Source organism: Prinia subflava, chromosome 16 (assembly GCF_021018805.1).
Source record: "Prinia subflava isolate CZ2003 ecotype Zambia chromosome 16, Cam_Psub_1.2, whole genome shotgun sequence".
NCBI classification, from domain to species: domain Eukaryota; kingdom Metazoa; phylum Chordata; class Aves; order Passeriformes; family Cisticolidae; genus Prinia; species Prinia subflava.
In genome coordinates, this window is record NC_086262.1 from 8,807,950 (window position 1) to 8,940,149 (window position 132,200).

The 132,200-nt window shown below is 48.3% G+C and overlaps 1 protein-coding gene across 4 annotated transcripts; it reads left to right on the forward strand.

Annotated features, from left to right (window-relative positions):
• The first annotated feature begins 43,334 nt into the window (after window positions 1-43,334).
• Window positions 43,335-116,265, forward strand: JADE2 (jade family PHD finger 2). 4 transcript variants are annotated; one of them, XM_063413101.1, is made up of 13 exons: window positions 43,335-43,725; window positions 46,302-46,419; window positions 50,045-50,102; window positions 52,505-52,590; window positions 63,930-64,087; window positions 80,185-80,354; window positions 90,166-90,377; window positions 94,068-94,235; window positions 94,736-94,852; window positions 100,370-100,831; window positions 105,283-105,400; window positions 109,328-109,456; window positions 111,692-116,265. In XM_063413101.1, exons 3-13 carry the CDS (start codon window positions 50,045-50,047, stop codon window positions 112,546-112,548), a joined length of 2,535 nt encoding a protein of 844 aa, XP_063269171.1. In that variant the 5' UTR covers window positions 43,335-43,725; window positions 46,302-46,419; the 3' UTR covers window positions 112,549-116,265. The 4 variants fall into 4 exon arrangements, with proteins under 4 accessions (XP_063269171.1, XP_063269170.1, XP_063269173.1 ...); XM_063413102.1 differs by lacking the exon at window positions 43,335-43,725 and adding an exon at window positions 44,832-44,847; XM_063413100.1 differs by lacking the exon at window positions 46,302-46,419.
• Window positions 116,266-132,200: the final 15,935 nt, after the last annotated feature.

A 132,200-nucleotide genomic window follows, 5' to 3' on the forward strand; every position in this document is an offset into this window, starting at 1 on the left:
GCATTCCCAGCCTGAGTTTCAGGTACAAGAAACACCTTTGCCTTCAGGTTTATCACTCTAACATTATTCATGAAAACACTGCACTGCTCGTGCTGCTTTCTTCAGATCTCAGTTCCCTAAAGATGTCTCATCGAAATGCAGTCCCAAGCCAGAACTACGGGACTTGGATCTTCACAAATGTGATTAACTTCACTAGTGTCAGTCGTCCCATTGGGGTTCTTCACCATAGTACAGATAAATGTGTGTAATTGAAGAATTGAGGCCTTAGGCTGTGAGAAGTGAAGAAATCACAGCTTGAGGTACTGTATCTGCAGCTTCTTTGTGGGAGGTTTTGTATTAATAGTCAATTAATTCAGTGTGTCAAACAAATAAAGCTTTAAATATTTAGAGATTAGGAGGTGCCTAATAAAAAATTTACAGGAAAAAAAGAAGTTTCCCTGATCACTACCGCGGCATTGAGATATTCAGAATAAAATAGGATAGTGTAGACAGTTAAATACCTCATGTTTAACATGTCAAGGGTCTGTGAGAATAACTTTTAACATACATAAAAATCATCAGGAGAGGAAGAGACTTCTCATCCAGCCAGAATTCCCAACCTATGTTTTTATTTGAGTTTTTTTAACTGTCCGTGGAAGCTGTCCCAGGCAAATACTATGCCTTATTTGTTTGGAATTGTTTTCTGGAAGAGGAAAGGTGTAATCAGCAGGCAATCTGCTGTAATGTGTGAGTTGGCAAGGCAGGTTCCCCACCTCTGCTTTGGATGGCGCTCCGTGGTGAGTGGCTGGTTGGACTGTGAGTGAGAAACAGTGACCAGAGACTCTGGGAGAGTGGGCAGCATTTGTGTGAGCAGTGCCAGCTCCAGCACTCTGTTTAATTTGTTTAAGTATTAAAACAATTATCTAACCTCCTCTCCCTGATTTTGTCAATCTTTCTAATGGAAGAGCTACAGCAGAGTACAGAATGTCCGTGTCCTGTGTTGTCACGCTGATAATGGATCACAGACCCTCCTCGGCACACCCATCTTCCTTAGAAGTGTAAACTGGTAAAAACCTTGGATCCAGCCCTGGGCCATATGAACACCATGTAGCCAGAGCAGTGAATGATTTAGGAGGCGTTCTTTTTATTTCATTAAAGTTTTCGGGATAAAACCAGTCCAAAAGTAGAAGACCAGTAATGAAATACGTGTTACTGCAGACAACTGGACAGTTCTGTTGACCATGAACCTTCACAGGTAATCTCTGGAAGTCTCTTCATGTTAATGATGGTGAAAGAGGTGAGAGGAAAAGGAGCTAATTCTAAAAAAAAATTAAATATGTAGAATCAATTAACAAACCCCATTAACAGGATGCTGCTCTGCTTTCGCTGTGTGTTCAAAGGATATGAGTCTCCTACAAAATAATATATCTTGGATTGTGTGTGTGTGGGTACATAGGAGAGGGCTTTTTGAGCTATTATAGAAACTTTAGGTAGTAGTGTTTGAAAATAAATGGGCTTTAGGATTTGAGGAGTTTTTTTGCTTTGCACTGTTGCTGCACCTTGAGTTCATCTCATAGCTCAGCCACCATGAGCAGAAAACAAAAAAATAGGCAGAACTTTTTCAATTTTCTGATAATGACTGTAATTAGCATCACAAGCTGTAGAAATGGTGATATTCCCTAAAGGTTTCTTGTCATTATCCTTTGTTTCTGCACTGAAAGATTTTTAAGACAGGGTATCTTCTGTATTTGGTCCTGTCCCACCAGTGGTAGCATTCAGCCTCTGTGACAGTGTGAATCCATTCTTAATGCTTGTGTCTGCAGTGGTCTGTGTGAAAGCTGTGTCCTGCCAGGAAGCAAACATGCCCCTCTCAAACAGGGGATGTTTTTCAGCATCCAGAATGAACCCTTTTTCATTATGTGGTCAAAGCATGCAGTGTGGGATTTTCTGAGCTGGTGCAAATGTTACTAGAAGAAAGTTTGGTTTAAAGTCCCAGCATGTCAGTGTTTCAGTTAGGAGTTCAGTGAGGTCATAAAACAAACTATTTTTGCCCTTAAAGAAGTGCCAGAACTGGCACACACTACTGCAATAAGCAAGACATGGTTTGATGGCACTGCTAACAGAGTTTGGCTGTAGAGGCTGTTAGTGGTGAAGGTGGGCAAATGTCCCTGCCCAAGCCTCCACCTGTAGCACAGGATATTCAGCCCTCAGCCCCTAGAACTGAAAAGATCTTGTGTTTCTTCCCTTGTTTTTCAGTGTGGGTCATTAACCACCGTGTCTGATGCATTTCTAAGCTGAATAATTTTGACAGCTGCCAATTTGGTACACATACCATGGGCTGAGCTGAGAGCCACCAAGCTGGGGAGGATTCTGGAGCCTGAGCAGAGGCCCTACCTGGCACAGCAACAACCTCTGGCATAAAGGGGGCCCTAAATACGTATATATCTGGGAGCAAGTTTGTCAGAGAAAGGTCACCCCAAGCACCTGAGACCCACAGAGGTTTTTATCCTGGATAAACCTCTGCTTCCAAAAATCAGTGAACACATTCACATTGTTTTCAAAGCCCTGTTGAACTTTTAACTACTCAGTCTCAGCATTAGATTATTAATTACGCTGTTCATTATCATCAGCATTTATTTATTCTGTATTTTTTTTATATTTTCTGGTTTTTTTATATTTCTGTCAATTTTGAAATTGATTTGGGTATGAATAGAAGATTATGGATTCAGGGGCTTGTCTAGAATTCTGCCAGACAACTGCAATGTCCAGTAAATGTAAATATTGTTGTTTTATTACTTCATGTTAGTGCTGTCATGATAGGACTTGAAGGATTTCATTCTGAAATATGATACTTCACACAGGCTGAGGCAAATTGTTTTCAATGACTGACCAAAGTGGGAAGAAGGCAGAAATGCCATCTCCACTGAATTAATTATGAACCACACAGCTCTTGCTATTATCTGTTTACACATTATTGGCCTTGTGATGTGGTGGTGAGAGATTTTCTTTCACTGTCTGGTCCAAACGTACATTAAGTCCAATTTCATTAAGAAGGCTACTCGCTGCCTTATTGAAAGGGTCATTGTGTTAGTTATTACAGTGTTTTCTTTGTGCTCACTTCCCCCAAATTCCATTTTGTGTTTGTAACTATTTTGTAGAGAAGTTTGAAAGTGAACTTTGATGCCTGTGAAAGCTGCTTCATTGACTTTATTGACTCCAGAGCCTCAAGTTCTTTATCCACGGAGATCTTTTAAAGGACACTAAAAAGTTTCAGCCAAAGCTTATAGAATTTGGTACTTATAGTTAAGTATTATAGACCCAATGCTGTTCCCATGGAGACCTAAAGGAATTTTTCCATTGAATTAAGTGGTAGCAAAGCATACCCTTTATTAAGTGGCAAAAGGACTGGACTGGAGAACTCCATTTGTTCTTCCCAGTTTTATTTGTGTGCTTGCTCGTCTGTCTAAAGAAAACTAAATTTTAGGTATTTTCAGTGAAATTTTAAGTATTTTCATCGTGGTTCATCTGCGTGAAGCTTGTGTTTGGGGGTAAGGGGGTGTGTTGTTCTAGGGTGATAACCCATGAGGCAAAGGCAGGGCTCTCCTTTCACTCACTGCTGGTGTCTCTCCCTGCAGTCTGGGATGTGGAGAGAGTTCCAGTCTCTCACATTTCCTGCTCGGGAGAGGTCAGAGGCACAAGTGCTGCTGTTGGCAGGGGGTGTCAGTGCATCTCTCTCGTGGGATCTGTGCCACTTATTCCTGAGGACACTTTTAATGTAAATTTGTGGAAACACCAACTTGTTAGAGCTGAAATTCCAATTATTTACTAACACTCAAAGAAATGCTGGGTAGACTCATATTTAAAAAGACTTCCATGCTGGAGGTTTGGGATATTGCTCAAAGGGTTGTTGAAAGTCCCTGATGAGCCCTGCTCCAGCCATGGCTTTGAGTGGGGGATCTGCTGCAGGCACATGGCCACATCCTGCAGTATAAACTTACAGGAAAAAATAAAATTGAGGCCTCAGATTGTACAATACAGTGCTAAAAAGTGTTTTTGGTTGAAGCTGTGTCATTAAATCCTTGGCTACTGAAGTCAACAGATTTATGATTGATTTAACCAGAGTGAGGGTCTTGTCTATAATGAAGTCCTTTCATTTTGTCTCACTGAGATTCCTCTTGTTCTTTCTTAGTGCCTTATGACACATTCACTCTATCCTTGCCTTAAACAAAGAGAAATTATACTACCATGATCGCCCTTTACATATTTTCTATTTGAGGACCTACTGAAAAGGCTCCAGAGGCAAATTCTTGGTTTAGAGGTTGCTATTTATGTCTAGACACATCTGAATGTTGTTATGCTTTGAATGTCCTGGATTGCTTGCTGCTTTCTTTGTAGAGATGGATGAGTCAAGAGAGAGAGCGCATTATTTTAAATTAACTTGAAATAAGCTTTAACCAGCTCAGGGTTCTACTTGTGACTGGCTCCCTTGATAAAAATACATACCAAAATAAGTGGCACCACAAGGAAAATCCTTATTTATTGGTATTTTAAAGCAGAGCAGAAACAGGTTCTCAATACAAGACACTGGATTCTCTTTGCATATTATTATTTGAATTAGTCTATTGTGTCAGATTCCTGGTCATGGCAAGAAGCCTATATGGGCTCCACACAAACAAATCTTATCTTTAAGTGCCTTGTCTTTACTCCAAAGGGCTTCCAGCACAGGTGTAAAGCAGGCAGTGACAGGGAACAGTCAGGCACAGAAGGGAAGAAAATAACAAAATCACCATTAGTGCCAAGGTCTCTTTTTGCTAACCAATTATCAAACATCATAATAAATCAATAGTTAAGCTAGTCAGTTTATATATTTAATTAAAAATATGCACACCTGAAGTGGGAAGCCAAATTGTCCTCAGTGTGTGTATTTCAGCTCCAAAAGCAGATTACACAATACAATTCTCATAGACGGGGTGACCTCCACCTCTGTTTTTCTGCAGTTCTGCATTTCTAAAAGTAGTGTAAAGCACCACAAGTTAAATTGCTGCTTGTTTCTGTTCTTTCCTGCAAACTGTATTTGCTTACCAAGCAGGTGAGAGTTATGAGGGTCAACATGAAGAGCAGCCTGGCTCTCCAGCTGTACTGGTGCACATCCATCTAAACAAGGATGGACTCACAGCTCTTGCAATTACACCTTCCTTGCTGTTTTGTAGGTGTTTATGTCACAGCATTCCTGAGTGGGTTATATTAACAAATACACAGTTCTCTAGGATTTTTATTTTATGAGATACAGTTCCTCTGGGTCAATCACAAAACTTCTTGTTTCTTGTTTGAATTTGGTACGGGCAGGGCAGGACTTACTGCAATATTAGCAGGTAAAATGTTAGGTGTGTACAGGTAGAGACATAGAACAGAACCGTAGAATCATTTAGGTTGGAAAACATATTTAAAATCACCTCAAAGTCAAACTCTTAAAATCTCCATATCTGCCCTGGACCTCAAGGGTGGAGCTGAGTGTCTGTGCTGGCTCTGTGGAATGTTTGGGCAGCATCTTCAGCAACATTTCATCCTTAAACATGGCAACACAGAGGTCACATGTATACAGAAAAAGGGTGAAACTCTAGTGCTACATCACTTGAAAGACCACAAAATGTCATTATATCTCTGTATATTAATTTATCCAGCTTAATTGTCTGACTGCTGACTGCATGCTGGGTTACATTCATTTTCAAAGGATGAAGCAAATATTTCAAACGAATGATCAAAAGAATATTTTACTCTTTTCACATTCTGAGTATGGAGTCTATGAAACATTTATTCAGGAAATGAAGTATTAGGGCCTGACAGATATCTCCAGCGTCAGTGAGTAAGCAGGTTATCTGGAGATTTCTAGTGCAAACAATCCTGCACTTTGATGAATACACGAGTAATTGCCATTACAGGGGGTTGAAAGCAATATTAGACTGAAGTCACAGTCATTTCAGCAATTACAAATAAACTCTGAAAATTAAGTCGATTAAAATGAGAAATATCTTTTTTCATCTGTGCATTTCTTAAGCAAAGAATAACAGAGAATTTTGCTTTAGAATGTAAATAATAATATTTTTGCTGAGCAGGGGGCTGGATGTAAGGGAAATAGATTGATGCCTGGTATCTTAGGGAATTCTGCAGGAGGATCTGTGAAATGCTGCAGTCCTACATGGTCATAGCTTATTTGTTTGTCCTTGATTTTGTGTATGACATTCGTCTGGGATTTTGACACTTTATTTTCACTCAGTGTTGTCGTCAAAATGATGCAGACCCTCTCTGTTAACTTAAGTGTTTAGGAGCTCTGAGACCTTAAATTGTAATTACATTGCTTCAAATGTCAGGTTCTTCAACATCATATCACTGCTGGTGATAGGAACCTAAGCAGCTTAGGTGATATAAACCTAAGGAGCTTAATAGCTCCTTATAATGCCATATAATGTATGGGGAATCTCCCTGCACAGGGAATCTGATAGGGGACATCTGAGTCACGGTGACAGCTTCAACAAGCAGGCAGGAGGGGAAGGCAGGGAGGCTGTGATGAGCTCAGAGGAGGTGAGCTGATGATTTGCTATTTATAGATACACGAAGAGGCTCAGAGGCAGGAACTCCAGGCAGGGCCACTCTTCTCTCCGCTACGAAAATGATTCCTCATCAGAGCTGCAAGCAAAACACAATTTGTAGCTGGCAGAGTCTCAGGGTGCCCTCGTTGTATGAACACATGGGCATGCCACAGCAGCAGCTTTTGATGAGAGCCTGAAATACAGCACGTTCATTGCAGAATTTTATCCTTCTGTTCCTTGGTGTGTTTTGTTTGCACAGGGAAAGGATGAAATGATGCTGTGTATCCTCTACGCCAAAAGCAGCCTCCTTTCATCATTTTATACTGAAGGAGGGCCAATTTGGATTAGATACAAAGAAGTTGTTTTTTACAATGAGGGTGGTAAAATACTAGCACAGGTTGCCCAGAGAGGTGGTGGGTCCACTGAAACATTTAAGGCCAGGTTGGACAGGCTCTGAGCAACCCAATGTCACTGATGTCCCTGTTCATTACAGGGGGTTTGGACTGGAAAGCTTTGAACAGATCTCTTCCAACTCAAACTGTTCCATGATTATGATAGGGTACTCTTCAGGTACTAATTATTCCAGTTTATTTACTGGAAGACTATTCTCAGACAGTTCTGGAAATTAGAGTTCTAATACCTAAATCCAGTAATCTTCTCTTCAGAAGAGACATTGATTACAAAAACCAGTTGTATCTTACATCTCCATCCGCTTCAATCAAAACCAAAGAGATTGTGTTTGTTTCAGTTACTTGGTAAAAAGGTGTCATGGTTTAATGATATCCTTATTAGAAAAGGGCAGAAAGGGCAAGCTGAGCTCAGAGTTCCAGCTAGAAGCCTCACAGTCATTGCTTGGAGACCATGAGCTGTACCTGCAGCACTTTCCCAGACCATTCATGTCCTAGGCAGGGCTAAAGAGTAGTTTGGGCCATTTACAAGCTGTGATCTGCCCATGCCCCCTCTGCACCAGGGAGGAGAAGGCTTTAATAATAAAGGTGACAGTGACCCTGTCCTAGCTATGCCCAGTTCCAGGGAGGGGTCCAGCACCTTCTGTCCCGTCAGGGAGACACCCCCTTTTTCCCTGAGAGAGGAAAACATTCAATTAGATGAAACTATAAACCAACCAACATGATAATCTTACACGCAGGTTGGAAATTTTGTCATAAAGTATTTTCTCAATACACATAGAATCATAAAATTATATATATACAGATCACCTCATTGCAGTCCCCCTGCCATGGCCAGGGACACCTTCCACTATCCCAGGTCACTCCAAGCCCCATCCAAACTGGCTTGAATGCTTCCAGGGATGGGGCAGCCACAGCTTCTCTGGGCAACCTGTGCCAGATCCTCCCCCTCCCTCACAGGGAAGAACTTCCTGACATCTTCCTGACAGTCTAAATCTCTCCTCTTTTTCCCTGTTCCATCACTGTCTGCCAGTGTTAAAAAATCCCTCTCCCTCCTTTTTATAAGCTCCTTTGAGGTACTGGAAGGTGCTGTAAGGGCTCCCTGGAGCCTTCCCTTCTCCAGGCTGAACAACCTCAACTGTCTCAAGCTGTCTTCATAGGAGAGGTACTCCAGCCCTCAGAGCATCTTCCTGGCCCTCCTTTGGACCTGCTCTAATAAGATATTTCCTGCCTTTCTGCTACAAGACAAAACCACTTCTCCCCCCACCCCAACCCCCCAAGTGAGTGAATGCAGCTCTGCTTCTGCTCTGGCTTAGACCCATCCAAGTGCAGGATCAGTGTCCTGCCTGTCCCACAGATGCTGAACCCAGTGCTCAGGGCTGAGCTCAGAGGCTGCACCCTTAAACCCCCATGAGCTCAGTGAGTGCAGAGGGAGCTCATCACCTCGGCAGATCAGGCAGATATCGGAGCAGTGAAGCCCATGTCACACAATTATAAAGGTCAGGCCCATATTTACAAAAGCCTAGCAGAGTTGAATTGTGCCCTGATTGAGATTATACTGGAAGGAAGACCTGGCTGTGCTGATGTTGACATGATTTCCTGAGAAGGTAAAATTCAGGTATTTATTTCTGATGGCTTTGCACAGCGCAGAGCTCACAGCCTGATTTGTATTCAGCTGCTGCATATTAAGGCTGGTCATTGCTCTTGTAAATGGTAGATAGGAAGAATTGCAATACAGAGAAATATTTCCTCTGTTTCAGGGTAGATTTTAGCTGTAGCCCTCTGATTTCTGATAACCAAAGCCAGAGTGATGTGTCTGGCATTCTCTGCCCTGCACTCCCGGTTATTTATTCTGTGATGTGCAGGAAGGAAAGAGACGTGTGCAATCTCCATTCTTGTTACCAGGAATTGTGCACTTAATTCTCTGTGCATTGTACTGAAAATGAACTAGTAAGATGTGTTCTGCATCAGCAAAAAGGCTCCCTTATTCAGCTGGAATGAGAACATGCACACTTTAACTTGGGAGTAAAGAAAATCGCTGTAAACGATTTCTTTAAACAGAATCTGTTGGGTTTTGCCTTTAATTTTTTGCTGAGAGTGAAGATTCTGCAGAGGTTTTTTTCTGCTTTTTCCTACCCAATTGCTAACCTTGCTGCTGCATGTGTTTCTGCTGCTTCTAGCACTTTTCATTCTGATGGCAGTTTTTCATCTCTTCACTAGCTTATGGCTAAACCAGTCCTTGTAACAGGAATTTCAGTTGCTCACTCTCCAGAATAATTATTTCCATTTGTTCCCGCACTGGTCCTAGGGCAAAGGGCTTCCTCGTGTCTTGCCTTGATGGATCTGTCCTCCCAATTCCTCTGTTTTGTACAAATGTCTTTTCTGCAGGTGTTAACACCAGGTGACAGCACATCCCTGAGATGTATTTTAAGTCATTCTTAGCTAATATGTGACATGCACACATTAGGACTTATTACTAGGACTGGAATTCCCCGGCTGGCTACTCAATTAATAAAAATGCATCAGCATACACATGCATAATTATGGAAATGTGTATAATTCTGTGACTTATTCAGTCTGAAAACTTTGCAGAATGCTTCACAGACGGGCTGTGAAGTACCACTAATCACAGCACAGACTCCAAACACACACAGGGAATGGAGTGGGTTCCCCTCACACTGTTACTCAACAAGTCCCTAAAATAACCAGGGAAACACATTCAAATCGGGATCTCCTCACCCACTGTTCTTTGTGTTAGCTACTACCTAGATCCACGGTGGTGTTTCCGTAGCAAAAGATAGAACAGAAAATTGCAACTCAGAGATTTTTGCTGAAGCAAAGCCATTTGTATACTGTGTGATTATCTAACAGCACAGACCTACAGCTTTATGTGGTGCCTAGAGCTTTTAAAATGATATGTATTAATGAATCTGAAGGATCTGAAGCTGATAGATATCAATTAATGAAAGAATCATTAAAATTATAGAAAGTAGCTTCTTATTTGCTCCCCTCACTTAACAGCTGAACACTGTTCTGTAGAATCTTTTTTCCCATCAAGGTGTGTGGGGTGAAGGTAAAACCCCTGCAGTGCTGTAAAGGCAGATGCTGGGGTACAGCGTGAGCACCTCCACACCAACCAAAAGCCACGTGCCAGGGAAAGGACAAACATTTGGAGCACAGGACAGGGCACTGCAGAGATGGCAGAGAATCCCTCTGGAGACACAGCTCCCTGTGCTGGCACTTCATTGTGCTGTCCTCAGCCACACAGCTCAGACATCATCTACAGGAGAAAGCCGCCTGCCACAGCTAATCTCTAAATTTCAATCAATACAAGTTAATATCAATTTTTCCTGGTTTGGTTGGGACCACATTTGACTAACCTATAATAAGCACTTTATATGGAAATCAGTGTCAGTGCAGTCCTCGCTCCAGTCAAACTGTATCAGTTTATGGATTCACATTAAGTTCTTCAGCAATACAACTTTCTTCTGTAGCAAAGCCCTCAGAGAGTCATCAGCTTCCTATGGCATCAAGGCGTGGAAATATAAAGTGAAGGCTTAGGACATTTCAGCTGTATCAAAGTTATGAATTCTGCCTGAATTCATGAGGCTGCTGTATTATTTAATGCCTCACTGTATAAAGGCTCAGAGCTTTGTTTCAAAATTTATGTTGTCTGCTTCAGGTCTGAGCTTAAAGAGTTTTGAGAGGAACAACCCAGCGTCACTTAGTGCAATGATCTGCTGGAGGGAGGTGAGGATGCTGACCTGGGCAAAAGGCAGAGGAGATCTGGGCTCTGCAAGCGACTGACAGCAGTGGAAAAGCCCCAGCAGAAAGGAGTAAAGGCAGATGTGTACTAAGGGCTGCAAAGAGGGGACGTATCTGGTGATGGGAGGAGTGGTTACAAACATGTCACGGGCAGGAATCGTGAAGCAGCCCGTGCCCACGGAGGCCAGGAGGCAAATGACAAAATTAAGGCAGAAACCAAGTGATGATGTGGGTTCTGAAGAGCTCAGAGTCGCCTGGAGACATTTAATATGCCACTTAAATCTGTGTGCACGCTCAGGCTGTGAGTGAGTAAATGCCTTGTGAGCCTTTCTGCCTTCCTCTGAGAGCCTGTGCACGGTGTGTTGTCTCGGGCTTTATTCCTCAAGGGTTAAACTAGAAACTGAAGTACCCTTGACTCAGAGCTTAAGTGAGGGTGGTTTTGACTATCCAGCAGTCTTCTGGCAGCTGGAATGTGGAGTCTCACTGCTGAGCAGTAGTGCCCATGCACAGAAACCGTGTCTGCAGAGACCCATTCACAGCAGCTCCCGGGTTTATGTTGGTCATAAACCCTCCAGTATTGATCCGAGGGGTTTCAAGGGTACCAACCTGTATAAAAGGAAAAGTGGTCTTTAAATACTAAATAAAATAGCCATTTCAAGTTTCACCGCTGCGAGGATTTTTTGCTTGCTGGGAGCAATGTCTTGGCACTCATGGACTACAGAGCTGCTTGAGGAATGAACCACAATGGATGAGCGCACACAAATAAAATACTGACCCCAGCTCAGAGCTTCTAAATTCTCCCAAAATCCCTCTGGCTGGTGTTTTACACTGGCTTTGCTGACAATAGGCACAGGGACCAGAGCAGACACTTCACACTTTATGAGAAGCAAGAAGAAAGAAGAAAGGTTTGGCTCTTTATGAGAAGTAACCATGTGAAGTCAGAACATTCCAAGAGCAGAGGCCTCCTTTGGCCATTTCCAACTAATTAACATTTTATAAGTCAGCACAGGCACCTTGGGTGGGAGCTGTTCCTGGGATGCAGGAGCTGGGACACTGACCTCTCCACACTCATCCCACTGCCCACAGCCTCAGGGCTCGCTTTGTGTCTGGCCTCCATGAGACACCAATACAGAGGGACCCATAAAACTGGCTTTAATCAGTGAAAGGATGATTCTCCTTCCCCCTGCAGGGTTTACAGTGGGGATTTACACACCTAGGCTGGAGAACAGCAGCTTGTGTGACCCTATTTACCAACACATCCACACATATGGGCCAGATTTCTTTCTTTTAGGCTGTCTTGTGGCTTTTGTTTTGTCTTCAGTCTCGTGACTTTGTCCTGCAAAGGAAGTACATTTAGGGAGGTACGTCTATAGTTGCAGCCTTTTCATCGTGTTCACTTTCCCCTGTAGGGAGTATTTAAATGCTACTGCTGGAATGATTCTCCAGTGGTTCACATTACTAATTATTGAACACCCATTACAATTAAAGTACTCTCTTCTTTGCAACCCTGGGGATAGATTTTAGAGTATTAAGATTTATTTTCTTTTTTCAAAACCAGTGCAAAGCTGAATTTTCTGTATTGCCCCTGGGTTTCACACTGCAGACTTGGTCAGTCAAGCATGCAAAAATCTGGTGAAATAAGCCCTGGAGACCAGGTTTGAAATGGCCCTTTCACCATCCAGAATTCTCTTCTGCTGAAAGTGGTTGCCCAAACTCAGCACACAAGATTTAATAATAATTAATTACTCTAAGCCAGATAATGAAAAAAGTGGTATGGACAGACTCCATGTACACATACCAGTTGAAAGCATTAAATTTATTTTCTTCTGGTGCAAACCATCAGTAATCAAATTTCCATTACCCAGTGATGGGTGTGAATGGTCAAGAAAAATACTTAGTCAACAGAATTCCAATTAGAGATCTGTGAGTATCCTGTTTTAAATATGTCAAAGTAAGGAAATATTTTTCCCAAGAGGATGGTCCTCTGATGAGTAAGTGTGGTTCTGAGTATTTCACTGTAGCAAGTATTTGGCAGGAACAAGATCAGTGAAACAAACCTCTCTCAAGTGCCTGAAGAGAGGAACAGAAGTGGTTTCCTTTGTAAATAAGTCAGTCCTGCTCTGAAATTGCTCTATAAAACATGGAGAAGCTTAAAAGTATGGTGAGACTGCCAAACATGACTTTTCATGCTGTATTTACAGCACAATACTATTTATTCCATTTCTTCTGATTCAAAGGTACTGCTCAGCTTTGGATGGTGGTTTGTGGCAGGTGAAGGATGCTATGAGAAGCTACAGAGCATAATCATTCCTTGGGAAAACAGCAGCAGCCATCCTTGCAGCTGGGGAGGAGGCAGGGTTGGGTTTGGTCCCAGAGATGAGGGCGTCAGGAGGGGGCAGTTCTGACTTCACTGCAATCTTCATGCCTTTCACAATCATGTAACCAGGGTTTGCCTCAAAACTGTATGTCTTAGCTGCATCACACATGAGATATAATTAATATTAATTAAGCTCATTATGTAAAATTAGCCATAGACAGGAGATTCTTTAAAAGGTGAAATCATAATAGTAATGATCAGAGTGTCTGTGTTGCTGGGAAACTGGGAGCTGTCCTGGGCTGCTCCTCAATATTTGCCTTTCATTACAGGTCTTTCCTCCCTACTTGTGGAAAAGGAGTTTTAAAAGAAAGAAACAAAGATGACTACAAAGAAAACTCTTTCTCTGAGCTTTATTTTTTGCAGCTGGGTCTTGGGTCTGGCAGGTAAAAGACATTTGGAGATTGCTCAGCAATGGTGCCCCGCAAGGAAAACAAGCAGCAGCACAGGCAGGTGTAGGGCACAATGCTTTTTGTTTGGGACTGTTTCTGGGGAATCCTCATTACTCATTTTTCCATTTTGTCTTCAGAAATTGTGGGGCTGGTTCCCAATCAGGTGTTGTTTCTGCAAACCCCTCTATTTCCCAGCACAGGCTTTGGCCATTGTGAACACGTCCTTCATCCACCCCAATATCTGCACATCTGCCATGAGCACTGAGGGGCAGCCTTCAAACACAGCAGCTACACACTCTTGAAAAATCTGCAACAGAAGTGCAGAAGCTTAAAAATAATCACACCAGTGGCATGTTCAGCTAATCAGGAGCTCCGATTGTCTCGGTGTTTCTGAGCACAAATCAGTTGTATTTCAGAGGCTGGAGCAGGGAGTCACCACTGGAGCCTGATTAGAGATTTTAAGTGCTGCCTGATTAAATTAAACTTGGTGCCGTTTATGGCTGATTTTGAGCCAATGGGAAAAATCAGAGATGCAATCCAGGCACTTTAAACTGATCCAGATTTTGAGAATTAAAAATTCAGGACTCAGACCTAGATCCAAGTTTTATCCTGAGGCCCTTGTCATCAGAGTGGACTGATTCAAAATCTTGCAAGGAAAGTCTCTGGGCTATTCCCCTGTAGTAAACTTATATTTGCTTAGAAATAAGTGACTTAATTCTTAAGGCCTCTGGAAGGCTTGTGTCCTCGGCACTGAGTTCACCATAACAAAGTGCTAAACCACTGAGTGGTTTACTTAGACACAGAAATAGGCATCAGAAGGTATTTCATCAGTTCCTACAGTACAATCCAACCTTTGCAGGTTGGCACATGTATTCTCTTTCAGCCTTTTGATTAACTGCATAGTACCAAAACCATACGTATTTATAGCTCGCAGAATTAGATAAATTCTCCAGATGTGGCTTCCTTTTAGTTATGCTGAGATGACTGGAGATCAAAGCCTTTGATCTTTAGCCTGACTGAAACCTGCTGCTGATATAAGTCTAGAAAATGATGCAGTGAGGGGAACTGGCCACTCTCAACTTGCCCCAGAATCATCTCAAACAAAACGTATGGGAAGAAACCTTGTGAAGGATATTTCTGTACACACCATTGAGTTTCTCCTCCTGCAAGTACAAGGCAGTTTTCAATGAACCTTTTACTCTTAACCACATATTTAAATAGATTGATTTTCTATTCCAGCTCAGAAATGATTTAAGACTTTTCAGTGCATGCATATCCTCTATGATACACAGAACTGGCAGGAAATGTCATCATGAGCTAGTTTATAACCTCAATTAAGGCCATTTCCATTGCTCCAGATGTGTAAAGCAGACTTAGAGCTGAGTTCCTGGTATAGTGAACTCCCTGATGCATCCTAGGCTCAGCACTGCCAGCTCAATGATATCTTCTTCATGACCCTTGGAAAAAATGATGAATAGCCAGGGAATTGCAAATTCAGACTGAATTCTGGCCACATGAACACTTCATACACGTCTTAGCTGGTCAGGCAGATAGCAGAGGCTGAAAACCCTTATCTGGCACCACAGGCTCTTGCAGCAACCCCAGCTGCAGAGCAATGCAAAGTTCTGTGTGGCCACTTCTGCCTGTCTCTGCAGCTCCATAACCCCCACAGCAAGGCCATGAACCCCCAGCCCTTTGGGTGACACTGCCAAGAGAGTTCTGGCTCCCACAGCCACTTTCATGAGCTGTTTGCTGTAAAAGAAGCTGATAACAAAACAAAACACACACAAAATAAACCGCCAACCAACCAACTACAACCAAAGAACCCCACTCAAAAACCCTTATATTCAAACTTCAGTAAAATCAGAGAATGGACAGGTTTTCATTGGAGAGAAAAAGCAGAAATGTACTATCCTAGAGAGAGCACAAGAAATGCAATTTATTTACTAAATCATGAATTCTTGATCAGCATCAGAAGAAAGAACTGTAATTTTCAGATTACTGAAAATTATCATAAAGGATTAGCTCAAACAAATCAGGAAAAAATTCAAATGAAAAAGGTAGAAAACCAAATGCAGCCAGCAAGAGACATCAGAGTCAACAAGAACTAGTCCTTAAGCCCATTAATAACGTGAGGAAGAGCAAATGAAAAGTTTGTCCTGCTGAGGGGTTTGGACTAAATGATCCTTAAAGTCCATTCCAATCCATTCTGTGATTCTATGCTTCTATGAATTAATGTCTCTTTCACAATATTCAGTAAAAACTAAATAGTGAATAAGAGTTTACTAAATTAATATTAAGGAAAAGAAATGTCAGGTCAGATTAGGGTAAAATCAGGTTAAAGAATACTTAGATAAGTTAGAGATTTTGAAATTGGCTGGGGCTGACTTAATCCTGCAGTCCTTGAAAAACTGTAATCTCACAACTATTAGTGGTATCTCTGAATTCCTGGATGGGCTGGGGTGATACCAGAAGACTGATGTATTGCCTATATTTAAAAGGTGGCAGAGGTGAGAGAAAAAAGAACAGGAGAATTGTACAACAGTCAGCTTACGCTCAAAATCCAGAAAAATGCTGGAGCAAATAGATACATACCTGGAAAATAAGAAGATGAGCAACATCCAATACAGATTTGCCAAGCACAAGTCATGTCACAGTGCTCTAATTTAATTTTAAAGAGTAAAAGGCCATGGGAATAGAAGAAAAGAAGATATCAAATATATTGACTTCAGTAAGGTTTTTGACGCACTGATGGTGTTCTGCTTTTTGTCCCTTGCAGAATTTCACTTTCTTATATAATTTCTTTAAAAAATAATCTAGAGGAAAATGAAAATCTAATATTAATCAATTTAAAAGATCCTTTTAAGTTTAACTATTCAATATAATGTATAAAACAGAGGATGAAGATTAGAATTTGTGAAGGGTGCCAGGACAAACTTCCCCACACCTCTCAGCAACACTTATGGGGGCTCACACCCCTCTTAGGTGACGAGTTGTGTCTGTGCCACCCATGAACACAAGGAAAGATGTGAGGACTGAGATGTGAGATGTCTTCCCACTGCAGGCCCACCTTAGGTAAGGAGACACAGACATCCTCTTTTTGCTTTTTTTCTGCTATGGGTGTTTGGTTGTTGGTTTGTTGTTGTTGGTTTGGGGGGGGTTGAATTTTTGTTTTGTTTGTGGGTTTTGTTTGTTTGTTTGCTTGTTTTTGGTTTTGTTTGTTTTGTGGTTTTTTGGGGGGTTTTTTTGCCTTTTTTCTGTAAGTCTGCTGTTCTCAACTGCCCTGTTAAAAACTTAACTAACAGAGACCACTGGAAATCGGGAATGGAAAAGGGTGAGACTGTAGAGAACAATTGTCTTGTTTTTGAAATAAGCACAATGCAATAGTGTGGGGGAAGCAAAGATGAGCACAGCAGAAAGAGTCAGCAGTAAGCAGAAAGATAAATGACAATTGCACAGCTTACAAGCCAAAATATGGCCCTCTGGAGTTGTAGAGGGTGAGTAATGGGCACTTGCACCAGGCATAATGTGTGGTCTGAGCCCTCTGACCTCTCTGGCCTGCCCAGCTGAGCTGAAGCCAAGAGCAGGAGTGGTTTGTTGTCTTGTGCAGAGCTCAGGTACTGCCCTCACACTGCTGCTCAGCCAGCACTGTGCCTCTCAGTGGGGCAGGCTTTGCCCTTCAGCCTTTATGTGATGTCCTGCTGTCATGCCAGACCCAGCAGCATGCAATCACCTTTTGCAATTTTATCTCCTAATATATTTTTATGGCATCACCCTCTGTCCCAGTCCACCTGTCTGTCCTCATCCCTCTGGAGCACACACAGAGCTGCCTCATCATTACCTCTATCTGTAATGAAAAAAGTTTACAGTCTCAAAAAGGCCCAAACCCATATGGTTCAACATCTGATTTGTTTCAAGTCACATAAGTCACAAGTTGAAAACCCTCCCTTGCACATATGCCTAGGAGTCAGGGTGTGGATTTCTCCAGAAAAAAAGTCTCCTGTCTGCCTTTGAAGGGAGCAGCTTTGCCTTTGATGTAGCCATAAGCCAGGAGCTGGCCTTGTCTCACCGTGTGTTTCCTTCACAGATCCCTTGACTCTTGGGCATTATTTACAGTTCATATAGCAAACTAGAAGCAGAGTCTTACAGCACACTGCTAACCCTGCCCAGGCTGCATTTAGTAACATCTGAAGCACGGTACAGATGCAGGTTTGGGTATTGTCACATTCAAGGTATAGATATTGTCACATACTCTGCACTTCTAAGGAAAGTGAATGTTCTCACTGTGACAGGCACTAACAGACATCAATGACCTGGAGCAGATGGGGCCCTCTCAGCTGGGGACACCCCTCACCCTCTGCCCATTTAACCCAAGCCTCCATCTCCCCCTGAGCTGTGTCAGGGTGGTGCTGGGCTCCAGCTCAGCCAGACTGTGCTGGCTGTACATCCCCTCCTCAGGCTCAGGTCTATGGACCTGCTGCCATGATGGACCTGCGTGGGCATTGCTGAATGTGTCTGACCTGGATCACCTGCACTGGATCTCACCTTGTCCTCTGAGCCATCTCCATGAACCTGATGTGGGCTCTTGGTTGAGCCTGGCTGTGGCCTGTGGGTCTGCCCTGCTCCCCTGGCTCAGGTACTGAGGGCTTTGCTGGGTGTGTTACCAGGCTGGGCTCCTGCCTTCCATTCCTATAAGCACTTTCAAACCTTGAATCACTTTGTTTAAAGTTAAGTTTAGTAAAATGCCTCGTGGCAGAGGCTGAAGGACTCAGTAAAATATGACTCTTTCCCAGGACTACAGGGCTTGTGCTGGGGAGATGATGTTGTCCAGGGACATCTTCTAGCTGGTAAATGAAAGTTTTATTTTTGGGCATAGGTGGATTAGGTTTACTACACAGTGTGGGGTATGACATGCCCTCTTTTGGGTGCAGGAAGGCAATGGGAAGTTCAAAGGGGTGTGGAGTGTTCAGATACACCCACAGACTCCAGCTGACACAGGATCACCACATGCTCCCAGAGCCCTGTACTCCTCAAGTATTATGAATTTAAAAAAAAAATTATATCTATAGGTGATATTAGTGGTTAAAAACACAGGAAGATGTTGCCTGAGCCCCTGGCATCCCACCCAAGACTGAAACCCAGGGATGTTGGTATTACCAGGAAGGGAGGCAGAGTCAGTAACATCTGTGGAGCAGTCTTCAAATGTCTGACATTTTCCTAAAGAAGGCAACATGATATGAAAACAATGCATTTTATTCTGCTGGATAATTGAACTGATCAATCCAAATAACTGAGGGTTTATCCCAAACTGAAGTTGAATCTAAATTCTGACAGCTACCACTGCCCATGGCTTGCTTTTATACTTTCAACTATTTCTGCTGCCTTTGCTCCCCTCCCAAGCAGAGGCTTTCTCTGTGAGCACTGCAGACCTGCGCTGTTGCCTCGTGGTTAGTCAGTTGAGCACTGCTCCCATCTTTCTGCACCTGGTACACACCCAGTATTTTGTCTGGATTAATCACGAGCTGTAAGTCACAGTCTTCTGCATCCTAACCTTGGCACTGAGCTCTGTCAGGGGGAGAAAAACCTCTTTTCTGATTATTAAATTGTCTATCCGAAGTTGAAGAGTGTGTTGCAGCTGAAATGCTGATAAAAGCCCTAAATGTGGAGCTTGCTAATACAAAGCTATAGCAGCAATTTAGCTCGTTATCAGGCAGTAAATAAGACTTACCTGCTGTTCTTTGATCAGCCGTTTTCCTGTTACGAACTGCGCGTGTTGACAAATTATGTCACCAAAAAGAAATCCAACTCTTTGATGAAATAACAGGAAACATGCATGTGCTGGAAGTTTAAAAATGCGTTTAAATGAACTGCTTTAGGGTTTTGGATAGTGGTGGTGGATTTGCTTAAGGTGCATGAGGAAGGGTTGGGCTGGACATGGGGGGCCAGGAGAAGCTGGATTGGCCTCAAAGTCACCCTGAGCCCCTCACAGGTTTTGAGCAGTGTTTCCAGAACACTGGAACTGCAGCCACCAGATGTGACTGATTCTGCTTGGGGTTGGTAACAATAAACTGGCAGTCTCTGTACTGGGTGGAAATGGATGACTCTTTAGAGGAGAGGTGCCTTGAAGAGAGCCCCACCGTGCAGTAGCACCTCATTGTGATAAGCAACTCTTTAAGGGTGAGATTTGGACCCCTGGCTCTGACATGTGAAACTTCATTATTATTAGAATGCAAACAGTGGTGCTTGAAGAGTCCAGTGGAGCTTAGACATGAGTCTTGGTCAAATTCCAGCTTTCTGAACTGTTTCCCAGAATATTAGACAGAACTGAAACCAATAGGTTTCCACGGCTGCTTCTTGAAAAACACGGCTGGAGAGCCAAGTGAAACAAGATCCCACAACAAGGGAGAAGTGTGAAGTTGGAAAGCACAGATTTGGACCTGAACTCCCCCAGAGTCTGGAGGCTTTTAGATCCAAATTCTTCATTTGCTCCATCTCAGAATGTGAGGCTGCCCCTTGCATCCTGCCTGCCTTGAATTCTTCCCAAGTGCAGGAGAGAGGCTGGGACTCTTTCTGAGGTCAGTTTTTTCTGCTGTAACTGAACTCTGCAGTCAAAATCTCTAAAAGCTGGTTCTCCCCTAACTATAGGCATGTGATTGAGATTGGCTTTTGTTGAGTGTGAAAGGTCTCAGACTGTACCATGCTGGGGTCCAGCTGGCTCCTTAGCCTGGCTCCACAGGCTCAGTCTCACCCTGTCTCAGAGGCTGCAGAAGAGGACCCAGGAATTGTGGTGCCAAATGTGTGCACAAAAGCCTGTTCTCCAGGAATATTTTCTTCCCCTTAATATGTTAGTCTAATACTTAGGGGGACAGGCTGAAAACCTGATCTTTTCTTAGCCTGTGGCTCTGGATATACAGTTATATTTACCCACATAGGACTTGCAACTCTCCTTGGTTGTTGCTGATTTACAAGCATCCAAGATTTCTTCCAGCATATCTAACAGCGTACTTTATGAGTTTTGTGTTCACCTCTTCACATAAATGAACATTAATTGACCACTAAATCAGATATTAGGAAGAAATTCTTCCCTGTGAGGCTGGTAAGGTGTTGGAAGAGGCTTCCCAGAGAAGCTGTGGCTGCCCCATACCTGGAACTGTTTGAGGCCACATTGGAGAAACCTGGTCTAGAAGAAAGTGTGGCAGAGGGGTTGGAATAAGATGGGCTCTAAGGTCCTTTCTATCCATTCTTTCTAAACCATTCTATCATGATTAATTAAACAATATCACAGTTAAATTATCCTTTATCTAGTAATATATTCAAATTGATAAAAATTAAGCCCAGAGGAATTAAACAGGAATCTATCACATTTTTTTCCAGTGGCTCCAGCACTCACTGATCTGTGTTCTCATCCCCTTCTACTGAACATTTCCCATGTGAATGGGAGCTACTCTGCCAGAGTAGCACTTCAAATTGACCTTGTCCAGCACATTTTAACCATAGCTGCTTAGGAGTAAATTAATTTCTCCTTCCCCACTGACTGGCACATGCAGGATGGTCAGGTAGACTCTGCAATTAACAGGGAGAGACTTACAATTCATCTTAATCTCTCTTACGTATAGTGCTCAATAAATACATTTGATTGCAGCTTTGATGGAGCTGCTGGAGCTCCAGAAGGCTCATGAAATCAGTGTGCTCAGTCAATTTTTAACCTGCAGAAGCAACCAGTGAAAGGTGTAGATCTATTTGTTGGGAAAACAGCTGAATTGGAGAAATGAAACATCTCACCAGGAACAAATATTGTTTGACAAGGTCGGGGGTAGCAAAATACTTTTCACGGTATTTTTCTGCCTGAGGCACCTCCCTTTTGCTGCCAACATAAAATACAGGAGGGATGATGGTAATAGTGGTGAGATGGGATTATTGGCAGCTTTCCCCCTACTTTTTTCTTTGCCTCTCATCACAGCCATCAGCACAGCACAGGGAAAAACCCTCAATGGGAAACTCCTTTGCTGCCTTTTCCCTAAATTAACCTGCACAGAGGTGATTGCCATGGAGGAGGAAGGGGATTAGCCTTTCCAAATCCCTCTGATCCTCAGTTCTGCAGGAGTCCTGACATTCCTCTAGAGACATTTTTCACTCGCAGTAAGTGCAGAGGCGTCCATGGGCTCCTTCCGAAGGTCTGGGAAGGGTTACTAAGGAAAGCCAACCTACTGCAGCCCCTTAGGGGAAATACTGGGGGCTTCTAAGCTGGAGAGGCTGCTGACCACCCCTTGGGAGTGGAGGTACAACCAGGTGGAGCTGTGCCCCTGCCTGAGCCTGCTGACTCCTGCCTCCCGGCTCTGGGCTGTGCTGCACAGACTTGCCAGCTGTGGCTGCCCACAGAAACAGGCTCTATAACCTAAAGGGAGGTTTGTGATTCCAGACAAGCCTTGCTGCACCACCTGTGCTGGGGCAGGTCCTTCTCCTCCCCTCTCCTTAGAATTCACCCATTTGTTTTGTCTACATCTGCTGGATCTGGCAGGAGATTCTCTGTAAGCCTGAGGAGCAGGTCACAGCTGTGCAGGAATTGAGCACCTTTTTAATTTAGGAAAGGGCTAGAACTGCCGTGGGAAGCCTGGGATGGATTTCTTCTAAAGTCTTTTTGTACCATTTGGGCGATGTGAAGAGGACTTGACACAACCTGACTTCATGAGAAAGCCAAGAGACCAGCCCAGCAGTGGTAAAATGTCTGTGGTCTCCGTCTCCAGATCTGCCCTAATTTGAACTTGAAAGTGAGCTCCAAAGCCCTGCTGCTCACTTTTGAAACTACAACCTTCTCCTTGTGCAAGTGAAGTTCAAGCAGCCACCAGCTTGAAGGCTCTTAGATCCCCATCCCTGTAAAGAATAAATTCTGCCTTCCCACCACCCCGCTCCACAGGGGAACATCAGTGCCCGTGGACGAAGCTCTGGGAGGATTTTTTTTTAGCTTCCTGTAGTTATCTCAAACCTTCATCTCTCAAATGCAAAGGCTTTTATAGACTTTGTATTCTATTAGTGTAACACCGAATGCCCTCGTTCTTCAGGTATTTATAGCAACTTCTGCAGCTCCCATAATAACTCTTCGTGGCTCAGCACCTCGCAACATGATGTCTTGTTATCCCCATTTCACAGATGTGGAAATAGGGCACATGGAAATTAAGTGATTTCTGCAGGATCTCCTACGACCCACTGCAGTGCCTTGACTGTAACACCACCTTCATCTGAGTTCCAGCTCAGGTAGGATATTGTGGGCTTCTGCTATTCTCTTCATTTAAGATTATATAAAGAGACATAAATAATAATTCTAGAGCAATGCCCTGATTTTTAACAGTTCTAAGGAACCTCAGATGTCTCTGGACTCAATACAGACATCCATGAACTCAGAGAATCAGGCTGGCTTTTAGTAGCTTAAACACTGGTGGTATACTTGCTGGCAGAGCAGGGGATTAGCAGGAGGTGAGGGTTTCATTAATTCTTGCAGCTACCCTTGGTCTCAATCAGGAATTGAGCTGCAGGGGAGCCAGGCCCTGTGAACCAGGGCAGAAAGGCAGTGCAGGGCTCCCCAGGAGCTGTGTGGGCACACCTGGGACCATGGGATGGAGCAGCAAGGCTCTTCCCCCTGTCCTGCTGAGGCTCCAGCATCTGCAGAATCGATAAACTGCTGCTGGGGGATGGTTTTATGCATCCAGAGATGTTTCCTCCTTTTGTTCTGCACAGCAGGCCACTGCAAAGCTTGTGCATCACCAAAGTCCCTGCTTTGTTTGTGCCATCAGGAACAACTCTGGCTAATCATAGAATCACAGAATGGTTTGGGTGGGAGGGCTCTTAAAGATCATCTAGTTCCAGTCCCCTGTACTGGGCAGGGAGACTTACACTAGACCATGTGAAAGGTCTAATGAACGGCCCTGGGCAGAGCTGGATCAGCAGGTGCTCAGCATCAGTCCCCATCCTCCTCAAAAAGACATCCAATGCTGAACCTTCAGCTTTTTTGAGGAAAGCTTGCCTTCTCCTGAACCACACTGCACTTGACACTAGGTAGGAAACTCCAGGAAAATGGCTTCTCCCAATAAAACCACATGAAGACGGCCGTTCATAAGGTTTTCATTAATCTTGCTCTGGGAATGCCTATTGCTTCCAGCCACGGTGTCTGGTACTGCTTGGTCCTGAACACACGTGGAACAAACCATTCCTGCCCCAAAAGAGCCAGCAGTGCAAGGCTGTGCCTGCTCTGGAGACGTTTGCTGCACACACCAACATCAAAGCCCTGCAAAACCTTCCTTGTCAGTTTGTTACACAGATGGAATCTTGGAAAACTGGCAGGTACCAACACAGGGCATTTTAAGAAGGATTACATTTGGTACAGCACAATAGTCCTTTATAACCAGGGCCTTAATGTGCTGCTGGTTCATGATGGCAATTAGTTGGATTAAGTTGTACCAACATAAAAAAAAGTATTAATGAGGCAGTTACAGTAAATGGAATGAGCAGCACTCATCCTGTGCCAGCTGCAGGAACACTGTCAGACATTTGGGATGCAAAGCCTTGGGTGTTTGTGGCACTGGGGAGGACATTCACAGCCAAGCCATGAACATCCACCTGCTGTGGTGGCCTCTGCTGCTAAACAGAGCAGAATGGGGAGCAGCAGCACTGCTGGCATCCCAGCAGGCAAGCTGCTTCCAACCCCAAACAGGCAATGACAAATACTTCATCGTGGGAGAGATGAAGGGCTCAGAGGAAAAGGTGAAGCAGCAAGCCTAGAAGTAGGACATAAAATCAGATTACAGCTTTGCTGTGTTTGAATTGCATTGCTTAATTCCAGTTTCTACTGCTCTAAGACTAGACATCAAATAGAACGTTAAAATTATTCGAAACCAAGCTACAAGTCTCAACATCAGAATGCCTATTATACTTATCTGTGACCTTCTTACCATTAAAACCACCATATTATCATTATTGTACATTTTCAGATTATTATTAGGCTTCTGAACTCTGCTGCAGCTTGATTTATAGAAACTGCTTAGTCACTGGCAGCAGTGCTGTGCTGGGAGTGGGAGAGATGCTCGCTTGTGTTTCAGCACAGGCTCCTGCCAAGAAGCACACACTGCCCTTGACAGATCATTGAGAGCTGGTGAGCGTTTCCCTCCCATGTAAGACTTCTGCAAACCAAACCAGCCTTCCTCCCTACCAAGAGCAGGGGTGAAAAAGCTCAAGGCTCAATTAATTAATCCCCTCCAATGGTTTTGGGCACATTTATGCTGCGCTTTGCATGGAAAGAGACCTTCTGGTTTGCTGTGTGCATTGCTGGGACAAGATTCCTTTCCTGGATTTTGGGGAGGCAGATCTCCTGTGAAATTGGGATTTAGGCTTTGGAAGGAGCAGTCTGACAGGACAGGAGTAGTCAGCAGCGTGGGAAGGAGCCAGGTCGGGATGGGAGGCTGGGGGGCTCAGCAGGTCCAGGCACCAGAGCACTGAAGAGCACATCCAAAATTAAACACAGGGGCAGGGTGCCTGCTGCTTCATGACATTAATGAGGGTGATGGTTTCTGTGACCTCACTCAAGGAGCAAACGCTCTGAGCAGAAGTTGCAGGACAGGCCCTTACATGAAGGGTGTTTTCCCTGGGTTGCACATGCACCAGGGCATAGTAAATGCTAATAATTTACAACCCTCTGAACAAACCAAATTACAAACCTGTTTCTTTGCTGAGTAATGACTATGCTGAGCTCTTTATAAAGTGTAGAACAAAATCACAGTCCTCATCCCTGCATGCCCTGAACAGGTAGAGAGTGATGGTTTGTTCACCCCTGCTTCAGTCAAACTGCATCATCCCCCGTGCTGGTGCTCCAGCAGCCCTGCAGGTCTGGCCCTCCAGAGCCCTTTGAAACCTGCAACTGGATTAAACTGAAAATAAAACAATAGGTATCAAACACTTCCATCCTGGTTTCTTTTGAGGAAATGTTTCAGCATCACTAATGAAGTGTGCCTGTTTGCAACATGCTGGTATCCTGGAGATTTAAATCCAATACTTCAAAGAACACTCATTGGTTAAGTAGCTTAGTCTTTCTTTTTATTCACGCTGGAGTAAACCATTGCCAGATATTTTCAGGGAGCTAACAGGAGAGAAACAATGGCTCCATTTGGCAGAGTCCAGTGGATGAAAAGTATCAAAGTATAAAGTCCTAAACTGCTGAAAATAGTGAAAAAAAGTTGGATTGGTTCTTCTCTCCTGACTCAATACCTTATTCTTTTTGACTTTTTTTAAAATTTATTTCCTTTTCTCCTCTAATGCATTGTGGTGACTCATGTGAAAGGTCTCTAATAATGTTTCATTGCTGTGAAGTCACTGGATAACCACTGGATACTCCTGCTCAGGCCCTACACAGTCATCTATGTGTAGAATATAACCAGAAATGGGCTGACATTAATAGAACAGGGTGAAATAAGTGGTGTGAAAAGCATTTAGAAACAGGTACTGAGGAGTCACACACGCAGAAAACAATGATTTACACATCTGTTGGAAATCAGAAAGGGCATGCAATAATCTGGGTGATAGACAGAGCTATTTCATGGGATAGCTGGTGACACAGCAGCTCACTTCTGTCTTTCTCCTGTTCAAATAATTGCACTTGCTCACAGATACAATGCTTGAGTCAATATTTTCAGGAACTTTGTAACTCCCTTAGGCCCAGACCATATCTGGCACTTTTTGCTCTCTCTAAGAGCAAGGCCCATTCCGTGTGGTCCTGCAGATGTGCAGGGCTGAGCTGGGATGAGGCTCTGGGGAAGGGACCCACGGCTTGGTTCAGCCTTGGGTTTGCTGCTCAGGTGGGAGCTGCCACCTGCCCAGTTCTGAGTTTTCCAGCTTGCTCAAATGCCTGGGTGTTGCTGTGAGGAGCCCAGAGCCTGGTTCCAGGGACTGGACTTAGTTTCCTCTCTTAGCAGGAACATCCAAGGGCCATATTCCAAGTAAAGACATCATAGCTTCACCTAGTAATAAACCTATTGACTTAGGGCATTTGGGGGCATGAATTCAATAAATTTGTGTTTTACTGAACATGGTGTCAGCCAAGTCCCTTCTAGCCAAAGGCCATTTCTTCTGAAGTAATCAGGGTTCTAAATGCAGCAAAACAGAAAATTTATAACCAAAAAAAAAGAGTGAGGAGTGCTGGTTTGACAATATTGCACAGTCCTGTCCCAGTCTGCATCCAGTTCTCAGCTATTCTCTGCCTGCAGTCCAATAGTAAAGTCATATTTATTTTCTTGGCTCTGCTGTGTTAATGAAAAAGCCACTTAACAAAACAAACAGAAGGAAGGACATTTGCAACCAATTATGGTATTGCTGATCAGTCACATTGTGCTGGAAATTACACACTGAAGTTCAGCCCAGGCAGCTGATCAATGGCTGGTAGCTTGGCACCGGTGCACGCTATCAACTTAATAAATCAATGTAATTCCAGTCCCTGTGCCAGCACAGATATGTGCAGTCAATATGACATCAATATTATATAATGATGCTTAAAACTAATTGCCCAAACACGGTGGTCTCTTACCTGCTGTGCAACCCCACCAGAGCCTGACAGTGCTCCAGCAGGCAGGGGGGAATTTGGTGCTGGCTGTTCCTTAAACACACCCCTGGGCATCACTTAAAATCATGGGTTTAAAGCTTTTTTTTTTTTTTTTTGGAACCACAAGGGAAGCCAGCACTCCAGCATGTCATTCAGGGTTGACCAAACTGCCTGACCAAACTGGCAGCCAGCTCTCTGCCCCTGGGAGGACGTGGTGTGCACGCCGGGCCCTGGCACGCGCTGCAGGAATGGGGTTTCTCCTTGGTGGCAGATGCACATCTTGGCTGGTTTATGCATGGCTTCCTCTTCTTAATTAGTTCTGACATTTTAGCTGTTGTAATATGGGTTTGGCTTAGGAGTTAAGGCTGAAAACTCTGGGAGTTTTTTGTTGGAAATGAAGTTTGGTTTAAGTACAGGGAATCTGGGATGTTTCTAACTGTGTTTGAGCTTTGTGATGGGCTGGACCAGAGAACCAGAGGAGCTTCTGAGTGTGCTGGTGGTCACTTCCTCCCACACCTGATACCACCAGTTTCAGTGCTGTCTGCTCCTGTATTTCACTCTTGTCACGGAATCTATAAAGAACACAGAAAGTACGTAATTTGTACTTAAACCCTCTGCAATTTATATTAACTATTTAGAAACAGCTTTTTTAAGGGTATCTGGACACTGAAGACATCCTAATAGGATTTTTGTAAGTCCCAGTCCTCTCCAGCCAAGTGATTCACTCATCTCCCCACCTCTAATGTTTTATACACAGTATTTTACCTGGAACCACAGCAACATCCACTCTGGCACATACTCCAGGTCTCTTACTTGGCCATGGCTTCAGCTTTTCTGGGAACATACCTGGCCCTGTGCTATGTGGGACCTGCTGTTTGTCCCACATCATGGCAACAGGAAAAGGGACATTTGGGCAGTACAGACCCACCCTGACACTGTAACTTTGGTGTGTGTGTCCTCACACCTCAGCTGCATTTCTCAGATTCACCATGTCCTGGAGTCACTGGAAAGATATGTGAAAGATTTCTATCTCATTCCTCTGTGCTTAATTTTTATTAATTCGAATGTTTTACTACATAAAGGATATTTTAACTGTAATATTGATTAATCAATCATCAATGAATCTTGATAGAATGGTTTGGGCTGGAAGGGACCTTAAAGCACATCCTGTTCCAACCCCTGCCATGGGCAGGGTCACCTTCCCCTATCCCAGGTAGTTCCAAGCCCCATCCAACCATCCACTGAACACCTCCAGGGATGGGGCAGCCACAGCTTCTCTGGGCAGCCTGTGCCAGTGCCTCACTACTCTCACAGGGAAGAATTTCTTGTAATAACCAACCTCTGTCAGTTTGAAGGCATTCCCCCTCACCCCAGGCCCTTATCTGCTCAGTCTGATCTCCTTTCCCCCTCTGCTCTGTGCCAGTGACAGCTGCAGTTCACTGGTTGTTCCCAGCTCTGCTGCACCTTTCCTCCAGGGAATGCTCTGTCATCAGGACGTGTTTATGTTCTGGGAGCACGTACAGGAACTGAGCCACGGCTCTGCCAGGTGCTCTGCAAAAGTGGAGGGGAAAAGGCAATCCCTGCCCTGAGTGTCTTCTGTTCTGCAGGCACCAGGAGCCAAGGGGATGTACAGCACATGCACACACACAAAAGAGATCTGTGTGTATATATATATATACATATATATAATATTTTTTATATATATATATATATATATATATATATATATGGCAATGATCTTTCTTTGGTAGCATAATTTGGTTTAGCTGAGAGTGCAGATAGGTAGCAAAGAAAATCCTAAATTCATGTTGCCCAGCCACAGCCAAAGCTAAGTTTGGCTGGGGTTTTGACAGAAGTGAGTTGTAAGGATAGTTTTGAAGGAGGAGAAAGGAGTGGCTGTTCAGATTTTATCGGCAAGGTTTTCCCAGGCTTAAAAGAAAGCTGGGCAGAATGTGAGTCTGTGCTTTGGGAAGGAGCTGACAGGAGGATTAGAGAGCCTGGTGGGGTAAAGGTTGTGGGCTGGATGTATGTAGGTAGGTTGTTAGTTCAGCCAGGTAAGAGGAGATGTGCAAAGGTAACAGGAATAAAGAGCAGAAGGCAAGAAGCTTGTAAATTATGTAACTGAAGGACTGGTATAATTGTGGAGTGAATTGATGTGGCCTTGAGGGTAGCTGCTGAAACTGAAGTTTGTAATAACTGATGTAAGAAGAGGGAGGCTTGGAAGAGATTATTCTTAAAAATAAAGTTTTAGACATGATAAAAAGAGCAAATTTGAGACACAGTCCCAAGAACTCCAGCCTGGTATCACCTGGGTGAGAAAGAAAGGAAGAAAAGAAGGATGGCAGAAAACAACATATTCCTCACTGATTGTGGGGCATTAGGGGGTGGAAAACACTGACTGGGCTGCTCTGTAGAGCTCTTGCAGTCTTTTTGAGTTATTTGGGTATTTCCTCAATTTATTTTTGATTGAAGTTGTTGGGTTTTTTTTAAATACCATTACTGATTCTGGTCATTTACCCAGTGTCACAAAACACTGGTGACTGTGGGTGTACCCAGCCTGGTTCTTCCTCATGGGACACCAGCTTCACACAAACTTGGTTTCTTTTGATATTTCCAGAAGTTCATAGTAGAAAAATACCCTGAGAAAATTTTGTCTTGTGGTGGCTTATCCTTCATAACTCTGGCCATCACTCAAATAAGAAATGGCAGTGGTCTGTGGAAAAAAAGAAAAATAATTGAAAAATAGATTCTTACTTCTGTTTTTCCAAACCACCAGAGCAGTTTACCATTGCTGGGAAAAGAAAATCAGGCAACATTTCTTCTAATGTCAGAATGCAGAATAATGCTTAGATTAATTTTTCAAAGAAGACAGTTTTATATTTGTCCTGTCAAATGGAGAAGATAATCTGCTTTTTCTTCCTCTTACCTTAAATATTTACATCTACAAATGTTAAGTAGATTTGTTTTTCTTCCTTAGTTTGCTTGGTTTGGGGAAAAATGGGACTTTATATTGATTTTTTTGGTTTGTTTGCATTTGAGTATAAAACCAGGATGCAGAACAGTTGGAAATGGGTTGGGGGATTTATCAGTTACAGGAGGGCAGCATATCTCAGTATAGGATGATGGGAAGAAGGTGTGAAATCCTGGATCCAGTAGCATCAGTAGCAATACTTCCTTCAGCTTTCATTACCTTTATTAGATAAGAATAACAGAATAATTTGTACTCTTTCAAGGTTTCTCCAAAATAAGTGACTTCTTGGTGATCCTCTTCAAATTGGAAGGCTCCTGACTCTCTGTGAGTTCCCAACCACACCAGTAACAGCTGAGTTTCTGTCTGGAGAAACCTTCAGCACAGCCTTGGCTCAGGGTTTGCCTGGCTTTGCACGAGGGGATGCCAAACTCCTGGTGCAGAGGGGTGGATGCTGAGGAGCAGGGCTGCTCCTGATCTCTGGCTTTACATGAGGAGATGCCAAACTCCTGGTGCAGAGGGGTGGATGCTGAGGAGCAGGGCTGCTCCTGATCCCTGGGTTGGCATGAGGAGATGCCAAACTCCTGGTGCAGAGGGGTGGATGCTGAGGAGCAGGGCTGCTCCTGATCCCTGGCAGGTGACATGGATCCCTCCCGTGGCCTTGCTGAGGAGGGAGCAGCTCTGTGTGCCTGAGGCATCTCCTCCTGAGAGCTCTCCTGGAGGGAGCTGTGCAGCCAGGGGCTCTCCTGAGCTTTGCAGGAGTCTCTGTACCTGCTCCCACATCTGTGACAGGCATTTCCTCCCAATGGATGGCTGGAGGGGAGTGATGAGGAAGGTGAAGTGATGCAGTCAGACTCTGGTCCCCACCAAAAGCCGCAGTTCCCGTGGCTCCAGTCTGACCAGTGAACCCACAGCCCTGCAGCAGCACTGTCTGCTGAGGAGCACGGCCCCGCAGGAGCCCCGTGGCTGTCCCTGCTCTCGGGTGGCACACAGAGATGTGCATCTCCAGCAGCCTGCACTCCAGCTCCCAGCTCTGCCACCCCAGGGACGGCAGCACAGGGTGAGCAAGCCCTGCCTGTGAGACAGCAGAGCCTGCAGACACCCCGTGCTAACCCTGTGCTGCTCGGGCAGGGAGGATGCACCTTACCCCGAAAGCAGAGCATGAAAGGCTCTGTGGCAACGGCTTCCTTTGAAAGGGCTGAGCCCAATCCTCTGCAGCAGAACTGTTTATTATCACAATCTCTGATCTCCAGAACACTTAATGCCCCTGCCTCACCGCAGGCAGCCAGCACACACTGCAGCCTCGCAGCCTTTGCTGAGTATCTCTGCCTTACTCCAGCAGTATTGCTGCTAATTGCAATCAAATAGTGGATTTCAGGCGTTCACCTGTTTCAGTCACTTATTCAGGTAGGCTCAGGATGGTGCACGGTGACAGTGACAACCTGAAATGGCAGCATTTGCCCAGTTCCTAAGCTACAGGTGTGCAGCGAGGCAGATCCGTGCATGTCAGCACAGAACTGTCTAAGAATTAACCAGATTTGCACCTTCCCTATCTGTGTGCAGATAAGAGTGTTACCTCAGAGACAGGCAGTGGATATTGCTGATAGACTCAGCCTGGGTGCTGGGTAACTCCTGACTTTGACCTTGGCCATTTATATCACAGGAGCAAAACTCTGCATGCTTCTGTTTGCTTACACGGAGATAAGGATACTGGTTTCTGGATTAAAAGTGTCATTAAGGAGGCACATTATGATTACAATTATTATTTTACAAGATGAACAGTGTGCCAACACTGGCTGGCTTGCTGCTGAGGTTCTTCAAGGAGTGTGTGCCTTTGCAAAAGGCTGGAAGAAACTGTACAGGAGGATTTTCTCATACATAAGCTGAGGAAAAGGATTATCTGTGAAACAGCCAACAGTTTTTATTTACTGTGAAAATCTGAGTCTCACTCTCAATTTCCCATCAAGATAAAATGCAGGCATTTGGTTAAAATGGTAACTTAATGCTCCAGAGGTTTAATTACCACCACTCTATAATCAAAATCAACACACAGTGCAAGCTGTAGCTCCCAACTCCAACAAGAAATGCAGCTTCCCACAAAGCAACCAATAAAAAGAAGATATATAGGATGTGCTTGGATTTGGGGGTCTTTCCCACAGCTGAACTTGCAAATCTGCTATTGCTAATGGTTTTCTTTCAAGCCTCAGGTTCTCCCTTAGCTTTTGTCAAACTCCAGAGCTCCTTCTTTTTTATACATTTTAAACTTCTCTCTGTATAATATCTATATACAAGGTACTGAATTAAGGGACTTCACAGCACTGGAAGCTAAATTTCAATTTTTTTTTCCTGTACCAACAGAAAGCACTGAACTAATCTCTCAGTAGTGGTTATTACTGAAACTTTACAAGGGCCTTGGTTGGAAAAATGTCATGAAAGCAGGGATGTCTTCTGGGCTGGGGCTGGTGTGATCCCTGGCATGGACCTCCACAGATCAAACGATCCATCCTCCTCCATTGCACCTCCTGGTGCTTTTCTTTAAGGACTCCAGGACTTCTGGATCATAGGACCAGCTTGGGAGAGTTTTCCCTCTGCAAGGTGAGATTCCTTTCCTCCAGGCCTTCTCCCAGCGCATTTTCTGAATGAGGCTGCTGTGCTGTGCCAAGTGATGACCCCTGTGCAAACTGCACATGCTCCACATTTTGTCTGCTCCCTTGTAAGTCAGGTTTCCTGTGAGCAAAGCTTTTACCTGTCCTGCAGCCACGCCCCTGCCAGGCACCAGGGCAAAGGTGTCCAGCACGGGCACTGTTAACAATGCAGTCCTCTGTCCTTGCCAGGGGCTGAGCCTTGAATTTTCATCCTGAGATGCCCCCAGATGCTGCAGTAGCAAACACAGAGCTGCTCTCCAAAAAAAAACTTTGCAGGTTTCTGTCCTCTCAGCAAGGGTTAATTTTTCTCTTCATCAGCCCCTGGTTAAAAGCAGCACATTTTGTGACCTGCTCCTACTGACTTGTGGAAATGAGAGATACCCTATTAGCAATCCTTGTCCAAACAGTGTTGGACTGGTTAGTGCCAGCACTTTCCATCCAGCACTAGTATTTGTTTTTCCATGCTCTTAATCTTAGAAATTGAATTGAGTCTGATAAAAGTGACTTCCTGAATATTGCATAACAGTTTACGTCTGTCAGGAGGGAAGACAAACAGACCTGACCTTGAACTCGAAAAGTTTCCTCCCAGCAGGTAAAAGCTTCCAAAAGTCTGAGTAGGGCTCCTTGTCTCCTCACTGTCCTGGGACAGCAATGAGGCTTCCCTGGCAGCCTTTCTCTCCATAAAAAAAGCTCTGTAAAATGCTTTGGATCCTCCTCTGGGACCTGAGAATCCCCCAGAAAGAGCTGCAGCAGGAAGGCAGCTTCATGTTCTTGCTCTGAAAGGAGGCAGAGGAGAAATCCTGTCCATATCTGGCAGGTTTTAGCCTCCAGGGATTAATTAAAGGCTTTTTCAGTTTTTCTTTCAAACCTCACAATGTTCATCCCTGCCTCACTGAATAGGGAAAAGGGAGAGGCATTTTCTCTGGTGAAGCACCAGCCTGTTTCAATCTTCAGTTTTACATTGCAGTAATATGCTTTTCCTAAGGGAATGCCACAGGAAGGACAAACTTTGTCTTCTCACCACTGGAGCATTACGTCATTAAAACGAGCTGGAAACCTGCGCAGCGGTCAAAACAAATTCCCCAAACTTAATAATTCCCCTTTTCCTTGGTCTTCTGTCCCCTCTTCCCTGGCCACAGGCAAGGCAGGTGGAGGTGTTGGCAGAGCCAGTACGGGATGGGGACCAGTGAATGAGGACTGGGTGATGATGTTACAGGAGCAGGGAGGTGTCCTGCATCTTCTGGGCTGCTGGCACTGCTGGGGCTGGGACTAACAGAGCTCTGGGGCAGCAAATTCCTCTCTTCTTTGACTCAGCCTTTTGGTGGTGGTTGCAGAGGGGGGAGAAGGTGCCACCTGGCTCTCAGGACTCCCTGTGAAACATTTGGGGTCTTTTGCACAGCTTTCCCACTACCAGAAAAGTGCGGGGCTTGGGAGAGTCTGGGTTTTGGGCAGCATCCTGAGGAAGCAGCACAGCTCCCAGCTCAGCCCACCCTGAGTGTGTGTGTGGTGCCCTGCAGAGCCCCTGGCTGTGCCCTGCAGTGTTTGTTTTCTGACCCCATTACCTATTCCAGTTTGGTTTTCAGCTGCTTAGGCTTGATTATTTTAAACCCCTCTATCTGATTATCAGCAGCCCAGCCAGGCCAGATACGGGGATCCCCAGCAGTGCTGCAGAAGGATAACTTGCCTCTCATTCATGCTTCTGAGGATGTTGGTCAGCTGAGAGGGCAGGGGGAAGAGTTCCAGGGATATTCCAAAGGGCAGCTCCCTGTGCCACAGCCTCACAAATCCCAAACTGTGCTGCAGGATGGAGTACCTTGCTGTTGTGGGTGTGTGGGAAAATGTGTCCTGGCAGGTGCCCAGCACCCCAGGAGATCTCAGAGATGGGCACCAGGGCACACACTAACAGGAATTGTGTCCTGGCAGGTGCCCAGCACCCCAGGAGATCTCAGAGATGGGCACCAGGGCACACACTAACCCACGCTGGCACAGCAGGATGCTTCTGGAAGCAGAGCAGCCCCGGGACACACGGGCATGGCAGGGTGCAGCAGATTGGTACCCAAACCAGGCATCCCTGTGAAACCTTTCCAGAGCTGCCTCGCTCCTGCTTTTCAGTTTCCTATTGTTGTCCTAGAGCTGTTTTCCTCCTCCTCCCCCCAGCAGGATGAAGAAGCCTCCAGCTGGCCTAGGAGGCTTATCAGCTCTGTCTGGCTGGGTGTTAACAGTTTATTTGCATAAGTACCTGTCCCCGTCATATGCTGCTTGCCTTTGTGACTCACTGTAGTTGTTTATTTTTCCTCCAGCAGCCAGGCTTTCGGCTGCTGCTCCCTGAGGTATGCCAGGGCAGATGCCACCACCCCAGGGCACTGCGGGATGCCTGGCACGCTTGGGGCAGGAGCTCACCCTCCCTGGCTCACTGCTCCTCCAGCCCCGCGGGACCAGCTTAGAAATTAAATGTGTAACTGGTCGGGTCCTGATTTCTCCTGGCTGTGAAGATAAAATTAAACTGAACCCCCCCATTTCACACCTCAGCAGCTGTTCCTGGCTGGGGAGAGCAAGGCTTCACTTGGGACCACATTCCCAGGTCCTGTGGCAGGGAAGGGTGATGCATCTGGGTCGAGGGCTGAGTGAGAGGTAGCTGCCTCCTCCCTGCTGATGGCACTCACAGAGTCACAGAATGCCCTGAATTGGAAAGGACCTACTCAGGTCACTGAGTCCAGCTCCTGGCCCTGCACAGGACAACCCCAGAAATCCCACCATGTGCCTGAGGGTGTCGTCCTAAGGGAATCTGGACATTGTCCAAATGCTCCTTGAGCTCTGTCTTGGTGCTATGACCATTCTCAGGGGAGCCTGTTCCTGTGCACAACCACCCTCCAAGTGAAGAACCTTTTCCTGATACCTTGATTTCAAGGAGCTGAGATCCTTAAGGTGTTTTCTGCACTCAGGTCTCAGCTCCAAATGCAGAGGCAGTGTAACCTGCCAGACCAACTCTTGGGGCTGTGCTAAAGCAAGCAGTGTACAGCTCTGCTCCAAGTGCTGGTCGTGACCGCAGAGTCACCTCCTCAGCTAGGAGCCAAGCAATCTTGTTTCTGCTCATTAGCTCTGAAAGGTTTTTCCATCCATAATGAGAAAGTCATTAATGTTAAACTTCCGCTGCCAGGTAGGATTGATTTGAAGATTATAACCACTATAAAGGGGGGATGCATTGCATACACAACGTGTTAAAGTCCTGGCAGGCAGGAATTGTTGCTTCAGTGGTTGCCTGTCATCTGTAGAGCTCACCAAAGCTCATCCTGGAGCTCAGACAGACATGGGGCTGCTCAGCAGCCTGGAAGGGCTAGCAAAGAGTGGCTACTTTCAAAGGGAAAAGGTAAATTCAAATCAGTAGCATCCTCTGCACAAGGGCTGTAATCCTGTCCCAGGAGATGACAGAACTGGTGATCTAACATGTCTCCATGCTCTTGTGGCTGTGATATTTTACTAATATGGTGCATAGCCTAGAGGTTCTCAGTGTTCACAGATGTGAAATGCTCAGTGTGGGACCCCCTCTCCAAGAAGCTACCAAGACTGACATATCTTCTCCTGAATGTGGCCCTGAAACCTGGGTGCTGATGTGTGGGGTGTTCTGCTGATGTGTTCTGCTTCCCCTTCATGGCTGACGTGTCAGTGAATCAGATGTCCGTCCATCCATCCATCCATCCATCCATCCAGCCATCCAGCCAGCCAGCCAGCCAGCCAGTTCTTGTGCATAGAAGTTATTTTAGACGTGTTTTTGGTGTTCATCATACCATTCATCATATAAAGTGCTTTTGACAATGTACTAGTTGAGCTGTGCCAGATGTGCTCTGCTCCTCTGACAGGGAGATGGATGGATGGATGGATGGATGGATGGATGCATGCATGGATGGATGGATGCATGGATGGATGGATGGATGGATGGATGGATGGATGGATGGATGGATGGATGCATGGATGGATGCATGGATGGATGGATGGATGGATGGAGGAACTTGGTGAGAAGAACGAAGGATTTGGCTCAGCTCAGCACATCCAGCCTCAGCTCTGGCTGTGTGATGTTACAGGGCAGACCAAAGTGTGTGAGAAAGAAGTGAGCTTGGAAAGGCAGATAAGCAGAAATTTGCTGTGAGTATGATCACTGAAGAGGATCAGTGGATTTGGCTTGTCCAAAGAAAAATGCAGAGAGAGAAAACAGAGAGAGAAAGAAGCAACCAATACACCATTCAAAAATGGTTGAGATAAATTCACAAAGCCAGGAGAGTGCTGCAGGAATCTCATTATACATATCATGTTAAGTTGTATATCAAGAAATCCCCGACTTTCCATCTTTATCTCTTTTCTTTAAATGCATTAGCAGCTGACTTGTCCTTCTGACTACTCTCAGGTCTTTCTGAGATGTTGTTTCCCATTCCACGTGCTCCCCTAATCCAGGCTGGGTTTGCTGCATGGGAACACTGATGGAGTGTCCATGTCAGCCCCCCCATGGTTAAAACCAACCCTGTAAGCAAAGCTTCATAATTTTATTTGTGACTTTTGGATGAGATAATGGTTTTCCACTTTGAAAAGAAAGCTCGCTACTTCAACATTTATTTTCTATAAATGCCATGGCATTTATATTGCAACAGGAGACTATTCAGTGACATTATCTGATAAATATCGTGTTATACAGCTGCAATTTACAATGCATATATTTTTAACGGTGCTTCTAAGCTAAATTAAATGCTTCTAAAATATGGTACTTAAGGAAAACAAATGTCTGTTCTAGCAATTTTGTTTTTCAGAGTGCACTATTTTTTTAAAACCAGATACCATCTTCATCCTGTCAGGCAGTAAATTATGCACTTGCACTTTCATAAACTCTCCCCTTGGGAACTTAGTCAATGAAATGGAAATGTCTTTTTCACACCCTCCAACTCCAGAGAAATACAGGGAAATAGCCAACTCGGTTATAAACTGAATGTCTAGAGGGAATCCATATAAAATGTGGATTAATGTAGTCCTGATGCATGTATTGTTTAGCATATGTACCATTCACTCAAATGGTGCATTGAGTTGTGACTGGGATCAATAATGTCTCCCTTTTTGTTTTTGGAATTGGGAGAGTAATTACATATTCTGTGGTGGGATCTGCAGGTATGAAGACACACACTGTGAACCTCCCTCCCAAGGCAGGACACCTGCAGGAGAAGGAAAGCTCTGCTCAGGGAGTAAAGCACACTTTGGTTATCTTTGCTGTGCTGTGGGGTGGGAATGGGCAGGACAAGGGCTTGCAATGGTGTGTCCTGCCTGTGGGATAGCCTTTCATGAGGGACAGCAGAGCTCCTGAGGCAGCTGAATTCCATGTTCCTTGTAGGTCCCTTCCAACTGAATTATTCTAAATCTACTTCTACTTTCACCATGCATTACCCAGAACCAGAGTTTTGCCTGCAGCAGTCAAATGTCCTCACATGAAGCCCTGTGTGGCCCAAGGAGTTGTGTCATCCCCTCACCACATCGCGTGGGGAAAGTGTGAAAAGCCAGAAAAAGGCAGCAAAGGAAAGAAAGGCAGGAAGGGAGTTGCAGGGGAGTCTGCTGAGATGCCCAAGGATCCCTCAGAAGCAGGAGGAGCTACTCTCTGTCCCAGGAAGAGCACTGAAGCTGTTCACTTGATTACTGATAGTCCTCATTTCCCCCAATCTACCTTTAAGAGCCCTCTAAAAGCCCCAGCTCTTCCAGTCTGGGGAATGCACGAAATGTGAGATGTATTAGATGCATTTGGCAATAGCAGCAAACCTAGAGAAAACAGGAAAATCGACAGCAACAACAACAACAACAAAGGAATCTTGAAATTGGGCAGAAAAAAGCCAGTGCAAAGCCCACAAGAGCGTGAGTATCTTTGCAAAAAGCCACTTGCGGATGCATTCCTTAAAGGTAATCCCTTCAGACAGTGTGAGGCTGCCATTTCTTTGAAAGATATTAAAGCAGCTGTTGCTAGAACACAGAGAATTACTGAGCTATCTGTCAAGGGATGGACATTCGTAATCCTATATCTACTTTTTTTTTTTTTAATTTACAGTTTATTTTGATACCAAATTTCCAGCTACCAGAAGGTAATTGAGACTGCAAACAAAATCTCACTATCCACTGATCTGCCAAATCAAATTTTTTCTCCTGTAAGTATAGGGTTTTTTTCCTTAGCTTCAGAGAGGAAAAGAATTATGCAGAATGAATGAGAAAGAAAAGGAATTAGTTTATATAATGACCATAGCAGCCATCTCTCCCTTGATCTGTCGTAGTTCATTCTCGAAGATGCGAGCGATTATTATTGTAATTTAGAACAGAGCTTGTGCATTTTCCTTCTGCTGCATCTGCTTACTACTCTCCAAATTAACACATATTTTAATAAAAACTAAATATCCTGACTATAGCTGGGATGTTGGATGACCCCGGCTGGGATATGGACACAGCAAGATTCTTATCATCTTTGTGTTGCCCTCCTGGAATGACTGTGCACTGCCCTGCTCCTCGAAAGGAATAAAGCAGCCATGAGGCTATTTTGATGACTTCTGGCCACCAGGGGCCTCAAAAGAGGGCATCTAAGGCAGTAAATTAGCAGCTGTGTGTCTCCCGTGCCGTTTTTAAGCTGTGTGGTGTTTGAGGGATTTCTAGGAACTCTCTGTCACATGGAGCTCCCTGCCCCGTGATGGTTCTCCCACACCCAGGGCTGGGCGGGTGTCACAGGAGGAATGGGCTGAGGGAGCTCAGCTTCCCTCAGGTTTTGTTTTTTTCACTAGCTAATGTCAGAAGATAGGAGATCTAAAGATCTTCGAAATGATGCTGGATTTTTCCTGTCTTTGAGAACTACTTGCACTCCCATGGACCAGTCCCATCCATCTGGTTCTCCTGTACCATGGTAATAAAATTTGATGCCAACATGGGCAACTGGGCTTCCCTCCTCTTGTCTGCACTGAGATTTTCACCGGTCTCAGCTCTTACTGAGAGGGTTTTTTAAATCAAAGTGGTGAAGATTAACTATTTCATATGCTTGTTCTCCTAAAGTTGCTTTAACACTTTTGTAGCTCTAAGGTGAGCCAGTTCAACCCTAAAATCCAGGTATTCACACCTAATTGCTCCAGCATGACAGTGGGAAAGCAGCCCTGAGGTGACAGCTCTGCAGCATTTTGAGACTCAGGGTAAGTGATGGGATTTAACTCTGCAGAACTCATACAAAACTCAGAGACTCTGTCCTTCACTTCAAAACATCTGTTAATTCTACTTGCATGCTCATCATCGAAAGGCTGCCTATATTTTTCCTTTCAGGTTTGAGAAAATAAGCACCGGTGAATGAAGATGAAAGAGAAATGTTGCTGGTTTCTTCCCCGGAGATCGTATTTCTTACTTGTTGCATAACTGCTTATTTTAGCATCAATCAGCCAAGCCTTTGTTGTGCAGACAATTCTGTCCTTTTAAAGGATTTGTGCAGTATTGTTTCTTCCAAAATGCGCCTTTTTTTGTTTTTATTATTAGATTTATTTCCTCCCTTAGCAAATGCCAGCTGACAACACCCTGCAACACCCTGTCAGAGCTCTTCATGAGTGTTACATAAATGTCATACTATGTAAACTGAGTGTTATATACAACATATACATGACCTTTCTGGAGAACCATCCATCAGGTGCCATCTCTGTGTGTGTCACATTTGTGCATTTGTACATGAGCTGTGTTTAAGTGTGCATATATGGTAGCCAAAAACCTATTAAAGGGAGTACTCAAAAAGCAGAAATGTCCAAACTCTTGTCAGTGCAACTCATCTACTCCTGTTGAAGTATAACAAGACTTTAATTGCAAGGTCAGATACTCTTTCCCTTCTGCATCGCTGTGTGATGGTCAGCGAGGGGCTCAGCAGTGCCCATTGTTCAGCACATGAGCCCAGGCAGACCACATCATTGAGAGCATTATTCACACCTCTGACCACTTTCGGATTTCACAACAGCTATAGGAAATACACCTCCAGTATCTCTCTGTGCAGTTTTCAGAGCAAGGTGCTCATGCTCTGGATGGTAAAAATGTACTGAGGTTGTGACTAGGCATGCTGTGGACCTGCCATGCCATGCCCTGACCTTCTTTAGAGTGTACTCCAGAAATCCTGGAGAAATGGCCCAGAGAGGGGTAATGCTGTACAGGACCAGAGCAGGGACCTGTACGTTCCTCAAAAGACAGAATTATTAATTTCCCTGTGGATTTTTCTATAGCGCTTTCCACTACACCGCCTCAGTGCTTCAGCACCTTCATTAATCTTCCCCAAACACTCATTCTGAAGATGGGTCAGAGTGACACATGGATGGATTAAGGTCACTTTTGACTAATTCAGGGTACTCCATCTGAAAAGCGTAACGTCTGCGTTTTCAGAGCATTTAATATGATACAGCACTTCATACATGCAAGCACAGCACCCACTGCTTCCAGCTGCACGAAGATGGATGCCAGCAATTCGGGCTAAAGGTTTCCAGCCACACACCCACGGTGTGGGCAATACAGCCAGCAGCAGCCAAAAATTTGGGTTAATGACTTGTAGTGTTCCACAGCCTGTGGCAAGGGCACGGAAAGGATCTGCTTCTTTGGGAGAGTTTTATCCTTTTGTCACAGTCTGTCCGTGTCTTGTAGCTCTTGCATCACTCCTCTGCTCCTCAGGCAGTCTTTGGTTATGCAGATAAAATGAGGATCTGGCCAAAATTTGTTTCATTTTTGACTCACAGAGCAGATCCATGCCATGCAGGTGTCACAGAGAAATCAGATTGTGACAGTGTAACTAAGAACTGCATTAGAGTGTGTGTGCACAGGAAAATCTCCAGAAACTGGTATGGAATGCCTCATTTTGGACACTTCTGATGTCCAGACCAGGTAACACAGTGACCTTCACAATATCCCTTGAGGTAGACTGTGCTATAGATGAGGTGGGATCTGTAAGTGTAGTCCTGTCAAGGACTTAAAGACAGTGGTTGTGCTCGTGAATCCCATTGCTCTTGTAATCTCAGGAAACTCTTTTTAGCCATAGCTGATGTTTCCTGTTCCCTGGGGCACTGCTGAGAGGGCTCTGAGCACCTGAAGCAGCAGCTGCCCCAAGAGCAGCATTTTGAGATTTCAGCTGCCAGAACTGGGTATGTTTATTGCTGTGTAGTGAACTGCTCTTCAAAACCCAGTAACATGACTAATTTGGGTGGATTTATCTAAAAGACCATAAAAGGCTGCTTCATGCCAAATTTGAAGATCTTATTTCCAGTGTTAGTCCTAAGAACCACAGCAAGTGCAAGAATGACCAAAGTGATGCTCTTCTCCTCCTCTGCTGTCATCCTTGGAAGCGCCAAAGGACTTGGAACGTTCGGAAAACATCCAGCACAGGCTGCCAGGGCAGAAAGTTACAGCCTAATTCATTCAAGTTTGGTAATTTATAAGGAGCCACAACAGGGATGTAAGCTGGGGAGCATCTGGCTATTGTAGCTCTGATTCCTAATGGCTTATAATTGGTAATTCACAGTTTTAGGGCTGACCAGCTTAACGAATTGTAAGAGATGATGGCAGATTGTCACTGAAAGAGAGTCTTTAACTTGAGTTTTAATCTTCTGCAGCAATGGCTTAAAACAGTGCAAGCCAACTTCTGAAGGGCCCCTGGGAGTTGGGGAAGACGTATGCCGTACATCCAATTATTATTATTATTATTTTAATTTAAGAAGCCGTTTCTATCCCGACAGCACTGCTGTCGTTGTTTTTAATCCTGCGGAAAACAGCTGGCAACAGGCAGCCCCGAAGCACCCGGAGCCCAGAAAACTCGTGTGGGGAGCGCACGGCAGGCTCATCCCGCGCGGGGCCGGGCGGCAGCCGCGCCGCTCCGCACCTCTCCGCGGAAACTCCGCCAAGTTTTTGGGGGGAACACACACATACACACAAACGCGCGGCTCGGGGGGGCTCTTCTGTTGCAGCCGCATCCCCAGCCCCGCCGTTCCTCGCCCCTCCGGAGCGGGCGCGGAGGCTCCGCGTCCCCCCCTCCGCCCCCCCGGCGGTTCCCACGCCCCGCGGCCGCGGAACTTGGCTCCGCGGGCGCGGGAGGGAGAGCGCAGCTCCGCACCGCGGCCCCCGCCCGCCCCGCGATGGGCAAGAGCCGTCTTTTTGACGCAGGAGAAATGGCAAATTTTAAGTACGTCATTAATATGGCGCCAAAAGCCTTGGTTTCTTTTTTTTTTTTTTTTTAAGTATAAGCTTTTTTTTTTTTCTTTTCTCTTTTTTTTTTTTATAAATTTTTTTAAGGTTGGCGAAGCCGCCCCGTGTACGCGTGTGCACAGCGCGGAGAGGGGGAGCGGGCGGGCTGGGGGGGGCGGAGAGCGTGAGTGTGTGCGAGTGTGAGTGCGTGTGCAGGGCCGGGCTGCGGGGCGCCGGGGCTGCGGGCAGCGGCGCTGGGGCTCCGGGCAGCGCCATGGGGCCCCGGCCGCCGGCGGGGGGGTGACGCGGGGCGGGCGGCGGCGGCGGCGGCGCGGCCCGCGATGGGACCCGCGCTGCCCGCACCTGGCCCTGCCACGGCGCCCGGGGAGGGGAGAAGGCAAAGAAATTGAAGATTTGGGGCGGCCGAGGCGGGGGGGGGGGGTGGGGGGGTGGGGGGGGGGGGTGGAAGCACCGCCACCATTATCCGTCCCCGCTCCGAAAGTCGCTTCCCCGCCTCCCTGCCGGAGCCGGAGCCCGGGCGGCGGCGGGGCGCGGAGCGCCGGAGGAAGTGCGGGGTGAAAAAGAAAGAGAAACAGGCGGGCAGGGCTTGCCCGGCCGCGGCGGAGCGGCCATCTCGGCTGGGAGCGGGGCCGCATCCATGGAGTTACCGGGCGGGCGCTCCTAAGGAGGGCCCGGGCGGCGCGGCCCCGGCAATGACACCGTACTGAGCCGCCGAGGGGGCTCTCCCGGCCGGGGACTGCGGGAGCATCCCCCGCCCCCGCCTCCTCCCGCCTGTCACCCCAGAGACCGGCGCAACTCCGGGCGGACACTCCTGGCCAAGGTAAAGGCTCGGCGGGGTGGCGGCGGGAGCGGGCTGGGTTTGCAGCGGATGGTTATTTTGCAGCTCCCCCTGCTTTTGCTGTATTTCTCTTTTTTTTTTATTATTTATTTTCTCCCCTCCCTCCCCCGGCTGCCGGGCGGGGGATGTGCAGCATTCCCGGGGCGGATGGCGCACGGTGGTCACTCTCCTTTGGAAGTGCGGGAGGGAGGCGGCGGGGACGTAAACAAGAACTTTTCAAGGCTCGGTTCGCCGCTTCGTCTCTTTATTCCCCGAATTAATGACTGCGGCAGCGGCCCCGCGCCCTGCCCTGCCCGCCGGGAGAGGAGGGGACGCCCCGCGGGGCCGGGGCGGGCAGCGGGGCTCGGCGGGCGGCAGCGCGGGGCCGGGCGGCGCGGCCGGGAGCGGCGCGGCCGCGGGCGCGGAGCGCTGCGCGGGGCCGGGATGGCGGTGCCCGGGGGCGTGGCGGCTGCCGGCTCCCGCCTGCCCTCCCCTTCCTCCCCCCCTTCCCTCCCCACCGCGGGGCTTTCCCCGCCGCCTTCCCCCGCCGCGCCGCACCGCTGGGTCGCGGGGCTGCCGGGCCCGGAGGCAGCGCCGCTCCCCCCACGGCATCACCCGCGCTCGGGAACATCCCGCGTCTCCCCGCGCCGTTGTCCCTCCGGGTCGCCCCCCCTTCTCTCCCCGGCCACCTGCCCCTTCCCCGGGCTCCCTCCTGCATCCTCCGGGGAAGCCGCCGCTGCCCCTTCCCCACCTGCCGAGCGCTTCCCGGGCGGGCTGCGGGGCTGGGAGCGCCCCCGCCTGCCCCGCGCCCGGGGGGAGCAGCGAGCTGCAAGTTGGGAAGCGCTGCAAAGGCGGGAGCCTGCCGAATTGTCAACCTCGATCCGCGATTAGGGGAAAAAAAATCCTCTCTCTCCATACCTATACATTTTGAGCGGTTTTTGAGTGGGAAGAGAAGGATGGTGTGGCATTCACAGGGAAAATTCTCAGTGCCTTTTCAGCCCCGACAGGGAAAATTGTTTTGAAGGGCTTTGAGCAAAGGACCCTCCGACCGCTTGGACATTTCTAGGAGGAGATTTTGCTTCGTGGAAAAAAATAAATTATCTGATCTCAGCCTTCTCCCCAGGGGTAAGGAGCCCAGCTTTTAGGAATGGTGTTTGACCTTTAAGCATTTATTGGCTACCGGGGTTAAAATAAGCTTGAGATAGGAGTAAAAATAGCTTGCAGAAAGGTTAAATCGAAGGTTAAATTTGTTTTTCTTAGGAAAATTGAGGGTGATGTTCAAAAATGTAGGCTTGGAGCAAAGGATGGAGGGTACACATTAGGGGGCTGTAGGCAAGGAGATGCAATTCTTTTAAAGTATTAATGGCTGTAATAGCGTTTGACACCCGAGTTCTGAAAGTTGGTGGATGGGTGGTCCTTCAGAGCAGGTCTGGTCTTTACTGTGGGTTTTCATCTTTCACAGAGATTGGAGTGTCTGTAGCTCCTGTTGATTTCCTCTTGAGTTTTTGATATTCAAGAGACCTGCAGCATGGGGCAGCCAGCTGTGGGCATGGAGCTGTGCCCGGTGTCCCTTCTTGTTCCCTGTGTCCTTCCCCCACCAAGGCACGGGTGGCCCCAGTGCCCTCAGTAACCTTTCTGATTACCTGTGCTCTGTCTGGGCTTGCCAAAGAAAAAATAGATAATTAGACGGTAACGAGTAAGAAGAGGCAAGTAAAGTTATAAATGTGAGTAGTAAAGAAAAACACCTTGTAGATGTGGAGAAAGGGAAAGCACAGGAAGTAAACGAGGGCTTGTTTTGTTTTAAACTGAAATGAGATTAAATTTTGCCCTGGGGAGCCAAGACAGCAGAGTTGGTATGGAGAAGAGATGGCTTGCTCCTCACCTAGGCACCTGAGCTTTTGCTGGAAAGCTGGGGCTGGCAGCAGCCTGCTGAGGAGGCGAGGGACAGACGAGCCCCGGCAGGCAGGGGCAGGCTCGTGCTGCCCAGAAAATGGTTATCCTAGGTCCCAGGATCCTGCCCTTCAGCGTTTACACTTTGCAGGGCTACCGGGGAGCTCAGCAAAAGCTTCCTCCAGGTGTAGGGGCTGAGCAGCTCCGTTTGCTGCGAGTCTCATTGGCCCCGCTGCTGTGCATCCTTTCGTCCAAAAGTTTGTTCTTCTGTTACTATGAAATTGGGGCTGTGCCAGTTTGGGGGGTGCTGCTGCTCTCTCAGAGCCTCCTGTAGCAGCACTTAGCTCCAGGATTTCTTCATGGGAAAAGGCAATGGGACGAGGACAACCCTCCCACGGTGTTACAGACTGGGATGTTCCAGCCCTCCACCCGTTTTATTACACTTTCTAACAACTGGCTGGTGTTCCTAGAGAGAGGGAAAACCACGTTTAAGGCAGAGGGGAAGCGTCGGGAGCAGCCCCGGGGCTCGGTGTCAGCCGGCGGGGCGGGCACAGGCGCTGGGGCTGGGACGGGGTCCCCGGCGCGGGGTGGGTGCCCGGAGCCGTGTGCGTGCCGCTGGGGGCACTATGTTCTGTTTGTGTTCCTATTTCTGGGCTGGAAGAGCAAACAGGGAAGTGGTTTTTCTGCAGTCTCATTGCAGCTCACAAACAGAGCACATCATTCAGCCGCTGCTGCTCACAGCGTCAGAGGTGACGGCGCGGGGACCGAGCGCGGCGCATCCCTCAACCTGCGGGAGGCTGGGAGGAGGTGATGACCAAATCCTTTTGCTTTTTTTATTTTTTTTCCCTGCAGCTTATGCAGGTTTCTGTGCCCGTTCCCTGTGGAAGTGGGGAGCACAGGCATGTATGGATTTCTCTGTTTGCTTGCCACAGTTCAGAATGGTTCGTTCTTGGAAACAGCCTCTGCACAGGGTGCTGGGACGTCACTGAAAATCTCCAAATCGCACGTGGGCTTGATGTGCTGAAGAGTTTGCGGGGAAACATCAGGGGGTTTCCAGAGCCCAGAGCTGATGGGGGGGTCTGCAGAGAAAGATTTCTGTACTAGCTGGAGGCTGGATGAGGCATTTCGGTTTGTGGATGGGAGCTGGTGCCTGTCCCTGGCAGAGTGCCCAGCTGAGCTCAGGATCTGGGCACAGGCGTCTCTGTGTTCCAGCAGTAGTTGCCTTCACCTCTCCCAGGTTGCATGGGTTGGGCAAAATTGCATACCCAAGAGCTCCTCTCCAACCTTCCCTGCTGTGAGGCAGGACCAGCCAGCCTCAGGCCATCATCTCCATTTTAACACCAATAGTGGTGCTAATTTGTCCAAAGACATAGTGATTTACATTTGTTTAGGCTGATGAAGGGCCATCATCTTCCTTGGTTCAGCATTTATCTGCCTTTCTCAGCTTGAACAGTGGCAATGCTAAACGTATTGGTTTGCCAACAGTTCAGTTTTTGGTTTCCAGGCATTAGCCTGTGGATTTGAGTTGCAGACACTTCAGGGGGATGTTCATTTGCTTATAAAATAAACCCACATCTGTTTCTGTTTGAATTTTTAAAGCAAGCCTACATAGAAACCTTTCACTTGGTTTCTGGCTCTGTAAAAACTAGATTTTGGGCCAAGTTTGACCTAACTGTGACCTTTTCAAAGTATTACAAATTTTTTTGGTATTTGTTTATGACTTTATTAATGATGCCATGTGGGGAATGGGTCAGTTAAAGGTGAAATTAACTTATAATGTAAACAAAGATGAATTTTGGAGCAGGGACCATATTTTGTGGGGACTTCAGTTACTTAGTAGTTCACCAGCTGAATTGCTCCTGAGAGCTTTTGGGAGCAGGAGTTCCAGCCCTGGGAGGGATGTGGGCAGTGGGTCCGACCCCCTCCCCCTCCGCGGGTGCCAAAAGGGTGGTGGGAGCTCAGCCACCATCAGACTTTTATAACTCTGGCATACAGATGGGGAAATGGCCCAATTACCCTTCTACAGTAAATTCCTCCCTTAAGTGCCATGCGGTTTACTACTGTCTGGCTGCTCAGGATGAGTCCCTCTGAAAAAACAGCATCTTCTTAGCATGGCCTGGAATGTGACCATTTTCTGGAATGGCCAAAACTGTTGCTGGGTTCAGGCACACTGCCTTGTGTGCCACCCCCTGCCCAGCCCTTCAGTGCTGCTGTTCAGAGATGTCCCTACTTTGCTCGAGCCAGAATTTCATTCAGAAATTTAATGCAGTTTGGTTTGGAGGATGCTGTCTTGGATCCTGCCAAACGGTGGCAAAATGATTTACTGAAGTACAGGCACTATTTTTACCTGCAATGTGAACCACTTCTGCATGTGAATATCAATTCATCTTGTTGAGTAGTGAGTGTGTTGATTCTGTAGGCAGCTGTAGACAGAAGCAGGATGCAGGGACCAAGTTCAGTTAGAGGGATGATCAGTGCATCTCCTCATATACATCAGTCAAAACCAGTGCCAGCCTCCTGCTACCTGTGCTGAGCATTGATTGTAAACCTTTTTTCCCTGCCTTGGAAGGAGAGTGATGTCAGTGATGCCATCTTGCTGTAAAAGCAGAGATGGGAAACCTGGGAAATCTCACTGGCTATCAGTAGCATTCCTGTGCTTCAGCCCAGGTGTTTATTTTCCTCCTCTTGGCTTTGGTTTATTTAATCCTTGTGATTAAGAACTCCAGAATCAATAAAAGCATTGCTCTGTCTTTGTGCTCCAAATGTCTGTTTGCCACTTCAGACCAGTAGAAAGTTTAAAAGGTTGAAGTAGGATTTTCACTAAAAGTAAGCTGCAGTTAGAGCTATCTTCAATTTCATTTCCCCCAAGCAAAGTCTAATGGCTACTTGGAGCAAGGCTGGTTTAATAACATCTGTTCCCTTGAATCACCAGGGGAAAAGTATTGATATTGCCATATTCTTAGGGAGTGTTTTAAGTCACATTTTGACAGGGCAATGCCTTACCACAACACTGATAGTTAAAATGTTCAGGATATTTTGTAGTATTTTCCCTTATAATGCTTTGATAGCACTTATATTTTAAAATACAGCTATTACAGGGTTTTTATATGCTCATGTGGAACATTTCCTGATGTTTGGGGGGAAATGTCATGCTCTAGCTTGCTGTCCCAGTCTGTGTGCTGCTTGTACCTGTTGAACCAAACCACACAAACCCAGTGTTTCATTATCATTCCTGCTTACCCTTTGTGGAACCAACAGTGGGAATGACATATGAACACATTCAGATTCTTTGAGAATATCACAGAAAGTACTAGGAAGATTTCCATGAGGTTAAGATTGTTTTCTGTGGATGTATTTTGGCTTGCAGCCTGTTGGATAGTTGTGTGATTCACAAATAGCCCTTTTCATCCAGAAAAGCCCGAGCCTGTATTGGGGGCCCTGTTGATCAGCCACCAGCCATGCTGGTAAAATTTGGATCCTCAAAAGTTAAAGTACCTTTTTTTTTTTTTTTTTTTTTCCTCCTGAAGCACCTCCTTTGAGTTCCGAGTCCTTGGTTCCCAAGGGGCGAGTTCAGGAGAACCTGCTGATTTCAAGCGCTCCTCTGGCTCATTCAGAGTCTCAAAGCAAATCAGCTGAGCTTGAAACGGGTCTGCTCATCAGAGCAGTGGTACCTGCTGCTGTGATTTTAGCTCTGAGAGGATGGAGAAGTCAGGGCAGCTCTGCAGGAGCCTCCTGCCACCCCCGGGAGCCCTGGTGCCGGCGGTGCTGCAGGGAGGGCAGGGCGCAGGGGTGGGAAGTGCCCGGTGACAGGTCCAACCAGAGGATTAAAAGAAGGAGATAGCGGCTGAATGGGAAGATGGGTCAGAGGATAAAACCCCGGGTTGTGGTACCCGGGGGCTCTCCTCAGCTCCGGGATGCTCGTACTTCCCCCTGCAGACATACCGAGAGTGTGCAGTTTCCATTCTTCTGTCTTTGCACTTCTCGACTTGGCAGCTCAGACAGGTGGATCACAGGACATCTTCTCTCCCATCCAAAGACACCCAGTCCCTGGTAGAGCATCCTCCAGTCCCTGCTAGGGCATCCTCCAGTCCCTGTTGGAGCCTCCTCCCTTGGCAGTGCTCTTGCAGAGGAAGGGACATTTGGATGCAAATCCTGCATAGACAAATTTCCATGCAAAGCTGAGTGATCCAGATGCACTCACTGTAACTACTGGCAGCAGGAAAAGCTGGTAGAAAGACAAAGTTTTTGAAAAAATTGTGAGAATTGTTTTCTTTCATCTTTATTTTTAACGTCTGGGTAGTTGTCTGTCCTGAGGGTAAGGACTTGACTGGTGCTGGGTTGGAAGGGTGTGCAGATATTCAGATAGCAGTGCTTTGGTGCTGAGATGGGTTTTCTGGACATGAAGTGTAATGTTCAATTTCTTTTGTTACAGATGGAAGAAAAACGACGCAAGTACTCCATCAGCAGTGATAACTCAGACACCACTGACAGTAAGACCTTTAATTCAAAGCTTTGAACAAGATTCACCTCCAGCAGTCAAAATGCTTGAATAATTACTTTACAAAGAGTGGAGGAAACTGCATTTACTGGGAAGCCTCTGCACAATGAATAGTGTGCAGGGCTGGGTTTGTCAGAAGTGCAGCAACAAGCTGATACCAATTTATTTAAACACTTGGCTGTGGCTCCTCTTAACTGATGAGAGTGTCTCCCTCGTGTGAGGAGTCTGGGTGAGGAGAGCTGCTGATTGCAGATCTGCTAACGAAGCAGCAAACACTCCTTTGTAGATGAGTTGTCCTTTCCTGTGAACTGCAGCCTGAGACTAGTTTGCTCTTGATTTGGGTTGTACCAGGGGAAAGGGAAGTTTTTACTGGAGTCAAACTGGAGCCGCATTGTTCCCATCTTGCAAACTGAAGAGTGATGTGGGAAAAGGGATGAGGCTCAAGCCAGCAAAACTTGCAAGCCCACGCTTGCTTTTCGACATCTACCTCACTTCATCCTCATTCAGGAAGGCGCAGAAGCATGTGTTCAACAATAAACATGTGCAAATGTGCTGAATTTTGTCTATAAATAGAGCACTCTCCCACTTATCCCAGGGTTTCACCTGCTGCAGACACACCGCAGTGCCTTGGTGCTCAGTACCCTCAAGGCACCAGCCTAATCCCGTGTCTGGACTCTGGAGTTTCTTACTAGTTGCTCTTGGTTTCTTACAAATGTCACAGTAATTTCATCTGGGCCGTGCTGGGAATTTGCTCTCCACACTTTATAGGATCTGGCTGCTGGATATCCGAGAACGAAAGGGACTTTACTAAAGACACTAAACTTCTGGGCTTTTTCCTAACAGGATGATGGAGAGATTACAGGGGGTTATGGAAAGGCTGATCTTGCTGGGTTTGGCTGCTGTTCCCACAGCTTTAGCCAAAAAAATTGTCAGTGTGAGTGGAGTTTGCACCACAACTGCTGACGGGAACCTGCTGTTCGGCTGCCAGCGGGGACCCCCATCCTGCTGGAGCCCTGGGGCTGAGCTGTGCCTGGGGAAAGGCTTTCAGCTCTGTCAACACCGCTCTCTTCTCGTAAAATGAAACATCTCTGTCTCAGAAAGGGGTTTGTTTTGGAAGCCATGCTCCAAACTTCCCTTCTCCTAATCCCCAGATGCTCAAAGGCTTATGGAGCCGAGCTGTGCTCGCTGCCTTTCAGGGGTAAGGCATTTTTAATCATGGTATTAAACAACATGGCCTTATCTCTGTGGGGCCTGGATATTTATGCTGCAGGTGATATCTAAGCTGTTGACAAATGCTCTCCTGCAGGATAGTTGTCAACAGAGTGGTGACCTTCTTTTCCATGCCTGTGCCAGTAAAGGGTAGTTGTGCTGTGTTATCCAAGGCTGTTCAGCTGTAGCATCATATTGTAGCTTGAGAAGATGGGGCAAGGTAGAAATTAGTGGCTGATCTCTCCATGAGAGCTGTGGAGCTGCTGCTGCTGCACTCCTTGGAGCAGCTTGCTGGGGAAAGCAGCGTGTCCATGGGCTGCAGCATAGGGATGTCGGCTCTGGGCTTGGTCTGCACAGTCCTGTTATGCTCTGAAATGTTATAAAGAATTTCGTTTATATGGAACCATCTTTAATAACATCTGGCCTGACACTTCAAAAAACAAGCTGTCTTTTGGGAACAGGTGATGCCCCCACATTTGGTCTTCATTTTGCAAAGTACAAGAAAGTGCACTACAAGTAAAGAATACAGGTTGAGCTGGTGCCTATTCTGCTGCAAAGAAAAACAGGCATGTAAAATTTACCTGGGCCTGAGCTGGTGGAAGAACAGATGTTTCCCACTGCAGTGGTACCCCAGCCTGAGCCTTGAGTCAGCTGCTGGCCAGAGCCCTTCCTGAGATCTGCATGTACATGGCTCCATCGTGTTTGGATGTTGCTTGTGTGCACAGTGTTGTTTCCTCCTATTTAGCCCTCCAAGAGTAAAATAAGCCTACTGATAGTTATTTTGTTGCAACATCATAGAAACATTTTTATATACTGGAATATGGAGGGGTCCTCCTAGACAGAAGACTGAACTGTCATCATTATTATACAGAAATTTCAATAATCAGTTTGTTATTTATCATTAACAAATACAGTCTTTCATTGAAGTGATAATGACACAGATGGGTTGGAAATCAAGATCAGTAATGTAATGGTTCCAGCACATTTTAGGCTTTAGCTACCCTTCCCTTTTGGGGGTGGCAGCAGTGGTGATGACACTGCACAACAAAAAATGTCATGTCAAGGTATTATTTCATCTTAGTGCTGACCCAAAGTGTTAGTTGAGGCTGGAGCAGTGGGGCTGGTGGCAAAGGTAAAAAGCTGTGACTCTTTCCCAGGTAACCTGTCTGTGTTGCCTTGTTGCAGGTCACACCACATCCACCTCCAGATGCTCCAAAATTCCGAATACCAAGTCCCCCTGGTCACGGCAGAAGGAGAAGAAGCCCTCTGAGGTACGTGGGCCTTTAGGCTTTTCCCAAAGGAGAGTTTTCCCGTGGGACTGTGCTTGCCCAGCGTGCCCATGGCTGTGTGTGGGCAGTGGGTGCCAGGACAAGGCAGAAGCCAGGGCCCGTGGTGCAGAGCCACAGCTCCCAGCAGCAGTGTCAGCCCAGCTCTCCTGGGGAGGAGCTGATGGATGCACCATGAGCATCCCTGGTGAGGGGTGGGGGTCCTTGTGCCCACTCCATCCCTATTGGGGCAGGTAAAGGGGGGTTCAGTTGGCAGTGAAGTTTGGTGGCCTGGGAGGTCCTGCAGTACTGGGGCATCTGCCTGCCAAGATTCCCTGGTTTGGGTGCCCTCCTGAATGCCCTTTTATTAATGGCACAGGTCACAGCACTGGTGGCAGGGGAGGGTGACGTGGAGGCTCCTCCCCATGAGCAAGTGAGAGGCACAGAGAGCTGTGAAATGAGAGCACAGCACAGCTGAGTTGCAGATTGTGTTGTGTTGGTTTCCCCCTGTCACGGGGCTCAAGGACATCAGGCTGAGGCCATCAGTGTCTGACCTTGCTGCAGGGTTTCCCCTCGCTGGTACGAGCAGTGCTGCCCGTTCTGGGGACACTGCCCAGGTTCACCTGCTGGCTCTGCAGGGTCTGGGCTGGGGTGGGAGGAGCTGTTTGTCCCCAGGGCTGTGCTGGAGCGGGTGGTGCTGTGTCCTGTTTTCCTGATGTGCCTCGGATACATTTCCACTAGCCATGGAAACTATACCAGGCATGAGCTGCTGTTGTAGCAACCTCAGTGTTTGGCAGTGGTCATCTTCATTTCAGCAGCAGCGTGAGCAAAGCCAGAGGGACATTGTTCTCACATTCCCTTCCCTCTGGACTGGGATCTGGAGTCAAACAGTGCTAAGTTTAGAAGCAGATGAAGCTGGCATGGCTCATGTGAACTCCCCAAGTCCTCCCCGTTTCACCTCTCCTGATGCAGTGCCCTGGCGAGCACAAACCCCTGTAACATCCTCCTTTAGCATCAAGCTGAGCAGAGATTTTGAGGTTTTCCTGTGGTCACTGCCTGAATTACAGCTGCACTTGGTTCTTACAGCTCTGACAGGTTTACATTGATATATCTGTGTTGCCAAAGGACACAGACTGAAAAAGTCAAAGTTATTTGTGCCTTGGGTGAAGAGAGGGACTGGAAAGCTGTTACTACCAGCTGAGTTAGTTGGAAATACTCCAGAGAGCAAGAACCAGGGGTGCAGATGTCATTGACTGCTAACAAGGCTTTTGGAGAATTGAATATTAGCACTGGTAATGTTGGGGTTTGGTTATAGATGTGTCTTTCAGTGTAGGTGTGGGAGAGATTTCTGTGAGCTGAATCCTCCTTTGGAAAGTGAAGCATTTTAGGCATCTCCTCCTGTGGCACCGTTGCCCCTGTCTGAAGGAACTGCCCATCCCTGTGCCTGATGTGTCCATACAGGCCTTGGGTGAGCCCTTGAGGTGCTGTCAGGAGTCCCTGCCACAGAGAGGCCTCGTGTTGGATGTGAGGATGTGACTGGTGTCACTGCAGTGTCACAGGTGCCACCCTGCTGCTGCCCAGCAAATCCTTCTCCAAGAGTTGTGACATCTTTCTGCCTCACTGGTGCAGACACAATTTTATCTTTAATATGGATTACTTCTATCAGCCATCTAGGATTTTACTTGACTGTTACAGAATGTAAGTCCAAGATTCCAACTGAAAATGCTTCTGGACTTGATGGTAAGACCTGGATCCAGGTTGCAGCTCTACAACAGCTGGAATGAAAACTAAATCATAGTCCATGGCACCCGGGAGACATCAGATGCCTGTAGAGGGCTCATCCCTCTGCTTGCTGCTCCATTATCCTCTGAGGAGAGTTCTCAGTGAAATGTAGCTGTGGAGCAACTAAAGTGGAGCAAAAGCTGAACAGTGCCCAGCTTAGCAACAGTTGGGACAGAAAGTGAACCTCTGTGGCTTATCTGAACTGAAACTCCAGGGGAATTTGGGGAGTTGATGAATGATTACTCGAGCTGGAGTTTGGCCAGGAGGCTCAAGCTGACAAACCATCTTTTACAAAGGCATGGTGGGCACAGAAGCAGAAGGAGCAGTCCAGATCTCAGCTGTGCTCTCCTCACTGTGCATTGCCCCTGCACCTGCTGGTGTCTGGGTCTGCTGGAAGTCAGTGCCAGCTGAGGCTCAGGGGTCAGGAGATTGTTGGAGCTTGGATATAGGATCACCCCAAGACCTGCAGCGATGCAGGGAGATGGTTTGAAGGTCACTCCAGAATGAATTTCCTCTCCAACAGCATCTTCTGAACTTCTCAATGAGTGACCCAACTTCCTGTGAGCACCCATGAACACGTCTGCTCCATGTGTGGGATCTGCTGCTTGTCATCTGTGGAGCACTGCAGGGTTGGGCACATCCTCCCAGGAGCACTGGGGATCTCAGGCATAGACTGGGACAGGCATCATGTCCTGCTGGGGCGAGTACTGAGAAATACAAACCACAAATACACCACTATCAAACCAGTTCACATGAAATAGTGAATCACCTTCTTTTGTCCATCCTGCTGAGGATGGAAACCACAGGAGGATAACAGGGAGAGCAGGATGCATGTATTAACAGATATTGAACCCCCAGCCATTTTGGGTCTGGACACACCTTTTCAAACAATAACTCAAACTCCAGGTTTACACATGGCTTGTAGCTTTATCAAGAGCTGCAGTGGGGTGCAGGCATGTCCTGAGGGATGGCCATGCTGGAGGGTGGGCTGGTGAAACAGCGGGTTTGTGTGTGTTTGGACCCAGCAGCCTGTCCTGCCCTTCTCCAAGTCATGTCCCCATTTCTCTGGGAGCTGCTGTCCCAGAGAATCATGCGTTCCTCCTGACAACACGGGCAGGAGATAAAAAAATTGAAAGCATCAGTGTTACATAGTTATTAGTCAGGTCAGGGGGTGATGTTTATTATGAAAGACTCTGTGAGAAGGGATTAACTATACACATTAAAAACCATCCAATACAAGGCATCTGGAAAAACAAGCTTCTTAACATGGAAAAGTACTGAGCTGTTTGTAAACATCCGCGAAGGGGCCATTGCCAGGGAGGGTGATTATATTTATCTGTGCCTGTCACAGGGCTCTGCCCGGGCTCTTCCTGACTGTCCCAGGCACCAGGCCTCTGTCTTGGCTCTCTCCCCTGCAGAGGTGACAGTTGTCCTCCCCTGCCCCTTGCCTGGGCAGAACCTTTGAGGCTGAAACCTGATTCTGATGGTGCCCTGGGCTGGCTCTGCTGCACTGCTTTGCCTGAAGGCAGAGGATGAACGTGGGCAGCTGCCAACAGCTTCTTGCATCTGCAGCGATAGCAGTACCAATCTGGTGATTTTAATTAATCTCATTAGTCTCTTAACTTGTCTGCAAATGGAACATGGTGGCTGGTACCCATCTCCCAGGGTCCCTGCAAGGAGATGCTGGTCGTGCCCCTCACCCTGGGAGCTGGAAGGAGGCAATGCTTGCTCAGGTTGTGCTGCCGTGGATGTGAATCTGCAGCAGGGAGCAGACACGCCTGAAGGACGGATCTCTGCTTCTCCTAGTGAGTGGCACATCAGTGCAATCCTGCCCCCGGCTGTAGAGCTGCTGGGGATGTGAGCACGAGCCTCGCTGGTGTGACTGCAGTCATCAAGCCTCTCTGCTGTTCCTGACAGGGAACAGTTGTCAGTGTCTGAGGAGAGCATCTCAGAACAAGGCAAGGGTGTAATGAGAGTCGCTGGTTCTATCTGCCAGCTCCCAGCCACCAGCGGCCCGGGGACTCCCTGCGATGCTGCCTCTGAGTCACTGCCTTAGCTGCTGTCTTAGTCATTACCTCCAGAGCTATTGAGATCCGCAGTGCTCACCTGCGCTGCTGGAATGTATTTTGGAGGGACAAAAGCCTGCCTTTTGTGTGCAGAACACCTGCCAGCCCTCCAGCAGTCCTTTCTCAGAGGAAGAGCTCTGGCAGTCTCAGCTGTGCTCTGCAAGTGCTGCTCATCCCCCGGACATCCTCGTTGCCCTTCTCCCTCACTCTGGACCTTTGGGAGGCGAGGGGACTGCAGCTGCAGGCAGGGCTCAGCATGAAGGGGAAACCACAAATTTATACAATTTACATTATTTTCTGCCTGCCTTGTTTAGATATTACTTCCGTGTTTTGAAAGGCGCCTTTTTATGTCTCTCTACAAGGATTTAACTCTTTTCCCTTCTAAGAAGTAATTCTTACTGTATTGGATCATGTGTTTTTCCTCCTGCATTATGTATAGAATGACCCAGTGCAATGTGAATGTAGTTCTTGTACTCTTGCTTGGAGAAGAGCTTTAATGGATGTGGCCAAGCAAGACTGGACATGCTTTTATGGGGCTGGATGGGGAGAAAATCCCTCTGTGTTGAAAGGTTTGACTGCAGTTTGGCTTTGACTGCAGTTTGGCTTTGTCAGTTTTCCCTTGCCAGCATGGGGATAACAGATTAAAACCATTGTCTTCTGAATGCTGAGAAGGGCCGGACAAAAATGCTTCTTGTTCCTATTTTGAGTTCTGTTGTTCATTGAATCTTTAACATCCAGCATTTCAAGAGGAAACAAGACTAGATGAAGAGATAGGAGGCTGGCTCCCCAATGGACATGAGAGTTCAGAATTTCTTCCCCCACAGGCAGATAATACCTGATTGCACACACAATCCTGGGATTACCACATTTCACAACTTTGCTACTGAGTATCGATGCTCCTCTCATTCTGGAAAGGGCTGGAAAAATGTGATAGAACAGCAGGGATGTAGGACTGGGAGGGACAGAGGGGAGAAGGGTGGGGCAGCCAGGGCTGCACCAACAGAGGTGCCATCTCAAGCTGATATCAGGACAGTTTGTACAACCAAAACCTATTCTCAGGGCTCCCATTGTTCCTGTTGTTTTCTCTTTCTCTAAAAATCCTTGTGACTCATGAGCTATAACAAACAATTTTATGCTTGAGAGAGTGAAGGGCTAACAGAGCTGGCTGGAAATGAGGAGAGTCCTGTGAATGAGGCAGCTGGAGACTTCCCTGGTCCCAGTGTGTATGGAGAAAGGTGGTTATGGCTGGGGTATGCAGCTGCCAGGACTGCAGTCAGGGAGGGGAAAAAAGTGTTGAGCCAAAACGTGAAGAAAACCTGTTATGTCAATGTCAGGAGGCAGTCCCACACCCTGCCTGCAGTGACCTGCTGGAGCAGGGCTCGGAGCACCCACCGCCCCTGCTTGCTGTGGAGGGGACATCACTGTGACATTTCTGTGGTGCTGTGAGTGTGAGGGTCAGCACTGTGAGATACCACATGGCTGCTGTGGCTGTGAGGGCTTCAGGGAGGATTACAGGTCTTTTGGGTGAAGGAGGGAGTGAATTCAAAGGTGAGATCTCAGATGCAGGCTGTGGCCATCCCTTCTCACCTCTCCTGCCCGCCCTCACCCCAGTGAGCACTGTGTTTTCTGTATGCACTTCATTTTGTGCTTCTGTCCTCTTGCACTCTGTTCCACTGCTTTGCAGTGTGGAGTGCTTTGGAAAGAGTTCTTCTTGCTAAAACTTTTTAGGGACAGAGATGTTATTGTGTATTAAAAAAATGGCATCCCATCCTGGGACGTGAAGGAGGAGGGACTGAGCTTATTCCTCTGCCCCAAGGGCAAGGTCTGAAAGCTCCAAAGTCAGCTGGGTGCAGAGGCAGGGGAAGATGTGTAACAGAATTCCCGCCAGCTCTGGCAGCCTGGTGTGCAGGGACCCGGCCTGCTGGGGCCCATCTGTGCCGGGCTGAGCCTCCTGGTCCCTCTGGAGCAGTTTTCTCCTGGGCTGGTTTGCAGCGTGCTCCTGGAGCCGTGTCCCCATGCCGGGCAATGCCGGGGCCGTGCCGGGCGATGCCGGGGCCGTGCTGGGGCCGTGCCGGGCGATGCCGGGGCCGTGCCGGGCAATGCCGTCCCCGTGCCGGGCGATGCCGGGGCCGTGCCGGGCAATGCCGTCCCCGTGCCGGGCGATGCCGGGGCCGTGCCGGGCAATGCCGTCCCCATGCCGGGCGATGCCGGGGCCATGCCGGGCGATGCCGGGGCCGTGCCGGGCGATGCCGGGGCCGTGCCGGGGCCGTGCCAGGCGATGCCGTCCCCGTGCCGGGTGATGCCGGGGCCGTGCCAGGTGATGCCGGGGCCGTGCCGGGGCCGTGCCGGGCGATGCCGTCCCTGTGCCGGGCGATGCCAGGGCCGTTCCGGGCGATGCCGGGGCCGTGCCGCCTCGCCGGGCGCGGTGTGCTGTGTGAATCCGGCACAGCACTCCCTGGGCTGGCTGCTGCTGTGAAAGCTAATTAAACCCAGTGCTAGACGAGTGTTTCTTTTCATTTCGATTTAAAGCCCAAAACAGATCCGGCTCCTTGGCTCTCACCCAGGAGCTGGTTTGGTACGAGTGCAAAGTCGTTACCTCAGGATGTGCATTCGGTGTTTTTGGGTGGGATGTTTGGGGCAGAGGGGATATCTGGCAGGTTCAGACCTGCAGTGCTGTCACTGGAAAAGGCAAGTCCTTGACAGAGCACATGGAGTGGGAACTGAATGGCAGGGAGATTGCTGGCCACTTCATTGAGAGGGTTTGTGAGTGAATCACGGAGCCTGGAAATTGATGTGAGAATTGCGTGGAAAGGTGGTGGAGAGGCTCTCAGAGGGGCTGGATGGTGATGGGGAGGCAGAAGCAGAGAAGGAGGAGAATTCAGGAAAGCAGCACAGCCTGGGAGTCCTTAGCTGAGGGAGGGATGGGGAAGAGCATTTCTGATGCCTCATGGCATGTCCATCGTCCTTCCTGTGCGCCTTGGCATCTCCCAGGGGTACCTGTTTTTCTCTGAGGTTGTCCAAGTGTTGGACAAGTTGATGCTGGTCCATGGAGAGCTCAAAGACATGCCTCACAGCTGTCACAGGGCACAGGGAGAGGCTGCAGGGCTGTGTCCAGTGGGAAAAGCAGCAGATCCTCGCCAAGGTGGAGCAGCTGATGTACAGCGTGCCAGGGGCTGAAGGAGGAGCCAAATCCAACCCCTGCCTGGCAAGTTTCTGCAGGAGCATCCCTCCAATGCCAGGCTGGATCCGAGTGAAACATTGGGATGTGAACATCAGGGGATGTGAATATCAGAGAATGTTATATTTAATTAGGCCAGGATTATTTTTATTTTTGAGAAGTAAAAGCAATACAGCTTTTGCTTCAAAATAGCAAATTACAGAAATTACAAAAATACCAATGTATCATGGGAGGGGAGCACCACAGTGATGGTGTCCCAGTGACTTCTCATGTTGCTGGACTGCCAGGACTGGCTCTACTGGTGAGTCAGTAGACTGGTGGGCTGCAAGAGGATGGGGAAATAGTAGTAGTGGTGGGTAGTCCTGTCTTGTAAGATACAAGGGAGGTGAAGGTTTTCTCTACATTCCTTTCTTTGCCTGGAGTCTGAGGCTGCACAACCACACCAACCTCCTGTGGACTCCCTGTCCGTTTCTTTGGAAATATGAAGGAAAAAATACCTTGGGATTTTGAAATTTCATGTTCTTTTTCCCTGTCTTTAAAGTTGACAGTAACAAAGGCAGAGGCTGGCCCTGGGCACTGATGTGATGCATCTCTGAGCATCACTAAACCTTCATGGGGTTCCTGAGCAAGCAGAGGTAGTAAAGGAACTCTTGCTTTGGCCTTTCCCATTAATGGCAGGTCGATGGGCAGTAACTCAGATCCCATTCAGGGCTGAAAGGAGAGGACAGGCCTGGCCAGGGCCGTGGTGGTGGCGGGGGGAGCGGGTGCAGGGCAGCAGACAATCTGTCAGCTCCCATGGCCGGGGAGAAACAGTAAACACTCCTATTGAGGGAAAATTGCTTGTTTTCTGGTACCCAACTTTCTCTTCATCGCCAGGTCCTCGGTTCATCAGTGCCCAATTTATCCTTTATTTGGTTTTCATAAATAATTCAGAAGAGTTTTAGTAGAATAATTGAGTCTTTTCCCAACCCTAATCCCAGACAATTCAAAACAAAAAGACATTTAGATTACAATTTGAGCGTATTAGCTGTTGGGAGATTTCCAGACAACTGATCTGCTTTCCTTTACAATTTCTGCGCTGTTCTATCATTTCTAAAGTGTTCTGCTTTGATAGTTAATAATTTGAGCATATCCAGTTCTCCATGAAAAGACAGAGGCGTCGCTGTGATAAAGCGCGGGCGCGCGTGCTGCCGTCGGATGGGTGAGCTTATCTGTTTTCCAAGGAGGACTAAATAAATGAAGTGGTGAGATTGCAAATCCAGCCTGCGATGCGCCTTATCTTCAGGGAAAGAGATACAATCGTGCTTACTTGGCTTAAAATTAAAACTAAGCTTCTATGCTGATGCGAGCTGAAAAGCCAGAAGGGATGAATTTGGGGAAGACTTAATACAGGAAAATGTGAGCCTGGGATCTGCACCGTGCAGAGGGGAGCAATTATACCAAGGGCTGGTCCTGCTCCTGTGTTCTCCTCCCTCATCATCAGTAGGAGGAGGGTGATGGGCCAGGGTTTTGACACTGTTCCCTGGGTGCCCAGCCCTTGTGTTACCCTGAAGAGACAGGGCTTGTCACCTCACTGCTGTCTCCTAGTGCTGACCTAGCTGAAGAAAATGGGGATCCTTGCTTGGGGTAAGGTTCTGGGAAGGTCACAGGGAAGGGCATGATGTGGCTGGACCCTCCCAATGGTTGTTGTCCTGGAAAGGGCAGTCCCATGTTCTCCACTGCTCTGGAGCTGCCTGCCAGGTCCATGCACTGAGGTGGAAGCAGGAGCACACTGCCATCCTGCCCTGCACTGCCAGCACTGCCCTGAGCAGCTTCCTGGCAGAGCTGGGTGTATTTGCCTGCATGAAAGAGGGATGCAATGCTCCTGTACCCCACAGCATCAAAGGAGGTGTCCTCAGGAGGCAACTGAGCTGGCACTGAGGGAGGAGGGTACTCACATACCAGCAGGATCCAGCCCAGGTCATTCAGAAAAGCTTTTGGGTGCCCTGCACCTTTGGAAACCATTCCTGCTTGGCTTTGCCCACAAATCCCAAGGGCATGTGTCTTTGAAACTGTATTTTCTGTAACATTATTGTGCTGTTGCCAGGGGAGGGTTAGATTGAAAATTAGGAAAAAGTGTTTCACTGGAAGGGTGGGTAAGCACTGCCACAGATGCCCAGGGCAGTGGTGGAGTCACCATCCCTGGAGGGGATTAAAAAGACACGTGGATGTGGCACTTGGGGACGTGGTTTTGTGCTGAGCTTGGCAGTGCTGGGTTGATGGTTGGACTTGATGATCTTGTAGGGCTTTTCCAGCTTTAATGATTCTGTGCTTCAATGATTGCATGGTGGTGGTGGCCAGAGCAGGGAGGTGGCACTGACCCCCATGGTGGCCTCAGCTCCCTGTGGTTCAGGCACAGGGGAGCATCTCCTCCTCCCAAGCCAGGAGCTCTGAGGAGCAAGGGATTACTGAGGTTCACGTCATCCTCATTGGAGCTGGGCCCTGGAACTGGGTTAAGGAGATGATGTTGACCCAGGCTGTGACCTGTCAGTGCAGGGCTGTCAAGAACAGGCTGTATTTCTATCCTTTATTTTAGAAAACACTACAGTGGGATTTCTGCATTTGTTGGGATACACAGACCCATGCTGCTGGAGGGACTCTGATACCTCAGATATCCCTTCTCATGTTTAATTAATGCCTGTCAATATATTTTGTAATTTCCTACACTAGCAGTGTGTTAAAAGGTTACTGTGGTGTCTGTAACCATGTCTTTGTAGCACACAGAGACTTATAGGACCCTGATCTTTCCCAAACTGAACTGACTGTAATATATAGGCTGTTAATTACGTTTGCTGCAGGGTTGTGCCATGACTGTCTGACCAATTCAAATCAGGTTTATATAGACATGGTCAAAAAATGTCTCCAAACAGCTGCATCAGGAGGAAAGTACCAGTAAAATGCAGAGGTCCCAACATAGCAAAGATTGTTTATATATTGTATTTAACTCTAATTGGGTTAGCAGCTGAGACTCTGAGGATTAAACAAACTGACCTAAATACTGGTCTCAGTGGTCTTAGTTAATGTCTAGTTTCCTGCATTTCAGTTGCTTTGGGTTCCCAAATACTCTCCAAAGTGTGTTATCTTTGTATCAAAAAATGTAAAACCATACTGTATTATATCTTGTGATTCTGACAAAGCAATTCTCATTTGGAGAACAGACTGTGAAGAGATTAAACAACATCCAGAGAAAACACCTGATCCTTCCCAGCCTTGTGGAAGGAATGCAGAAGTAGCAGGGATGGAGCGAGATGGTGTCCAGGCAGGATTGCTGGCACTGGCAGTTATTATTCCAGCTAATAGCAGATGGTAGAGAGGAGAAATCATCCATTTTCATTTACAATTTATTTTTATGCTGCAAGAAGCAGGATTGCTCGAATCATTGCTGACAGGCAGCCCTCTGGAACGAAAACCTTGCTTACCGTGAGGGATATTTTTAGAATGAGTTTTTCATCCTTGTATATTGGGAGAAGATGCTGCAGGGCCAGGAGTGAGATGGAGAATGAGCCCATTCACTGACTGAAGGACTGGAGGATTTTCCTGCAGGAGGGGCCAGTGTTGATCTTACAGGGAGTTTATTGAGTCAGGAAAAATCTGTGTTTGTGGATGTGTAAGCAGCACCTAGATCACATTTTAGCTGGGTAATTTCTGTCCTCAGCTTTTGTCTGTCCCTGTTCAGGACAATGAGGTGATGTGATGGAGACATGAAGGTGCCTGGGGCAGTGAGGTGACCTGAAGGGGGCACAAAGGTGCTCAGGATGGTGAGGTGACGTGAGGAGGATGTGACAGTGCTTGGGACAAAGTAGCTCTGTGTTTCCCACGTCTTCATTCATGTCAAGAACATGGTTTTCTTGTGGCCTGTGAAGGGCAAATGTGGAGACGCCCAGTTGCTGTACATCCCTTGACATTTGGAGCAGATTTGTGTGCCTGGGCTGAAACCATCAATCCCCTAGGATAAAGCAGCCTGTTTCTTCAGTTTAAAACTAATTTTTGGTCTGCATCTTGTCCAAGCTCACACTCTGTGCCTGGATTTCCTGACTGCCCAGTATGGGGGACTTTGAAGGGGTTGCAGCTGCAGGGCTTGTGCTCCTGGCACTGCCTGGCTGGAGAGGAGTCCCTGCCTGTTGCCATGTTCTCCTGCCCAAAACTTGCCCTGCAGGGGCTTCATTTGCCACCCTGAAGCCACTCCCTTGGTGGTGCAGACACCCCCTGTGCAGTCCCTTGGGGCAGTTTCCCCCGGGGTGCCCCAGCCTCTGCACTGAGCTGGTTTTTTCCCGGCGCAGGTTTTCCGGACGGATCTGATAACAGCCATGAAGATCCCTGACTCCTTCCAGCTGAGCCCTGACGAGTACTACGTGCTGGCTGATCCCTGGAGGCAGGAGTGGGAGAAGGGTGTCCAGGTGCCAGCCAGTGCCGAGGCCATCCCTGAGCCTGTGGTCAGGTAAGTGAGCAGGGTCTTCTCCATCTGCTTCTGTCCAAGGGCCTCCTCTGCCTTGGTGGGTGCCCAGCACCTCGGGGAGCACATAAATAAAGGTGATGCTCGGGATCCTGGGCTGCACAGGGGTGCACGGGACCTCCCACTGCATCCTGAAAAGTCCCTCTCATGTGCCTGGCTTTTTTTGGGCAGTGACCAGCTGGGACAGCTCCTTGTTTGCTCTTGGTCAGGAAAGTTTTAAAAAGATCTGATAAAATCGAAGGGAAGATAAATAAATAACAACAGAAAACCACACAGAGTGCCAGCCTCTGCCTGGCTGCCTGATGCGTCTCTGTATATGAGCACGTGGTTGTACTGCTGGTATTTTATGGTAGGGGAGCAGGAGTTGGCCCTTAAATTAAAAACTTCCTTCTTTACCACGTTTGTGTAGATTGGAGACGTGCTGGGCATGCTGAGATTCAGAGCTTGGGAAAAGGCGCCCAGCAAACAGAGAAGCATCTCCCAGAGCCTGTAGAGGCGACGTCTGTCAGCGGAGATCAGGGGCTCATTAGCTATTTTAAAATAGGGAACTGAGTTTTAAAATAGACACTTAAACAGCTGCTCAGGCGAGAAGGAAACATGGGGGAGCTGCTACTCCAGTGACGTGTGCAGGGGATTATTCCAGGGCAGTGGCCAAAGCTGTGGGGGAAAGGTTGGTGCTGCCACTGGGGGCAATGGAAAAGGCTGGGAAGGGACCCCAGAATTGGAGGGTTGGGTCTGAAAACTTGCAGGATCACACCCAAAACTCCCCACGGGGTTTACAGGAGCTGCACATCTCTCCCGTGTTCCCTCTGTGACGTGTGACACGGTGTGTGCATCCTGCAGGAGCACTGGTGCAGCATCCTGGCAGGGTGATGCTGGGGCTGCCCGTGGCTGCAGGGGGACGTGTGTCACCAAAGGATTTGGGCACAGAGCAGGGGCTGGGGGAGGCTCTGCTTGTCCCACAGCACCAGCAGCTGCTGCTGCTGCAGCTGCCGACCCCGCTTCTGAAATAAACTTTTGTGTACACTCCCCTTCCTCCCCCGGGGACAACAGAGAAAGAAATGAAACTTTAATGAGTCTGAGCACATCAAAAGGGAAGTTGTAAAGGGGGCTGTTGAGTTGATTTAATCCTTGGGAAAAAAAAAATGCAACCGAAAAAAAAAAAGAGAAGGGGGGGAAAAAAAAAAGCTGTGTGTGAAATATCTTTTTTTAGTTGTCTTTGATAGCTGACCGCAGTCTGGCCTCGCCAGTGCTTTGGTTCCCAGCTGAGGGCTCGTGCCGGGGCTGTTTCCAGCAGAACAGTGAGAGCTTGGCACTGCCCAGGCTGGCGGTGCCCACGTGGAGCCACAAGTGCTGCTTCCCAGCAGGGGGATTTGGCATCCCAGACCTCACAACCAGGGGCTTCTGGGGTGCAGGACAGGCTGGAAGTGTGCCCCTCTGCTTGTCTCCAAGCCCTTGGATTTGGGGGTCCTGGAGCAGCTCTGCTGTGTGTTTTCATGCATGGGTATTCCTGGAGTGACTCCTGGAGCAGGTCATTCCCTCCCAGGTCCCCATCCCACTCTGGCCTGCTCTGGCTCCCCCATCACCGCAGTGATATGGGGGGTGTCCCCCTTTGGTCTCAGGAGGGGACATCCTGGTGCTGCCCAGTCACCTTGAGTGTGAAGTTTCACTTCCAGTGTCATGTTATCCTCTGAAGAATTTCCTAATTCTTGGGATTATTTTGCTTGCTTAATTATTGTCAAAATTGGCACTTTTCCATAATCTTGATGAAATGCCTCCTGAAATAGTTCCAGTTCTTTCTTCAGTAGCTCAACATTGTTTTGAGTTCAAGCCTTGCTCTACAAAGAGTGTTTTATTTTAAAAGCAACAGATACTAGAAGGAATTTCTTCCCTGTGAGGATGCTGAGTTGCTGGCACAGGTTGTCCAGAGAAGCTGTGACTGCATCTCTGGAAGAATGGCCAGGCTAGACAGGGCTTTGAGCAGCCTGGTCTAGTGGAAGGTGTCCCCACCCATGGCAGGGTATTGGAACTAGTGAGGTCCTTTGCAGTGCAAGCCAATCTGTAATTCTGAAATCTGGCCCTATCTCTATGACCTCTCAGAGATACTCATTGCTGACTCCATCACCCCCAGCTAATCCCAGGTGGATTTCTGCAGCCCCTCTAGTTTGTGTCATGCCCTGCTCATCCCAGGCTGCTCCTGGGCTGCTTGGAGATCGTGCTGCTTGCACACAGCTTCAGCTTCCTCTTCTTTCTTCTCCTGATTCTGTCTTGCACTGTATTTCAATTGCCTGAACCATCTCTCTTTGCTGGCTGGACAGCAAGCATGGCCTGGAGGGCTTTGTCCTCAGATAGACACCTGCTTGGGATATTTTGCTTTCCCCAATGTGATAGGAGTGAAATGAAGAGCTCATTTTACAGCAGTGTTAATGGTTGCACCTGGTTTGTAGCCATGATGCACATCCCAGGGGGACAAGCAGTGACACTGCCAGATTTTTTTTTAATCAGGACAGCATGCACGCCAGAAGGCATAGCAGGGATGGTGTGCTTCTGCTGAGCAGCTCTCCCTCCCAAAGCATCCCTGCTCTCAAGGTTTTCCCACTTGGGCCACTGATGTGAGAATTGGAGGTGGAAAGGGCAGTGTTGGACTGCCAGGGACAGTGCAGACTGCAGTCATTTTGCTGTGTCCAGGGTTAGACAACTCCTTCTTGCCCTGTTTTGGAGAAATGTCAATTTTTTTTTCACAAGAAATGACTCTATTTCATCTGCCTTAAGAGAGCAGCCTTAAAAGGCCTTACAGCTCCATTTACCACCTGTATGTAATGACTTTAATTCACCCCAGTCTCCATCCCAGGAGCAGGCACCCTGCTGGTCCTGCCTGAGCTGCTGGGTTTGCCCTCCACCCTGTGGCTGCTGCCCCATGGCCTCAGCATTGCCTTCCTCCTTTGCTCCCAAACTTGCCTTTTTCCCTACTCAAAAAATTTCATCTAAACCAAACATCCTTTCTGTGTTGGGTATGGACAATCCAAATTCCTTTAATCTGCTGAAAAACGTCCCAGCACTGATTTTTTTTGTAGGCTGGAAATGTGGAGCCTGGCAGCTGATGCTCTCCCTGGCTGTCAGCGCTCTGCTTTCCCTCATCTCAGAGGTGTAGAAGAGCATCCTGCCCTTAGGGAGGGATGCCTGTGCTAATCCAGTCCTGATGCTGTCACTTCTGACAGCCACTTCCACGTGAAATTCCTGCAGGGAGCTGGGGGGGCTGGGGAGAAGACACCAGAGCCCCAGGAGCTGGTGAGCAGACGAGCACAGCCTGCTAAATAGCAGCCAGCCCGTGGTGCTGATGCTGAGGAGCTGGATCCTGGCTGAGCCGTGGGCAGGCAGGGGTTGTGCCGTGGGGTGTGCAGGAGCTGCTGCTGCCCCTGGATGGATCCCATCCATCGAAGGTGCCGGAGCCACCGCCGCTCTCCTCATCTCCCGCCCGGCTGCGTGGAGACAGCCTCTCCCTGCCCGTGCCCTGCCGCTGGGGTTTGTGCCTCCCAAGCTCAAAATCAGATTTTTAAAACATTCTGTTTTACTGGAGCTGTAAAATGTCAAAAGCTGGGGGTGAGGCAGAAGGCAAGGGCTGTATTTTAAGGAATGTTTTCTCCGGAAAGCAGCTGTCTCCAAATGCCTCCGCTGAGAGCCACCTTAAACTCGAGGGTCCTTTCTAGGTTAGCACAAATTGCAGTGCAGTTGTGAGGAAAGCAGGGAGCGAAGAGATGCAGCACAGCTTGTCTTGTTGTCCCAGGAGGATGCTGCTGGCAGCACCTGGGTGCCAGGGTCATCAGAGGCAGCACAGGAGATCAGCTGTTTCCTCTCCACGATCACTTCTGGCTCCTGGCTGTTCAGAAGGGTTTTATTTTGTGTGGTGACACGCCTGAGAATTGCCCGGAGCTTGAAGAGCTGCTGTGTGGTAAAAGCCACTTCCAGTCAGATGGAAGCTATCAGAGGAGTGAGTGGTCAGGGCAGCTTTCCCTTCCAACAGGCAGAACAGGCAGGCTGGCATCCCCTGCCCGTGTGTCTCCTGTGGTGTGGGTGGTGGTGGCTCTGCATCCCAGTGGTCCCGTGTATTCCACCTCTGCTAGAGCCAGAGTGGAAGCATCTCCACTGGTGTTCTTGAAGCAGAGCTCAGCCTACAGCCCCTGTGTGAGTTATTTTACACTTGTGTAAACAGGAACAGAGATTTCCAGCATGAGGAGAGCCAGATACAAGGTCCCAGTCTGGTGTGGGGTGCAGCTGAGTTTTGGATGCAAAGTTGGCTCATCTCAGTACAGCTTTAGGATTAAACAAGATAAAGTAAGGGAAAGAATTATCAGCAGTTTGGGAGCATCAGGGCTTTGGGTACCTTCTCTGTTGTAAATGGGAAGATGTTTCAGATGAGCTTTGTATTGCCAGGGTCACGCCATAATAAACCCCAAAGGACGTGGATTTTGCTAGTTGATCTGGGTGCTCAAAGGAGGCTGTGAAGCCATTTTTGAGCAGTGGATGTGCCAGGACCTGACCTGTCCCTTCCTGCTGGTGGTGATGCTGACAGAGAGTTGAGCTTGCACAGCAGAGCATCACTTCATAAAGCAGCGGCACCTACGTGGGATTTTATGCACCTGTGCAGGTTTTATTTCCTCCTTTATTTAATGATTTAATGTTCTTGGCATGTGGCTCCTTCCCCAGGCTGACAGGGATGCAAGCAGGATCTCAAGGTGGCTCTTGGATCTCACATTAAGCCACATTAGTATGTGCTGTAGATTCTGTTTCCTGTGAATTTGCACACAGCGGGAGGACGAGCAGGAAGGCTGCTTCTTGCTGGCAGGCTTCCCAGATATTCTTGGCGTTGCAGATCTGTACTTGCATCGTCGCTGTGGCCCTGTTTTAACAGAAAACAGAAAGTGCTGTGCTAACAGGAAGGCACAACCTCGGCGAGTACCAGCCTGGCGCTGGCGGCGGCCGCGGCGCAAACGCCGTCTGCCACGTCGGCGCGGTGGCCGTGTCCCTGCTCTTGTCCCCCAGCCCCTTTGTGCCCTCTCTGATGGCCACACACACAGGTCGGGCAGGTCCCTGCTGTGCTGTGGGAGCACACCCAGCTGCTGCAGGGCTGGGTCATGGTGCTGTGGCACAGCCCTGGCGGTGTTCATCTCCTCCCGGCTGTGCTGTTCTTTGCTGGACTCTCAGGAGTTGCCCCCAGGAGTTCCAGCAGCTCTTTCCAGGGGTGTGTGATTGCTGGCAGGTCGTGGTTTTGTGGTGCCGGTGTCATTGGAAGAGGAGGCACACGGAGCAGGTCTGTCTGTGGGAAGTGGTGCTGGAGCTGAGTGTACTGGGTTTGTAGAAGGATGAACTGGTGCACCAGGACTGGGACACATCCCTGCCCCCATCTTGCAGTGAGAAGACACCACAGCTCCTCCTCACAGGGCTGGGTGCTGCAACCAGACCCCCCAGTGCTGTGAGGGAGGATTCCAGCAAAGGGAGAAAATCCCTCCAGGAGCAGTCTCTGCTGCAGTGTGGAGCAGGGTAGCCTGAGGGAAGGTGGCCAGGCTGGCGTGACAGCAGGGTGGCACGATGCAGATGTCCCAGTCCTGTCTGTTTGTCCCCTCTCCTGTCCCTTGGGAGTGCTGGGGGCAGCCAGGCTGGATCCCTGGGGCTGTGTTCCAGTGTGTACTCAGTGAGCCAGCACACTTTGTTCTCAGTGCTGAGATTGGACTTCCTTTCCTCGGTCGGCGACGCAGGCTGGCTGTTGACTCATCAGCTGCTTCCCTTGGGCTTTGCTGCAGAAGGGGCAGGCAGGATTCTGCAGCAGTTTGAGTAGCTTTTGGAGCAGAGCTTTTTTTTTTTTTTTAACATAATCCAGGTTTTTTTCCCTTCCCTCCAGCTCATCATGAAAAATGTGTGAGTTTGGAGCTTGCAGATGGCATGCTGGCGATTTTACAAAGGGCTATTTCTTGGGTTGGTTATCCCCAGTCTGTGGCTGCCTGCCCTTAAATAATGCCTGGGTTCTGGTATGCTCCAGAAATACATGTACACTTCCCTCAGTGACTGTGCTCTGATCAAAGGAAATGAAAATCCCAGTTGCCCTAGGCCTAAATGTTTTGATCATGAGCCCTGGGCCATGTGTGGGGAGAGGAAGGCTCTGTGCCTGCCCGTTCCTGGGGACCCCCACAGTGACAACTGGCTGTGGTGGGGATGGGCTGGCCAGTGGCACTGATCCACGACTGCAAAATAATCCTAGTGATGCAAAATAATCAGTGAGGTTCATCTCCAGCTCTGCCACTGGGAGAGGGAGGTTTCCAGTCAGGTCTGCTCAGGTAACCCTGGTCCCTGCAGGCAGTGGGGAGAGATGGACTGTGCACAGGGTGGTCTGTCCTGCCAGTGCTTGTGGTACCTGGTTTGGGATGGGGTGAATCACAGCCAGGGCAGCAGAGGGTCTGGGCCATGCAGGAGGTGGTAGTGGTGCTGCACAAGGTTGTTGGCTCGTGCCCAGTGCCTGCAAGTGCTTTGCAAAGGAGCAAGTGTGATTTAGCCTGCCTGTTACTTGTCATCATTTCTGGTTTACTCTCTGCTTGACAAGTTCTTGTGTGGGCTTTCTGCAAGTCCTCACCTTTATTAGTTTGCTATGGGAAACGTGTTAATCCAGCCTGTTCTTACCTCATTCCGAGCCACTTGAACTTCTATTTTGAATGTTTGCTAATCCTCCCAGTGGATGCCTGTGGTTTATACTGGATCAAGCACACAGAAAGTCAAGTGTACTTCAGCAGCAAATGTATAGACTGAGTGAGCTTGATTTCCTGCTGCTCTGTAACAAGGTTTACAGCTCTGGGGACCGACTCTGGTTTGGTACAGCCTTGGGAGCCTCCACATCTCGCTCCATTGCCTCTGCTCTCCATCCAGAACCACGGATTTAGTGTGTAACCAGGCAAACCCCAGCAGCCCTGATTGCTGGGCTTGCAACCACAGCACTAATGAAATCACCTCTTAGTGATTTAGTGCACCTTGGGTCCCCTTTGAACGATGCAAAGAACTATTAAAGTGCTCTCCAGAGTGATGGGAGGAGCAGGATAGCCCAGCAGCAGGAACAGCTGCTCAGCTCTTGGTGCTGCTGTGGGTAATCCTGCTGAATTTAGGTGAGGTATTGCTGCAAGGTGAGCATCACTATATTGCCAGGACGTTGGGAAGGTGGAGGGGAGCTGGCAGGTGGTTTCTTTCAGTGCACTTGAAGAAGATCTGGAAAATCTCATCTAGTTAAAGGTGGCATGGAGTTTGGATTAGGGGACCTTTAAAAGTCCCTTCCAATTCAAACCCTTCTGGGGTTTCCTGAAGTGCACCCAAACAAGCAGAGCTGCACGTGGTGGTGGGAGAGGCAGACAGATCCTTCCCTGTTTTCTGGGATGGGCTGTGTGCTGCTGCGGGTGACTCAGCGTCAGAACTGTTCTCATGTGTTTCAGGGTTCAGCCTTAGTTCAGTGATCCAGAACACATGAAAAGGGTCTGGATGCTGCCTTTTCAGATTCCTCAAAGCTTTGCTTTCACTGAGCTGGGTTTCTTTGAGGAGCCCCATGCCAAGACACCGTACTGGTGGATGGGAGTTGTCCTTTGTGCCTGTGTCTGTGTTTTGAGCTTTCCCATCCTCAGCTCTGTGAGTAACAGTGTCAGGGGGATTTGTCCCGTTCTTGGTCTGCCGTGGCTCATGCTCAGAGCAGGTGCAGAGCTGCCATTGTTGCTCATGTCTTCTGTTTCTGGTCTCCATTAGTAGGTGGATACAAAGGCAAGTGGAGCTGTTTGCATTACTGAAGTAATTATGGAAACATTATCTGGCTGGGATAATTAATTCCAGATGCTTTCATGTTAGTAGCTTGGCTTAAGTTACATAAAGAAGCAACATTTTTTTGTCTTTTTATTTCCAGAAAACACACACTCAAGTCTCCCTGGCTTCTCTAGTAGCAATTCCAAGACATATATTAAATTGAGTATTTTAATACAAATTGAAATACTGCTTAAATGGAAATGAGCAGAATAGTGGCAGCCTGCAGGCTGGGTTTGGAGAAGGTGGCCTTGTGACATGGGTCTCTGAAAGACCATCAGGTGGGTCAGTGATACTCTGGGAGAAGAGGGAGGGCAGCACCAGTGGGTGCTGAGGCTGGCTCTGCCCTGCTTGCCTGCAGGGAGAAGGTGCTGTGTGAGCATTCTCTGCAGTCCTGGAACTGGAGGCTGCTGCATTTTGCTGGGTTTCAGAGCCAGAAGAGCAGCACAGGCTGTGTCCCCTCCCAGCAGCAGTCCCCCTGCTGCCTTCAACATCACTGTTAGAGCTGAATGGCTCAGAGGGAGAAGGGGGAAGGAATCTGGAGAAGATCCTTGCACAGCATCAGAAATGATGTGTGTGTTTTGCTCTCAGCCCAGACACTGCTTGTCTAGTCAACCAGAGAAACATCTGCGTTTTGTTGTTCCAGTCAGCCCAGCAAACCACTGCCCAGCCATTGCTGTGTCCCTGCAGCCGTGGTTTTCCTGTGACAGGAGTTGTGGAGATGAACCCAGCTGTGCTGTGATGCTCTCCTCTGCCTTGGGAAGGCAGGCACTGCTCTGCACCTGAATCCTGCACCAGGTCCCTACTCCCATCTACATCAAAATGATTCTCTGGGCACTGAATCAGAGTTGCAACTTAAATAATTCATTTGTTGAGCTAAATCTCAGTGAGATTTAGCCTGGAATATAAATGTGAGAAAGACAGGGGTATCAACACTGGTCTTTCTGTAGTCTGCTGGGTATCAGGCTTTTTATGTGGTGATAAACAGCTCAGCAATGGAATTGGAAAAGCTGTCTGGGTTTCTCAAGATGGCTGTTTAGTGCCTCCTGTTCACTTGTTTTCCTCTTTTTATCACATCAAAGAAGAGTGAATCACTTTCTCCGTAGAGGATTATGTTATTCCAGGGGCCTGGAAGGACCCACTATGGTTACAGGCTGTTACAGAAGATTTCAAATGGGGAGGGAACAACCAAGCATTTTTCTTACTGCACCTGTTAATTGTAATTGGGAGCTTCAGCTGCATTTCTGTAGAACTTCCAGAACCTGCCTATGTAAATTCTAAACTGCCATAGCTTGGGAGGGGCCCCCTTACCCCATCCTTAAGGTTCTGCACAGCAATGGGACTGTCACAGGGGGATTTCCAAGCCCAGAGAGAGCCCTTGAATGGTCCCAGAGCCGAAAGGAGTTTGATGTGCCAAGGCTGTGCCCTGCAGAGCTGTGCTGCTCACGGATCAGATGCTCCCCATGGCTGGGGATGTTTTAAAATCCAATAATGAAAATTTCTGATATTCACTGGATAGCGCCAGAGTGTCGGAATTCAGCTGGGAAAGGCAAGGGCAGCAGCTAAAGGGGAGGGTGGGGGTAGCTACAGCACTCTGTCCTGGGCTGGTCCCTGCCTGGCAGGGGACAGGAGGGTCCCTGAGACATGAGGGATCCCTGATGCATCTCCAGGCAGGAGGGATGGGGAGTGCAGCCTGCACAGGCACCCAGGCAATGCACAGGCACCCAGGCAATGCACAGGCAATGCACAGGCAATGCACAGGCAATGCAGAGCCACCCAAGCAATGCACAGGCACTGCACAGCCACACAGGCAATGCACAGGCACTGCACAGCCACCCAGGCATTGCACAGGCACAGCCACCCAGGCATTGCACAGGCACAGCCACCCAGGCATTACGTCACCTGGAGCTGCAGTCACTGGCTGCTGGCACCCGGAGGGCAGGACGCTGCTGCAAGCAGCATTAACCCCTTCCTGAACATCCCCTGTGCCACTTGGGTAACACAAAGGGCCCTTCACAGAGCTCAGCACTAGGTGTCTGTGCAGTCAGGGTTGTGTTTTGGGCACAGCTGCTCCTGGTACTGCAGCTTGCTGGATCCTCCTGGGGCCAAATTCAGCTGCTCTGTTCTCTCAGTGCAGCAGCAAAAGCTGACTGGAGCTTCATGGCTGAACTATGTGTGTAACTGCCTGGGCAGGTTTTTGGGACAAGCACTTAAAGGAAGGTTTAGGTTACAGCAAAGGGCAGTGCCAGCCCAGATACCCACTGTGCCCATCAGTGGCAGTGGGGACAAACGGCATGGTGGCACTGAGCTGCTTGCTCAAACAGGGATGTACACGAGAAGAGTTGATGTTAAGTTCCCTCCATCAACATTTTTTGCTAGGCATGCACTTGTTACAGCCCCTGCCATGGAAATAGTTTACAAATGGTGCAGAATGGGTGGAGACCAGGCTATCAGCCATCACCAGTTCCCCTTCCCAGACCCACAGGTTCCCCTTCCTGTGGCTGCTCTGTTGATGTATGTATGTTGAATTTTCATGGATTTTCAGAAGCTGTTGCCAAATCTTGGGGGAGTTTTGGCTCCAGCAGTCAATAAGGAAATCCTGCAAATCGTTTATTTTCTGCACAAAGTGGCCCCAGAGGTGCCATCTCATTCTGCTCAGGTTCTTGTTTGTTTGAAAATAAAACGGTTTGGTGACGGTGGCCTGTTGAGATGACACTGTGTCACCTCTCTCCTCCCTCTCTGAGACCAGCTGCCTCCAGCCCTCTCTCCTGGATCCACAGGAGGATGTGTTGACAGACCCTGGGTGCCCATGGTCCCTCCTGCAGGGTCCAGGGGCTCTGGTGTCAGGTGGTTTTTGCCAGGGGTGACAGCAGGGTGCCCACAGGGCTCTGAGCTCTCTGTGCTGGTGACCAGGCTGCTCCAGATCTTAGCTGGAGTATCTTCAGCCAAGGAGGGGAGGGCTGAAGTGCACAGGTACCTGTTAGCAACAAGACCCAGATCCTAAGGACATTTTCACGCTCATCCAGCTGGTCAGGCCAGCTTGCATGGAGGTCTGAACATCAGGCCAGTTAATTTAAAACCTAAACATATATTATCTTCTTGGCGTTCCCTTTCGTCCTTGAACCCAGCTTTGGGAGTATAATTTTTGGCTCATGGTTTTATAGCCTTTACTAGAAGCCATAAAAATGCAAGAAGTAGGAGCAGCATGGTCAGTAAATCTGGGTGTGAGTATGTGAGGGTCACAAACCTTTGTGTGTGGGTTGTGGCTTGTTATTGTGACCATCCACCACTATCTCCAACCCCATCCTTCAACCTTATATCCCCAGGCACTTTTTCTGACTTAAATTCTTAAATTCTGCTCTGCTGTTGAGAGGCAATAGCATCTATAAATTCTGTTAGCTTAAGTTCATAAGAAAATGGGGCATCTGGTCCAAATGGGCTGCTAGATGCTATTTTAATAAACAGAAAGTGAAAATCATCCCTTTAAATTGCCCTTTTAAAGCTGTTGTATGCCACAGGAGAATTCCCCCACGAGCAGAGCTGGCAGTAGGAGCAGTATCAGCACCCACTGAGGGTTGCTGGCAGAGCTGTCATCCACTGGCTTTCCTGAGCTGACTTATTTATGGACATTGGACAGGACTGATTTAGACTGGAATGGAGGTAAAGAAAAGATGACTGGCTAAAGCCTTTGTTGTAATAAAATTAAGTATTTTTAGATGAGAAACACTGTGCAGGATTAATTATTTCTATCTGATATATTAAAAGGGAGCATATAGAAAAAAAATGCCTTCTCCCTTCAGCCAAGTGAAGCATTCAGTTTACAGAGATGATTAACCGTGGGAATTTGCCGAGTATATTTTATTACTGTGTAATCTTCTCCAGGGATAGATGTGATCCTCAAGAGTGTTGGGGTCCACATACTCCTTTCCCTCAAGTGCCCTTGAGACCCATTTTCAGACTAATGGCCTCAGGTTTGTTGTGATTTTTAGGCTGATCCCAATTTTCAGCCCTTCGTTTAAATGAGCCTTTGATTGATACAGGATTTTTTTTTAAATGCTGTATCTCTGGCTAGATGGATAAATAAAAGAGTGAATGCTCCTTGTGTGTGATGGAGCTTCTGTGAGTGGTCTGGCTCTTGCTGGGGGCTTTGCTTCTGTGATTGTTTGCCATGATGGTGCAGAGAATTTGGGTGGGTCAGTGGCTCATGTGTAGACTCCTCATCACCCAGCCTGGGTATTTCTTTGTCCACTGAGCAGCTATTTGGAACCATGTTTTCCCAATGGATTAAGACACAAAAGGGGAGCCCTGATGACATCCCCAGCTCTTGGAGCCCAGCAGGAGATGGATGGACACTAGTGAGGGCAGCCTCCGTGCTTTGTTCCCTTTTTCTTGCTATGTCTCCGCTGCAGTGTTTGGACAGCACAAAGCTTGCAGCTTTTTAGGCTCCAGTATCTTGAAGCTATTGGAGGTGAAGAAGGGTGCCCAGCTTGGTTTATTTTTTGTACTGCTGTGAGGCAGGGCATGGTCTTTCCCAAAGGATTGTTCTCTTGTTTTAAACTGTAGGATCTCTTCCTTCCGAAGTTCCTCCTAGCCTAAGGCACTGTCACTGCAGTCACTGATCTTCATATCTCAGCACCAAGAAGCCCTTTGCAGGTGTGTTAGCATGTGTCAGGAAGGAGTGGCTGCTTTTTAGGAATGTGATTTTATCCACCAAAGCAAATCCAGGAATCAGTGGGAGGCTGTGCACCTCTGGGCATTGCATCCTGCTTGGTCTTCCCAGAGGCTTGGGATGCCCCATGTGAGCTCAGCATCTGGCAGCCTCCAGCTCCCCTTGGGGTGGGAGGAATGTTCATGGGAACAGGCACAGGCTCTCTTAGGGTTTGCTGAATTGTTTGCAAGCCATAAACCCCTTGTGTTTAACTGAGTGCTGCAGATGAGTCAGGGAGTTAATCTGGACCAGGATTCCAGCAGGTATATTTTTTATTTTTAATACAGTGAGAAGCTTGTATAACCTTCCTAGGGTTATACAAGCTTCTCACTGTATAAAAAATAATTTACCAGCTATTTCAGTTTCTTCGTTTCTGACCTTCTCTGTTTGCTGATATTTGAAATGGTGAGAAAATGGCACAAACATGTCCCAGCATCCCCAAGCCTGAATTAACTCCAGGGGATCCCAGCCCATGCTGCCAGATCAGCAGGTGGTTATGGGGAGGAAACTTCAAAAGTAAACTTTAGTGATACTCTTAAGAAGATATTTTTCATTTTAGTACTTATTCCTTGTAGGAAAGTGGCTGCTGAGTGCTGCAGCACCTGATCATCCCTCCTTAATCCCTGTGTTCCCAGACAGGGAAAGGCAACTGCCATCACTGCATTGGCACGTTTCAAACCTTTTAACAGAGTGCTGGTGAGCTTGTTAGATGTTTCTATCTTCATTACCTTGATCTTCATCATCAGTGATGTGGTGAGAGGCAAAATGTCACTCTTTAAGTGGCAGTTCCCATTAAACCAAAGCAAACTGCGTTTAATTACAGTGTCAGAAAAAGCTGGCTGTTGAGTGCTGGTGGAGCTGCTATCATCAGTGAGCCCCCGAGCTCCCTGTGATCTCTGCATCTCCAGGGAGTGTGCAAAGCCAGGACCTGAGAGTCTAAACATGCATCCAGGTTTTGGGGGGGATTGGGAGTGCTGGGGAGGCGGGTGCATGACTCGAGGGCAGAGTCACTTGTCTCCTGTCTCTGAGCATCAGGTTCAGCAAAACTTCTCCATAAGATACCTGCAGAAAGGAGGGGGAGGCTGTGTGCCCAGGTGGGAGGGGATGTGCCCAGGCTGAGGCAGGTGCTGTGTCCCTCACACTGCTCTTGGTGGGCAGTATCACATGCACTGTGTGAGATAACCCCAAGGGATGGCTCCAGTCACGGCAGCATCCTTATCACACCGAGTGCATTTCAGTGCTGTCAATACAGTGAATGACCTGTTCAGGATACTCCTTTGATGTGTGCACAGAGCATTAATCTTTTATGCCAGGGTAAAAATAGCAGCTCTTTCCTCCTGCCATCCCAAGCATCCGTGGCTGGCTCTGTGTCAGAGCATCACCTGTTGCAGGGGCTGTTGTGTGAGCAGCTTGTGTAACTCGGCTTAGTGAGGGCTTATGGCCCCAGCCTCGTGCCTGCTCAGCCAGCTCTTCCCAACACAAGTGTTCCCTGCAGGTGGAGGACTGGTTTTTTCTCTCCCATAACAAGGCTGTGCCCAGCCTGGCTGCTCCCACCCCAAGGTTCTGTTTCTGTGCAGGGATGACCTGGACTTGGGCTCCTGGGAAGGACAGGTTCAGTCTGATGTGAACCAGTGCACGTTGCACCAGCAGCTCCTGCTTTCTTTTTTGTTGATAGCATTTTCCAGTGGCTAAAGAGGCTAAAACAAGGGCTAGATGGGGACTTTTTAGATGGGTATGTAGTGACTAGACAGGGGGGAATAGCTTTGACCTGACAGAGGTCAGATTTAGGTTAGATATTAGGAAGAAATTCTTCCCTGTGAGGGTGGTGAGGCCCTGGCACAGGGTGCCCAGAGAAGCTGTTGACTGCTCCATCCCTGGAAGAGTCCAAGGCCAGGCTGGATGGGGCTTGGAGCAACCTGGGACAGTGGAAGTTGTTCCTGCCCATGGCAGGGAGGGTTGGAACTGGATGATCTTTAAGGTTCCTTCCAAACCCATCTATTCTGTGATTCTCTGATTTTAGGGGTTTGGGAGCTCCTTAGATCCCAATCCTGAAGACATGGCTGGAGCATACCTGGTTTCAGTGTTAATTACTGCTGTCTGCATTAGAGACATCAGTGAATCCACAGGTCCTGTCCTAGATTACAGTGAGATTGTTTTAAAATGTGGGGATTGAGAGCTGTTCTTCCACGTGGCTCTTTTTAGTTTGTGAACGTAAATTTGGAGATGTACTCAGGACATTGGATCACATCTTTATTTTCAATTTATTGATGGGGAAGGTAAAGCAAAAGAGATAATAAGAACCCATTTCTTGATGTTTCCCTCTCTGAGCCATGAATTGTTGCATAAATTCTCCTGCTGGTGGCTCTGGTGGCACCTCCAGTGTTTGTGACCACAGAGGACAGCAATTAAACTACATGTCTGGGTCTGTACAAACTCTGGGTTTATTTTCCTGTCCTGCCCCAGGTTCCCTCCTGACCTTGGGCAGGGCAGGTAGGGTCTCATTCCCGAGGGCAGCTAGGCTCAGGTGTCTCTCCTTGGCACATGCAGACCTTGGAGCATGTGGTACCACAGTTCCTCTGGTTGTGTGATGGACACCATGGCTGTGCCCCAGACACAGCACAGAGCACAAGGCCCTCGATGCTCTGACAGGAGCTTACATAGCAGGACAGAAGGCAGATAAAAGGACTCAGGCATGGGGGGCTGTACCAGCTGGCACTGGTGCGAGAGCACGGCTGGGTCCTCCAGCTTTGCACGGGGAGAAGCTCTTTGGAAGAGGCTGACGTGCTGCAGCGAGTTGATGTTTGGTTGCTGTTTCTTTGCAGCGTCTTTCTGGCTTGGTATCTGTGCCAGGAGGTGGATTTCAGGGGAGGAAATGTGAGCTGTGCAAATACTGCAGCAAGCTCCAGTTCCCAGCTTCGCCGAGATCTGTCAGCTGACACCACAGGCTGCTTCTCATTGCCAGCTTGTCCTCTGCTTGCGTGTCATCAGGCATGACACTGTTGACATGTGCATGGCAAGGATCATGCATATTGCTGCAGAGTTGCCAAGGAAAGGCAGGAGAGCTGACAGCCAGCTCTCTGTGCAGGGAGTTTGCACAGATGAGGCAGCTCCTCTCCCCATCCCTGTGGTTGTGATTAGAGAGCACTGAGAACAAATCTCACAGGCCACCATGGGATGTCCCCCAGTGCCAAGCATGCCAAAGTGCTGCCCAGCACAGCGTGGATGTGGCACTGCAGTGTACAGCACCCTGGAGGTGTTCATGGAGGAGTTAATGGCTGGGGGGCTTGCTGTCAGTACTTGGATCATCATCTCCATTGCACCTCCTTTTCCTGGTGTCAAGAGTTAATTTCTGTATGTGAATGGGAACACTCTTTGCTGTAATTGCTCTGCTGGGGCTGTCTGTCCATGCTGGCCCATGGGCTGGCTGCAGGTGCAGTGGCTTTGCTTTCCTTCACAGAGTCGGGTACCCAGTGTGATCTCACCCCCTATGGCAAGAAACAGAATATTTTTCTGAGTTGTAGCTCTTTCTCAACATCCCCTTCTTTTCTTCCAGGATCATCCCCCAGCTGGAGAACTCACTTTCACAGGTGTCACCAAGCAGCCTGCCTGGCTCTGAGATTTCAGAAGCTACAAGGACTTACTTGCAAGGAATGAGCCGCTATGACCTGGACGAGCTCGATGCCTGCTGGTTGGAGCTTGTTAACATGGAGCTCAAGGAGATGGGTGAGTATTGCTGGTTTGGGTCTTTTTTCTTTCAGGCCTGGGTGTCCCACAGTGGGCATTCAGGCTTTTTGAGTAAGCATGTGAAACTAAAGCCCTTGAAGGAGAAATGTCAGAGATACTGGTCCTGATTGTTTCCTGTTCCAGGCATCTCTAGATATCACAGCATAGCACTGCTTGCATCACTGCTGTTATATCATTGCACATTCTTCAAATCCTTCAGTGGATTTTGGTCGGGTGCAAGTACCTGAGCTTGGAATTTGACCATTGGCACTAGTGCTTAGCATGGTCTGCCGGGCAGATTTGTTGGCACAGACCCATGGGTGTGTAGTCCTGCCAGGCTTGGAGGGATTTTCCAGTCCTTGTTAGGGAAGGGTTGCTGTGGTGTGGCTGCTGCTCTGCAGGTAAGACTAAGACCTCAATAAAACATTCACCTTGTGAGGTCAGTGAGGGCTCAAGCGTGTCTACATGAAGGGTTAGTCCTGGTGGCAAAGGCCTTTCAAGAGTGGGAAAAAGGATTTTACCAGGTGCTTGAGCAGATGGGACAGTGCACTGTGGAGCAGGAGGGTTGGCTGGCTCTCACAGGCAGCTGGTTGTGGGCTGCAGCAGGATTCAGGATAAGGTGAGGAAGATGCAGTTCAGTGATCTTGCATAGAACACAAGTGAGCTCAGAAGTTTGCCATGACATTGTCTGATCCTGGTTTTGGAAGATCCGTCCTTCTGGTTTACTCATGATTTACAATGAAATTTTGTTACCGTGACCTCAAAAAAGTTGTAGAAGCTGCTTTCACAGTTTAATTATGTGGTATAAGTATGCTGTATATTGGATTTCCCATAATCTCTCTTGTGGAACCTGTAGCATCACAGAGAAATCACAAGTCAGTTTTGCCCTCATTAGCTGGTCCTCTGTTAGCAGCCTCAGCTCTGTCATTAGCACATGCAGGTTTTGAGGCACTGGCAGCTACAGGGTGGTACTTGGGCAGAGCAGAGGCTGCTGCTGGATAAAGCCAAGTGCCTCAGTGCTGCTCAGGTACCTTGCAGAGGATCTGCCCTTCCTAACCCTGCACAGCTGCTGTTACTGCATCAAGAAATCACCTTCTACCACACTGGGCACCATTCTGACCTCACTGTGTCTTCACTGTATCCCCTGCTACATCTGCCTTGCATCTCTTCAGCTGCATGGCCATCAGAAATGTCTCTGGGCTCCAGGGAAGGGTTGTCTCTATTTCCACTTGCCCTTGTGTGTATTTCACAAGTCTCTAGAAATGAAGTGGGCAGAGATTTGGCTTCTCCAGCTTAGTTGGATTAAATTTGCCTTGCTTTATTATTTCTTCAAAGTATTTGGTTTCAAATGCAGTGTCCAGATGTGGAGCTCCTTGATGATGGAAGGTCGAGCCAACTGGAAGGTCCCTGCCCCAGGCCAGAGGGAGCTGGCTGCTGGCTGTCCCCATGTCACCTTTGGGCTGGCATGTGGCAAACCCACGAGTGCTGGGCTAGAGCAGTGGCTTCTCCAGCAGCACTGCCTTGGGAGTGAGTTGAGTTTAGGAGGGGAGCTTGAGCCTCCTCCCAGCCATACCCCTGCTCCATGGGCGGGCTGGCACCTCAGCATCCCTGGAATCCCAGCTCAGGACACAGGCAGTGCTTTGGGCTGCACCTCAGCATCCCTGGAATCCCAGCCAGGACACAGGCAGTGCTTTGGGGGCATCCCTGGAATCCCAGGCCAGGGCACAGGCAGTGCTTTGGGCTGCACCTCAGCATCCCTGGAATCCCAGGCCAGGACACAGGCAGTGCTTTGGGCTGTCACCTCAGCATCCCTGGGAATCCCAGCTCAGGACACAGGCAGTGCTTTGCTGCTGACCCTCAGCCATTCTGAGCAAGTTGCATTTTTTTCCCTCCATCTCATCATTTATCAGCCAGTCACCTTTTCCAAGGGGTGTCCTTAGGAGATGTTTGTCCAGGGCTGGGCTGGATGAAACCTCAGAAACTGAGGAAGCCCTTGAGCCTTCCTGCCATCCCCAGCTCTAGCTGGTGATAAGGACTGAGGTGATCTCAGCAGTGGTAGTGCAGGGGACATCACTGCCCATCACCTGCTTCTCCAGCCCATTCCTGTCCCTGAGGGAGCACTGGCTGAGCCTTAAATATGCTGGGGAGAGAGTAGGTTTGAAAACCAGTGTTTGGCATGTTAAATCCACTGTGAATACAGCTTCAGCCCAATAGATTCTGGTATCTCGCCCCCTCCCCAGCCCTCCCAACTCCTCCAGCAGTGCAAGGGCTAGTACATTTTTTCCAGTGACTTGGAAAGGAAAAGATGGGCCTTTGATTAGTACCCCATGCATGATGCTGCAGGGGGCTGGGGTTTGGCAGGTGGGAGGTGGGATGGGAGCTGGTGCTCCTGGCTGCAGGACCACGCTCACATCCCCCGTGGCAGCCGTGCCTGCTGTGGAGGCTGGAGGTCACCAGGCTGCTTTGAGGGGATGCAAAGGGCATCACCTCTTCCTGCCCATGGAGGTGATGGGGTTTGGGTGCTCACAGGGGAAAGCTAGATTTGTTGTAGCAAACCTGTTGCTGCTCAGCTCCTAGGCTGGGCCAGAGCAGGGGCTTTGATCCCTCTGCTTCCCATACAGGAAGAGGCAGGGAGTGGTATTGGGGTGGTATTGGGGTGCCCTGCACCACCCAAGGCAGAGCATTGCACTGCCTGGGTTGCTCCAGAGGCAGTCCATAAATAGCGTTTTCTCCGGAAGCCCTTGACGTTAATGACACTGCTAATGACTCGCTGAGATTTCCAAACCTGCTTTGCTAATCTGCAGGATCATTAACATGACAGCAGCCTCTCCTCCCATTCAGAGGAGTCAGGAGTTATCTCTCAGCATTAATTTAGGAGGTAGGCAGAAGTTTAAATTCCTCATGGGTGTTTGGCTGAACTGTTGTCACTGGGCTGTCCAGGGGCACAATATGTCATTCTCAAAATATTTAATGACAAAGAAGGATTCTGATCTCTGACTGGTGCCTGAGGATGTGCGGGGAGGAGAGCTGGAAAACACCTATGAGATCATCCAGCTCGCCTTTAGTGGGTCCGTGTAGCACACAGCACATGCCTTTTCCAGTCCTTTTTAGGTCACCCCAGGGATGGAATTTTATCGCCAAGATCAGATAAACCTCCAGATAGCTCCAGCTCTCTGCATTCTGCCTGCTGACTTCTCTCCCAATTAAGTGGAATTGCAAAGGTTTTACATGAAAAGCAAAAGTTTTAAACATAAAACAGCTTTAAATAGTTTTAAACCCCCCCAGTAAGATGCCTCAGTAGCTGTTGCTGTACTCGGTGGAAATGTGCTGTTTAAAGAACCTTTGTGTGCTAGAGATGAAGTCAGTATTTAGGCATGCCTAAATGTTTTATTTGTTGCTGCTGCAATATGAGATTGTAAAAAAAGTGGATCTGAAGAAGACTGAATGAAGCCTGGAGCCAGATTAATGTCCATGCCACTCCAGGCAGCACAGGCCTGTCCTTTTAGACAGGAGCCATGCCATAAGTCTTCATTTTTATATTAACATTTTATGCTGTATTTTGTGATCTCCACTAAATCCAAAGCTATTGTAAGAGTGGAGCTAGAGAGACTTCAAAGACTGAGGCTGAAAGATCCTTTTGCAGTGATCGGCACTTCATAAACACACAGAAAATCCTCAAGAAATTGGTAAAATTATTGTCGGAATCAATTTTGCTGAAGGCAGAGTCGAAGTTTCTAAGTATTCCCTTGACTTAATCCATATGGTGTATTCTGCTCACATATGCCCACCACAGCTTCTATCTTGGGAGCTGGAGGTGTTCCTGGTATTTTATGGCAGGAACATGCAAAGGTCACATGGATTGCTTTTGAAGCTCCGGGGGGAATTCATCACTGCATACTTGAGATATGTCTGTGTACTAATGAGATGACACTTCCCTCGGCGGAGGTGAGATTGGTCAAGTAGATGTGAAATAAGCTGGAGTCAGTGGAGTACCCCGGGCAAGATGTGCTCAGTGGAGCAGAGGCTGCTGTCAGTCCTGCTCCTCACAGAGTGGCTGCTTCCCTCCCTGGCAGTCCTGGGTGTCACACTCTGAGGCTGCTCCCATCCCACTGCATCCCTTTGGGATTCTGGGAGCCCCTTTTTCACCCTGGGGCAGCAAGTTGGCACTCCCCAGGCAGAGCCTGTTTCCAAGCAGCTGCCACCCACCAGCCATGTCCCACTGGGCAGGACCACCCCAGGATAGAGTTACAGAATGGTTTGGTTTGGAAGGGACCTTAAAGTTCATCCCATTCCAAGCCCTCTGCCATGGCCAGGGACTACTTCCACGATCCCAGGTTTGTCCAAGCCCCATCCAGCCTGGCCTTGAACACTTCCAGGGATGGGGCAGCCACAGCTTCTCTGGGCACCCTGTGCCAGGGCCTCACCACCCTCACAGGAATATTCACAGGAATTTATTCCCAATATCGAATCTCACCTTGCTCTCTGTCAGTTTGAAGCCATCCCTTTCTGTAAAACACCACAAGCCTCTGGAGCTGAACATATTTAGCTCCTTAGAGATACAGATAATCAATACCACATGTAAATGAGTGTATTAATTGTTTGTATGTGATGTATTAGTGTATAGATTAGAGATTAGCAGGATTGGAGATCAGTGGGAGACTCTTAGGACATTTTCCCTCCACATTTTCAGCACAATCAGTTTTTACATCAAGCCGCTGTTTGCTGTTTCCATAAATTCCTGGCAGTAATTGCAGTAGTTTCCAGCAATGCTCCAGTTCTGCTGCTGATGGGGTGAGGAGGCTTTCATCAGGAGTGCTCTAGGACAGCCCTGTCAGAGCCCAGCATCGCTGCAGAGAGGCAGCAGCTTCTAAAGTGGCTTCTGAAACATTTTGTCATCATCTTAAATTTGAGCAATAATTGATGTCGGTGGGTGGCAGAAAGGGTGATAATTGGTTCTTGTAAATCTTTTAAGTGCATTAGCAGGCTGTGTTTGTAACAAAATGTCTGGGGGTTTCACTGTGGATGCTCAGTTCACTGTTTGTGTGTTGGTCACACTTTACATGCAGGGTCTGTTTATAAATAACATTGATAAAAGATTAATGTACAACTGCTGCATCTTCCAAGGGCTGTGTGTCTGCAGGTGGTGGGCTGGAGGTGGCTGTGGGGGTCCTAGGTGGGCTGGTGTGGTGTTCAGGTGGTTGGCTGTCATCCCCTGATGTCCCTGAAGGATGCCCAGGGGCACTCAGCCCAGGGCAGGGTGGCTGGTGTCCCCAGAGTGCCAAAGCAGGCAGGTTTGAAGTGGCTTGCCCGGGGCGAGCTGGAGGGCCAGTGAGCTGGAAGGAGATCTCTGGGATCTGTGGTCCCTGTAGCATGTGTGAACACCCCGTCTCATCAGGGACTTGTCATCCTTTCACCTCAGGTTTTCAAAGACAGTCAGAGACAAGCCTACATCATCTCACAATTGCTTCCCCTTTTTATATTATAATTTTTAAAAGCGGTGATTTTGCTTGTTTTTATATATATATATATATGTGTTTCCTGAACACTAGACTCCCAGGTTTATACTCTGTGAATCAGCGAATGGCACAGCCTGCAGTCCTGATAGCAGTTTGTTCATGAGCTGTTTCTGTCTCCAGGTATTCTCCACAGGGGGAAAGGATTTATTGTTTCAGTAAATTGATATTAGTGCAGCACAGTTCAGTCAGAAATAGGTCTTTATTTTGTGAAAAGTGGCTCTCCAGCTATTTTTTCCTCCCCTTGCAGTGAGTTGGCTCACACTATGACAAGGAGTAGCTGAGAATTTGTTTAGCAGAAGAATATTGCTCCTTCATGCCACATAAATTGTGATATTACAGGAATAATTATAACGGAGGGCAGCATTGTGTAAGGGACTGTGCCTGGTGCTTCTCCCAGGTGTGGCTGCAGTGCCAGCCCAGTAATCCCAGTTCCTTTGGGACAGAGTTAAAATTCTGTGTTTCAGGTGCTGTATGGGCAGTTGTAAGGGCTCAGTTGTGTGGAGCTGGGCTGGACCTCTCGGGAGCCCCTGGGATGATGGGGATGCTGCGTGGCTGTGCAGCTGCAGGGATCGTGGCAGACCCTGATGCAGACACACAGGGAAGACTTTTTTGCTCGGAGCAAAGTCCCTTCATGTTTTCTTTTCATGAATCAGATCTGGAGACCTCCTGTAGTGCATCAACATCTGTCACCTCTTCTCCATTTCTGAAGCAAGTCCCATTTTCTGGTGCTTCCTCTAGCTGGGAAGGTGCCACCCTGCAGCGTCCTGCCCTGTGCACAGAGGGGACAGTTTTTCTCCTCTGAGGTGCCGTGGGAGGCAGCATTCCCTGGATTACAGCCCTTCCCACTGTGGGGCGTTCCAGGGAGGCTGGCTGGCCACATCAAAGCCCTTCATGGTTAATGCACTCAGTGTTGATGGGGAAGGCTGTGGGTGGCCTCCCTGGAAGGGGTGATGGGACATACTCCTCCTGTGTTGGTGTTTTGAGCATGGCTCCAAATAGCTGGGGATTACCTTGGGAGGGGATTGAAGCCTCACCTCTGCCTGTGTCCCTCCAGACAGAAATGCAGAAGTTTATGGCTATCACTGCTGTTCTCTATGGAGAAAAGCTTTGTTTTCTTGCCTAAGACTGTGGCACACCTTAACCAGGTCAGCAGGTAGAGTCCACTGACCAGCTCATGTCCCAGATGTGGACATGACTGGATTTGTTCATTGTAGCCAAGATCAGTTGTCTGTGTCTTTACTTTCCTTCTCTGGGGACAATAATAGTGTCACTTGTGCACATCCACAGGGAGTGTTCTGGTGGAGAATTTTTTTTGTTTGCTGTTTAGCTGGCCACGATGAATAAAGAGAGAGTTTTGCAGCCAAAAAGACAACAATTTCATGAATGGAGTTTAGTAGCACAAACTTCATGTGATACAGAAGGAGATAAATGGAGCACAAATGGAAAAAGCACTTCACCCCCAGGCCCCGTTGTTTAGTGCTTCATAAACGATTAATCGCTTCATCCCCATCAAGTGCAATTGTCAGTTCAATAAGCTCTGAGGTATTGGGGATGATGCTTGGCAAAGGCATTCCTGATGTAATTACACCTCAGTGGAGTGTGAGAGTGCTGTGCCTGTGTGGGGAGGCACGGTCCATCCTCCCCAGGCACTGCTGGAACACTGCAGGGCTCAGAGGCTGGGCAGGGAACCCCCAGGCACTGCTCTCCTGCTGGCTCTGGCCCTCCTCTGGCACAGGAGCTTCGGGATCAGCATGAACTTTCTTCCCAGGGTTAAGCAGGTGGTGGTGGAAAATCCAGGAGGTGGGATGGGTGCTGGTTCTTTCCACTCGAGGTGGAGTGGAACGGTGGCAGTGCCAGCGTGATCCTGACCCTGGGCAAGGTCAGAATCCTGATTCCTGTGGAAAACCCCCTCCCTTTCCTTCCTCACGTTGCCTGCAGCTGCCAGCTCTCTGCCTGCCCTCTCCCATGAGCACAGCTCTGGAAAATGTGTTGGGAAAAGTATGGGAACACCTTGATGATCGTTTTGCTTTCCAGAAGAGCAGAGCCTGAACTGTTGGGAGGAATGGAGTAACTCCAGACTGGCACTCTGGTGCCCAGGCTCACAGTCACAGATGGGGAGTTGAAACCCTGACCAAGAGGAGGATATTCTTGCTGGGCTGGTTTAATACCCACATAAAGGCATGTTGAGCAAGTGCACCTTGGGTGGTGTGTTTGTAAAGGGACTCCATTAAGGCAAAAATAATACTCTGGCTTTCTCTGTAATGTGCAGGCAGTGACAGGACAAGGGGAAATGGCTTTGAGTTGAAAGAGGATCGATTTAGATTAAATATTGGGAAGGAATTTTTCCCTGCAAGGTTGGGGAGGCCCTGGCACAGGTTACCCAGAGAAGCTGTGGCTGCTCCATCCCTGGAAGTATTCAAGGGAACACTTGGACAGGGCTTGGAGCAACCTGGTCTAGTGGAAGTTGTCCCTGCTCACAGAGGGGGATTGGAACAAGAAGATCTTTAAGGTCCCTTCCAACCCAAACCATTCCATATTTCCATGACATCCCACCGGAACTCTGCCAAGAGCAGGATGGTGGCTCCATCCCAGCCCTGGTGCTCAGAACTCGCTGTGCTGTTGCAGGATGCTTCACATTGCTGAGCTGCAGAGGCCCCAGGGGCTGTGCCAGCCTGGGGCTGGGATCCTGTGCCCGTGGCTGCTCCTCAGTCAGACAGGTACCAGCAGGTTCCCTGGCGTGTTGCAGCACAGCAGCCCCAGCTCTGGAAAGGGCTGTGATAGGGAGCAGTGTTGTCTGTCTTAGATGGTATCTCAGACTCCACATAGACGTGTAAAATGCCAGTCTGGATGTTTGCTGAGACTTGTCAAGCCAAGGGAAACCGTGCCAGTGAAACTTTGGGGAAGAGCTTAAAAAGGCAGACAATGGTGTGTTTGCTTGCTGAGCTTGCCTACATGATACTTTCCCCATTGACAGAGTTTTTCAGTTGATCAGTGGCTGTGGAGGGAAAGATGAAGCCTCTGCCAGCTCCATGCAGCCAGAGGTGCTGGGACCCCTACAACCCCATCCCTGGGGACTTCAGAATAGCCCAGAGTTCAGCCCAGAACAGGGACATCACACTGTGGCTTGAGAGATGACCAGGATGCCAGATTTTTCACTAAACATTTAATTAGTAACTGCTCCTTCTGGGTTCTTCCAAAGCATTTTTTCTGTGTCTCAACTCAGAAATTAGGTATTTTCTTCCATTGCTTTGCATCAAGGAGGGTGGACAGTAGTTTGGGTCACAGTCCTCCACTGTCTGGCCAGTTGTGGATATGTCACACTAATGAACTACAAAGTCTAATTGTTTTGTATTGCATCCTGCTGGTACTTCTGCTGTCCCCATGCCTTCTTCTCTGATGACATAATGCTCACTGGGAGATGGGGTATGATGGGGGCTTAACTCTGCCTCTAACCCTTCACAGAGAGCCTCACCCCTGCTCCTGACAGATTTTTTCCCCTTGTCTGGAGTGACCTCACATGGCATTTGTGGCACCAGGATCTTTGTGTGCAGGTGAGAGGCAGCACTTTGGGACCAGCCTTCAGTGTGATACCATTCTGGGGTTGCTGAGCTCCTGGCAGCAGCATGCCTCATCTAAAGGCAGCTGGGTATCCCACTCTAGAGGTTGCTGCTCTAAAAAACCTCTCCTGGTTATTGACCTTGTATTCCTGGTTGTCTTTATGGAGAAAGCTCTGGTGAAGCATCTCTGCCACCTCTCTGCATTAAAGATCCTTGTGTGGAGGGAATAAAAGACCCACCTGGGTCTGGCTTCCTGATTTCACTAAACCCAGACACACAAAAAAAACCCCTAATTTATCCTCAGTTTCTGCCTTTGGCTTCAGTTTTACATTTCCACTTAATTGGCCTTAAAATGGTCAATTTTCAGTCTTAACAATTAAAGCACTGACCTTGTGTTGCCAAAGCTTGTCTGAGCCCTCTCTGCGGAAAGCATCTTTGCAAAACTTGTCTCCTTGAACATTTAAACTGTCAGCCCCAATTATCCGCATTCCTTCAGCTGAATGGGTTTCCTTCCTCTCAGCCAGCAGCAATATTTTGTTACTGTCTATGAAATACAAACTGCATCCCGAGTTAGGAGCAGCCGTTCTCTGAACCGCCGCCTTCACCGTCGCTGTGGATTTGCTCTTGCTTTGCTGTCTGCAATGCTCAAATGGCAAAACGCTCCCCAAAGGTGGGTGGGCACCCGTGCTGGAGCTGCCTCAGTGGCTTTGCCTTCATGCTGTGCCCTCTGCCTTGCAGAAAAGCCCGAGCTGGATGAGATCACGCTGGAGCGAGTGCTGGAGGAGCTGGAGACCATGTGCTACGAGAACATGAACATCGCCATCGAGACCGAGGAGGGGCTGGGCATCGAGTACGACGAGGACGTGGTGTGTGACGTGTGCCGCTCGCCCGAGGGCGAGGACGGCAACGAGATGGTGTTCTGTGACAAGTGCAACGTCTGCGTGCACCAGGTGAGCCCTGCCTGCCTCTGCTCATCACACTCTGGTGCCCTCCTCCTCTGGGTTCCTCCCACCCCTTCCCCTGGGCTGCTGCACACTCCTGTTCCTCCTGGATCCCAAGAGCAGCCCCAGAGGAGTGGGGATAGCAGGGGGGTCTTGGGTAGCTGGCAGACAGCAAAGATGCTTTTCTTAATTTCTTACCCCCAACCATTTATAAGTGCTCACAGAAACACACAACCAGAGGTTGAAGTGCCCCTTCCTCTTTATTCTCTGGTCTCTGTGGTATTTTGTCTTCTTGTCTTTTAATATGCTTATTCTTCTTTACCCCATTTATTGAACCCCAGTGGGATCTTTAGCACTCTCAGGTGACCAGCACTGTGTGCAAGTCTTGGCTGGAGGCTGGGTGGGATGTGGGTCTGCAGTCCTGTGATTACTGGAGGGGTGGGCTTGCACAGACACCCCCAGCCTCCTCCTCCTCCTCTGCTTTATGTGGGGAGTGGTTGAACCTTGCAGCTCCACCAGTGCAGTCTCACATGGCAGGGTTTCTGTCCCAGCTTCCCCACTGTGTGAGCGTGGGATTTCATTTTATTTTGCTGCCTGGAGGAAAATAATTTTATTTTTAGAATTGAATGCAAGTGCTTCAAGCTCTTGCTGGGAGGGGAGTCTGTGGGCCTCCTGCTTTTGGGGAAACCTTGACAAGGGAAGGGCAGCACGTGAGGGTCTTCTGGGTCTCTCGTGGACCCAGGGAGGTTTTACTGGTTGTGCTTCAGGGGTAAGTGCTGTGTGGTGCTGGGATGGCAGCAGCAGCACCTGGGCTTCACCCTCTGTGTGAACAGTTTTGGGTTTTTTAGTTCTAAAGAGAGCCATTTGCTCATCTTTTGGGCAGCTTTTCCATCAGTGCTTCCTGGAGGTGGGAGAGCACTGGAGATATCTATAGTTGCAGGAGGTGGGTGTTTTGAATGGTTTCCATCAGTGAATCAGATTCCACAAAATACCAGAATGATTCAGGATTTGGTTTGGGGTATTTTTTTTGTCTTGGTTTCTTTTTAACAAGCTCAAGTGGCAATGTCAGGCTGTGAGTTGGCATGAGCCACAGCAGGGACTCAGGGGGAGCCGTGGCACTGTGTGGGCTCCACTTTCAGCAGCAGTCCCAGTGCTGCAGAAGGGGACGCAGCAGCCTGGATTTCAAATATGTTGTAAGAAAAGAGGGATTTTCAGTTGTTTTCAGGGAGCAAAGTCCAGCCCTGAGCCCTATGCCAGCCCATAAGCTGCCTGTGGTTTAATCTCTGCCCCGATTTACACCCTAAGCCACAAAGTCCAGAGGCACAGTTCAGTGTGTTACATGGCATCATGGTTATCTAACCTGCACCGTGCCTTTGCCAGCACCACCTCCAAAACCTGCTGGGAATTATGTTTTCCTGTGGGCATTTGAATGCTGGTGCTGTGGGCTTCACCAGAGCCATGCCTTGTCCTCCTGCATCCCATTGGGAAGGGGCTCAAGGCTCACAAGGGTGGGTTATGGTGCCAGGTGAGGTCGTTGTACTTCATCTGCATAACACAAGCCATGAGGCTTGTTATGAATCAATTCCTGTGAAGGGAAGCTTTCAGAAAGCACATGCAGTTGTCCTTTTAAAATTGTCAGCGAGGTGGAACCATGTCCCACTGCTAAATCACAGCTCCTTGCACTCACAGTGACAACATCACACTTCTGTTTAGCATGGGAATGATCCACCTTCAGTTCCCAGCCACCATGCCATGGGCCTGTCATCACTGAATTCCCTTTCCCTGGTGTGGGCACAGGGCTGAACACTCCCTCTGTTCCGTGGACCACACCAAGCTTGGCTATGGCTTGGCATCCTCCCCAGTTTTTGCCATCTCGTTCTCAGTGATGTTGCACCCCAGATAGATGCAGCTATAAAAATAGCTGTGCTGCTCCTGTTCAGCATTCCTCTGGCTTCATGTTTCTGGAGCACCTTCTGCCTGGTGCTGGACCTGGAAGAGTGTGTTTAGCTGATAATGCACCTTGTTTCTAGAGCTGCTCCTTGTCTGGGACAGAAGCCCTGTATTTGCTTCTCAGGAGCAGAATTGCACCTTCAGCTGCACTAAAATCACTAGAAATAAATAACAAAGATCCAAGAGATGCTAGAGATGGGCACTTGGTCATAATTTCTGCTTTCCCCTGGATTTTGAGATGAGTCTGCCAGTTCATTCTGCTGCTAGTACATATCAGGCTGATCCTTGACTGGTACTAAATCACATGTTTTATGAAACTGTGTTCCAGAAATGATTTATCTGTCAGATTTGGAGGCACTGTGAAACACACAGTTAAGTCTCTTCGAACCATGTAGCAATAATGTTTCATCTCTTAATTCCTTGTTATCCCAATAATCTGTTCACAGAGTGGCTTTTGCCTCTTGGAAACCACTATCAGAGTCAATTTTTGATTTGGGGCAACTTAAAGTCATGTTAGTCTGTTCTGGGCCAGTAAAGACTGATGGTGTACTTCTGCCATGCTCACACATCTCCATGTGCCCCCTCTGTTCCTGTCCCCACCCACAGCACTGTCACTTGTGGTGACAATGACCTGCAGCAGCAGGAAAAAAAAGTTTTCTTTTTGGGGGGTAAACTTCAAAAAGTGGAGCTGACAAATGCCTGGGCTCAGTTTGCAGCCACCAGTGCTGGGGTCCTTGTCAGCCCTGGCTGCTTGTCTTCTGCAGGGATGTCACAGCAGCCAGATGTAGAATTAATTACATCTGCTTGCTTTAAATAGGGACACAGCCCTGTGTTGGTGCCCAAGGCAGTGCGTTGCCCTCTGAAAACCCTTTAAGTGTGAATGATCAGGACCTGCAAGCTCAAAACTATCTAGTTTTAGTAGTAGCTGTCCAATACATAAATTATGTCATAAATTATGGTCAAAGTGGAAAGTATTTCTCATTATGTGATATAGCTTATCATTTGGCTCTTCTCCAAGTACAGAAATTAAATATTTTTGAAACACTTTGGCTTCTCAGTGTCCTGTGTTACCACAGCAGGTCAGGGAGCTCCACGGGCAGCCTGAGTCCTTCAGTTCTCACTCTCTTGGCTGGAGACTTGTCTGTGCCCCCTTTAGATGTGTCATCCTCAAGATTTATTATCCTTTTTGGTTCCTCCCATCTCATTTACATTCATGAGTATTGGCTTCCCCTTTCTACCTTTCCGTAGTTATTTTTGCTTCCCTTTTGGGCTGTGCTGGGTCTGTAACCAGTGTGGTCAGCTTTCTCAATCATGGGCTTGTGGCTTTTCAGCCCTCAGTGACCTCAGAAGATTTCTCTGCCCAGCATTTCCTACTTTTCCAGGTCATCATGGGTCAGGAGCAGGCAGGGCATGAGTGGGCAGATGTCTGCACTGCAGAGCTGCTGCTGCTGGGGGCTCTACCCACCCCGAGACTGGGGCCAGGCTGGTGTTTGCCCTGATGAACAGCAGTTTTTTTACTTAGCTTTTAGTTAAAAGCCAGGACACACTGATGCACTGTGAGCATTAATGTGAAAACAGGGAAGGTAATAAGGCAGAGCTTCATCTCCGTGTCTGTGGCTTTGGTGCTGCCTTGAGCCTGCTGTTTATCGTGGTGTGGCGGCAGTGAGGAAGGAGGGAGGGATGGAGGAGCTCTGGGAGGATGCTGGTGCAGGGCTGCTGGATTTACCCTCGTCCCTCGTGTCCCCCCAGGCGTGCTATGGCATCCTGAAGGTGCCCATCGGGAGCTGGCTGTGTCGGACCTGCGCCCTGGGCGTGCAGCCCAAGTGTCTGCTGTGCCCCAAGAGGGGCGGAGCGCTGAAGCCCACGCGGAGCGGGACGAAATGGGTCCACGTTAGCTGTGCCTTATGGATTCCTGAAGTGAGATGTTTTCCAGCCTCCTCCTGACACGTGGGTGGGCACAGTCCTGCTTTCAGGTCTTGGCCCAGGGTGTTTGTTAACGGTGGAAATAACAAATGCAGTTTGGCTCGTCAGGCTGTGCCAGAGCCACGGTGCCAGGCAGTTATCACGCCGTGTGTTTAATTAGCAGCCAAGGGGCACCCTGTTAAGGGAGGGCAGAGAATTGGGGCACAAGGCCACAGAGGTGGGGGGCATACCTTTGAGCAAAGAAGCTAATTTCATATGCCCATCTGAGATAACACCTCAGATGAGGAATTAATGCAGAGGAAAAAACAACATAAATTTTTCCTTCTCTGTCAGATTTGTTTCTGGTTTTGGGGGTCTGGGTTTTTTTCCAAATTAAAACTGACCCTGAAGAATAAGAAATATAATCCATCCCTCATTCAGACTGACACAGACACCCTCTTGTAGATTTGTGACCCTAGGCAATATTTACAACTTGTCTTCTATCTTGTGGCCAGGTTAGCATTGGATGTCCTGAAAAAATGGAACCCATTACGAAGATCTCACATATCCCAGCAAGCAGATGGGCTTTGTCCTGCAGCCTCTGCAAGGAGTGCACTGGGACGTGCATTCAGGTATGTAACTTGGCACTGAAGGAGCTCACACCTCTGTGGTTGTACCTCTATTAGCCACTGGAGAGTCTTGACATGCTGAAGGACATGGTCTGAATGATGCTGATTTCTGTTCTGGGTAAACCTAATGACAAGAGCCTGTCAGGCATCATCAGATGTTGTTTGCAATCATTTCATGCACTGAGTGCTAGAAATCAAAATTAACTTTCTTTGCATAACACAGTGGTGTTGCTGTAGTGACACTAATTACTGGGACTGCAAATGACCTTGGTTTAGATCAGGAACCTCCAGGAGAAGGGCTTTGTGAGGCTGCCAGGAAAGTGAGATGCTCATGGGCTACATAAGGCAAGTATCTCACAACCTCAGGGGGTCAGCCTTCCAGTTGTGGGGCTAGCAGGGTGCACCAGGGTTGGATAGTCCTCACTGACCTGCTGGCTTGGAAATAAAGTGTATTACATTACCGTGTGTTACATTTCCATATTTTCTGTTTTGCCACACCTAAGCAAACCCCTGCAGATACCTGATTGCCTGCCTTCCCCACAACAGGAGAGACAGACATTCTCTTTTAGATAGAAAGCAGGAATCTCCAGGCTTTTCTATTGCAAAAGTGGGACACAGCTGCCCACACCATGATCTCTGTTCTTGGGGAGCAGAGCAGTAGCTCCCATCCAAAATGCAGCACTCTTGGTATAAGGGCATTTGGGGAGCCCTGCTGAACCCCATGATTCCCTCTCCTTCCACCTACTTGGCCAGTGTGATGTCCTGGTGATCCCAGAGAATAGCCATTAAGCTTTGAAAAATGGAGAGAAATTTAGAAATGTGTCCCAATTCCAAGTGATCAGCCCGGGTACCTCAGCAGGAGCTGCTCAGTGGAGGTCAGTGTTTGCAGCAGTGACTATGGACCAGGAGCTGCTGGCTGGTGGCAGAAGGACAGCAGGGATAGGAGCTCTGCAGGCTCTGCTGTGTTTGTGCTGTCATCTTGGGTTTAATACTTTAAAGGCAGCTATTTAAAAGTAATCCCCATAGTTTGAAATGAAATCTCACAATACTTCTTTAAATCTGTCGCATTGACTCGTTTTTTTGATGGCTCTGGGTGCTTATTCACCCTGCCAGATGGAGATACTGTGTCAGAATGGCAACTGCTTTCAAAGAACAGAGGGGCAGGGAAGGAAGCAAACAGGCTTGGCAGCATCAAAAAGAATTCAGTGTCTCTCAGGCTTCATCCTCTTAGTGCCATCATGACATGGGAGCTGTGAGATCCCAGGGACTGAATGGATTTGCATTTAAGGTGACCTGAGATGATACAGGAGCCTTGCTGCCTCATGTGCTGGCAGCTCATGGTTTGTAAGTCTTCATGAGATTGCCACTGGAGCATTTGCTGAGGCCACCCTGCCATGTGCAGGATGGTTTTGCTTCAAGGAAAAGGGGGAGAAGTGAAAAAAAAGCAGCCAGTGCCTTTATTTAAGGATTTATGGGGTAAATTAACACCCATAGGTAAACAAATACGCTTACTCATCCATGGTACAGAGCTCTGTTTTGAAAGCTTATGTTTATGGAGCATATTTTATGGAGCATATTTTATGGAGCATATTTTATGGAGTGCATTTTTGCTAGTGCCTGTTTATACAGGTGTTTATACCCTTGTCAGAATTTTGGGTTTGTGACCCAGCTCTGAAAGGAGGATGTTGTTTTCTGTAAAATCTGGATGTTTGTTCCTGGCAGCAGCAGTCAGGTGCTGCAGGTGGGCAGGTCTGCAGAAGGAAGGAAGTTGCTTCCAGGAGGGGATTTTCCACGTGGCCAAGAGGGTTTTATGAAGACAGAATCTGGGAGGCAGGCTGGAGGAGTAGGAGAGTGTCATCCCAGCAGGGCATGTCAGAGACAGCACTGCAGCTTGAGAAAACACCCACCTCAGCCACATTTGCAGAGACAAACACGAGAAGTCTTTGTAGGGACCTCTGTGTGTGGAGGTGGTTTTGCCCATCCAAATTTGACCATCAAAAGGGAAAGAAACTCAGAGAAGCCTGAGGAAAGGCTCCCCACTGCTGTCCATGCCTTTGCCCTTGCTGCTGCACATAACTCAACCCCTTTCTAGTACAGAGCTGTGAGCCTGCTGTAACTTGGTGTGACCATAGCAGAGCCTGAACTACTGGATGCTGTGCAGGATGCAGCTCTGGAGACACCCTTTGCCTGACTCCTGTTAGGGGAAGTCATTACTTCATGGTGGTTCTTGTGGTCAGACATCAGGAGATGCCAGAGAGCTCAGAATGCAGGAGGAATTTTCTTGTTTGCATTTCTGAGATGGAAAAGAGAGTGCCAGGAGCCGGGCTCTGGTGCAGCCTGAGTCCTGACCATGCTTTTTTGGGACTCTGCTCCCTCCTCCGTGCTTGTCAGAGCGACTGGAAGAGCTCAACGAGGCAGCACAGAATGCCAGGGCTATCTTAGTTGCTGGCAAGCTTCTCCAAAGGGCACAATCTTCTGCTGTCATCATCTTCCAGCTTCCTTTTTGTTGTCACTTTTAGGAGAAAAAGCCCTTGGAAATGTCCTCCATCACTCCCCCATTCATCATCACTTCTCTGCCCACTGCCACCCACTCCTGTTAAGCAAGCAGTGCCACTGGTCCTCATCCATTGGGATAACTGGTGGTTCCCAAAGCTGTCTTCTGCCTGAAAGGCAGCATGTGGCATCAGGGATAAGAGCAGAGTGTGTTTCCCGTGCTGCCCCAGTCCCGTCCATCCTCTGCCTCGCTTCCTCCGAGGAGTCTGTGAGGCTGAAATTGCCTTTTTCAGCTGAGAAGCTCTACCAGGCTCCAGACCATCTGTGGTCACGAAAAATCACATGGTAGTTTTGAAGGATGCAGCAGTGTTGTGTCTGATGGCTTGGCCGGTGTTCAGCACCGGTAATTAATTTTTCCTTCCTGAGCTCCCCTTGCAGGTCTGGTGGAGGAGCCGCTTCCTTCCCCTCAGCCCCAAACTGCAGCAGAGCACTGCTGCAAGCTGCTAAACTTCTGTCTGAATGTCCTTGGCAGCTAAAATCATCTCTCTGTTTCTTCCCAGTAGGAATAATTTTAGGACTGATTAGGAGCCCACGTTAAATCTCTGGGGCAGTTTTTACCCTCTCTCTCACACATTTTGTTTGGGAATGGATTTGCCTGGATAAGCAAAGTGTGCTGAAATCCTTGAATGAAAGGTGCTGTAAGATAATGAAGCACAATCGATAATGAAGCGGGGATTGCTCCAGTCTTTTCAGCCTTGTTTATTCTGTGTGGCAGAGCTCTCCCTCCTGCCACAAGTGGCTTCATTCCAGCACCATTCCGGGATGGATCAATATGTTTTTATTGTTCGTTTATCCAGGGTCCCTCAGTGGCTGTGGCCGACCAGGTATCTTTCTTTGTCGCCCTGTCAGCTGAGCTGCCTAATTATTTTCTGTTTGCATTTTGGGCACAGCTTCTGACAAGTGCTGCTTGCCATCTGTTGGAGTAGAGAGATCCAGGATGAGTGTCACTGGATTTGTTTTATTCCTAAGGTGGAGTGGTGGTCATTCCTGTTAGCAAGACACTGTCCTGGCAGAAGACATGGGCGTGTTGTTAGTGCTGTTTTTAGCACTGATGGCAGAAACAGAAGGGAAGGGACAGCACTGCGTGTGCTTTCAAAGCCAGCGTGTGATATAGTGACTGCCCTGAGTAAATCTGGAAGCTGCAAGTCAGGCTGGGCTCCCTCTGTCCCTCCTTCATTGCCAAAAATAAATACTTGAGAAGGGAGCTGGTGCTTCAGTTGTGTGTGTGGCTGTGACAGGGCTTGTCCCAGGGGATGGCCTGGGTGGCAGGGCTGGCACCCTCTGCCTGCTGTGCTGGTGAGTGCCCTGGACTGGCACAGGGAGCATCAGTGGGTCCCTCACAGTGCCAGGCTCCAAGTGAGTGCCAGCAGCATAGCAGAAGGAGTTGAGTTTTGCAAGTTACCAGATATTTTTGTGAGCAATTTCAGACTGAAATTACGACCAAATGACCATTTCTAAACAGGATGAACACAGTGTTGGAGTTCATAATCCACTTGCTTGTGGTGCCTGCTGGAGTTAGTGCCCAGCATTGCTGCCCAGAGCCATGCTGGTAAACCAGAGCTGCATCCAGCTCTTCCCACTGCTCTCTGAGGCTTTGGAGCAGGGCCTGGAGAGCTCTGGAAGTGAAGGATTTGGACAATGCTTTCCTATGCTTTTTTTGGTCCTGGCAGCTTCTTGAGCACCAGCAGACTCATAGAAAAAGTCAAAGGAAAATATCTAAAAGCGGCAACGTCAAAAGTTTGCCCCCAGGTGCCTGGGCAGAATTCAGGGCTGATGGATGGGATGATGATAAAAAGATGTAACTGCTATTCCTCAGCTACTATCGGAATATATTTTTCTTTTTGAGAATTAAGGTGCAGCAGAGCCCCAGGAAAACTAAAGGGTTTGCCATCAGCATTCAGGCAATTTCACATTCCTCCACCTGGTCCTTCAGGCCACAAGTGCATCTTCATCCCCCACAAGAAAAATTCTTCTATTAAGCCAAAGTAGTGCCTACAGTAATAGTCCACTTAAAATGTCTCATTATTGCAATTTAACTGTTCATTAGCAGCTGGAATAGACTAATGTCTTATGGGTTATGGTTGAAATAATTACCTGACACTCCAAGCCATTAAAAACAGTTAATGAGTGGAGGGGGAGAAGGTGCTGACGTGGACACGGGCACAGCACTGGGAGTTCCTCTGTGGGACACCAGGCTGAGATTTGTGGCCTGTGGGATCCAAAGTAACTTAACCCTGAGGTAAGTTAGGAAAATCATTACAAAATTGATCTGATGCAAGTTTGACAACATTGTAGCCACTGTACATGTTCTAAAGCATTCATTTTGTGATGTGTTGCTCCAGCTGAATTTTTCTTTCTTTTTGAATGGAGCGAGTTAGAGGCTGTGTAATTTCCTGAGGAGGAAGGCATTTAGGGCATTGGCTGCTTCTTTGGTCCTGTTTTCACTCCTAAACCTTGCCATGTTCTGTATGCTTCCAGTAAAAATGGCTTACTGGCTTTAAATGTGGTAACAAAGAGGGAGTAGCTTGAGGGTGAAATACAGGTGAGCATTTCTCCATCAGGAGAAATCCAGTGACAGTCTTGGAGCATCCCAGTGGTGTGTGCTGTTGTTTGGCTTTTGACATGTCTTGTTGGAAGAACCATTGGAAGCTTCTGATTGCGGTAGGTGAGAGATGAGCAGGGCCCATTACAGAGGTGGATTAAAGGTGGTCAGGTGGGAAGATTCCACCTCTTGAACCCTGGGGTTCTTCTTCTTGTGTTTGTGGTGTTGGGCCCTTGGGTCTCTGCGACTGGGGCAGTACAGGCGCTCCTCCATCAGGAATTCCTGCCGTGGAGCATCCATCACTTGGTGGCAGGTGTCACCCTGATGGTGTCCCTGGGTTTGTGGCATTTCCTTGTTGCCTGTGGGGTTGGTGAGTGTCCCCTCAGCAGGGGTGGCTTGCCCTGAGCCCTGTCCTTGTCCCGCAGTGCTCCATGCCCGCCTGTGTCACCGCATTCCACGTCACCTGCGCCTTCGACCACAACCTCGACATGCGGACTATCCTTGCAGACAACGACGAAGTGAAGTTCAAGTCCTTCTGCCTTGAGCACAGCACCGGGGCCACCAAGCTGCCCGAGGAGGCACGGACAGAGCCTGACCAAGCCCAGCTGGACTTGGAGAAGGTCACGCTGCGGAAGCAGAAGCTCCAGCAGCTGGAGGAGGACTTCTATGAGCTCGTGAAGCCTTCAGAGGTGGCAGAGAACCTTGACTTAAGTGAATCACTGGTGGATTTTGTCTACCAGTACTGGAAGCTGAAGAGGAAAGCAAACTCCAACAAACCTCTGCTGACACCAAAAACGGATGAAGTGGACAACTTGGCTCAGCAGGAGCAGGATGTTCTCTACCGACGCTTAAAGCTCTTCATGCACCTCAGGCAAGACCTGGAGAGGGTGAGTACAGCTCCTCCTTCAGTGGTGTACTGTATCAGGGCTGCTGGCACCCACAGACAGCACAAGCCCTGTTCCCCCTGACTCACTTTGACTCCCCTGACAGTTTTGTTCTTTCATCTTCATTCAGAAACACAGCAGTGCTCGATGTGTGTACATGATCACTGCCAAAACACTGACATTGATGGAATAAGTTAATGTTGGTCTCAGCCAGGGGTTCAAAAGAACAAATGTCTGCAGGGAGAGGTGCCTTGGCAGGGCTGGGTGGATGAGAGGCAGATGATGCTGCAGCTTATGTCCACTGTGCCCAAACAGTTTCAAACCACAGAATTATCCTGTGTTGCCCCTCAGATGCTTTGCAGCAGCAAGGCTTGGGAGAACACATCATTATTTACTTACATTAAACATCAAAGATGAGTGAAAGGCAGAGTGAGAGCAGGGCCAGTGGGACTGGGCATCCCCTGCCCTGCTGCAACCAAAAGTGGGTCAGCTCCTCAGGGAGCTGCTGGTGGAGGCAGAGCCAGGCCAGAGGATGCAGACAGAGGATGAGGGCAGAGGATGCAGGCATTTGCAGCTCCCAGTGATGCAGGACATCCTTGAATCCTCCCAACCACAGCAGAGGAAGCAGCAGCCTCCACAGCAGCTTTTTGGGTGAGAGGAGCATTGGTGGAGCAGCAGTGCCTAAGTGGTGCCAGAGCTCCCTGGGCTGGGCTTGCTGCCACACCGTGCAGCTGCCTGTGGATTTGGCTGTCATGGCTGCACGGAGGGCAGGAGCAGGGATGGGGCAGAGGCTGGAGAGGAGGAGCAATGGTAAAGGTAAGAAGCAGCGAGAGAAAGAAGCACAGGAGAAGAATAAGCACACAGAAGCTGGGGTGAGATGGCACAGAGGGGACAGGTGCAGTAATGCTGTTGCTGGGGAGGCACATGGGTGTAGCACACTGCAGCAGTGGGACAGGGATGCTGAGCTTGGCTTTGCATGCACAGCCCAAGCTCCTCCTCCTCCTTTGCTTAAGACCCAAGGCCTGCCTGGTCTCCTCTCTCCCGTTTCTGCCAGAGGGGTGAATCCATTGCCCTTGCCCAGGTCCCTGTTAGTCCACCCACTCATGGTGCAAAAGCCATGGAAGGACTTAGGGAGTCTCTAGGAGCAACGAAGAAGGAAAGCAGAAAACAGCATTGCACTGACCTGGTGGATGTGGTGCTGTGGTTCCCTGAGCAGGGGCTGAGGGTGCTGTAGGTGATGTGCTGTTCCCTGGGAGGAGAGGGTGCAGGTGGGGATGCTGCCCCTGCACCCTCTCTCCAAGCTGCTGTGGGTCTGTGGCATAACTGAACCTTTGGGGAGAAAGGCAGTGTGGGTGGGCTCTGTGTTCATGTCCAAGTGGGGGCTCAGCTTTGGACCAGCCTGCCCTGGTCCTGTGCTGCACCCATGTCCTATGTGGATCTTGGAGCCCGAGAGCCTTATGTGTAAAAATAGTTGGGTTTGAACCTACTGGTCTCTTTTCTGTGATCCTGTGGGCCTTCACCCCTGTAGTCATCATTGCCATCCCTCTGCCAGTCTGACCCCCTTTGTTCCTGCCTTTGCTTACCACATTTCCATCTCTGTGTTGGGCTGATGCCACCATTAGTGGGTCTCCAGCAACAGGCTGCATCTGCCTGATCCAGGGTGACAAGTTCAACTCACTTTTTCCCCTCATCTGCTCTATATTATAAATCTAAACCAGGCTGCTTTGCCTCCTGCTGCTTGTTCCCAACTTGGCTTTTCCAGCTGCACTGAACCACTGTCCATCCCTGGGTACCACACTTTGCTCACGGCAGCTTCTCTTTGATTTCTTTGTGTCAAAACTACGTGTTTTACCAGATTTCTCATTTTCCAGAGTTGCCTTCAGGCTTTTTGGGGTGTGCCCATCAGCATTCAGCCTCTGCTTAGCAGCTCCCTGCCAGGTTTCACTGCCTGGCCCTGGAAGAGCTGTTTGTTTGTTCTGCTTCCAAGAATGGAACAATAAACACCAGCCAGATCAAAGTCCAGTGCTCAGATGGGTAATAGGGGTTTAAATCCAATTGTGGGCAGAGCATCCCAGGTATCTGATCCTGCACCTGGCAGGTCACAGCCACCCTGTTTCACTTGCAAATAGTGAGGAATCACATCAAATTGGGACCAGAGATGAGCAGCCTGGAAGGCTCTGAAGGTTTTCAGAGAGTGTCCACAGGACATTTTAGCAGTTTCAGCAATTAATCTGGCAGAAGTGACTTTGAGGCTGATAATGGCATAGGGATCCAGGAGTTGGGCAGGCAGAAGCAGAGAGCAGATGACATGGCAACAGCCAGAGTGATGGTGGTTCCCTCTGTCATTTCTTAATCCCTGACATTTCTGCACTTCACAGTGTCAGCAAATTAAAGCTATTACCTGGTATTACCTGGGAGTCCTAATGCAGTCCCCCCCTCCACTTTATTTTTGGCCTTTTTTAACCCTCTTTGCCTTTTTAAAAAAGCTTTTTCCAAAGACTGGGTGTTTAAGTTAGCTTTAACAAAAAGCTGTGGTTTCCAGGCTTTCACACCAGCATCTAAACTTGGCTTGGGGAAGCAGTACTGGGTAGTGTTGAGCTGTGTGTGGGTAAATACCAGCAGTCTCTAAGCAAAGCTAAAGTAATGTTTTCTTCCAGGAATATCAAATCATAGAGAAGAGATGCGGCCAGACTCTTGGAGATTCAGTTTGCCAGAAGCAGTTGTTTTCTTCATAAAGAAATAGTTTGATGTTTTCTTCAATCCAGAAAAGAAAGAAAAAAAGAGAACATAGTAAATTACGCTATATAACTCCCCGCCTTGTATTTATAGCTAGGGGATTCAGCAATAACAACAACAACAAAAGAGCAGCTTTTTCTCCTTTTTTTCTAAACATTCCCAAATTGTCCTCAAGTGAGACAGTATTAGGGGTTGGCTGCAGTTGTCCTGCTGCCCTCAAGCCTTTGGTGGTTGATACAAGGTAAGCGTGGGACCGTGTCCTGGCTTGCTCTGTCATTGTGAGAGGCACAAAGGCTCCTGCCACACTGGGACAGTGCCCCAAGCCTGGAAGTATTCTCTGCAGAGAAGGGTGTGAGCATGAGGAGGGGGAGGGATTGAAGACATCAGGGTCACACATGAGTGTGGACATACCCATGTGCATGTTCCTTTATTCAGGCCACCTCCTCCTTACCTTATTACAGGCAGCTTTGCTCTTTCAGAGCATCAGAAAGCTGAGTAAATGCTGTCAAATCCTGTTAGCTGCCATTAGCATTTTCTGCTCTGCAGCTGAAAGCTTCTGCTTGCTCCAAAAGCCTTGATGTCCACTGTGGCAGCAGTGCCAGAGCCTGGCTCTGCAGCCACCCTTCGTGGGGCTGGCAAAAGCATGGCACTGAAACTCATCAAGTGCCAGTTGCCAGGAGTTATCAGCAATAGCTCTGTCATCTTGTGCTACTGGGGGTGTTTATCAGCAACAGGGTTTAGCTGCTGCTGCTGCACTGGCTCATGTGAGCAGTTATATTTTGTGCTTTGATGTTTGTGTTTAGAGCTTCACATAATCATAAAATGGGTTGTGTTGGGTTGAGTTGGAAGGGACCTTAAAAGATCATGTTCTTCCAACCCCACTGCCATGGTTAATGAAAGTTCTTGAACTGGACAAAATGCACCAGTGATTTGCAGGTAGATGTGGAGCAAGTGTGAATAACCATATGGAGGGGCCAGACTAGAGGTAGGGAGCTGCTCCAGCTGCTGACCTGGGTCAGCATCACCAGGGTATTTTGCTGTATTTTCTATGCTTTTTCCTGGTATCTGCTTTAGGGCAATTCTGTGAGGCTCTGACATCCCCAACCCAGCTCAGCCCTTTCCTGCACTGGCTGTGGGAAGAGGGTTTATCCCTCCCTGCAAAAGGTGCAGTTTGTGGATGAGAACTGGTGCATTGACTCAGGGCACCAAGCTGCTTCAGCCAGTGAAGAATTCAGCATTTTTTTATGCAGGTGGCCATGTCAGGTGTGAACAGGACACGTGCATGATGCAGCTGCTGGGCCAAGGACTCAGCAGGATGCTCAGATGGTTGGTGCTGGACCTTTGCATGTCCTTGTTATAATGCTGCTTCTACAGGATCTTCCTTTCCCAGACTTCAGTGCCCATGCTGGAGAAGCCAGCCAGCCTTCCTTGCCCACCGTGGGGTCCTGGCAGTTGGAGCCAGGACAGAGATGTTCAGGCTTGGAATTACTCACTGCATGGTTTTTCCCATATGTATCACACAGTTTGGATCAAGAGCCCTCACTGCTATCCCTGGCTCACCCAAAGGGCTGTGGTAGGCGTGCAGCACAGATAGTGAGGTGAAAAGGATGGAATCCCAGGGAGTGGAGATTTCCCTGGGCAGCAGGAGCAGCAACACAACTTCAGGGGACCTGCTTTGACCCTGCCTAAACCAGACACTGTTTCTTGTGTTTCTGTAGGTTAGAAATCTCTGTTACATGGTGACCAGACGGGAGAAAATGAAACACACCATTTGTAAACTGCAGGAGCAGATCTTCCATCTCCAGATGAAGCTTATTGAGAAAGATCTTTACCCAGGTCAGTACCACAGAGCTCGTTCTCACAGACGCTGTCCCCACTGAAGCCAAGCTGTGTGCCCCAGCTCCCCTCACCAGGGAAGCCAGAGCTGCCCCCTTCCCCTGATATGTTATTTTGGCACAGTTCATATATTGACTCAGAAACGCTCAATGAAGCCAGACTCTGGGTGACTGGAGTGCTGGAACTATTTGTTTTCACAGATCCCTCTTGATCCTCCCCTTCCCAGAAATCAGTCAGAAGGACTAAGCATTTGTTTAGATGGGGATGCTAAGACAGTATTTGGTGACTTTTGTGAGCTGGGACTGCTTGGGAGGGGATGGCACATCCTGGGCACGGGGCTGCTCTGCAGCTGGCTCCCTGGCACATGATGGGAGCCCTGCCTCAGGCTCTTTGCAGATGCCTTTGAGCATTCTGAAAGAATCAAGGGTTAAGCTGTTGCTCCAGGAGACCAGCTCCTTTAGCTGTGGTCAGCTGCAGCTCCCTGCTTCACATACCCATTAGTGGAGATCATGCTGCTGACTGCAAAACCTCTGCCAACTTTTATTAAGGAGCTGAAATAAAGCTGGTTTCCTTTTGTCCTACTTTTTTTTTCCTTTCGCACAAGCAGAGCAGGAGCCCACAGCTCCTGCTCCCTCCTTCTTCTCCTCCTTTGCCTCTGGTGGCAGGGCAGAGCAGACCCCGTGGCTGCAGAAGAGTTTTTCCAGCAGCAGCATCTGGTGCTTTGGCAGCTGCTTCCGACGGTTGTTGTGTTTGTGGCTTTGGAGTTGTGTTTGAAACCATCACATGGTTGGGGTTTCTTCAGGAACTGTCTGGGCTGAGCTTTCCTTGACAAAAGTCTCCTTTGACTGAAGTTTTGGAGGCTGAGGAATGTGTGTGTTGAGGTGCCTGTGACTCCGGCCCATGCAAATTCCTCTTGATAGGCAAAGCCAGGCAGCAGTGGGGCACAGGAGTGGCTGGGGCCCCGGGGTGTGCTCTGGGGTGATGTGGGTGCTGTCAGTCCCAGTCCTGTCACACTCTGTGTTGCTCTGCACATCCTTACAGGGCCAGAGGTACAGCTCACCCACCTGAACACACACAAATGGTGTTCCCACCAGCTGGAGACCCCACACTGCACATCCATTCCCTGGCACCCAGGGTATTATGGACATGTTATTCCTGAGCTGCACCCCCACCACTGCCCCAGGCAGCAGCGTCCCTGCCAGGGGCACCACCTGCCATGTGCTGTCACTGCCAGCTTCTGTGGATTTTGGAGGCATCACAGGGGACTTCAGGATGCTCTTCAGTTCACCTGGGCAAACCCAGCCCAGTGTTTGCAGCTCTCAGAAGGAGATGGGCACAGTCTAGTTTGCCAGGATGAGTTTTTAAGCTCACTTCTCTTGCAGTCAAGGTGTTAGATAGCTGGAAATGCTCTTGGGGACCTGTGTTCCCCAAAATGCCTTGGGGTACATGTCCAACCCTCTCTCTGATGCAGCAGTGGAATGGGAGCTGGATTCCTCCCAGGTAGAGCTGGTATAGGTGAGCTGGGAGCCTCACCAGTGGGGTGCAGATGGCAGCCAGTGTTGGGGAGCTGTGTTGGGGCTCTGCTGATGTTGTTTTGCGGTTGTCTGCACTGCCCAGTGCTGGTGCTGTGCAATTGCCCTTCCCAAAAATGTTATGGGTGTACTTGAGAAAAGCACAGCCACTCTTGCCCTGATGTTTGTTCTGCCTGAAGGTGAGTGATCAGAGACAAACGCACAGTGGGAGGGTGGCTTGGGTGGGGATCAGTGTGCAGGGATCACTTCAGACCTTGTCATGCAGATGCTCTCTCCTGCCCTACCTGGCTGGTGTTTGCACCTTCCGTCTCCTCTCTGAACCGACCGAGCTGAGCTGCCTGTCTCTCCTGGGATGGATTTTCTGGTTGAGCCTGAGCAGGGACTGACTGCTTCCTCTGGGACCCAGCTCCTTTGAGTCCCTGCTGCCAGGAAAACGGCCCAGCTCCAAGAATTTGGTCCTGGGATCTCCAGGTGGTTTGGGCATCTGGGTCCTTCCCATACCAGGGGGACATTAGGGACCCGAGTGCCTTTTGACATCAGTCTATAGAGTGTCCTGAGCTCAGGAGAAGTTCTCTTGCCAAGTGACCACACCAGGAGCTGCAGATACTCAGCATCCAGTGGAACTAAAGCTTTGGATAACTCACTGCTGCCTTTTCCAGCATTACAAAGCACGTACTGGTTTAGAAGTGGGGGATGGTTCTGTTAGCATCCTCCCCCACAATTCCTGACCAGGATGTTCTCCCTACCTGGAGTTCCTAGGAGAAAGGAAGGGAAGAACGCTCCATTATTTCACCAGGATGAGGCCAGTTTTTAACTGCTGTTACAGTAGCCATCAACCAAGATCTGTTGGGGTTGTTCCAAAGATGGTTTTGGCACAAAGGTTTTTTTGGACTGGCTCCCAAACAAAACTCAGAACAGGAGGGGTTTATTTTTCCTGCTGTCAAATGATCATTTAAGCAGGAGATTCTTAATAAAATCAGTGAAAACTGCCTGTGTAAAATGAACCCTCGTCTCTTCCCTGTATTTTTCTTGCACAGAGTGGAAAGTAAACACTGTCTGGCTTTGAAACACGGCTACTATTTTGACAGGTTCCTCTTCAAAAAGTGCTGCTCGGGTTTCTCTTTAGCCCTGTTGTGCTGTCTAAACAAAGTTAGATTTTGATTTTGTAAGCGAAGTGAAAAATGTCTCTGCCTTCCTCCCATTACTTGGCAGAATGTAGCAAATACCAAATTTGCTTTTGTATTTCTTTTTTTTCTGTAAGTCCTTAGGTCAGGAGGGGTTCCTGGCTGGCAACTCCAGGACTGTAAATCCTCTGTTAATTCAGACTTGGGCAGGTGCAATGTAAATTCCCTCCCCTGCTCACCCAGTACATTTCCACTGCTGCTGCAGGGGGAGAGCTGAGGTTACTCCCTCTGACCCGTCCACCCCATGGCCTCTCTGCTGAGGATTTGCTGCTGGCTGACACAATAAACTGATTTCTTCCTTAAGATCATTGTTTAGCCTATGGGCCAGACTCTGAAAAACTGCTTGTCTTACCTCCATTTCCATGAGCCACCCACATTGTGGTTTAAGGGCAATATCCTTCCCTCTCTGAAAATTAATAGTTGTTTTAGCATAGACTTCTGGGGTAGAATGGCCTAACTGAATAAGTAAAAACTGTTGGAAGTATTTTACTTGGCAATACAAGTTATACTTTTATATGGTATTTGTCCTGTCTACCCAAGAGGAATAAATCCAGGAGAAGTTCAGAGCCATTTAGGAAATGCTAATTTTCAGCTGAATGTCTGCATAGCTAAAAGTTAGATCCTACCTTTCCATAGGCAATCCTGGTCACCTTTCCTACTTCATGTACCTATATCACTTTGGGGTTTTTCACTCTTGCACAGTTCTGCCAAAAGGTCAAATCAAGGTTGGAATTAAAACTGCTGGTACCTTTGCTCTGTCAGTCTGGCTGAATCCCTTCCTGGAGATGCTCTTCTTGGTGATGGGTGACACAGTGCCCAGTTTGTAGATCACCATGGCTCCTGCAGAGTGTCTGAGCAGGATTTGGGGTCACTCCCTAGTGGGTCCTCACCCCAAAGTCCTGGTCCAGGTCTGTGGCTGTAGAGTCTCCAGCAAGTCACCTTCCTTCAGTGGGGCTGCTCCTGTGGCCACTCCTCTCCAAGGCTAAAATATCCTTTTTTTATAACCTACAGGATCCAGATTTTCTTAACATGTAGAGACCTTAGCCTACAGCTGGCCAAAGAATGGCCCTTGTTCTCCCTTTGGCTTGGAGTTGTTTGCAGGTCTGCTCCAGGTCCCACTGCCGGGGTGTGCCCTAGGGGAACTTGCTCACCGCAGCATCCCTGATGCCTCATCTCACACGGAGTTTTCCTTTTTTTCTAAAAAATGCCAGAACAAACTGGGAAGAAGACAAAGGGTAAGAAAAGTGACCCAAGAAGGAAAGGAAGAGATGGTAGAAAAAGTAGTCCTGAGAAGACAGAGAAAAGGAAATCGGTCAACGAAACTGTTTTGGGACAACTGGGTAAGTCTGATTTTATGGTGCAGAGTTGACCTGTGATTCTGGAGGCTCCCTGTTTTGGGGAGCAGGGTTAAGAGTCTCAGCTCCTGATCCCTCCTGCACCTAACAGGGTGGAGTTACACCTTCCACTCTCCTTTGTGAGAGTCAGCCTGAATCATCCAGGTCCTACGAGAGAGACTGGGTCAGAAGCATGCTCAGTGGCAGGGCAGGTGATTTAAAATTCCCCCCTGTAGCTCCAGGATTGGGAGAATGTGTTACAAAACCTGTGATGGGCTGCTGGAGCGGGATTTCACTTTCAGGTGATAAAATCAGACTTACCCACCCCATGGCAGGGCTGCTCCCCTGTGCTTTCTTTGCTGTGCAGCCCTGGTGAGTACAGCACTGTGAGGTTTCATGTACTGTCCGTGGCATATTTGGCCATGCTGGTTGTGCCAGTGATGCAGGAACATCCAGGAGTCAGGCACAAAGCACATCCATCTCTTGAATTTGCTCAAGGGGAGAGGAGCCTGGCCCCACAGATGCTTCAACCACCTCCATTTTGTCCTCATCAGCTACAGCAGCAGGCAGGACTGGGGGAAGAAAAAGAATCAGAACAAAAAGGTCGTTTTGGACAAGGTCCTTGACAACTGCATATGGTTTTTACATGGAATTGGGTTGTTGCTTGACTTCCTCTGGTGCTGCCACCTCCACCAGCAAAGGCAGAAGGTGATGAGTTCATGTGTGCCTAGCTGTCCCAGGGAACAGGGGACTACTGGTCCTGTGAGGCTCTCAAGCAGTCTGGAGATGCTGTAAAACCCTGCAGGAGGTACAGAGTGTTTCTGTGGGAGGTCTGGCGGTCTGGACCACCCTGCCTTGCTCTGCTTTGCACATTGCTCACCTGACTGTGATGCATTGTAGTCATCTCAGAGCTTTTAAGACCTTTGGAAGTGGTGCTTTTGCACTCATTCTGTCTCTGCTCCATTCTTTGCTAAAGAAGTTTTGGATTTACTGGGGCAAATTTCAGCAAACAAGGGAGGCTGGAGAATCTCTCAGGAAACCTGCATGGCTGTGAGCTTGGGAAACCAGGCAGCTTGACCCAAAGCTTCACCAAGGTCTTGTAACCTGAATTTTGTGAAGGGTTTGAAGCATCCCTTGGAGCTGCTGTTGTCAGAGATGGGCTGGGAAAGGTGAACTGGGCAGTGCCCTTGCCCACAAAACTTGGGCTTTTCGGTGTTTGGGTACCATGCAGTACCCTAAGTTCATCCTTGCTCCTGCTTCGCCTTCCCTGCCTTGGGCTGGTGTTAGGGTGGGGTGTCTTCTTCTCCAAAAGGGCCGTGGTGAGTTGCAGGAGGTGCAGGGTCACAGCCTGTGTTGCTGCTCACAGGTGATGTAAAGCTGTCACTGCTACCAGCAAACGTTGTGGGCGTGAGTCACCCTGCCCAGGCCACTGAGAGTGCAGTTCTCTCTCTCTCTGTTGCTAGACTGACTGTTTCAAAGGAAAGCTCTTCCTGAAATCCAAAGTCAAACCTCATTTTTCCTCCATCCGTAAAACAAACTCAGATGTTGAACCCGTGGGTTTCTGTTTCAGAGATTAAAACTACTTGTGCCTGTGTAGGTGTGCACTTTTCCCATTGCTAATTGGACACAATTAGCCCAGCCCACAGTGAGCCCAGCTCTTGCTCTCAGTGATCATTATCAGGAATTTTTTCAGCTTCTTCCATTCCAGCCTTCATCTCTGCTCCTCTTCTTCAGTTTCCACACCTTTTGAGATGTTCTCAGACCTGCAGATGTGGCAGTGGTACCATCACCATGCTGGCTGCTTGGCTCTTCTGGTGGCCTGGCAGCAGCTGCTTTCTGTCATACCTCGTCTGTGCACAAGTCTTGCTCTGTCACCATATCTTTTAACTTACACTTGAACTGTTTGTCTTCTGCCTTTGCATGAGAATGTTTCCACCTGTGCTGGGATGTGTCATTGCTTGTCATCTTCACTGAAGGAAGAAGCTTGGTATGAGTTCAGGGAGGTGTGTGGAGAGTTGAATGTGAGGGACTGCTGAGGCTGTTGTGCTGTGACCTCAGTGAACCCCAAGTTCATCTCTAGTGCTGGAGTAAACCCTGCTCTGTGTCTGGTGTGGTGCATTATAGTTATCTTTCAAGTGTTTCTCCAGTGCCAGGGGGTTTTGGTGGAGTTGGTGATGGTGATAGAGGGCAACGTGGCTCTTCTTGGCTTCTGAGGCAATCTTCCACTCTTGTTTTTCCCAGGCTTGTCAACCTCCTTCCCCATCGACGGGACCTTCTTCAACAGCTGGTTGGCACAGTCGGTGCAGATCACTGCAGAGAACATGGCCATGAGCGAGTGGTCCCTCAACAACGCCCACCATGAGGACAGCACCCCTGGCCTCTCCGAGGAGCTCCTCCAGGACGAGGAGACCTTGCTGAGCTTCATGATGGACCATTCCCTCAGGTCCCCATTCAGGCAGAGTGAGGCCACCAAGAAAGTGAAAAGCAGAACGAGAACGAACACTAGGAAAAAGCTGCCGAGGAGCAGCCCCTCTGCAGGGGGTGGGGGCCACCCAGAGGGCTCAGAGCCCTGGACTAACAACGCCAGCAGCTTGTCGGATGATCCCTCCAAGCCCTTCGCTCTGGATTCCAGACCCGGCAAGTCGGAAAAAGGGGCAGCAAAGCTTCCCACCGACCGCAGAGGGACGGGTGAGGCCAAAAGGGTGGCCAAGAAGGGCTCTCTCCAGAAAGCCAGCGAGCCTCATCCCCCTGCTGGGACACGGGGCTGCGTCAGCAAAGAGGAGGAGGAGGAGACGCCGCGCTGCGCTCAGACGGAGCCCAGCCCCGCGGCCAAAGTGCCTGACTCCATAGGTAGCCCCAAAACCATCGTGCGGTTCAAATTACCAAAGGAGAGCCGGGGGGCGCGGCGCTCGCAGCCCCCCAAGGCTGATGGCGCGGGCGGAGCTCCCCTGCGTCGCTTCGACGCCGACACGGACGGATACTTCTCCGACGCCGAGATGAGCGACTCGGACGGGGAGCCCCGCGGCGGCCGGGCGCAGCGCGGCCAGCTGGACGCGGCCGGCGAGGACATCGTCAGGATGAGCATCCTGGCGTCCTAACTCCTCCGACCACGCCGGCCCGACGAGGCCTCAACCCAGTTCCAACTGCCATGTCCAATTTCTGCCTGGTGTCACAGAGAGGGGGGGTTTAATATGTGTATATAGTTGGAAGTTCGGCACTGTTGTCTTTCTCTTCTCGATACGTCTGAGATACAGCTTCAGCTTCACCGACATCGATGACTGTGACAGCAGTGGTCCCTCCCCGGCTCCCTGCCAGACCCCACTTCTGGGAATGTGGGCCGGCACCTGCCAGGACCGATGTCGAGGGCGCTGAGAGGGTGGAGGGTGCCGGTACCCGTGCTTTCTGCAGGGATGACAGTTCAATTAATGGGCATTATTTAATGAGGGGCAGATTCTGCCTGGGACGGTTGCCCTCAGAGCAGGGAGCGAGTACAGGGTCCGGCAGTGGCCAGCTGTGGGAGGGGAAATTCCCACCTGTGTGTGTGGAGAGAAGGAAGTGAAATAAGCGATTCTAAAGTAAATAATGACTAAAGCACAAAAAGCTTGTTGGAGGAAAACGCTTGGGGTGGAAGAGAGCAATGTTACATTTCTGTTTTTAGGGAGAAAATCCCCTTGGTCATTATTTTTCCCCTCACCTTTCCATCTGGTTGGGATCCGTCCAGGGGCCAGGATGCAAAAGTCCTCCCTGTCCATGCCCCTGCTGAGGTTCTTAGAAACACTGAAGTGATTTACTCAGGTGAATAGATCAGCAAGTGGAAAATGGAAATGTGGGGCAGGATGGAGGAGGAAAGTGTCCTTTAAAACCACCATGGGGAGTTGGGGTTGGTGTAACCTGGGAGGTTGAGCAAATTGTTTTGCCCATCCTTCTCTCCAATGCTGCCGTGGTCCCACCATGCCAGGGCAGCACATTTGAAATCCCCCTTGCAAACCAAACTATGGCCCCAAGGCCAAATGTGCCATCACTGAGGGGAAATGGCAACCTTGCCACGACCATTGTGTTTTCCTACTAAATGCTACAATGGAAATGGTGAATTTATTCCTCTCCATCCTTTGTTTTGGTTTGTTGGGTTTTTTTTACCTTAAATCCTGGTTACAAGCTGTTGACTCGTTGTGGAGGGGTGATTCACAGAAGCTGACATTATAAATATGACAATAATTTAATGCATAAAATGTCCCCAATAAGCCTTAAATGTTGTTTAAAAGCCCATGTTACCTATAAGTCAGGCGAATTTCCATGTTTGCACTTAATTGCACCATTACTTCGGTTTTGGCTTCAAAGGTCACAGTTAAGTCATGCTACGTGTTTTATTGGAGTGACCCCAGTGTGAGCTCAGGGAACAAAAACAAAAAAGGAATTCACTGAAACTTTTGTTGTTGTTGTTTTTTAAAAATAAAAAATGCTTAAAAAAACTAAAAAAAAAAAAAAAAAACAAAAACCAACCCAACCTGGGACACTTCTGCAACCGGTTAAACCCATCACTAAACAAAAAAACCTTGCAATTGTCAAACCAATCAGTCAAAGAATTTTGTGGATGCCAAAGAAATATTTTGACAGTCAAGCAGCACAGCCAGAAACCGGAAACTTGTCATTATGAAAAAAATTGGAAGTTATTTAGCAACCAAGGACTAAAGACACACTCATACCACACTGCTGCGGCGTTAGGTTCCAAGCTTGCTCCGAGGGATGCTGCTGCTCTGAGACTGCATCCTGCCGTTTTGGTTTCCGATGTTTTTTGCTCATTTCACTGTGAGCTTTCTTTTTGAAACTCTGAGACTATTTCGATTGATGTTTTAGAGTAGATCATCATCTTTATCAGCCTTCCAAAGTCCTTATTATTGATAAAATTGCAGCAAAGATCAGCGATGACAGCCCAGCTGATCCCAGACACGGCAACCGGTGGGGGCTTCGGGTGGGATGCCCAGCCCTGCCTAAGCGCCCAACACTCACCTGGCTGAGACTGACCGTGCCTGGGAAGGAATCTTCCTCAGATGGGAAAAATGTGACACAAGTTATTAGAGGAAAAAAAAAAAAAGAGAACAAAAAAAATCAAAATACCAACAAAACAGGAACCACCTTTGTTATAAATTAGCATAATCCATTGAGGTTGGAAATGAAAATCTGCTCATTAATTAAGGCTCAGTATGTTCAGATAATGTTAAATACAGTAAATAGGACTTAGTTTATCTTATCAGGCTTGCTAGCTTTAGCTCCAGTATCCTAGTATACGAGTCATAACAATAATCAATATGCTGCCTTTTAATGAATCTTGCTTCCGTGTGCTTCACTCAATTATGGTTAAAAAAAGAAAAAGCAATCCACAAATTTCACTGTACACAGTTCCATTCATCAGCTTCTGCACTACTTGTCTTCTCAGTACAGGAAAGCAAAAAGGGGGAAACTTTAAAGAACAACCGACCTGGGACCTCCAGCACTGGGCAATAACACAGTTTGAAACACTCCCAAAACATCAGGCACCATGTTTTGCATCAGGAGATGGGGAGAAAACTAAGGGAGCTGGTGGGATGCAGGGAGAACAGGATGCCAGGAATAGAGAGGAGGGACAGGGCTCTGGTGAGCTGTGGGGCTGAGCAAAGGCTGAACCATCATGTCAGGATGGCTGCAGCCACCCCAGAGCATCCCCTGCCTGGAGCGTCCTCGGAGCAGGGGAGTCTGGTGTTCTGGAGAGAAAATGCACAAGGAAAATATTTTTGATGTTAATGTAAATGTATTTTGAAATGAATAGAAAGAGAAGAAAAAAAAAGGTTTATTTTAGTACAGAAATGTTATCTTTTAAGATGTATAAACTGCAGGAATTGATATTTGCACTGTAAGAGCACCTGTTTTGTTGGAGAAACAGCAGCTGTTGAGATGAGGATGCAGAAAGCATCATTCCCTGATGGAGCACAGCCTCACACCAGCCCCAACCCTGATGGTTGAGGGAGTTTCCCCAGGACAGCTCCCATTCTACACTCCCATTTTCCCCACACCCATCTTTTTTGGTTTTTTTTTCTTCTTCTTTTTTCTTGGTTGTGTTTTTTTGATTGTTTGGTTTTTTTGTGGTTTTTTTTGATTGCACCTATTTTTTGGGGTTAGGATGCCTGCTGTCCCATGGAACTCACCCCAAGGCTGGATGCAGAATGGAGCCAGGATGGATGCAGGCTGCAGGAAGATGCTGCTACAGGGCAGGGCATGAGGTTTGGTTGTTCTTTAAGGAAATCCCCTGCAGTTTGCACCATTCCACATTCAAAACAACCCACTTCACATCAGTTACAGGAAACGATATGAATGTCACAGGAGGAGAAACCCTTCTGTTTTCTTTGTTTCAAAGAACGTGATGTGCCATTTGTTAATACAAAAGAGAAATATTGAAAATATATTGAAAAGAGCAATTTTAAATTATTTTTGGCTTATGTTGCAATATTTATTTTCTTGTATTAGAAATTCCTTTGTAGAGAAAAAATGTATTTTTCATTAATGCAAAAACCTATTTCTCCTTTTTGTACATTTTCCATGTTAGTTAATCCTTAAAGCAATATAATGTTATCAAACTCGTTCTGTGTGAGACTGTATTATGCATGCTATTTGTGTTGCCTTGGAATAGCTCTGTCTGCCATTATTTTCATCCTGTTTAGATACAGTGTATGCTTTAATACACATTGGGACCATGGCCCATTGCTTATGAAAAAAACAAACAAACCCTTTGCATTCCTCAATGTGTTGGCAAATGCAGTCAATAAAGCAGTGTTTTCTGTGTACCTTGTGTCAGTGTAGTGAGTGTGGTCACACAGAGCAAACTCATCCCAGGGATGCAACTCTGTGGGGATGCAGGGCTGGTCCAGCCCTGCTGATGCAGCCACTCTGCCTGTTATTACCAAATTTTTGAACTTCCACTGCATTTCCATTGACAAATCTTGGCCAGCTCTTGGGAAACACAGCTGGAAATGTTTGTCACAGGTGGAAGGGCGAGCACAAGGATGTTCACAAATTTCCCCATGCCTTTAATTCAAGGTAGCCACCTTTCTCGTGGAGATTTAAGTCTTGTTTTGCAGACTTGGAGTGAAGCCGGCAGAGGAAGTCCTGCTGTGAGACAGGATGCTCAGAGGAACAGCTTCTTGCACTAGGAGCTGGTTTAACAGGCAAGGAAACACACTGCTAGATTTGCTATTCATGGGAGCAAAAGCAAGCTGTGAAATCCAAAATACTGCAGCAATGTGTTCCTGTTTGTAAGATACTCCTTGTATCCTGCTGATACCAACCAATAACCTGTCCAGTGAGTGGCATCCCTGCCCATGGAAGGGGATTGGAACCAAATGCTCACCAAGGTCCCTTCCAGCCCAAACCATTCTGTGACTCTGCTGCTATGGGCTGTGGTTGATGGCCTGACGTCCATTTGTGGAGTGTGGTAGGAGCACAGGGCTCATCACACAGCTTTAAAAACTTGAATGGTATCCACATCTTGGGCATGCTTGGCTGGTTTGGAGGCTACAGGCAAGGGTGCTGCCTTGCTTCAGGAAGTATTTGAGTCATCAAGGAATGTCTCTTCTACCTTTTTCGGCCTTTACTGGCACGTTTTTCTTCTGTAAAATTGCTAATGTACCCAAGCTGCTGAAGGAGAATGAGCTATTTAGTAGACACCCTTCATTCAGTTTGTTGGTGACGTGATAGTTCAGGCAGGTCATGGTGCACAGGGAAGACAGAGCAAAGCCATTCATCTGAGATGGGTCGTCTGGTGGGTGGAGGCAACTACCACGGCCTTGTATTTAGCTCCTCAAGGAAAAGGCAAAGGATTGGTTTATTGCAAACTGAGGATTTTGTTAATGGGCCGTGTTCTTGCTCACAGCTCTCCAGGCACCCCAGTGATGAACTCAAGCTCCAGTCCAGTCTTCAGAGCCCCTTGGTGCAGGTGTGATGCCCACAGCAACATGCATGAACCTGTCAAAAAGCCATTGCAAGAGTTGCCTTCTGTAGCAGGTTTTTCACCTGTTCCTGTCAAGGAGATATTCAGGAGTTCAGTTCCATAAAGCAGGGAGCAAGGCCAGCCTGACTTACTGTTTAACCTGAAACAGCAACTGCTTTCCCAGCTCCAGAGTGTCCAAAGGGATGACACCAAGCCCAGATGGATCTCAGAGATCTGATGCTGGGGAACATGAGGCATCATCTTTACAAACTGGCAAGGATTTTGTCTCCAAAATATTTAAGGCTCATGGAAGAGCTAGGCAAATTCCGGGAAAGATGCAGCCCTTCCTGCTGGCACCTGCATTAGACCAGAGATGGCTGGGATGGTCTAGCTGGATGTATTGATGAAATGGGCACAGGGAATGGAACAGAAATGCCTGCAAGAAAAGCAAGAGAGGATTTACGGCTGCTAAAAAGACTACAGCACCTCTGTATGTCACCTTCTCTCCCAGAGACCCCATTTCACAGGAGACAAAATAACCAAGCTGACAACCAAACCAACTCACCAAGAAGAGCCCAGCAGCTCATATCTGACATCCTTCTGTTTAGACAGACATGTTCTAAACCCCAAGCTGGCTTTTGAAGGAGTGAGGTGCAGGAGGGAGTTCCACAAGGCCAGGACACAAACCCTGAGTTCCAAACCCAGGCAGCAACCCCTCCGCCCACCACCATCACCAAAGGAGAGGCACCAGCCATGAGGGGCACTGCTGACAGAGCAGGGACAGGAACACCTGGGGCCCTGGGGCTGCACCAGCACCACACCGTCCTACAGCCCAACCTGAGAAATGATTCCTCAATAAAGTTACAAAAAGCTATTATTAAACATATATTTGTAGGTGGTAGAGCACATTGGGCTTTGCTGTGGTGCTCACTCAGGGCTTGCCTATAGTATCCTCATCACAGATGGTGCTGAATGCCTTGGTTTGGAGCACGTAGCCAAAGAATCATTTCAGTTTAATTGCAAAATAAATGTTAGGCTAGTCCCTATATGTTTTGCATACGGATTGCAAGTGCCACCGTAAATATTAATGGGTCAAATACACTCCAGTGTCAGTAAATCATCAGCAACAGATGTGGAAAGTAATTAATTTTCCTTCAGCTTATCCTGAAAGAATTGCAGTAAGACCTTGTTTTATTGTGTTTGATTAAGTGCTGCTGCTATAACATAGTTTCCTCTAACCATTAAAACTGCTGGTGCTGTACTTCTGCATAAATGCCTCTAATGTGATGAGACCGTATTTAATATTTACTCTTCCAAAGTTAATACATTTAGGGGAGACATTTTGTGCACTAAAAATAGTTCCTTGGTCTTGGATTTCCATATAGGGCTGTGAAATGATGTGTCTGCTGTGATTGCAACAGATGAATAAGAAAAAAAATTCTCTAAAAAAATAAACCTATGACTAACGCACAAAACAAGGGAAAAATCCCACTGCAGCAAGTGTCAACCCTGGCTGGTCCAGAGGCCTTCACCAGCACTGCCTCTGCTATCTTGCCCATCCCAAACTCTGTTTGACAGACCCATTCCCTGATTAATGCACAAGTGAAAACTAGACTTGTGGAGGGTCAAAATGGGCATTTTTTCATGGAGGGTTTAAGCAGGTACATTTTCCCATGGCAACTTAGCTTGGGGATGAGTTTGGATTGGTATTGGTTGCAGGCAGCTCTTCCTTCTTCTGAGATGGCCAAACATGCTGGAGATCCACCATGAAGTCATGGTGGGGAGGTGCCCAGCCCCCAGCCAAGTTTTGGGGGCACAGGGTGGGCCCACAGCTTTGCCCATACCCATCCCTCATCCATGAGAGGGTGCTATGGACATAGATCCTGCACCTTGTCTGCCACTGGGTATAAATCATGCGAACAGCAGAGTTTAGAGGGCAATTAGGTGGTAAGAGGAGTGCAGCTTTCTTCCAAAATCAGAAGTCAGGTGCTGATGGTACTGTTTGTGCTGTGGGTGCCCTGAGAATCGAGCCCTGGGAGAATCTGAGCTCTGCTGGTGTGTGCAGTGCTGGGATGAAGTTTCCCAAAGCAGTGGGATTTGGGCATTTCCCAAAGTGCTGGGATGGTGTTTCCCAGCTAAACCCACTCTGTTCGGTATCAGATGCAGTGTTTTTCCTCAGGAATAGCTGCTGTACATTCAGATGTAATAAAGATTAAAGTAATTGACTGTGCTTATATTTTAAGTGGTACTTTATAATGCTGACACTGGGCACGAGGAAGAAGTGCAGAGGTTAAAATACTGCAGTTACACCTGGTCATTAGCAGCCCTGCAATGAGCTCCAAATGGTCAGATCAATGGAGTTTTTCCAGGGAAAACAAGAGCAGGTCAAGAAAGCAAAATAACACATCTGCAGCTGTAACTCCTAGGACAATTATTCTCAGGAGAGAGATTCTGAAGACACCAGCCATCCATGTGGGAATGGACCTGCCACGTGCTCTGCCTCCATCCAAACATCTCCCTGTGCAGGCTGGAGTGCAGTACCCTGCAAGAGAGAAAATTCCCTGCAGAAAACAAGGTAAAAAAACACCTTCCAAGAATGCTCAGCTATAAATAGGTGTTTGTTGTATGGGATACCACAAATAACACTGACACTCCACAGAGCGACCGGCAGGCGGGGGATGAATTCCTGCCCTTAATAAGAAAGCAGGATAAATAAAGCATTTCTAAAAGAGGGAAATCAGCAATTTCTGCAGCTCCAGCTTTAAAATGAGTAAGTTTGGGGGATAAAGCACAGCAGCAGGGATGCCAGCTCTTGTGTCCTGCATTCCTAAAGCCATCTTGAGCCAGGTGCCATGCTGGGGGAAACAGGAGTCCTCACTGCACAGAGACCAGCACAGAGACCTGGCATGGTCCAGCCCCTCTGAAGGACTGTTCTGGAGAGCCACAGGGAATGAGCTGGTTCCAATCAGGTTTTTTAATCCACCACACAGGGAGCAGCTCCAGAGCAGCACAGGGCCAAGTAGCATCACTATGTGGCCAAAGGCAGGTTGGGGACACTCATCTCTGTGCCACGAGCATCACCTGCTCGGCAGCAGCTCTCCCCTAGCAGCAAAAGGACCCATGGCTGGTATTTTAGGCTGAGTCACAAGGATGCCAAGGCTCAGCCAGCCACAGGGCACATTTATTGGCACAGCAAGAGCCAGATGTCTGCTGAGCCGTGAAGACTTAGGTCACTGCTCCGATCTGAAGCCTGCGAGCATCTCCCCAGTCCTCTGTGTGTGGTGCACAGCAGCTCCAAAACTGGCTCACACAAGCACACCAGGAGGAAGGAGGAGTATAAATAAAAGAGTATAAATAGCTGAGCTCCAGGAGCACAGGCTTGGAGGGCAAGGGCATGACACTGGCACAACCAGAGCCGAGAGTGAGCCAAGAGAGGCTGTGCCTCCCCCACTCCATCAACAACCACAGCTCCCACCCAGCAGCCCACCAGCCCCCCTGACAGGCATCTGCAGTGTTTTCCATCCCAAGCATTAGAGGACATTCAGTGATGATGAAGTGACAGCTGACACCAAGAGAGAGGTCACTGCTGCCCCTGGCTCAGAGCCGCCTGTTAAAAACATGACCTGAGAACTGAAACTCAGTATAACTCTGCTTCCTAATGGGGGAACAGAGGATGACATTACTGGCTTCTGAGACTGCTTGCTGGCTTTCTTTTTTAATAGTTTCATGAAGTCTTTGGCTTAGCTAAGGGTTTTCACCTCTTGATAATAAGTGGACAACAGCTGCTTCAGCAAACAGAATTACCTTACACTGAGGCAGGTGGCAGCACTGTGTGATAGCCAGAGGAACCACACTGGGGCCCTCACAGAAATCACATTTCAGCTGATTTTCCAGTCTGAGGGTGGTGTTTGCTGGCTGCTGGGGAGCTGTGATGCTGGGGGCTGGCAGAAGTGAAATTGTCGTGCATATACAAACTCATTTTGCCTTTTGGTGTCTGTAATATCTCAATGAAAGCAGTTTGTTGGAAATTAGAAAATAAGGGGAAAAGTTTGTGGACCTGGAGGGCTGTAATAATGGGGTGAATAAGCAAGGAATTGGCTCATTACTGAATGACTGGAAAGAACCAGGAGTCTGCAGCAGCAACTGAAGCATCTTCCAGACTCAACCATAGGCTAAACCCAGCTGGAATGAGCATCTGCAGCCCTCAGAAGGGAAGCAGCAGGAGCAGGGGTTTTGCTGACAAAATATCCCCCTCTCCTCCTCTTCATTTGGTGCCTCCTTGTCTTTGCCAGGGAGACTGTGTGGGGCTGGGACATGGTCCTCCTGTAGGACATGACACTCAGAGCAGGTGCTCCTCTGATCTGGTACAAGTGGAAAGCCAGAAACAGGCAACAATTTCATTTACATTTTGCTCTTAGAGTTTGACTCTCACCAGACTGAAAGTCAGAACCCTGAACTCTTGGGGTAGGGGAATGAATGACACCTGAAACACTGAAATCCAGGGGAGGCTTGTACCCACACTGGGAGCCAAAGGCAGTGGGCAGCCTGACACCAGTTCACTGCCTGCCCCTCTGACTGTCAGGCTCTGCTCCCAAGCCTGGCCTCCCATGGGTGCTGCAGCCCCTTTTAGGATGCTCTTTGCCCCATCTGAGCAAGAGGACTGACTGGCTCAGATCCTCCATAGAAAAATTCGATTCATGATCAAACAAACCAAAAGAAAAGCCTGGACTGAAACACCTCTTCCCCCCATCCAGCCCCAGCTCTGCTCCTGTCATCCCTAGCCCCCAGCCCATAGGCTGCCTTCGATCCCACTCCCCGAGTGCCCCACACAGCTGAGGTCTGGTGCAGGTCGGTGCAGCTCAGCAGCACTGGGGGATGCCCAGTTCCCACTCCAGCATGAGTCATTGTGTCCCCAAATCATCAAAGCAGAGAGCATAACTCCCTCCTAATGAAGAAGAGGAGCTGTGGTGCTGCCAGTCCCATGTGGGGCTCAACCCCTGCTTTGCCACCCCCCAGAGCCATCAGCTGCCCTCAGTGCAGTTTTCACAGAGTCTCAGTTTGAATTGGGTTGGCAGGAACCTTAAAGATCATTTACAACCTGCCACCGTGGGCAGGGACACCTTCCACTATCCCAGGCTGCTCCAAGCTCCATCGAGCCTGGCCTGGAACACTTCCAGGGATGGAGAAGATAGAGCTTCTATGGGAAACCTGTGCCAGTGCTCACCACCCTCACAGGGAAGCATTTCCTTTCAATATCGCATATAAATCTACTCTCCTCCAGCTTAAATCCATTCCCATTTCTCCTATCACTCCACACCCTTGTAAAAAGCCCCTTTCCAGCATTATTGCAGCCCCTTTAGGCACTGGAAGGCTTTTGGCTCCTTCACCTGGAGAGGGGAGGAAAGCAAAGGCATCCCTTGGCGGCATCGAGAGCATCATCTCTGCGAAGCACACATGAGTCATCTCCGCCGCAGCACAGCGGGCGGTGCCGGCCCCGCCGCAGGCCCCACACGGGGAGAGCCCGCCGAGCCCGGCGGCTCCGGCTTCCCGGCAGGCCGGCCCCTGCCCGCCTGCCCGCCCGCCTGCCTTCCGTCCTGCCCCGCCGCCACCGCTCTGCTCCACGCTTCGCTGCTTTTCGGAAGGCTGCGGTGTCGTGGGGGTTTTTTTGTTTTGTTTTTTTTTTGCGGTCGATCTGGGCCAGCTGACTTCAGGAGGACAAGCCAGGCCTGATGTCCCGCTCTCTCTGTCCAGGCTGCCCGTGCTGGGTCTGCTGCAGTGGAGCGGGGCTTTGCTCCCTCACTGCACCTTCCCACTCTAGCAGTGGGACAGGGACAGGGACAGGGACAGGGACAGGGACAGGGACAATGCCCCGAGGCAGGCCAGGATGCTCAGCACTACTGCAGCCTGAGGATCACCTGCCTCCTTATGCTCTGTGCATGCAGAGTTTTTGCTTGGTGATGTGAACATCATGAAGATGCTACCACAATAATTTTATGACTTTTCAAGTCTGGTTTGATGGCAAATTGGCACTGCAGCCCCATGGGCAGGTGATTATGCTGCAGAACACACCAGAGCTATCACTGCTCCTTCAAATGACACTGGGTTGTCCCCATGTGCCTGTCCTGGTGGCTTATCCAACAAGCTGGTGGGTTGGAGCTAGGCTGGGCCTGGCAAAATAAACCCATAAATAAATAAAACCTTCATAAAGGAATAACACTCAGCCTGCTGCACACTGGGTTTTCCCCATCCCACTCTAACTCACCCAGACCAGTCTCTGGAACAGGGAGCAGAGGTGACCCAGAGTGACACAGCATGAAGGAACAGCTTTTGTGGTAGCAGCATGTGGGAATTGCTCTTTTCTGCAGGAATATGAGGCCCCAGCAAGGCCACTGCCAAGATCCTGGTGATGAACACCCCTCTTGTGCATGCTCCAGTCTGGACTGTGACTCTGGGTAGGCATCCCAGTGCTGGGAAAAGCATTTTTGGGAGTGCAGTGCCCCTGAGCTGGTTTGAATTGCCACGTGGACCACACTGAGTGCCTGCAGAACAATTTCATCCCCTGGGATAGCCTAGGAGCAGCTGAGGAAACTGTCCTACTGCCTGCAGTGGCACTTGCTGTGCCTGTGGAGGGACAACTCTGCTATGGCTCCCAGCTTTGGCTCTTTTAGTGAGCTCCATGTGAACCACTAGAGCAGCAAACAATACAGCAAAGCTGCAGGAGAAGGGTGGAGAGTCTGAAATTGTGGGCTCTTGTCAGGTACAAACACTGATTGGCTGTACAGCAGCTACTTCCCATGTGGTTAATGCAATGAAATGGTGAAAATAAGTAAAAGCAGCATTTACTGTAGTGACAGAGCAGAATCCACCTGACGGAGATAGAGCCCTCATTTCAGCTGCCCAGAAGATGCTGCATCCCAAACTCAGTCAAAAGGCACTTGGAGATCTTTTTTGGATGAAGGCATGGACTGCTTGAGCCAGAGGGGAATGGCTGAATTTCTTCTGGAAGTAATTGCAGGCCCTTGGTGTGTCAGAGCAGCAGGACAGATGGAGGCTGGGAATAGAAGATCAGAACCCAACCTGAGCAGTCCGGGCTTCTACTGAGTGTGACACTTAAACTGTGCTCCCCACTCACCTGCAATTCCTGTCTGGGTCTTCCCAAGGCAGATGTGAACCCCAATATGAAATGCCTTTAAAACACAAACATAGCCTAACACCTGTAACATTTCCTACCCTGCTCTTGCTGAGAGAAAAACAACCAAACAAGGCTGGATGGCACCAGCAACCACCAAGGAGCAAATCTGTGCTGAAGCTGTGGGGTTAAAGAGCTTTCCCTTAGTCAGCTCCCACTCATGGGCACAGAAGCAACTCAGGCATCTCAGCTGAGCACCCCACCAATGCCAGCATCCACACTTTCCTGAAATTACAAAAGCTTTTAGTCTTATAAACGTGTATTACAGGCACATCTATAATTAGTATCTTGAGATATCTATAGATTAAAATCTCTATGGATAGATACCTATAGATAGATAGCTCTATAAATATAGTTTTTCATGTGCAGATAGTCAAGATATCTTGAATATCTATAAATGAAAAATTATATTCCTAGAATTTAAGGCTGAAAAATCCAAATCCACATGGGAGGAGAGTGAAGTGTTCACTTGTTGCTGAGCTGTACTCAGTGATACTTGTGGGTCTCTTCCAAGTCAGAATATTCTCTGATCCTATGTGATTCTGTGGGGCAACAGCCACCACGAAGGCTCTGTTTTGGGGTGCTCACAGCACAGGGAGTTCCCTGCAGCCCTGTGGCAGCTGCTCATCCTGGATGGGATCTAGCCTCTGAACTTTGCCTCCAAGGATATATGACATTGGCAACTACCAAGAAACTGGGGTATACACTGATGATTTGAATAGTGGTTTTCCTGAAAATATTTATCTTTTTTCTGATGTTCCTGGTTATTGGGAGCATGGCAGAGGGGTGCTCAGGACCACCAAGGGTGATCCAGGCTGAGGGATTCCCCCTTTCCCAGCCCAGGCCAGGCAGCACCACAGGACAGGCACTGCCTGTGTCATGCACAAGCTGCATTTAATGCTACAGCAGATGAAGAACTGCTGTTCTCACAGCTGTCTGACACAGAAATCACTCTCTGGGAAGTGTCTGAGGAGGGAAAGTAAAAAGCCACCCAAATACAGGCAGAACACTGCAGAAGCCGAGTTTCCTGAGCAGCCTCCACTGCCCAGGCAAGACCCTCTCCCTAACCCTCTTTTCTCTCCAGAATTTCAGCACCCACTCCTACACCCACGTTACTAGTTTCTAACCAAAGGCCACTACAAACTAGGCCAAGATCACCAAATCATTTTATGTTAGACACTAAACAGACACGAGATGATCACTTCAACTTAATTATATCATAATTAAGCCTTCATATTCCTGTCATCTGGAACTGTCAACGGCAGCCTGAGTGGAGCTGCTGCTCCTCTCCAAGAGCCATCACTCAGTGCTTCTGAGAGGTGTCAAAATAGGGGTAATTTTGCCTGCAGAGCCAGCTCGTGGCTGTAAACAAGCAGTCGTGCTTCACTTCAGAGCTCTGCAGTGCAGCAGGGGCTGTGGGCATCCCCTTGCCAGTGGTGTGGGATAATGATTGCCCAGGGATGTGGCAGCCTTGATCCCCACATCCCAGCATTGGTACCAGCATTGCACCCCCACATGAAATCACCTCCTTGCCTTGTGTGAGCCAGCTGTGTAAAAGATGTGTTTAATGATGTTCTTAGCAAAAGTTAAATTTAAGTCAGCGTGTACTTTTCCCTACAGGATCAGAAAATGAGGCTGAGGATATAAATGTGGGGAAGATGCCTTTCCCTGAGGTTCAGCTGAGCACAGCCCCCAGTCCAGCAGATGCAGAAAGCTGGATGGCCTCTGTCTCTGCTGAAGGAGGCAGTGAGGGAACTGTGTCCCCTCCCAGCCTTTCTGCCCACCAGTCCTGATCCTGCTCCCTTCACAGCCTCAAGACATCCATCCACAAACCCAGGCTTTCTTCTCCTTTGGATGCCTCCCCTCCAGGCCAAGTCACAGAACTCCCTGTGCACTGCTGTAACTACCATTTTATTGTTATTTAATCTTACAAGCACCATGCAGAGCTTGCAAGGTTTTATTTAGGATTGTCTGTCAAAATTTCTGTCACCTTTGTGGTTTCCAAATGAGTCACTACCACTGTTCCAGCAACACCCCATCAGCTACTGGGCAGGTGGAAAAGAATATCTCCTTCAGCTGAAGCGGTGATTAATTTTTGCAGAAGTATAATGACTTCCATGGAGGGTTTCCCTCACCCTTGGCCAGTGCACCTGCTGCTGGGCTTTTATTTCTTCATGCTTTAACAAATTCCCAATTAATCACCCTGGGAGGTGGCCGTGACTCATTGCCTCCTGCAAGCAAGCAGTGCCTCATTCCGGGGAGCCCTCTGACCTCCCAGCCCTGCCTCCAGCCCACGTAGCTTTTGGCTGGTCCTTGTCAACACGATCTGATTTGTTTGTGTGAGCCTGGCATGACACACACGGGGATTTGGCAAAGCACAGCCAGCCACTGGAGTGTGCTTGGCACGTGGCACCACGGTCCCCAGGATGTGCTGAGCACTTCGAGCAGGGACACACAGCATAAAATTAATGTGAGTAGTGACAGTGATGCTGACCTGCCTCCACCTGCTCCATCCTCAGGAGGAGCTGGGGTGGGAGGCTGGAGGAGGGCTGGCTCAGCACAGCACAGCCCAGGGCAGCCAGTGAGATGCTGTGGCAGCTGGAGGCATCAGGGTGGAGATCCCAGGCCCTGGAGATCCTGAGCAGCCTTTGGAGCTGGAATTAACACCACCATGGAAGACCATTGTCCATGTGCTGCTGGAGCAGGAGCAGCCAGTCTGCCCCTTGCTGTCCCTGTGTCCTCGGCATGCACAGACATGTCCCCTGGCCCTGCCACCTGCAGCTGAGCCAGCAGCAGCCAGGCAGCACCACGGCAGAGAGAGCAGAGATCTCCAGCTGCAGGCAGAGGCACACAGAAGCAAGTTAGAGCAGAGCTGCTAAAATCCACATCACAGCTTTTTGCATCCATGTACTTTTGCAGGGGAAAGCTGTTAACCCCATTAGTCTTCCTGAGCAGCTTATCTGATAAAATTGCTGCCCTTTGCAAGGGTATGTTGGCCCCAAATAGGTGCCTCTTTGCCCTTTCTTGCTCCCGGGTTTGACTTTCTGCTGTTTGTCTTCACAATTCAGCAATTCAGTAAACAGCTGCAAAGTATCTTTCATTCCTTAGCAAGAATCTGTTCCTCTTACACCAGCTCTGTGCACAGTAGTTCTGGAGATCGTTGCACAACTCCCTGAGCTCTTAAAAAACATCAGTGTTGAGAGGTTAAAGATTTTAAAGCCTGCTGCCACCTATGGATGGAAGGAAAGCAGTGAGAGCAGGAATCCTCCCGGGAGCATGCCTGACTGGAAGGAGACCTGAAGTGTGGACGAAGTCCTTGGCAGTGGGGAGATGCCAGCAGCCCAGAAAGACACGAGCTTTCTCCTTCTTCAGACAAACCCAACAAGGTGCAGGACACAAAGGGCTGACAAAAGGTATTGGGAAATTTGCTACCCATTATGAGATACATATAGTACAGAGAGGAAATAAGCCTGGTTTTTGGCTTGCTGGAGTAATCTGATTATGGTGTTTTCATTGATAGTTTGTAGCTTGCCTTCCCCTTTACCTATTTGTTCTGTTGTAATTAAATCCTTAAAAGTTTTGTACATATTTGCATTCAGATTTCTGTGGTGATAATTTCTGCAATAATGCTCTACAAAATACCTGGAATGGATATTTGTGGGGCCTTGCAAAGTACAGAGCAGCACCCTCACTGGAGGAAACAGGGATCTCTCTAATATAGATGTTATAGATAACAACACATTTATAATATAGATGTGTTATTTTTATAGCACTGTCCCTAGCAGAGCCCTTAGTTCATGAAGAGCTCTTTGGTCCATGGCAGGGGGCATCTCCCACCCCAGGAGAATCCCACCACACCTCACAGGGAGCCCTGCTGCCAGCAGGACCAACCTTTACCTCACACTGGGCAAAGAGAGGGCAGGGACTGTGGTACAATCAAACGACCACACTTCAGTGTTCCATGAGATGTTATTAGAAACATGGTGCTCATACACATGGTATTCATTGGGTTTTGCTCTGGTTATCCCTAAGCATGCTCTGGAAGTAGAAAAGGAGCTGAAAGCAGGTCCAACCTGATCCCCTGATCTCTGGCACCCACCACCTCACCCCTTAGAAACAGATATACTTTCAGCACAGGGTTAAAGATGTCCTACTGTTTTACTATTTTTCAAATTTTTTTGTAATTTCATCAGCTTCTCGAAAAACCTGTTTTTCTTTTATCCTGAGTCATTTCACATGAAGAAACTATTGTTCTAAACTGTGACTCATCAGTTTGCATCACCACTTTCCAAACCCCTCGGGGGCATGTGGGCTTCAAGCAGGGAATGGCAGCCAGCCTTTATTTACCAATAAATAGGCACTTGATTTCTGCATTGACTCATCACTGGTTAAGCCTTGGTTTGTTCCTATTTCTCAGTGAACCTGGAGTGATGGTTCTGTTTGCTTTTGTAATCGTTTTCTGTGAGGAGCATTCACATGAACCACATCTCACTGCCAATCTGTCTGCTGTTTAAATACAAATGCTTGCAAGGAGAGTCAAGTGTCTAAACCATAGAGCTGAAATACCTGGAAATATGAAGTTTCCATAAACTTCCATGAGGCAGAAAACACAACTGTTGGTTAATGAGATACCTCTAATTACAAGAATTCATGGGGGAAAGGAGGCCACCATCCAAATTACCCACTTCACTGAAGCTCTTACACAGATTCTTACTATATATTTTTGAAATCTGAATCAAAGGAGCTCTTTTGGAGCTAGAATCCCCACTGTCACTCAGAGATACATCACCCCAGCCCAGTAAATGCAGCACCAGCAGCATGTGAGGGATGAACAAATTTTGCATGAGCAAAACCAAGCCTTGAGAGTTTAAAGGTGCAAAACGAAAGGCTTGGTCCTGCTTTTCCTATGCATCAAGACCTGAATATTTCTCTTCCTGTCATTCTGCAACTGAATAAGTACCAATAAAGAAAAGAAACTAAGACTTTTGGCAGCATTTGTCCTTCTAACCCCATAGTTGTCAAGACTGAATTATACTCAGCACCTTATCCTAGATACCTGATGCTGCAGTTCCCTGTGGGACATAAATCAAATCGTGGCTCAGATCTCCTGCAGCTGTAGTGTTGAGTGCTCCAGCAAATCCTTGCCATGGCCCAGTTGGGCTGGGATTCATCCCAAGGGCAGGAGGAATGCACAGGGCACAGAGAAGCCTTAACACTAATAATTGTGTGAGTGGTTGCAGTTGATCTTAGAGGGCTTTTCCAGCTGAAACAGTTCCATGATTCTGTGTGTCCAAGGCAAGGAAAATCACAAGAACATAACTTGAAAGCCAGTGGGAATAAAATGAATGTTCCAACGACTGGGATGATTTATCCCAAGTACCCCGAAAGTGGGTTGCACACCACGATAAGCTTAAGCTGGGGCATGAATTTCTGGTTTTCCCTAACAGCAAGTAACCAGCTGATATGAAATTTTAACAATTTTTTTTTATTTCCATCCTCCTATGCTGTCCTTTGTACACATCTAGGAAGCTTGTAGGAAAATCATTTAAAAGTAATTTCAAAATTTCTGCAGTAGTCACCAACACTTCACTGCTGGCAGAGCTGCTCAGCCAGACAGTATGGGGTATGGGTGTATTTGTATGGGGAAATGAGCTGAATTTGGGGGTTTCCTTGGCTCTTATACAGCACTAACATGCCAGCCTAGGCTCCCCATTGAGTCCTTCCCACCAGGCACAGCTCTCCACTGAGAACCTTTCAGTACTGTGGAAGGCTTGTGGGTTTGAAGGCTTGCTCTTTCCAGTTCACCTGATTTTTTACTCAGCTCAAAAAACACACAAACTTCTAAAGGTCAGGACTGGGAACAGGCTATTCCCCAGGGAGATACAGCAACACAGGCTACAGGGGGGAGATGCAGTGTTCCAACACGTCCTATAGGCTGCATTACACAGGAGGGAGATGAAGGCACGTGATGCTCCAGGAGTTTGGGGGATGTTTTGTGTGAACAGAGGGGCACCATCTGTTTCTTAAAGGATTGTGCTCAAGCATTTGCTAAAAATGAGGTGGGAGTTCGATTGCCTCTTCTGCAAAATGAGAAAATCAGAAATGGAATAAATAAAAAGGACACATTTGTTAGACCAATTCCAGAGGAGGCCACAAAGATGCTCTGAGAACTGAAGCATCTCTGCTCTGGAGACAGGCTGCAAGAGCTGGGATTGTTCATTCTGGAGCCAAGAAGACTCCAGGGAAAACTTACAGGCCCTTCCAGTGCCTGAAGGGGCTCCAAGAGACCTGGAGAGGGTCTTTGGACAAGGGCATGGAGTGACAGAATAACGGGCAATGGCTTCAAACTGAGGGAGGGCAGGGTTAGACTGGATATTAGGGAGAAATTCTTCCCTGTGAGGGTGGTGAGGCCCTTGCACAGGCTGCCCAGAGAAGCTGTGGCTGCCCCATCCTTGTTCAAGAACAGGTTGGATGGAGTTTTGCTCTCCCTCCTTCCATGACATTTTCACCCAGTTCCCAGGGCAGGCTTTGGGTCTCCTCCCAGCTGGCAGGACTCCTGTGCTTGCACAGACAGGCTGCTGCTCGTCCCAGCAAGTGCCTGCCCAGTGCCACCCTCCTACTCATCCCTCTGGCAATGGGCTGGATCCCACAGGGCTTCAGCCAAGGATCAGGGGAGGAGCAGCTCCTTCCCAACCCCAGCCCTGCACTGTGCAGGTCACCACTGGTACCATCTCCTGAGTGCAAAAGCCAAGTCTCCATGACCCATTTCTCTCACATCTATTTTTTTTCCTGCTTTTGCAATTTTGAGATTTGCACTTTCGATTTTGCAGAAAGGATCCAAGTCTCAGTCACATATCTGTTTATTTCAGATCTGGAACATACAAAAAAAAATTTTTTTGTGATTTTTTTTTTAAATGCTGTCTTTGTGAAGTGCTCCTATGCCCACAAGGTATCTAAGATATTATTACATAAAATCACAGCATTTTCCCTCTTATCTGGTAACACACAGGATGGTTTCTTTGCTTTATTGCATGAACCTGCTTCCCCCTTTCACTAAACATCTTCCAGCAGCACAATGTTCTGCAGCAAGTTTAAATTTGCTTTGTACTCCCCGAGAGGTGCAAGCCAAATGAGAGTTGACCAGGTCAGCCAAGGACATCACCAGCCCCATCTCCACGGTGTGCATTTCATAATTTCATGTTTACAGAGACATAAATAGACCCATCCCACAGTCACATGTGTGAGGATCTATTACATTCTTCACTGCAGTCAGACTCGCAGCAGCTCAGTCAACTTCAGCTACCCACAGACACTAACTTCTTGGGTTTTCCTAATTTCTCACAAAATAATAATGGCAAACAACACGTGCAAACTTCTTACTGCTTCTCTCTTGCACTGTGCCTGACAATGGCTCTGAAAACACAAGCAGAATTTCTTCTTTGCTAGAGGTCTCTCTTTCTCAGGATTTTTAAGCATCGAAGTGTTGGAAAAAAGCTCCCCGCAAACAGCCTGGGACAAAAAGAATCAGATTTTTTTTTAATTGGGAGGCAATTTAAATTACAGATTAGGAAACAAAAGGCTATTACAGAAGTGGTAATTAAGCA

Excerpts from the sequence above, each read along its gene's own strand:
- JADE2 (XM_063413101.1), top strand. The coding sequence starts at position 50,045 with ATGGAAGAAAAACGACGCAAGTACTCCATCAGCAGTGATAACTCAGAC. Across the intron at positions 50,103-52,504 it reads TAACTCAGACACCACTGACA|GTCACACCACATCCACCTCC; the intron begins GTAAGACCTTTA and ends GCCTTGTTGCAG. Across the intron at positions 100,832-105,282 it reads TCAGGCAAGACCTGGAGAGG|GTTAGAAATCTCTGTTACAT; the intron begins GTGAGTACAGCT and ends GTGTTTCTGTAG.